Source organism: Rhamphochromis sp. 'chilingali', assembly GCF_963969265.1.
Source record: "Rhamphochromis sp. 'chilingali' genome assembly, chromosome: 15".
NCBI lineage: Eukaryota > Metazoa > Chordata > Actinopteri > Cichliformes > Cichlidae > Rhamphochromis > Rhamphochromis sp. 'chilingali'.
In genome coordinates, this window is record NC_137942.1 from 15,411,493 (window position 1) to 15,553,761 (window position 142,269).

Below are 142,269 nucleotides of genomic sequence, written 5' to 3' on the forward strand. Positions count from 1 at the left end.
AGGGCAGTTTTGAATCACCAGTTAACCTAACCCCATAAGCTACATCTTTGGACTGTGGGAAGAAGCCAGAGTACACAGCCAGAGAGAGCCCATGCATTACAGCAGTAAAAAGTGCCTAAAACAAGTTAAGAAGTTGTATAGTACTATCTATCTTAATGTTCAAGCCTGAGTTTCAAAAAATTTCAACATAGAAACAAAGCACATGCAGTCAGCTCTGCATGCTGTAGGTCAAACTGTCAAGACATACGAGAAGACCCCTCCTAAAACCAGAGTGATGTCACCATGAAGCAAACTTTGACGGAGTCCCCCAATAACAGTGTGGTCCTCCTAAGTCACATTTGGGTGGTTAACACACACACACACACACACTCAGATGTTATCCAGACTTGCACTTTGAAACAATGAAAAGGACCTACAAGCCACGGTCCATGTAAATCACATCACACCCAGGTGACTGCCAAACACACACACACACACAGCATCCATAAAGAATGATGATAGATTAAATTATTAGTTCATTAAGTGGTACACTGGATTATATTTACCCTTTCAGGCTCTGGATGTTTCAGGTCCAGATCATTGTTTGGAAAGCTGTTTGGTTGCGGCTTTAGGCAGCTCACAGTCTTCTGAATCTGGCTGGTCTCAGTCTTCGTGTGTAACAGATAGAGAATGAAGACAAAAGAACAGTAATCTGACAGTTACTAAAAATGCATCACTCAAGAGGATGAATAGACCATTTCACTATCGGCAAATAGCGTAAGGTACACATCGTGCATGAGAAACATTCATTAAAATCTGTCCTAGGTCAATGTTACCTCTTCAAAATCTTGCACTGAAGAAGAATGCATGGCTTCTGAGCCTTGCTGAGGCATTTCTTCATCAAGATCCTGCAACAAAGAAAAGATGGCACAAAGATTAGACCAAGTGCTCTTCTTGCAACTGTACTGGGCAGTCCTGTGCTTCTGTCTTTAATTTGCATGTGTGTGTGTGTGTGTGTGGGGGGGGGGGGGGGGGGGCTTTCCACTCAAGAAATGTTTTCTTCTGAAAAAAATACTGGCTACAATAATTAACAACTGATTCCTTTGCAATCATCCATCCTCTTCCACTTATCCTTATCAGGATTGTGGGGTAGCAGTTTTGGGGCCTATACCAGCTACCATAGGGCAGTACAACCTGGACAGATCGCCAGTCTAACATGGAAGGACAAGCATTTGCATTCACACCAAAGGGCAGTTTTGAATCACCAGTTAACCTAACCCCATAAGCTACATCTTTGGACTGTGGGAAGAAGCCAGAGTACACAGCCAGAGAGAGCCCATGCATTACAGCAGTAAAAAGTGCCTAAAACAAGTTAAGAAGTTGTATAGTACTATCTATCTTAATGTTCAAGCCTGAGTTTCAAAAAATTTCAACATAGAAACAAAGCACATGCAGTCAGCTCTGCATGCTGTAGGTCAAACTGTCAAGACATACGAGAAGACCCCTCCTAAAACCAGAGTGATGTCACCATGAAGCAAACTTTGACGGAGTCCCCCAATAACAGTGTGGTCCTCCTAAGTCACATTTGGGTGGTTAACACACACACACACACACACACTCAGATGTTATCCAGACTTGCACTTTGAAACAATGAAAAGGACCTACAAGCCACGGTCCATGTAAATCACATCACACCCAGGTGACTGCCAAACACACACACACACAGCATCCATAAAGAATGATGATAGATTAAATTATTAGTTCATTAAGTGGTACACTGGATTATATTTACCCTTTCAGGCTCTGGATGTTTCAGGTCCAGATCATTGTTTGGAAAGCTGTTTGGTTGCGGCTTTAGGCAGCTCACAGTCTTCTGAATCTGGCTGGTCTCAGTCTTCGTGTGTAACAGATAGAGAATGAAGACAAAAGAACAGTAATCTGACAGTTACTAAAAATGCATCACTCAAGAGGATGAATAGACCATTTCACTATCGGCAAATAGCGTAAGGTACACATCGTGCATGAGAAACATTCATTAAAATCTGTCCTAGGTCAATGTTACCTCTTCAAAATCTTGCACTGAAGAAGAATGCATGGCTTCTGAGCCTTGCTGAGGCATTTCTTCATCAAGATCCTGCAACAAAGAAAAGATGGCACAAAGATTAGACCAAGTGCTCTTCTTGCAACTGTACTGGGCAGTCCTGTGCTTCTGTCTTTAATTTGCATGTGTGTGTGTGTGTGTGTGTGTGGGGGGGGGGGGGGGGGGGGGGGGGGGGGCTTTCCACTCAAGAAATGTTTTCTTCTGAAAAAAATACTGGCTACAATAATTAACAACTGATTCCTTTGCAATCATCCATCCTCTTCCACTTATCCTTATCAGGATTGTGGGGTAGCAGTTTTGGGGCCTATACCAGCTACCATAGGGCAGTACAACCTGGACAGATCGCCAGTCTAACATGGAAGGACAAGCATTTGCATTCACACCAAAGGGCAGTTTTGAATCACCAGTTAACCTAACCCCATAAGCTACATCTTTGGACTGTGGGAAGAAGCCAGAGTACACAGCCAGAGAGAGCCCATGCATTACAGCAGTAAAAAGTGCCTAAAACAAGTTAAGAAGTTGTATAGTACTATCTATCTTAATGTTCAAGCCTGAGTTTCAAAAAATTTCAACATAGAAACAAAGCACATGCAGTCAGCTCTGCATGCTGTAGGTCAAACTGTCAAGACATACGAGAAGACCCCTCCTAAAACCAGAGTGATGTCACCATGAAGCAAACTTTGACGGAGTCCCCCAATAACAGTGTGGTCCTCCTAAGTCACATTTGGGTGGTTAACACACACACACACACACACTCAGATGTTATCCAGACTTGCACTTTGAAACAATGAAAAGGACCTACAAGCCACGGTCCATGTAAATCACATCACACCCAGGTGACTGCCAAACACACACACACACAGCATCCATAAAGAATGATGATAGATTAAATTATTAGTTCATTAAGTGGTACACTGGATTATATTTACCCTTTCAGGCTCTGGATGTTTCAGGTCCAGATCATTGTTTGGAAAGCTGTTTGGTTGCGGCTTTAGGCAGCTCACAGTCTTCTGAATCTGGCTGGTCTCAGTCTTCGTGTGTAACAGATAGAGAATGAAGACAAAAGAACAGTAATCTGACAGTTACTAAAAATGCATCACTCAAGAGGATGAATAGACCATTTCACTATCGGCAAATAGCGTAAGGTACACATCGTGCATGAGAAACATTCATTAAAATCTGTCCTAGGTCAATGTTACCTCTTCAAAATCTTGCACTGAAGAAGAATGCATGGCTTCTGAGCCTTGCTGAGGCATTTCTTCATCAAGATCCTGCAACAAAGAAAAGATGGCACAAAGATTAGACCAAGTGCTCTTCTTGCAACTGTACTGGGCAGGCCTGTGCTTCTGTCTTTAATTTGCATGTGTGTGTGTGTGTGTGTGTGTGGGGGGGGCTTTCCACTCAAGAAATGTTTTCTTCTGAAAAAAATACTGGCTACAATAGTTAACAACTGATTCCTTTGCAATCATCCATCCTCTTCCACTTATCCTTATCAGGATTGTGGGGTAGCAGTTTTGGGGCCTATACCAGCTACCATAGGGCAGTACAACCTGGACAGATCACCAGTCTAACATGGAAGGACAAGCATTTGCATTCACACCAAAGGGCAGTTTTGAATCACCAGTTAACCTAACCCCATAAGCTACATCTTTGGACTGTGGGAAGAAGCCAGAGTACACAGCGAGAGAGCCCATGCACTACCAGCAGTAAAAAGTGCCTAAAACAAGTTAAGTTGTATAGTACTATCTATCTTAATGTTCAAGCCTGAGTTTCAAACCACATAGAAACAAAGCACATGTAGTCAGTTCTGCATGCTGTAGGTCAAACTGTCAAGAAATACGAGAAGACCCCTCCTAAAACCAGAGTGATGTCACCATGAAGCAAACTTTGACGGAGTCTCCCAATAACAGTGTGGTCCTCCTAAGTCACATTTGGGTGGTTAACACACACACACACACACACTCAGATGTTATCCAGACTTGCACTTTGAAACAATGAAAAGGACCTACAAGCCACAGTCCATGTAAATCACATCACACCCAGGTGACTGCCAAACACAAACACACACACAGCATCCATAAAGAATGATGATAGATTAAATTATTAGTTCATTAAGTGGTACACTGGATTATATTTACCCTTTCAGGCTCTGGATGTTTCAGGTCCAGATCATTGTTTGGAAAGCTGTTTGGTTGCGGCTTTAGGCAGCTCACAGTCTTCTGAATCTGGCTGGTCTCAGTCTTCGTGTGTAACAGATAGAGAATGAAGACAAAAGAACAGTAATCTGACAGTTACTAAAAATGCATCACTCAAGAGGATGAATAGACCATTTCACTATCGGCAAATAGCGTAAGGTACACATCGTGCATGAGAAACATTCATTAAAATCTGTCCTAGGTCAATGTTACCTCTTCAAAATCTTGCACTGAAGAAGAATGCATGGCTTCTGAGCCTTGCTGAGGCATTTCTTCATCAAGATCCTGCAACAAAGAAAAGATGGCACAAAGATTAGACCAAGTGCTCTTCTTGCAACTGTACTGGGCAGTCCTGTGCTTCTGTCTTTAATTTGCATGTGTGTGTGTGTGTGTGTGTGTGTGTGTGTGGGGGGGGGGGGCTTTCCACTCAAGAAATGTTTTCTTCTGAAAAAAATACTGGCTACAATAATTAACAACTGATTCCTTTGCAATCATCCATCCTCTTCCACTTATCCTTATCAGGATTGTGGGGTAGCAGTTTTGGGGCCTATACCAGCTACCATAGGGCAGTACAACCTGGACAGATCGCCAGTCTAACATGGAAGGACAAGCATTTGCATTCACACCAAAGGGCAGTTTTGAATCACCAGTTAACCTAACCCCATAAGCTACATCTTTGGACTGTGGGAAGAAGCCAGAGTACACAGCCAGAGAGAGCCCATGCATTACAGCAGTAAAAAGTGCCTAAAACAAGTTAAGAAGTTGTATAGTACTATCTATCTTAATGTTCAAGCCTGAGTTTCAAAAAATTTCAACATAGAAACAAAGCACATGCAGTCAGCTCTGCATGCTGTAGGTCAAACTGTCAAGACATACGAGAAGACCCCTCCTAAAACCAGAGTGATGTCACCATGAAGCAAACTTTGACGGAGTCCCCCAATAACAGTGTGGTCCTCCTAAGTCACATTTGGGTGGTTAACACACACACACACACACACACACACACACTCAGATGTTATCCAGACTTGCACTTTGAAACAATGAAAAGGACCTACAAGCCACGGTCCATGTAAATCACATCACACCCAGGTGACTGCCAAACACACACACACACAGCATCCATAAAGAATGATGATAGATTAAATTATTAGTTCATTAAGTGGTACACTGGATTATATTTACCCTTTCAGGCTCTGGATGTTTCAGGTCCAGATCATTGTTTGGAAAGCTGTTTGGTTGCGGCTTTAGGCAGCTCACAGTCTTCTGAATCTGGCTGGTCTCCGTCTTCGTGTGTAACAGATAGAAAATGAATATACAGTGCATTTTTGAAGAGGCTTTTGAAACATTAAATAAACTGTATGAGAAAGATAAGTTTCAAGCTATTGTCTTTAAAATATTCACTGTCATGTATAGAGAATTTAAGGCCCTATGATTAAGAGACAAATAGTCAGTGTGATTTCTTTATTTTTTAAGCCATTGCTAAAGGAGTAAAACAATCACCTGTAGCAGCAACGAACTGTCACTAGGGCCCATTTATCTTCAAGGGACAAAATTTAAAATGAATCTAACTAAAGAGGCTACACAGCAAAATCTCCAGTGTTAAATTAACACTAGAGAGTGTCTATATGGGTCCACACAACACTGTTGAGTGTTGAATTAACACTTTTGACAGTGTTATATGTTTAAAAGTAACCTAGTCAGTTTTGAAGATTAACAAAGACTAACACTGAGCAGTGCTGATTTTCTAACACTGGAATATTTCTAACATTTTGAGTTATTTTCCAGTGTTAGAAAATCAGCACTGCTCAGTGTTAGCCATTGTTAATCTTCAAAACTGACTAGGTTACTTTTAAACATATAACACTGTCAAAAGTGTTAATTTAACACTCAACAGTGTTGTATTTAACACTCAGAGGTGTGGACCCTTATAGACACTCTCCAGTGTTAATTTAACACTGGAGATTTTGCTGTGTAGAATCACATTAAACATCAATCACTGTTAAAATTTAGAAACCGAAAGCCATTTTTTATTTCTGCATACCTGCTGATATTTTTTTAGTGCTTTTAGAGGGCTTTGATGTGGCAGCCATCACAATTGCCTGTTTTCCATTAGTACCTACCCCTGTTTTTCCAGTAGGTTATAGTACCATGTAGTTTTTCAGTAACTACTGCACCAAGGTTCCAAGTGATCCAAAGTGATCAGAAAATTTGACATAGACTGAATGCCACCAGGTGGCTGGTCAATGGTGTCACTCGATAAGTTATGAGTGCGCCTCCTTCGTGAAAATCCAAGCCATCATTTTTGAAACTCTGAAATGTTTGAAATAGCGACCAAAATTAACAGCGTGATCCCTGAATTGAACACTAAAGTATAGACTGAGCAGCAGGCATTTTGTCACCTTGACGTCCATGCTTGCTGTGGCATTTATATCACTGGATGCTCGGCTGCATTGCTATAGTTACCCCAGGCACAGTAGGTGATACTCAATTTCAGTGAAAAACTAGATGCCCTAAGTCACGTTAAGCCAATTTGAGTAGGTACAAATGTAAAAATGGCTTAGGGTATGCAATTTATCAGTTCCAAAAAGTACAATTGTAGAAATACCTTGCATCTCCAGAGCCAATCCGAGTCACCATAATTATAGTCTATTTCTTCGCCTGGACTTATGTCTCTGCTTGCAAATAAGCATAGATGGGGCTTTCCATTGATATTTAATATTTTCATCTTAGCACTTGGACTGATGTGGTTGTCGTTGACAAGTCTGCCTAATGACCCATCTTCTTGAGATGCATCCACACTGTGGGGTTAGGCAAAAAAGTATTAGCTTAACTAGTTAGTTAGGAAGCTTTTTTTTTTTCATAAATCAAAAGCAATGTGTAATTTAATCTTAATCAAACTACACTGATATAATACGCACCACCAGAGTTTTCCATCAAACTTGAATTCAAACATGAACACCTTCAGGCTGTCATGATAAACTCTGTGTCTCCGCTCACATTCTTCTTTTGTTATGAGTTTACCTCTGTATTCCAAAAGAAAGTCTCCTTTTTGGAATGGAACAGTCGTGAAAATGCCCCGACCTGAATTGCAGAGGCATACCAAGTGAGTGACAAAAGACAAAGTGACAAACTCCAAATCTAATCCAAACTAAAGACCAACTTACCTTTGAAGGCATTTATGTAGTGGATATCAAGTCCCAGTTTGTCCCTTCCAGCAGAAACATGACAGACTGCATCCTCCCGTGGAGGAATGCGTCTCCTTCGCATGTTCTCCTGTACGATTGGCTGTATTACCAAAGCATATAAAGTATTACGATTATCGTCATCATTGTCATCATCATCAGTAGTAGCAGAACTAGCAGTAGTGTAGTTTACAGCATAAACACAGCTGACTTATTCATAGTGCTAATTTATGCCTTCTTTTAAAATGTTAAAGGCCTAGTACTCAAAATGGCGACATGTGACATTTCTGTAATGGCGACTGCAGAGAGTGATACAAGTACTGAGAAAGCTTAGGCATCAAAACTGTAAGAAGTTTTTTCTTCAGGCATATAAATAAATACACGACTAAATACACTTATACCCTTGCTTTTATTTTAGGGCTGTCAGCAGAATGACAGACATTGGACAAACTGCCCGAAATTAGCTAACAGCGACATCAGGGATTTTGACTCAGACTGCGCTGGTTTAATTGTTAATCGCGTTAGTCGCGATGTCGGCATTAACACGTTTAAGCCACAATAATGCTTTAACACCGAGTAAATCCTAACACGGGTTAGCCCGCTTTATCGCGTTGACGCGGTTAGTCGTCAGCCCTATTTTATTTACTCAATGACAAACGCTGGGGCCGTTTTACTTCTTCAAAGACTCACTAACAGTCCATAAAGCATAAATTAAACCAGTTTAATATAGGCCTGTGCACCTATAATTTCATATAGTATTAAAGTCATGGTGCATTTTACATTAAAAAAGGCTTACCTTTGTGTTTTTAATCCGTCTTCGTATTGCCGTCGACATACACTTGTTAAAGGGCACGCGCGCGAAAGTTGTGGCGCCGTTTCCTGTAGGTACCGCCTATATATATAGCCTACCAATCACAATGACTTCCGGCCGTGTGTATTGAAAATGTGTATTAAATTGCAGTACCTACACACATCCACTCTAACTCGAAACGTCGCTGTGCAATACACTGGAATACACAAAAATCAGGTGAGGGGTATAGGTGGACTTTTAAGAAAATCAGAAAATCTTTTAATTATAGTTTAATAAATGAATTTACACTACAGTTTAAGCAAATACAGGTCAAAAGATAAATAATGACCTCATAAGAAGTAGAAAAAATTATTATTTAGACACTTAAAAATGCATTTACAAGTCATGTTTTAGGGGGACACATGAATACACAGCAAAAAGTCGAAATGTCCCCGGAGCCCAGGTACAGCGCAGGTCAAATGTCAATCCATACCACATAGACGCACTCACACACTCACACTCACACACACACACACACACACACACACACACACACACGGAGAGAGAAGCAAGTTTCTAGCTCAGTGAAGCAGCCTGGGAGTTGCTGAATTTGAATCCACCAATCAGAGAGGCTGTGTATTTTTTCCCACCAAAACAGGTGCACGCAGCACAGAGAGACACAGGGTTTTTGCAGTCTATTTCTCATAGTGAGGACTCCCCTCAAACAAATGACCATAATTTCCTAACCCTAATTTTGTTCAGAAGACATGAGGAATCTTAAAGTGTTGACAATTTATCATTAAAATATGATTTATTAAAGATATTTGACTTGTAATGCACCATAACTGAGTAGAGCGAAGCAAAAACTGCCTTGACCTGCCCTCAAACAACGCTTTGTAACTCTAAATCTATTTGGAGCATCGATATCATTCTTTCACCATAAGAGACAGCAGGATTTGGTGAACAGTCATGGAAATTTTCAGGTCTCTGTGGAAATCCAACAAAAAGTTATGACGAGAGAAAAAAGTGGTTCATTTCCAGAGTTTGAAATCTGAAGAAATCTGAGCGAAGGACGAATTTCCTACCCTCAAACAAGTCTAACTCATTTCAGAACGGTAATAGGTGAGAAAGAAATTCTTGAATTGTGAGCGTCAGGAGTGTCTGAAGATATACTGGGACAAGCCTCATGTCTTAACTTTGTTTCGTTAAGGAGATATGACGATTCGAATATGCCTCTCATTACAGAAATCAAGCGGTGATTTTGAACAAACTCTCCATTGACTTTCTATGGAGAGTTTTCCGACTTTGTGTTGGTCTGAGGAGATTTGCAAACATTCTATAAGTCCCACAACAATGATGGTGACATTTCCTGAAAGCCAGCAAAAATACCTACGTTTTGATGTATAATTTGTGGAAGTTGAGTGAAAATTGAGCAAGTAGCAAGAAGTTGTTCGGACATGAAGAAAAGACTGCAAAACCTTCAGTGGCACACTGGAAGCCAACAGCATAGCAACCATAACAACGCATGTATTTTGTGAAAAATCACAATTTTGCAACTGAAAACTTTAAGAGGCATAAAAGTAAAACGGTAAAAGATTTGAAAAAGCTGATTTATACCTGAATAGCCCAATAATTTGAGAACATTTTAAAGTTTGAATGGTTGTTCTAGGTGAAAATATGAGGAAGTAGTTAAGTTTCAAAAACAAGCAAATTTTAGCAGAATTGCAGAAGTTTCCCATTCATTTCAAATTAAAGGAAAAAGGCTTAATATTTTAAAAAGTATAATAGTGAAAAATACCAAAAGACATAGCCGTCATTAGCAGAAATAGCAGAATAGTTTAAAATTTGAACGGTGAAAATAGCACAAAAATTGTGGAAGTAGATCCACAGCGAAAAGTGTACAGAAACATCAAGAAGGAACTCAATAGTGTGGATGCTTAAAGCATCCACACAATAATAGCCGTAAATGTGTATAGTTTTGCTAGGAGTGTGTTGATCATTTGGAAATTGAGCGTAAAGCAGTGAATTGTGTTAACAGTTCTGCAAAAAGAGTGCTGTGCAGTGTTTGTGCTTTTAGTTTTGCAAACTCAGTGAGTGGTTTTGCTATAAGTATTAATAGTTTTAGAAATTGTGCTATAACAACCACAGTTAGGGTTTAAGCATTCAGAAAAAAACTGTAATATAACATTGTCTGAGTGACCCAGGGTCCATGAGCAGTTGGGGTCCATTTTATATATTTTTCTGCACTGTGCTGCCTTTCCCGTGTTCATGCTTGTGTATATGGAGGTATGTCTGTGTGCGCGTGTGTTGGTGCAGTTGTGACAGGCACCTTCAGGCTTGGTGGGTGTGGCCTTGCCAGGTTGCTGAGCACACCTGAAGATCATCACACACACCTGGAGCTGATCAAGGCTCGTTGAGCAGCTACTTAACAGTGTGGCTGAGCGCTCCTCGACGTGGGATTGTTGTGTGAGACTCCACGTCAGTTTTCTAGAGTTACAAGTTCAGTGTATATGCCCGCCATTACAAAGTGTCCAGACGGTTGCCTCTATTATTTTTCACCCAGGAGGAGCATGGAACGGTAGAGAGAGAAAACGTTAGAGCACTTGTGCAAATATGTGATGTCTTGATGAATCGAGCAGATATTTGAAGTTTACACAGCACCATTCTCGCATGAAAATATCTTAAAAGTTTATTTTGTGACCCAGAAAGAGTAATATTTCAAATTACACCACTCTGTGTTCCTCCGCCACTGCCTCGTTTGAGTTTTGGACGAAATGGATTCTGGGATATTGCATTTCGTCATTTCGAGCTGATTGGAGACCAGAACAGCCAATCAGATTTTTTTGCATCCAAGTCTGTGATTGGCTGGTTTTGTGGCAGAAATATAACGGTGTAGAGAATAGTGATGGGATTTCCGGCTCTTTTTAGAGATCCGGCTCTTTCGGTTCGGCTCACTAAAAAGAGCCGGCTCTTTCGGCTCCGAACCGGCTCTTCAGGTTGTTTTGTTGCTTTAATTAATTTATTATTAACAATAATATAAAATTATGCACAAAAGGAATTACTAACGTAAAAAAAAGTGGTTTTATTTGTATATGTTTATATATAAATATATGCAGTGGCCCCTAGAGACAAAACACGTACAAACTCCAAAACACATTTCTAGCATGAACTGAACTTCCAAAGCAGAGCTACTAGATCACTTAAATTACACAATTGAAAGCATGTGTGTATTGTTTGTGTATTTCTACACAGGCACTCATATATATTCAAATAATTTAAAAAAAAAGTTCATTTACCTGTTACTACCACACACCAAATCCGGTCGTTGGTACTTACTGGCTTGTGTAGCCACTCGGTAACAAAAGCTCAACACTGCGCCCAGCATCCTGGAGCACTTCTGTTGTCTTTTGTACGTGTTTTGGAGTTTTTACGTGTTTTGGAGTTTGTACGTGTTTTTACGTGTTTTGGAGTTTGTACGTGCTTCAGAGTTCGTACGTGATTTGAAGTTTGTATGTGCTTTGTCTGTAGGGGCCACTGTAAATATACTTTTATTTTTTCACTCCACATAAAATGTAATAAATAAATCATATAATACAAAAATCAAGTATTCACATTTCAACTTTTAACTATTTAAATTTTCAGCTTTTTCCTTTTACAAATTTAAAGTGAAAACAACACAAAACACTGCAAACCACAACACAATTAAATATAAATTATAATATGAAAACAAAAAGAAGATGCATATTCTCTGTCATATGGGCCTGCATGAATAAACTTTCTGAATCCTTTATCATCTGCAACCGAAAATAGTTGTGGATGATTACTATACCTTTCTAATGTGACGTTGTTGTCCCTGGCTCTCTTTCTCTCTCTCTCCCTCTGGCTCTGTTCCTGTGCTACTGAGTGTAACTACCGCCCCTCCCCCCTCTGCCCAGCATAAAGCACAAGGCTCAGGTGCGAAGTGAAGCGGAAAAAAAGTGCGAGAGAGAGAGAGAGAGAGAGGGTGAGAGAAAGAAAAAAAAAAACCCACGTGACGGCTCGCGATAAGGAGCCGGCTCGCGTCGTTCACGTCAAAGAGCCGGCTCTAAGAGCCATTTCGTTCGCGAACGACCCATCACTACAACCTATCTCTAATAATCGGCTATGTACCACAGGCCTTCAAGCTGGCTGTAGTTAAACCTTTACTCAAAAAGCCATCTCTAGACCCAGCAGTCTTAGCTAATTATAGGCCAATCTCCAACGTTCCTTTCATATCGAAAATCCTTTAAAGAGTAGTTGTCAAACAGCTAACAGATCATCTGCAGAGGAATGGTTTATTTGAAGAGTTTCAGTCAGGTTTCAGAGCTCATCACAGCACAGAAACAGCTTTAGTGAAGGTTACAAATGATCTTCTTATGGCCTCTGACAGTGGACTCATCTCTGTGCTTTTCCTGCTAGACCTCAGTGCAGCATTCGATACTGTCCACCATAATATCCTATTAGAGCGATTAGAACATGCTGTAGGTATTACAGGTACTGCACTGCAATGGTTTGTATCATATCTATCTAATAGACTCCAATTTGATGGCCGCCCCTCCCTGAGCCTGGTTCTGCTGGAGGTTTCTTCCTGTTAAAAGGGAGTTTTTCCTTCCCACTGTCACCAAAGTGCTTGCTCATAGGGGGTCATATGATTGTTGGGTTTTTCTCTGTACCTATGAAGCGCCTTGAGGCAACTTTTGTTGTGATTTGGCACTATATAAATAAAATTGAGTTGAATTGAATAAACTCAGAGATTCTCACATCTCTCAGATTTCCACAATCTCACGCATACAGAGAGACACAAGGTCAAGGTCAAATTTATTTATATAGCACATTTCAAACAGCCGATGCTGCACAAAGTGCTTAACAATATAAAAATGGTATTAAAAAGCAACAATGTAATACAATAATAACAATAAAAAACAATAAACGGACAGTAAAAGAATTAAAACAATAACTAAACTAATTCAAATAAGACCAAAATGCTTGGGTCATAGTGTGTTAAAAGCCAGGGCATAGAAATGTGTCTTTAGTAAAGATTTAAATTGCTCAAGTGTTTGTGCAGATCTAATATTTAAGGGGAGACTATTCCAAAGTCTGGGACCTGCCACAGAGAAGGATCTATCACCACGGGATTTGAGGTTAGTCCGTGGGATGGACAACATTAGTTTTGAGCTAGACCTCGTGGTTTTTCCTGGAGCATAGGCAGAGAGGAGCTCAGACAAATGATTATCGCCCAGTAGCCCTAACATCTGTAGTGATGAAGTGTTTTGAGAGGCTCATGAAACCCTTCATCAGTTCCCTCCTTCCTCCCGACTTCGACTCACTGCAGTTTGCATACCGGACAAACAGATCTACCGGAGATGCTGTAGCACAGGTCCTGCATACCACACTGAGCCATCTAGATGAGGGATGTGGGAACTATGTGAGAATGCTGTTTATAGATTACAGCTCAGCATTCAACACCATAGTGCCCCACACCCTCTCGGGTAAGCTCCAAGATCTGGGATTCAGTACATCTTTGTGCAGGTGGATTCATAGCTTCCTGACCGCGAGACCACAGTCAGTGAGAATAGGGGATGTATACTCCCATACACTCTCATTGAACATAGGGGCCCCCCAGGGATGTGTACTGAGCCCCCTTCTCTACTCCCTCTACACCGCGGACTGCACGGCCTGACACCCCACTAACTCCATTGTGAAGTTTGCTGACGACACAGTGGTGGTGGGACTCATCTCTGGGAACGACGAGAGGGCCTACCAGAGTGAGGTGGATGGACTAGCAAAGTGGTGTGAGGCAAATCACCTCTCCATGAACATCAGCAAAACAAAGGAGATGGTGATTGACTTCAGAAAACAGAGAGGTGAGAAAACTCACACCCCAATTCAGATCAATGGAACCCCTGTGGAGAGAGTCTCCAACTTCAAATACCTCGGTGTCCACATCAACGAGGACCTCACTTGGAGTACACATACGGACTTCCTCATTAGTAAAGGCAGACAGCGCCTCTATCACCTGAGGCGTCTAAAGAGGTTTAAGATCTCCAAGAATATACAGAGGAGATTCTACACTGGTGTCATTGAGAGCATCCTGTGCAACAACATCATGGTGTGGTACGGGAACTGCACAGTACAGCAACAGAAAGCCCTGCAGAGGGTTGTGCGCACAGCTGAACGCACTATGGGAACACCTCTACCAGCACTGCAGGACATCTATGCTGAAAGGTGCAGATCCAGGGCCATCAGGATCATTAGGGACTCCAGCCATCCCGCCCACAAACTGTTCAGGCCACTGAGGTCAGGGAAGCGCCTCTGTAGCCTGAAAACAAGAACAGAAAGGTTCAGGAGGAGTTTTTACCCACAAACAGTGAGACTCCTCAACCAAAACACAAACCGGACAACATGATGGACAATCTCACACACAGTACATAATTTGCACTTTACTTTTTTCTCTGAACCTTATCCGTACCTTATTATATACATCTGTACTATGTAAATATGTATATTTTTATAGTTTTTTTATTCAAATCATTACAGTGCAATATCTTGCACGTCATGGATATATACTTATAAGCACAAACATATGGACTTTTACATTGTTTTTATATATATATATATATATATATATATATATATATATATATATATATATATATATATATATTTATTTTTTTTTACTTTTAACTTTTGTTTCTTTCCCTTTTTTTCTTAGTTTTATGTAAAATCTTTTTTAGCATGTTTGCACAGTCGGGGGGAGTACTTTTTTAGCCAGAAAAAACATTTCACTGTATGTTGTACCAGCTATAACTACATGTGACAAATAAATAAAGAATTGAATTGAGACAGGTAAGGAGGGGCTCGGGCATTAAGTGACTTAAAAACAAAAAGTAGAAGTTTAAATTGGATCCTGTAGGAGACAGGAAGCCAGTGTAAAGAAGCTAAAACTGGGGTTATATGCTCTCTCCGTTTGGTACCAGTTAGCAGGCGAGCAGCAGCATTTTGAACCATCTGAAGACGATGGATGGTGGCCTGATCTAGACCATAATACAATGAATTGCAGTAGTCCAATCTGCAAGTAAGAAAAAGGTGAATAACACGCTCAAAGACGTTAGCCGGAAGGTATGGCTTTACCTTGGCTAGCTGTCTTAACTGAAAAAAACAGGACTGAACTACTGCACTCACCTGCTTATTCAATTTAAAAGAACCATCAATGTAAACACCTGTCATGATATGAGTAAACAGTTGTTGTTTAAGGTGCAGTTCATGTGGAAGCCACCGGAGGGTGGTGTGGAGACAATAAAAAAGTGATGGCTAAAACCTAAGACGGTGTCATGTCTGCTCCCTGAAGCAATATCCTAACATGGTGTCAGAAGTGAACTGATAAGGCTATAGAAGAGTGTCGCACACATGGAAGGGCTTAAGCCGCCAGCTGGACTTGATTTGCTGCCAGGGAACCTCTCGGAAAATTGGAGACAGTTTTGGCAACGGTTCGAGCTGTATCTAGCGGCTACAAGAGGTGCTAGCAAGCCACCCGAGGTACAGTCTTCACTATTTCTTCACGTTGCTGGAGAGGAAGCGGTTGAAGTGTACAATACCTTCACGTTTGCGGAAAATGGTGATGAGCATAAGCTGACGAAAATAATGGAGAAATTTGAGGAATACTGTAGCCCAAAGAAGAACATAACCTATGAAAGGTACAAGTTTTTCACGTGTGTGCAAGGGGATATGCCAATTAGCCAGTACATCACGGAGCTAAAGCTAAGGGCCAAGTCATGTGAATTTGGACAACTGCAAGAATCCCTCATCAGAGATCGCGTAGTGTGTGGAATTACATCGGATGCAATGAGAGAAAGGCTGTTAAGAGAAGATGATATTACTCTCGAAAAAGTAGTTCAGCTTTGCATTGCAGCTGAGACCACAAAAGCTCAAATCAAGCAAATGCATGAGGAGGATCGCAATGCTCAAGTCTCTGCACATGAAAGTAAAGACGTAGATGCAGTGAGACATAAGCAGACAAGCAAAAAAGACAGACAAAGTAAGATGAAACCGAACGACAAAGACCAAGCAAGCACGTTTAATTGCAAACGATGTGGAACTAAGCATGCATCACGCCAATGCCCTGCTTATGGCAAACAGTGCAAGAACTGCGGGAAAATGAATCACTTTGCCAGAATGTGTAGATCGAGAAAAGTGCACACTGTCGCCGATGAAGCCACGGATCAGCAGGCAAGTCTGTTCATTGGGGCTGTAAATGCAAAAACACGGACACAAACAGATGAATGGACTGTAGAAATAAAAGTTGGCCATAAACCTGTGAAATTCAAACTTGATACTGGTGCACAAGCCAATGTGGTTCCCTACAGTCTACTACGAAGAATAGGAAATAAGCAAATGCTTAGACCCACAAATGTCAGGTTGTCAACATACACCGGAGACAAAATAGCAGTTAAAGGAAAGTGCACTTGGGCAGTGAAATACAAAAAGAAAAGTTTTGCTTTGGAGTTCATTGTCGTAAAATCAGAAACCAAGCCAATTCTGGGAATTCAAACATGTGAAGAAATGGGACTCATCAAGAGAGTGATGGCACTGAATAAAAGTGATGAAATGGACATCTTCAAAGAAAAACTCAAAGTAGAACTGGACAGAATGGAAAAAATGGAGGTGATTACAAAAATTGAAGAGCCTACCCAGTGGGTAAATCCAATCGTCATTGTGGAAAAGGCTACTGGACGACTGAGAGTCTGCCTAGATCCTCGTGATCTCAATACAGCAGTCATGAGAGAGCACTACCAGTTGCCAACAGTTGAAGAGATAACGAGCCGACTGGCAAAGGCCAAATACTTCACTGTGCTGGACGCAAGCTCAGGATTTTGGCAACTTAAATTGGATGAAGCCAGCTCTCGTCTCTGTACATTCAACACACCTTTTGGTCGTTACAGATTCCTTCGCCTGCCTTTTGGAATTAATTCAGCTCCAGAAGTATTCCACAGGACGGTGAGGCAGCTGTTTGAGGGGATTGATGGCGTCGAGACATACATAGACGACCTTTTGATCTGGGGAGAGACTAAAGTACAGCATGACGACAGACTGAGGCAAGTGCTGGAGAGAGCAAGAGCAAAAAATTTTAAGCTGAACAAGGACAAATGCAAGGTAGGCCTGGAGGAAATTAAATACCTTGGCCACATCTTCTCGGCAGATGGTTTGAAACCAGATCAGAGCAAGATAGAGGCAGTAAAGAAAATGCCTACACCAGAGTGCAAAAAAGATGTGGAGCGATTTCTGGGTATGGTGACATACCTAGCAAAGTTCATTCCAAACATGTCACAACACACAGAGCCATTACGCGGCCTTACCAGAGATGATGTTGCATGGCAGTGGGAAGGTGAGCATCAGCATGCATTCAACAAATTGAAAACAATTCTTACTGAAGCTCCTGTGCTCAGATACTACGATGTACAGCTTCCAGTAACACTATCTGTCGATGCTTCTAAAAGTGGACTCGGTGCTGTCTTACTACAAGATGGCAAGCCAGTTGCTTATGCATCACGCTCATTAACAGAGACTGAACAGCGTTATGCACAAATAGAAAAGGAGATGTTGGCAATTGTGTTTGGTGCAGAGCGTTTCCATCAGTATGTGTATGGCAGAGAAGTGAATGTGGAGTCAGATCACAAACCACTAGAAGTGATAATGAAAAAGCCGTTGAGCAGTGCTCCAGCAAGAATACAGAGACTCCTAATGAGACTGCAAAAATATCAGGTACAAGTACAGCACAAGCCAGGAAGTGAAATGTACATCGCAGACACATTATCCAGAGCATATTTGCCAGTGACCAGCTCATCTGATAATGAGATAGAAGACCAGGTGCACATGGTAATTTCCAACTTACCTGTGACAAGTGCAAAACTAAAGGAATTCAGAAAGGAAACAAGGAATGATATGACACTGACTAAACTTACAGAGACAGTTCTGGATGGATGGCCAGAAACAAGAAACCAAGCTGCAACAGAAATCCAAGTGTATTGGAATTACAGGGAACAAATTTCAGTAGTGGATGGAGTTCTGTTCAAAGGAGAGCAGCTTATTGTTCCTGCAGCACTGAGAGCAGAAATGCTAAAGCGCATTCACGAGGGTCACTTGGGTATTGAAAGCTGCCGACGCAGAGCGAGAGAAGTACCCTTTTGGCCTGGAATGTCACAGAGTATCACAGAGATGGTGAACTGCTGTGATGTGTGCAGTACTCACCAGAAACGACAGAACAAAGAACCACTACATCCACATAGTGTTCCTGAAAGACCTTGGCAGAAGATAGGTGTGGACCTATTTACTTTTGACCAGCAGGAATATCTCCTCTTAGTGGATTACTATTCCAAGTTCATTGAGGTTGAGTGGCTGAAGTCAGACACAAGAAGTGCAACAGTTATCACTCATCTTAAGTCACAATTTGCCAGACACGGGATTCCTGAAACGGTGATTTCAGACAACGGACCACAGTTCAGCTCCCGTGAATTCCAAGACTTTGCAAAAGAGTGGGAGTTTTGTCACAACACTACGAGCCCCCACCATGCACAGTCAAACGGAATGGCAGAGAGAGGAGTACAAACAGTGAAACTCTTGTTAAAAAAGGCAAAAGCTGAGGGGAATGACCCGTATCTATCATTAATAAATCTGAGGAGTACACCGTTGGAGGACATTGGAGCGTCACCAGCCCAGCTGCTAATGGGTCGACGCATAAGAACAATACTTCCACCGACATCGCAAGGATTGAAACCTCACATGGTCACTAAGACAGTGCAGCAGTTGTTAGAAACAAGACAACAGAAACAGAGAGAATACTTTAACCAAGGAACCAAAGCACTTAAGCAACTGCAGGTTGGTGACACTGTCAGAATGTGGCAACAGGGCGTATGGAATCCAGCTCAGGTGACAGGTTTATCTGAACATCCAAGATCTTATGTTGTTCAGATGCCTGATGGACAGACATATAGAAGGAACAGAAAGTTTCTAAGGCAGTCAAGGGACAATCAAAATGTAACACAGCAAAATGAGTGTGATGAAACACAGGGACAAAGTGAGATGGACATGCAAAGTACAAATGTCACTCCCACAGAGTTTCCAAGTTCCCCACCCAAAACTGCGAGTGGACGTATTGTTTCCAAGCCCAGAAGGCTTATTGAGGAATAAAATGAACATTATGTTTTGAGCACATGCTTTGATATAAAAAAAATAAATAAATTTAAAAAAAAAATGGGAAGAAAAAATATGTTCACTGGAGAGAAATGTGAGTATGCCAAGAGGCATTTTTTTTTTCTCCCTTTCTTTTTTCCACAGGTCGTGGGCCTTGAGTGGTGGTGTGGGTTGCTTTGTTGTTTGCCCCTGTTGTTGTAGAAAAAAAAAAGAAAAAAAAAGGGGGATGTCATGATATGAGTAAACAGTTGTTGTTTAAGGTGCAGTTCATGTGGAAGCCACCGGAGGGTGGTGTGGAGACAATAAAAAAGTGATGGCTAAAACCTAAGACGGTTTCATGTCTGCTCCCTGAAGCAATATCCTAACAACACCGAGGTTTTTTACATGTGTTTTAGAATACGAGGAAAGGGTGCCCAGAGTGCTGTCGATATGATTAAAGTTGCCAAAAATGACAACCTCAGTTTTATTTTCATTTAGCTTTAAAAAATTTAATGACAACCACTGTTTGACATCATCAAGGCAGCGTAATAAGAGCTGCGGATGGTTTGACCCTGCTTTTAAAGGATGAGCAGCGTAGTCAAAAGCACTCCCGCAATCCAGGTGAAGAAGTCAGGCATCAAATAATTTTATTACTCAAACTACACTTTCTATTTCATCATATTGATTACATTTAAACATGATTAACCATTAGCAAAATAACATCTAAGTAAACTCAGTTTTATCACTCTGCATCACGATTCCCATAAAAAGGCTGGATGCTAAGTCCTTCTTTTCCACTTTTAGACAGAGATGAACCGAGGGATCTCATTGTCTTTGGCACTTTGAATATGGAAGGAAAATCATTTGTTTCAGTTCTATCACATCACAAACTGCAGATACTTTATGTGGCCCTACAAATGTATGTTTTACAAATAAACTTGCCTTGCCTTGCCTTTTCATATGCTGTCCCTTTTTTTGTTTGTTTTACAATGTGAATACATTAACATTAAAACGAATAGCGTAGGGAGGATAAGAAGGAATGTTTGTGTGAACCGCAATCCTTTTATGTAGTGATACAACATTTGAGCATGTTAAATACGCCATTCTAAAAACACAAACACTGATTAAGCAACAACTTTCAGCCAAGATTTATAAATTCTTTTTCCTTCTAACTGTCAGTGAATCTACTACCTATACACCATAATTCAGCAAGTCAAACTAATGCTGGGCATACAGTGTGCGATTTCTGGCCCATTTTGAGCCGATTTTTGAGTCGTGCGACCGTTTTGGCGATCGGCCCGATTTTGGCCTTCATCGTGCGTCGTGCATCGTGTAGTATACGTGGGGTAACGAGAAGCGATTAATACCTCACGACCAGCTCCCGATCATCAATCGCTTGGTCGTGAGGGTGTCACCGCAGCTTCTCACACTGCGGACCCGCAAACACAAATGTCAGCGAAAAAGACGGCGTAGCACGGCAGTGCAGCGTGTGATCTGGACACAAGCGATGGAGGCACAACTTGTAGAACTATGGCAAGCTCATCCGAGCCTTTTCGATGTGGCCTCACAAAATTATCACGACCACAACAACCGTGAAAATAGTTGGATGTATAGTGCTGCTCAATCACAGCTGCTTGATAAATGTTTTTCATTAGCAATTTAGCAAAGTTGATGGTGGTGGTGTGCATGTCTGTGTGAGTGAAAGACAGAGAGGGAGAGCGAGCGACAGAATTTCTGTTATAACCTTCATTTTATGGACGCACAGTTTGAGCACTCAGGTCGCATCAGAGCATCGGGCCGTATAGTGTGAGACCCTGCATCGTGACCTACGAACTTCTAACCCCTGCGAGTCAATCGTACAGTTTGAGCAGAAGCTGAATAACGCGACTGAAAAAACCGCACAGTATCTGCCCAGCATAAGCCCAGCATTAACAGTTACATTTATCTATTGTGGGATGGTTGTGGCTGGCCCGATGACTGTGACATAACAGAGTGGCAATTTCTATTTTTATTAATACTTTTGAGGATTAAAGATGGTATTAATAATTATTTTTTAAAGTGTTCATCACCCAACATCGTTTCACTCCTCTGTTAAAAAGTAAAACAAAAAAGAAAAACAAAACATTTGCTCCGAGGCAGGTTGTTACCTGTCTGCCAGCCACACCCTTCTGCACAAACACCTCCTCTTCCTGCTTTTCTCAGTTCTCCGTTCTGCTTTTTCCTGCTCCTGCGTTACTCATGTTGGATTAACCTTTCTATTTTATGTATAGATGCAGTTGCACCTGTGCAGTCTGAGCCACACAGTTCCAGTTTGTTTTTAACCGTATCTGTTTGTGGACTTTGCTCTTTGCTCGATTTCTTTCTTCCCGCTTGTTTCCTATTGTTGTCTCACTGCTTCCCTCACATCTCCCTCAGCAGCCTTTTCCTGCATTACTTCTAACAAAAGGTGAGCAGTTTGAACTTTTAATCTGAATTTAATATCAGTGTCCCTGATTATATATGGATTAAAGGAGAAGTCGATCACAAATGTCTAATTTGTAAAGCAGTACTGTCTGGTTAAATATTGCATTTTATATTTCAGTTTCATTTCTTGGTCATGGATGATTTCGTAAGAAACAAACTGGTTGAATGGGGGCTAAGTGAGTGGGTAGAAAAATTTAAAGGTAAAGTATTAACGTGAATCTGTGATTGGTACAGATACTGATTCTGTTGTGATCTGTTAACTGTAAAACAGCTCATAGATTTGGGCTGATTGCTTTTTCACTCATTAAGAAGAATTTCTGAAGCAAGTTGAGGATAAACTTTATCTCTGCAACTTTATTTTTTCTTACAGATGAACAAATCGATGCTGAAAGTCTGTATGAGCTTGATGATCGAGAAATTGAGAATTTGATCACAAAAGCTGGACCAAGAGTGAAATTCAGGAAGAGACTCAAGCTGTTAAAGGTAATTAAGTTTAAAAAAAAAAAAAAAAAAAAAAAAAAAAAAATTATATATATATATATATATATATATATATATATATATATATATATATATATATATATATATATATATATATATATATAGGCAACATTGCAGACATAGAGGACAGTTACAAGTACCTGGGGATCCCGCAGGCAAATGGGAACCATGAAGAGGCCGCTAGAAAGGCTGCAACCACCAAGTACCTGCAGAGGGTCAGGCAAGTCCTGAGGAGTCAGCTGAATGGTAAGAACAAGATCCGGGCCATCAACACATACGCCCTGCCCGTGATCAGGTACCCTGCTGGGGTAATAGGCTGGCCAAAGGAGGAGATAGAAGCCACTGACATAAAGACAAGAAAGCTCCTGACCATGCATGGAGGGTTTCACCCCAAGTCCAGCACCCTGAGGCTGTACGCTAAGCGGAAGGAAGGGGGCCGGGGACTGGTGAGTGTCAGCACCACAGTCCAGGATGAGACAAGGAACATCCAAGAATACATTGGGAAGATGGCCCCAACTGACCGAGTGCTCAGTGAATACCTCAGGCAGCAGAAACCCAAGAAAGAGGAGGGAGACGAGGAACCATCATGGAAGGACAGGCCCCTGCACGGTATGTACCACCGGCAGATAGAGGAGGTGGCTGATATCCAGAAATCCTACCAGTGGCTGGACAAAGCTGGACTGAAAGACAGCACAGAGGCACTAATCATGGCAGCACAAGAACAAGCTCTGAGTACAAGATCCATAGAGGCTGGGGTCTATCACACCAGGCAAGACCCCAGGTGCAGGCTGTGTAAAGATGCCCCAGAGACAATCCAGCACATAACAGCAGGGTGCAAGATGCTAGCAGGCAAGGCATACATGGAACGCCATAACCAAGTGGCCGGCATAGTGTACAGGAACATCTGTGCCGAGTATAACCTAGAAGTCCCGAGGTCAAAATGGGAGATGCCCCCAAGGGTGGTGGAGAATGACCGAGCTAAGATCCTGTGGGACTTCCAGATACAGACGGACAAAATGGTGGTGGCTAACCAACCGGACATAGTGGTGGTAGACAAACAGAAGAAGACGGCCGTAGTGATCGATGTAGCGGTTCCGAATGACAGCAATATCAGGAAGAAGGAACACGAGAAGCTGGAGAAATACCAAGGGCTCAGAGAAGAGCTCGAGAGGATGTGGAGGGTGAAGGTAACGGTGGTCCCCGTGGTAATCGGAGCACTAGGTGCGGTGACTCCCAAGCTAGGCGAGTGGCTCCAGCAGATCCCGGGAATAACATCGGAGATCTCTGTCCAGAAGAGCGCAGTCCTGGGAACAGCTAAGATACTGCGCAGGACCCTCAAGCTCCCAGGCCTCTGGTAGAGGACCCGAGCTTGAAGGATAAACCGCCCGCAGGGGCGTGCTGGGTGTTTTTATATATATATATTGCTATATACAGAGGTGAATTTTTGTTAGAATTATCTGTATATTTAAAAATGCACTGGCAGTAATAATCAGTGATGGAAACAGCAGCGATAAAAGGAACGCTGTTACTTTTTTCAGTAACTAGTAATCTAACTATTTGCTATTTCTATTGTTACAACGATGTTACTGTTACTAACAAATGTGGTGTGGACGTGTTACAGTTTTTCAACACACAGATGTATGAAGCTGTCTTCAGCTAATTTAAAGTGGATACTATAAATTAGATAGATTTTCTCCTGAATACTATTGCTATTTTTCTGCAGAAGGAAACTGTAAAAGCTGCATTTTCTAAGGAGCAAAAACAAAAAACTCCACCCTTTCTATGGGCTTAAATTGTGGTCATAAATATTTTGTACTTGTAAATCAAATGTGTAGTTGTAAACTCAGTTTTGTAACCTTGTAACGTAATAGTGTCACGGCTGGCGGGGTGAGCTGTGTGGTGTTGGAGGAAAAGGAGGACCCAAAATGCGGCAGTGACTGATGATTCGAGTGACGTTTATTTACAAGTGGTGGAGTGGGGGAAAAACAGGCAGTGAGGCATGACAAAACAACTGAAGAAACCTAAACTGGGAGAACTAAATGACAAACCTGAGAGCATACAAAAGGGGTGCGGGGCAGAGAGACGCAGAGACAGGAACAAAACACCATAGAACGCACATGAGCCAACAACGAACACAGACCGACACCCACTATATATACACACACAAGGTAATCGGGTAATCACACACAGGAGGGAAGAACAGCTGATCCGAATACACATGATGACTGGAGGACACAAGCTGAACACAATGACAACAGACAGAGACCTTCAGAATAAAACAGGAAATCTAGAACACAAACCGGACACAAGGGGGAGGACACAGAATACCAAAATCGGAATAACTAGAACAGAGGAAAATAATCATAAAAACAGAAAACGCTGGGTCAACGAGCCAGCACCATGACAAATAGTGACTTTTCCTAGTAATAATTTATTTTTAAAATATTGTAGCTCAGTTACTAACTCAATTAGTTTTTTTGAAGAAGTAACTACTAACTATAACAAATTAATTTTTCAAAGTAATTTGCCCAACACTCGTAATAATATCTAGCGCAATTTTTGTTAAGTCTTTACTAAGATGGATTTGCAATGTTTTGATTGTGCTAGAAAGAACAAAACACAAATCAAGAAACAGTCATTTCTTTTCAATTAAGTTACAAACTATTTTGTTGCATTGAGGTTCAGTATCTATACAAGAAATGCAGTTTTTAATACATGTTTAAGTGCTCAGTATTGTATTCGGCTTTGCACTTTTTATCTGCAGGGTAAACAGGAGCATGAAGAAGTAGCTGGTTTGGTTCAGGTAAGGATTTTACTGAATTTCAGATATATTAGCCAACTGCCTGAGACAAAGGAAAGCTTGATTTTGTTGCCTATACGGTAAAATACTGATTCAATATTAATTTTAGTACCTCCGATTGACATAACCAGATGTCATTACTGCCGACGTAAATTACAGTTTTGCCGAATTTATGTTTACCTTTCAGTTTTACATTTCCCTCAGTGTCATCTGTTCTGGTCGTCTTTGCTGGTTTCTCTAGCCTTACATGTTTCAGAACAGAATCACCAATTACCAGAGTTTGATGCCTGGCAGGTGTTTCGAAAAGTGGGTAAAAACAGTTAGACACATGAACAGATTGGTGGTGTACCAGGAGCTTCTGTTTAAGACTGTGCTTCGTCCTCATCGTCACCCAGTCATCCTGTTTCCCCGGCTGCTCGGGACAATCTGCCAGAGGGAGCTAACTGGGCCTACGCTACCTTTGGCTCCACGGGCTAAAGGGGCTTGGCTAGCTAAGGGATTTTTGAGGGTGCGAAGCAGAATCTCCAATTCTGTGATCCTGGCCTCCTGTGTCTCACTGGCAGTAATTATTTGTAGAGTAATTTTGTTAATTCTTAACTAATATAGATTTAAACTGTTTTTACTGTTGTAGGAAGAACAAACCTCAAATCAGGAAACAGTCATTTCTTTTCAAGTCAGTTTAAAACCGTTTTTTTCCCCCTTCAGATTTAATGTCCATATGACAAATACAATTTTTAATACATGTTTAAGAGCTTAATATTAAACACTGCTTTGCACTTTTTATCTGCAGTATGAACAGGAGCATGAAGAAGCAGCTGATGTGGTTCAGGTAAGGATTATACTGAATTTCAGACACATGAGCCAACTGCCTGAGACAAAGTAAAGCTCCATTCTCTGGTCTATAGAAACTGACGACTCTCTACAGAAACCAATAAATGACCGAATCTAAAAAGTTCATTCATAGGGGGTTGGGAAATATACATTTTGCCCTAGCTAGGGAATTCGCCAACTGTCTCTGTAGGTCTTTATGACTGGGACTTAATTATGTAAAAGAATTGTCTCATAGATGTTTACTAAGAAGAAGGTAATTTATGATGTATTCTTCATCAGCCTGCTGGTTGAAAACATAACTGCATTTAAGTTTGTTGATTGTAAAACTTGTACGTTAGTGTCCTTTAAATGCTGTTAAAGAGCAATGCCAATACAAATAGTGATAATTTCCTGTATAACTCATATTCATCCTCAGGTCTTGCCATCCACAAGTGATACAGGTGAGACACATGCATCGTATTTATTGCATCTTATATTAGTCGGTGTTTTAAAGGCACCAGTATTTTTTTGCAATCTACATAACTTTACTAAGAGTAACTTTCAATGCTTTGTTCTTATTGTTTTGTTGTTTTTATCCAATCAGGAAAGAGAAAATCAGACCTTCAAAGTGATGCCAGCAGGTTGCAGTCACCAGCTAAGCGTCAGCGTCAGTCTGTGCCAGGATTTGCAGGTATTTACGTCTCTTTTTAAACAGTGTCACAGTTTAAGCCACTATAGGGTTAAATTTCTGTTCAGCACAATTTGTCCAACATGCCAGTTTCATCTTTGATGTTAGAAATTACTTTTTCTTTGGGCTGTTGTCAAAATTTAACAGTAACATGATGCATGGTATAGTAAGTTTGATTGGTAAGTGGTCACATTATGATCCTGATATACTCTAATTCACACAGGTTTGTTTTTTTTTTAAACATGAGATTTTACATTTTCTGTTGATTCTAATCTATAATTCCTTCTAAATAGTTTTTTTTTTTTTTTTTTACTTTTTTTGTCTACAGAATCAATCATACTGTCTGATGTGAAAAGCATCATGACATTTGTACATGAAAGACTAAATGAGCAAGACAAACTCAGTGATTTCTTGAAGTGAGTATTAAGTTTTTTTTTATATTTTGTAATGTATGGGCCTGGTTCCACTCCTGATCATGTGACAGTTTCACAAACAGATCACAGAGAGATTGTTTTTAAAGAAAGCAAAAATGCAGATGCAAATGGCTGTAAAACATCCTCAGAAGCTGCTAGTTATGTGTAATTTAGTCACACAGAGAAGATGGTCCATCTTTCAAGAGTCTTGACACACGCAAAAATAAGCAGTATATTCAGATAATCACAACAATTAAAATAATTCAGTCCAAACAAACTTTATGGATGTCACACTGGTTACACCAAGAAACAGTCACAGGAATGAGTAACTACATTGATGAGGATTTAGAATCAATACTAATTGCACGTCTTTGGACTGTTGGAGAAAGACAGAGTACCGGGAGAGAACCGAGGCAAACATGGCGATAAACTCAAAATAAAAAGCCCCCCAGCCAGATGTTGGTGTGAGACAACAGTGCTAAACATCATGCCACCGTGCCACCTGTTCATGAACCCTTTAGGTTTAATATTCACCAATTTGTCTCTTGTGTCAGATTGTATGACACAGACTGCTGACATACAGCAGTACAATTACAGATGCTGAAATAATTCTGTAGTAAAATAAAACAACATATAATAAATGATTTGTGGAACCAGTGTATAAAACTGAAATATCTAGTAATGATTCATTGAATAATCACTACCATGATTATACATTTGAAATCTTTTGAAGCATGCTTAAAAATGTTTCATGACTGAATCCATTAACCATATTTAAAATCTTGTTCAACAGGAAAAAGATCAGTGATTTGGAGACAGACAAGAGGGAGCTGGTTGGTGTCTTTGGTAAAACTGGGGCTGGAAAGAGCTCTTTGATAAATGCCATCATCAAAGAGAAGAATCTTTTACCCTCAGGAAGCATCAATGCCTGCACCTCAGTCATGATAAAACTGGAAGCTAAAACACACAGCTCAAAGTATGAAGCAGAAATTGAGTTCATCACAAAAGAGGTAAAACAAATTCCCAAAGTTTGTTTAGTATGTGTGTTACACTGCAGTTCTGGGGGCTTACGCCTGAGTACATGGCTCAATAAATGGCTTGTCATCTATTTTTGTAGGAGTGGAGAGATGAGTTGTGGTCATTTCGTCAGCTTCTTGACAATAATAAAAATCAGGAAAAGGAAGACGATGATTATCATGATGCTGTTGAAAAGCTGTCAGCACTGTATGGACAAGAATGGAAAAAGTCCTTTGAAAACCTCATGGAGAACAAATATTTCAAAGAAATTCCAGAATTTCTCCAATCCAGGCGGAAGATTTTGACATGTGAATCAGTAAGACAAAAACTCTCATATTACTACTATAACAGACAGCCATTATAGACTACACACTGGGGATGCTGGGAAAAATGCACACAGGTGAAACTAGGACAACCCGGGACACAAAAGGGAACTGACCAAATTAACAAAAGACTAAGAATTGGAAACATATCTCGCTTCTGAAAATAGCATGCAGCGTAGATTCAAAAGTCCAAAAAACACAAAACACTGAAAACAGATCCAGTGATCCCAACAAAACAGATCCTACTGAGATCCAACAATGATCTTTAGATGATCACAATCTAAAATTGAAAACTAATTATTCAGCTTTTAGTGATCCAATTTCTTTTAGTATTTTTTTTTATGTCACTGACTTTTTAATGGTTTTTGTAAAGCACTTCAAGTTTCAAGTTTATTCATTTATAATGCGCTTTTAAAAACAACAGTTGTTGACCAAAGTACTGTACATCAACACAGTCAAAGCGGAAGACATACCAAATAAAATATATTGTATTTTCGTTTAAGTATAGATTAAACAAAAATGGAATCATGGAAAGAACAATAGAAACAGTCTCATCTTGATTTAAAAGCCAGAGATTAAAAGTGGGTCTTTAAACGGGTTTTGAAAGTCTACATTGTTGGAGAGGTCCTGATATGAAAAGGCAATGAGTTCCATAATTTAGGAGCAGTGACGGCAAATGCCCGGTCTCCTCTGTGTTTTAACCTCGACCTTGGGACAACCAAAAGCATTTGGTCGGCAGACCTCAAGACCCTACAAGTCTACCCATCTTTAAGAGTCACTTAAAAGGGCGACTGAGGTACACTCAAACATGTGATCATGTTTACTAATCATGCTTTATATTGGACGTGAAAAAAGAGTTAGTGTATTAAAGAAAAGGGAAACAACTATGAGTGTAATGGGTGAGTGCAATATCAGGACAGTCAGGGCATGTGCAATACTGGGGTTTGTGCAATATAATTGATGTGTTTCTGTTATTGTTATCTATACTGTCCTCTGTGTCCACTCTTCTTGTCATTGTTTGTTCTGGTATAATGTGATCACTGTTTTTGTCCTTGTCACATGACCTGTAAATAGTGTCTCTGTATGTTTTTACTAACTTGTGTTTAACACCAACCTGCCAGAGGGTGTGCAGATGGAAATTAGCCCAAGGCTATAACCTGGCATATTTATATTTGTTAAAATGTTCATTGATATGTATTGCCCCTCGTTCTAAATAAAATAAAAAATTTAAAAAAATAAATAAATCTTGGGGGAGAATACCGGGTTAGGAGATCAGCAAGATATATAGGGGCTTGGTCATGTAACGTCTGAAAAACAAGTGTTAAAATTTTTAAAATCAATTAGAAAGCTGACTGGTAGGCAATGTAATGATGCAAGTATGGGAGATATGTGATCCTGCTTGCGTGTCCCAGTTAGGAGCCGTACTGCAGCGTTCTGGACTAGCTGCAGTCGGACAATTAATGTAGCGGCAATACCAGAATAGAGGCTATTACAGAAGTCGAGACGCGATGAGATGAAGGCATGAATCGCTTTCTCAAAATCTCTGAGAAAGCGATCGTCACTTGCACTGAGGATTGAAATTAAACTGCACTGCTTTTGCTGTTTATTGCAGGTTAATGAACTCTCTGCACAATTTGTCAAGTACACACGAAGTGATTCAAAACAAGGAGAAGGTAATGAAGGAAAAAAGTGGTTTTGGCCACTAGTGAAGTGTGTGACTGTCAGGGTGCCAAACAATCCTTTTCTCCAGCATGTCACACTTGTGGACCTCCCTGGAAATGGTGACTGTAACAAGAGCAGAGATCAGATGTGGAAAGGGGTAATTCACATTTACTGCTCTTTGCTTATACTGTGTTGTCTGTAAACAGTCATCTTTCAATGAAGCACTGAGACATGTTATTCTCCTTTCAGATAGTTGGAGATTGTTCTACTGTGTGGATTGTGACTGAAATTAACCGAGCAGCATCAGAGAAAGAGGCCTGGGAGATCCTGGAAAGTGTCAGTAGTCTGATTGGAAATGGTGGCGAATGTCAGCAAATTCATTTTATCTGCACCAAGTCTGATCTTGTTGATGATTCAGATGATCTGTAAGTAAATTTTGAATGCTGATCAACTACATGGTGTTTCCATGTAAGATAAACCCAGGCTAGACAAAGAATGAAGCACAGGGTGGAGTCTTTTTTAAAAATTAATACAGAACATTTGGGTCAAAAGCAGTCTCAGATGAGATACAATTTTATGACGTTTACTGAAGATGGTGGAATTAGTAATGAACAGAGAATTCCCTGGCCAGAGTGGAACAGCGGAGAATGGGACAGGCAGTGGAATTTTTTAGTTCTAGAGGGACAGCAAGAGAGAAGAGGGTGAGCAATAACAGGAGAGCAGGAGGAGAAAGTGATGTAACTGACATCATGGCAGCTTTTATGTATGTTGCACATAATGTATGAGATTATAGGAAATCGGAAGTCCTTCATTTCCCCAGATTTGAAGGATGGGTCGGGTGTATCCTTCGTGGCCCACCATATCCCAGAATTCATAGCGCGGCCCAGCCTATTCCAGTTTCCAACAATGGCGGCAGCTACTTAGTTTTAATATTACTCATATTACTCTTTCTGGGTCACAAAATAAACTTTCAAGAGATTTTCAGGTGAGAATGTAGCTGTGTAAACTTCAAGTATGTGCTTGGTTTATCAAAACATCACATATTTGCAAAAGTGCGCCGACTTTTTCGGAGACATCTGTTACCCACCAGCTCGATAACTCGAGAACAGCGAACTCCTGGCACGTCATTTAAATTTAAATTTATAAAACTAAATATTTGTATGCTGTATGCATCTTGTCTATTCCTAAGTTGTGAATCTACACCAGCCATATTTCACAGCGCTGTGACTTATGATTTTGAATCACTCAGACTAATGTAGTATTTGTCAGTTTCTTTCTTATTTGAATAAACTCTGGCCAAGAGAGCCAGTGAGGCAAAATCTAAAATACTGTCATTACTCGTTCCCTCCCAGGCTTCTACAGTTCTGATTGGCCAACATTTCTAGAAGGTTAGGATTTGGCATGTTCTTGACAGCGTTTGACTTTGTGTTTGCATTTACATGTGAACAGAGATATTTTCCTTTAAGTGCACATGTGAATGTTTTTTGGGGTTTTTTTTTTAAACGAAAACAGAAATTCCCAGTTTTCAAAAATACCTGTGGACATGTGGATGTAGCCCAAGAGTAAATCAAAACCACCCAGCCTGCCCCAAATTAATGATGGTGATGATAATAGTGATGATGGTAACAGTACATATATGCACATTTCTTGTAGTTCATCAGCTGATATCCATGATCGAATAGTTAAAAGAAACATGCAAGCCAAGGGTGAAGTAAAGAAGGCATTCAACAAGCGAACCAAGATTAATGTGAGTTTTATAGGCTTACAGAAAATAATACAGACTATCCACAGTTGTAAGGATGCTTTAAAATTAAATCATTTTTCCCCCAGAAACACTTCACTGATGACAGTTTCAAAGTGTTCACAGTGAGCTCCAGAGAGTTCCTAAAAGGGAAGCATCTAAGTCCAGAAGAGACTGGTAGGTGAAGTCTTGATGCACATGTTGTTTTAGTTTGCTGTGACTGAAAGAAGAATTATTTAATTTGAATTAAAGTGTGTAATGTCAAACTGTGGCACTGAAATTTCTTCTTAACAGAAATAACCAAACTTCAGGGATTTTTGCAAGATCTCAATGACTGTCACTCTGAGATAGTAAACTATGTGAATGGAGCTTATGGGATTCTGTCTTTGATTCAAGGAGCCAACTCCAGAGGAGTGGTAAGGTCAAGTCAAAGATATACAACAACATTCTCTTACGTGTTGGGATTTATCAATTATCTTTGTGTTTCTTATTTATTTATTTATTTATTTATTTTTAATTAATTTATGGGTTATTAATTGTCTCATGCATTTTTGCTGTTATATTTAGTTTCTCAGGTTCTTATTACAGAAGAGTGACTTTTAAAACCAACTGAATTCAAAAACCTATAAGAAACGACAAGTAGTTTTTATGGCTTTATTACTTCAAATATTTTTCAGGATAGTAAAAAAGGCGAGGTGTTTGCAGAACTTGAGAGAATCATGAACCTCCAGCTTGAAAATGTCCGAAAAGAAATGGAAGAGACCTTTACGGCTTTTGAAAAATGTCTTAATGATGGCGTTGAAAAATCCAAAGGTTCATATGGAGAAAAACTCAAGAACTTCTTGTATCGTGTATGTATTTTAAATCTAGTTGTAACAAAACAACAGATTTTACATGAATATGTGTTTAAATAATTCTGTTTCGTGTTTTAGGGAAAGAACAGTGGTTTTTGCAGGGTACTGAAGTGTGTTGTTGAGAATGGTGGCGTGCACAAACCAAAAAAAGGGACCCTAATAAACCTTAACATGAAGCTGGCTTCATGTCTGACCGACAGCATTGATGAAAAATTCAGAGAGATCTTCCCGTAAGAAAAGACAAGTTCTAAACAGTCACATAATATTATTCAAGATAATTTATAACATATAAACTTGCCAACTCTGCCATTAATAACCACGTTTATATGTTTTAGAAATGACTCAGAACGTGGAGCATTCAACGGAGTCATCAATGAATTTTCTCTTAACACTGATTCTCTGATTGAAAAGTACAAAAGTGCTGAACTGCAGCTCAGATTTCTCAGGACAGAGGTAAGAGATGAAACTTTCCTGTCTAAACTAATGGACAGTAAAAGGAAAAAAATGTATTATGACTTGATGTGATTTTAAAATGATGTTCATCCATATTTCATGTTTTTTCTCTAAGGAAGAAAAAATTAAGGCAAAACTGAACAGAATGATGCGGAAACAGAAGAAAAGAGTCTACAGCAGTCTGACAGAGACAATTGAAGACATTATGGAAGAAGGCTACAAGAGTAAGAGATAAGATCAGAGCATCACTACTTACCACAAACACATAGTTATATTTAACACTATATGGCATGAGAAATCTGATTGGAGTTTTCTGTCTTATTGTAGAGGCTGCAGAATTTGAAGGAGAAGGCATGCTGTACTGCATGAGGGAGACTATTAAGAACCACGTGCACTCAAAGAAGGACATGTTTGAGCAGGCAAAAAATACCATGTTGGAGAAGTTGCACAGTTTGATGGTTTGTCACGTTTTATGAAGAAATATGATTACCATATTTTGTTATAATTCACGCAAAGGCTTTTTCTATGTTTAGCTGGAATAGACTTATACAAAAATGTATGTTCAATTTATATTTTTAATGCAGTTTGAGAAACTTCTAAATGTCATTGTATTTGACTTTAACACATTTTGATCTGTGATAAGTAATTACAATTTCTAAAATAGGTAAACATCCTGGAGATTCTGGAGAAAATTATGAAGGAATCCATTGAAAGTTCATTTAAAACTGATGGGAGCTTACTCCCAGGTAAACAGGATAGTTTGCTGTAATTACATTTGATAATGCTTCCTTCCTTTTCACTTTATCTTTACAGTCTTGCACCTGATAGCACAGTCTGTTTACCTTTTTGTCTATCTATTTTTTAATTAACTTCTAAATTACTGAGTGACCTGTTACTGTGGCGAGAAACAATTAAAAAAATATTTTGTTTTTCAGATGTTTCAACAGAGCTTGAGATGGTGAAGAAATATTATGATCAACTTGCAGCCACTCCAGATGATGAAACATCACTTGGTAAATCCTTAAATGTCATCATCAGTATTACATTAAATGTTTTAAATTCAAACAATTGTCCTTAATGGAACCAATGGAAACCAAAGTTTCCATTTGTTATCGCTCTTTGTTAAACCTCCTTTTCTGTTTTTGTCATGGTTGGCTGTGTGGCAGGCAGGCAAGCAGGAGTGGTGGACCCAAAATGCAGGACTCAGACTCAAGGGATGAACTCAAAAGCTTTGATCTCAGCTTTATTTGCTGGCACAGGAAATCAAGCTTACAAAGCAAACTAAACTAAACTGGGAAACAACATAAACTCACGGGGCAAAGGAATACAGAAGCTAAGAAATATAGAACAGAAACCAAAACACCAGCAGTCATAAGCCAAGAATCCAAAGGAAAACAGACCAATAAACAATAATATAGAATCAAAACACTGGGCCACAGGCCCAGAACCGTGACAGTTTTGGATGTTTCAGATTTGCTGACTGGATAGAAACTGCAGAAACCTGGACACATACAGGTTCTCCCAGAGGAAGTGCTGATTAAATCAAAAAACCATCTTTGATTGATTTTGTCTCAATCATTTTCAGTTGTTTTTGTTGGGTCTATTTAAAAGTTGTTTGGTGACATTTGACTTTGATTTTGAGAATGTCTGTATCTTTAATGATTCAAATCTTGAGGCTGACAGAGCAGTTTGAGGAAAAACTGAAAGAGATTTACATTACATCACTCTACATATATTTCAAATCTATTTTAATGTTTTTATTTTATGAATTTAGTTATGGCTCATTCAGATGCCAATGACATTTATATAACACATTTCAGTACATGTAAAATCAGTCTACTTAACACAGAAGATAAAAACATGGCAACACTTTATAATACAGCCCATACCTAACGCGTAGTTCCCCTGTAATTAAATGGAATATCAATGTATTTTATCTAAAATTAAAATTAAAATTGTAATTGTATTTACCTACAAATATTTAGAGGTAGGGATTTCTAAAATGTTTAGTACTATAATCTAATGAATCCTAAAATTGATCTTGTAAACTTTGAGACAGGATTGGTCAGTTAGGGTAAGTAGCTCCATCTCCGTCCTGCAGCTACATGACTAGTTTTATCCCTCTACATTGTGTCCATCTTTTCCCTCAATTTCAGGAGTTCTTTTCATTATGGAATTAATTGTCTGATTATGAGATTAAAAGTAGTTTTTCATCTCAACTTTTCACACTCAAATATGTGTTTTTGACAGGTTTTCATACATTAGAGCCACAGCAGAGGGTGTTTTTCTTGAAAACAATATCTGAATTAGGATTAGATGGATTTGTGTATAAGAAACACCAATAGTCATAGATTTATTTGTAAAAGTTTTTTTTCAAGGACACATTCATACTTCTTGTCATGCTATTTAATTGTACGTTTCTTGCTCCCAATAACATTTCTGACCTGTCATCTATGTTTATTCTTCACAAAAAATATTACATAAACATTGTTTTGGCAGTAGTATTAGCAGAATCTGTTGTGATATTTTGACAACATTGTGTGTTGTTAACAGAATTTGACCTCTGTCACACCTAACAGCCATTTTTGTTGTTATGCAGGTCTTTCCAAGTACTCGGTGCCATTTGAGGCACTAACTCCTTCCCCACAAAAGAATTGAGTATATTTTGTATTAAAAATATATTATCACATTATTTCTAAAAGCTTGTCTTAAAATGTTAAACCCAATTTACCTTTGTAATAAATTCTACATTTCAGGAAATATTCTTTTCTTTTCTTTTTTTTTAGCATGTGTTAGGTTTTGTATTGTTGATTGTCATTTATGCTTAGCAATATTTAACCATATATGCTTAGAGGTGTATAATCAATTGTGTAGTGATAGGATGTGTGATCTTTAGCAGGCTGCAAAGGCTTGGTGTGCATTCCAGGAATGCATTCCAGGAATGCACACCTACATCCTGGGAGCATGGGAAGAGGTCGTACCTTGTTTTAATGTTTTACGGTAGGATTAACGTAGCTATGTCAGTTTTAGTCTAAGTGCTTTTTACATATAGATGGATTGTTGGATTTTCCAGACCAGCAGGTTAAGGGAAGTCATTTATGGGGTCACACTCTGACCCCACACACACACACACACACACACTTACACAACGCACAGGAAAGGTACTCTTTGTTTGTATGTAGACGTCATATGTTAATGAACCTATGCATATTCATGTAACCTCAATAAAAGAGCAGTGTTACGGGGGAGCAGAGAGAGCAACTGGGGTCAAGCGAAGGAACGGCGTTTGTCCGGTTCTCTCCCGTGCACGAGGAACATGAAGAACTTTGCCTACTTCGTGTCTTGCTTGCTGTGTAATTATATTGTCTTCAACTTTCCAGCGAATAGGTTCAAGCTACAAACCTATCAGTATGAGTATCCTAAAATGCCATCATTTTTGTTTAGGTTCAGTTGTTAATATAAGTTATAAAAATTTGACAAAAACATTTGACCTTCTTCATTACAGTTTTACAGCCATATTCATAATATTATAGCCAGAAGTTTATTTTATTCCACTAAGGCATTTTTCAATGCTTAAAGTCATTGAAATAAGTCTCTGAATAGTCTTTACTCCCATTACTCTTATGGAAATCCTTCTGAATTTGAATTGTTTTTTGTTGTTTTTGTTTGTTTGCTTTCTTTTTGTTTTTTGAGGGAGGGGGGGGAAGAACCAGAATAAATATCAATCTTTCATCAACCTTTTTCTCAGTTTTTCTGAATGATTCACAAATGTGTCAAAGCATACCCTGTCCACCCTCTTGTAGTTATTTACAGTATAAACTGATACTGAATCACATAAGTCTGTGATTCTTAACCACTGGGCCATGAGCCACACTTTGAGGGCTGGAAAAAAAATGGTATTTTACACCTGTGTCCCTGTCCATTAAAAATAATTTCACTTCCAATGCAGCTTCCCACCATTTGTTGGGGGTTGTTTAATCAGCCTCAATAAGCAACCAGAAGAAGACAGTCTGCCCGCTGTTTATAAATAGCAAAATATATGGAGAAGTTCTTAAAATGCAAAAATGAATATAAAAGTGACAACCCCCCGTCCACAAGGCAACATTTTTGTGCAAGTTTAACCCTGACTTCCTGAAGTATGTGTTTGTGAACGGAGGAAACGAGGCGGACCTGAGAGCCCAGTGTGCAAAGTGTGGACTAATGATACCCAACAAAGCACTGAACTGATTTTACCCGTTGCTGTATACTGTATATGTGTCATGAGCTGATGGGAGAGGCTGCTGCAAACAAGCTACTGACCATCCCACTCTCAAACGAAACTCTGAGCCACCATATTACAGACATGGTCTTAGACATACAGCATCAGCTTCTGGAAAGACTAAAAAGTACTACATTTTTCTCTTTGCAACTAGACGAGTCCCTTTTTTCTTGTCTCTTTTGCTGTAGTAAAATTGAATTATTATTATTTTTATCATTATAAAATAATGACCGTGGCTCAGGGGGTTGGGGATCGCACCTGTAACCGGAAGGTCGCCGGTTCGATCCCTGGGCTCTCTGTCCTGGTCGTTGTGTCCTTGGGCAAGACACTTTACCCTACTTGCCTACTGGTGTTGGCCAGAGGGGCCGATGGCGCGATATGGCAGCCTCGCTTCTGTCAGTCTGCCCCAGGGCAGCTGTGGCTACAACTGTAGCTGCCTCCACCAGTGTGTGAATGTGAGAGTGAATGAATAGTGGCATTGTAAAGTGCTTTGGGTGCCTTGAAAAGCGCTATATAAATCCAAGTGAGCAGATTCCTAACATGTTGAGCTGTCTGTTGTGTTGACCACTTTTTTTTCTTCTTTTTTAATGTTTTGTTTTCCAGTTTACTGTAAGTATACATAAAACAGTGTTTTTGTCTTGTTTTTAACCCATAACATTTGTAAACTTTTATCCCTTTGGGTTGTGTAAGACAAAAAAAAACACTGTCTGGCAGGTTGCTACCTGTCTTTCAGCCACACCCTTCTGCACAAACACCACCTCTTCCTGCTTTTCTCTGTTATCAGTTCTGCTTTTCCCTGCAGGCACTTTACTCATGTTGGATTAGCCTTTCTATTATATGAATAGAAGCAGTTGCAATTGTGCAGTCTGAGCCACACAGTTCCAGTTTGTTTTTAATCGTATCTGTTTGTGGACTTTGCTTTTTGCTTGATTTTTATTTTTCCCGCCTGTTCCCTGTTTGTGTCTCATTGCTTCCCTCACATCTCCCTCAGCAGCCTTTTCCAGCATTACTTTCGACAAAAGGTGAGCAGTTTGAACTTTTAATTTTAATTTAATATCAGTGTCACTGATTATATATGCATTAAAGGAGAAGTTGATCACAAAGATCTAATCTGTAAAGCAGTGCTGTCTGGTTAAATATTAAATTGTATATTTCAGTTTCATTTCTTCGTCATGGATGATTTTGTAAGAAACAAACTGCTTGAATGGGGGCTAAGTGAGTGGGTGGAGAAATTTAAAGGTAAAGTATTAACGTGAATCCCTAATGAGTACAGATATTGATACTGATGTGATCTGTTGACTCTGAAACAACATCTGATAACATAGATTCTTGAGATTTTTGTCCATACTGCACAAAATGTTTTTAGACATAAAAGTGAGTTAAATTAAAACTGAAGAGCATTCATCTCTTTCACTCATTTAACAAGAATTTCTGAAGCAAGTTGAGAATAATCTTTATCTCTTCAACTTTATCTTTAACTGCAGATAAAGAAATTGATGCAGAAAGTCTGTATGATCTTGATGATGAAGAAATTGATCATGTGATCACAAAAGCTGGACCAAGAGTGAAATTAAAGAAGAACCTCAGGCTGTTAAAGGTAATTAATTTCTATCATTTCTATTTTAGTGCATAGAGGTTTGAATTATCTAGATACCGTATGTAGTGGAATTTTTGTTAATTCTTCACTAATTTGGATTTAAAATCTTTTGATTGTGGGAATAACAAAACTCAAATCAGGAAACAGTCATTTCTTTTCAATTGTGTTGTTTTGTTGCCTTAAGATTTTGTGTCTATATGACAAATGACATTTTTAATACATGTTTAAGTGCTCAATATTGTACACAGCTTTGCACTTTTTATCTGCAGTGTAAACAGGAGCAAGAAGCAGCTGATTTGGCTCAGGTAAGGATTATACTGAATTTCAGACATTTGGGCCAACTGCTTGAGACAAAGTAAAGCTCCATCCTCTGGCTGATAGAGACTGAATCTAAAAACTTAATTCATCGGGGGTTGGTTAATATACATTTTAACCTAGCAACTACAACTTGCTGTAGGGGTTCACCGACCGTCTCTACAGGTCAGTGTGACTGAGACTTAATTAGGAAAAAGAATAGTCTGACAGGATGAGATGTTAAGCAGGAATATAATTATAATCTATTCTTCATCAATCTGCTGGTTGAATAATTATCTGTATAACTAAATTTCATCCTCAGGTCTTTCCATCCACAAGTGATACAGGTGAGACACACGCATCTTATTTATTGCATCTCATTAATCTGTTTTAAAGGCAGCACTATTTTGTACAATCAAACTTTGAGAACAACTTTCAATGCTGAGAGAAACTTTTTTTGTTCTTTCTCTTTTGTTTTTGTCCAATCAGGAAAGAGAAAATCTGATCTTCAAAGTGACGCCAGCAGGTTACAACCACCAGCTAAGCGAAAACGTCTGTCTGTGCCGGGATTTGCAGGTATTTACAACTCTTTCTGAACAATTTTACAGTTGAAGCCACTATAGGGTTAAATTTCTGTGCAGGACAATTTTTCCAAAATATAAAATGTCGGCGTGGCAGGAATGAGGCATGACGTGACCACAATTCTATGTTCTTCAACATACTTTTATCTATGGTTGCTGTTCTAATACACTTCCACACATACCCACAACAACAACAACAACAATATTACAGGCCCCTACACCATTCTTAAGCTAGCGAAGAGTGATTATGATTACAGGTGCTTCTGCCTTCCCTGTCGCAACACCGCCGCCCACGGCCCGCCACAGTCAGTTTCTGCTTTGGTGTTAGAAATTACTTTTTCTTTGGGCTGCTATCAAATTTTAACAGTCAGCATGTTGCATGATATATTAATGTCTGTCGGTAAGTTGTCACATTATGCTCCTGATATACTCTAATTCACACTTTTTGTGAATTTTGTGAACAAAATTTTTTGTTGTTTTTTTGTTGTTGTTGTTATGAGACTTTACATTGACTACATGCTAGTTTAGAAGTCCTGCTAAATAGTTCTTTACTTTCATCCCCACAGAATCAGTCATACTGTCTGATGCAAAAAGCATCATGACATTTGCACATGCCAGACTACATCACCAAGACAAATTCTGTGCTTTCTTGAAGTGAGTATTAATTTTCATATTTTTTAATGAATGGGCCTTAATTTTTTACGTTTTGTAATATATGTGCATGGTTCCACTCATGACCATGTGCAGGTTTCACAAACAAAGCAGTTTATTTTTAGCTTAGTCTCAAATCCTTTTGGTTCAATATTCAACCATTTATTTCTAGTGTCAGTCTGTTTGGTATGTTGGTTTCTTTATCTATTTTTAACCTCCTAGGACCTGGCGTCCACATATGTAGACATCACAATTTGGGTTGTCTAGACCAAAATACTAAATTTTGCTCTACAAGGGCCTGATATCCACTTACGAGGACATTATACTGACACTGTTCTATCAAAATTAAAACGAATGTACTCATATGTGGATCCCAATTTTTTAGAAACAAAACTCAGGTAAAAAGAAAAAATCTGATAATTCTTTGTTTTTACATTCATCAGGTCCCAATCAGCCCAAATAGCAAAGAGAAATTAAAAATGCATGACATGAAAGAGTTCGGGTCTTCGGAGATTAAGTTTTACTTCTGACTAACAACAACAGATGTTCAAACCATACAAATTATTGATGATTTAATGATACTAAAGCATTAAATCATCTATAATTTGTATGGTTTGAACATCTGACTTTTAATGTGTATCCCACTTAGACTTAAAAAAATGTCATCCAATAGCTAATAATAGAAACATCAGCACTTTTGCTGACAAACAATGAAGCTATGAACCAAAACAACAATAAACAATGAGCTGAATAAGTGTATAAAACTGAAACGTCTAATGATAATTCTTTGGATATTCTATAATGACATATACTAAAATGACTATCACTATTCTTTTATGCATTAGTGATGTCAAAATATTGTTTTAAACCTTTTTAATTACATTTGAAAATGTTTTCATGACTGAATCAATTAACCCATATTTAAAATCTTGATCAACAGGAAAAAAATCAGTGATTTGGAGACAGACAAGAGGGAGCTGGTTGGTGTCTTTGGTAAAACTGGGGCTGGAAAGAGCTCTTTGATAAATGCCATCATTGAAGAGAAGAATCTTTTACCCTCAGGAAGTATCAATGCCTGCACCTCAGTCATGATTAAATTGGAAGCTAATACCTACAGCTCAAAGTATGAGGCAGAAATTGAGTTCATCACAAAAGAGGTAAATTGAATTATAAAAGTTTCATTTTTACTTAAAACTAAATCATGTGTTACAGTGCAGTTCTGGGGGCTTAAGGCTGGGTACATGCCTCAATAAATAATATGTAAAAATGTTATTTTAGGAGTGGAACGATGAGTTGTGGTCATTTCATCAGTTTTCTTGCAAAAATGGAGATCACGAAATGGAAGATAATGATGATTATCATGATGCTGTGGAAAAGCTGTCAGCAGTGTACGGAGAAGAATGGAAACAAAAGTCTTCTGAAAACCTCATGAAGAGCAAATATTTCAAAGCAATTCCAGAATTTCTCCAATCCAAGAGGAAGATTTTGACATGTGAATCGGTAAGACAAAAACTCTCATATTACATTATATCTATCATATATATACAGCAAAATTAATTAAATAGTTGGCTTTTTCACATGTTAAATTTTTAACGACTTTTAAATTTATTCATAGAAATCCACTACTGAGCACCTTTTGCAAAAAGTGAATCAAAGGGGCCAGAAATTTTAGCAAGTCAATGTCTGACAGCCAGTTGCATCAGGAAAGGCAAAAGGGCGTACAACTCTGTCAATCAAAACATGCTGAGTTACCCGCAGAGGTGCCCCCTTTTAAATAAGGGAGCAGTGTAAAGTAGCTTTTTAATGTCTCAAATTTGTGGACAACTATACAACATGCCCACATAAAGTTGTTTCTGCTAAGAGCAATACTAGTTATAAAGAATATAAAACTTTTCCTAAATAACTTCTTAAATACATTTTAATTGTGGCTGGCAATGATCCTTTTTCTAAATTATCAAATGGTTGATCGTTTTAAACAGTTCAACAAAGCAACAATTTCCATAGAAATTACCGTTACCTGAATTCCCCCTCAGTACCCCTCAGAGTGGGGGACTGTCTTGGTATAATATAAAACAAGGGGAAGCTACATTATCCCATACTTCTGTGATAGACATACTTGTACACAATCTGATCATTTAAAGCTAAACTTTAAAACTAATTACTCCAGCTTTAGTGATCCAGTTTCTTTAATTAATTGTTCTTTTGTCATCTTTTATGTCACTGACTTTTTGATGGTTTTTGTAAAGCACTTGCATTGAGGACTGAAATTAAACTGCACTACTTTACTTTTGTTTTTTATTGCAGGCTAATGAACTCTGTGCAAAAGTTGTCAAGTACACACGAAGTGATTCAAAACAAGAAGAAGGCAATGAAGGAAAAAAGTGGTTTTGGCCACTAGTGAAGTGTGTGACTGTCAGGGTGCCAAACAAGTCTCTTCTCCAGCATGTCACACTTGTGGACCTTCCTGGAAATGGTGACTGCAACAAGAGCAGAGATCAGATGTGGAAAGGGGTAATTCATATCTACTGCTCTTTGCTTATACTGTATTCTTGTGCAAACAGTAATGTCATCTTTTGATGAAGCACTGAGACATGTTATTCTCCTTTCAGATACTTGGAGATTGTTCTACTGTGTGGATTGTGACTGAAATTAATCGAGCAGCATCAGAGAAAGAGGCCTGGGAGATCCTGGAAAGTGTCAGTAGTCTGATTGGAAATGGTGGCGAATGTCAGCAAATTCATTTTATCTGCACTAAGTCTGATCTTCTTGATGATTCAGATGATCTGTAAGTTAATGTTGCATGATGATCAACTACACGGCGTTTCCATTTAAAATCAAGCTAGGAGAGATAAAGCACAGAGTTGAGACTTTTTTGTAATGAATGCAGAACATTTGGGTCAAAGGGAGTCTCAGATGCTGAGACAATTTTATAAAGTTTACTAAATAAGGTGGACTGAGTAATGAACAGAGAATTGCCTGGTCAGAAGGAAATTGAGTTATTTAAGAGAGGCACAGGCAAGGGTTTGGAACAGCAAGAGGGGCTGAAGAATAAAACAGGAGTAGGAGGAGAAAGAGATGCAATGATGGGATCATGGTAGCTTTATGTATGGGTACAAAATCTATGAGATTATAGGAAACTTCCTAACAAATCATGGTCCAACGAGAACCTGCTGACATGTCTCATAATGCTTTAAGATTAATAACAATAATAATAGTGTGCAAAAGCCACCTAGGCAAAGCTCAGCTTGGTCACAAAGGGAGTCTCCCACAACTCCACCTGAAAGCCAAAACCACACAACCTCCTGCAAACTGATGATGGTGTACAGAACATATACATATATATATTTACATTTCTTTTAGTTCATCAGCTGACGTCCATGATCTAATCACTGAAAGAAACGTGCAAGCCACGGATGCAATAAAGAAAGAATTCAACAAGCGAAGCAAAATTAGGGTGAGTTTTGTAGTCTGACAGAAAATCTAATGCAAAGACTCTCCACAGTTGCAAGAATGCTTTAAAATCAAATCACATTTTCCCTAGAAACACTTCAATGATGACAGTTTCAAAGTGTTCACAGTGAGCTCCAAAGAGTTCCTAAAACAAAACTACTTAAGTCCAGAAGAAACTGGTAGGTGAAGTCTCCTTCTAAATAACTCAAATGTATAGGGGGCCAGAAGTGACCAAATTGATTAATTAAATATACCATATATTTAAAACATGTAATAAATTATTTATTCAAACGTTTATTTAATTAATTAGACATTTGATCAGCTAATTATTGACACATTTAATTAATTATTTAATTATATATATCTTACATTTATTTTGGCACTCTTGGCCCTGGCACTGTCTTCATGAATTTTATTTTAGCTGTCAGTCTCACCCATCAACTTTAGGGGGCGGGGTTAATGTTGTTCGAGTCAAAACCATAGCTGTGGCCTGGTGGCTATTCTTTAAGTGGGCGTTTCTCTGCGCCAACAAGGACATGTAAAAACTAACCGAGCTGTACTTTGAAAAACCCAGTTTGTGTGTCACCAAATACACTTTAAATATTTTTTTAGCCAAGAATGTAATGTTTTAATCTTCAGATATCTGGTTGGTGTGTCATGGCTGTCATAACCCCAGCTGACTGGAGGTTGAACACCAACTTCCTTTACTAAGGTTATATCTATCGGGTCTTTATCTCCTGATGTTCCTAGGTGCCACACTTGTTTCAGTCGCCAATTCTGAATTAAAACTAACATTAAAATTATGTTTAAGGAGGAGAGAGAGCAAATAAATCTGATGAACTTTGACTTTTACATTCAATAATCAGTGTCACCAGTGCATAAACGCATAATCTTTTTTAAAAGAGATAACGGCGTTGGTGTTTCCCTCATATATTAACTGTCAGGTTTAAGTGTACCAGGCTTGTTAGACACTTTGAAACATACAGACTTCACAATGTTCAACTAATATTTTCATTATGAATATTAACCATGAAGGTAAACAATGAAGTCCAGCTGCTGTCTTTTAGCCCTGTATACCAAGAGCGAGATCAGCATATCCAGGATATTTTTCAGTGTTCTGGAATCACTGACCCTAACACTGGGACCAGGATAAATGCTCACACGAAGCTGGTTGTCAGCTCTCTAAATTAACCCAGGGTTTCCCAGGGCAGGCACAAAGTGTTGGCAGCATCAAAGTAATCTAACGGTCATATACGCCAGGGGTCATATCGATATTCTTTTACAGAAAATCATCTTTATCAGACTATTCGAAAGACGTGAGAGCTAAAACTTTAATCAGAGCCGATCAGATTTGCTCTGTTGTAAATGAAACAGTGAAGTAAACATGACCTGACAGACAGAACCTGAATAAATTATGTCTGCTGTTTAACCTCCACTGAGAGCTAAAACTCAGCGGAGGTATTAAAGCCGTGTGCCGGTGATTCGATATCAGCTGCTGATAAAGTGGGTTCGCCTATGAGGTGCTCTGTAGTTTTATAAGTGTCCTTCACTCTCCGTAAATCCCGTTTTACAGAGAAACAAGGGAAACAAGCTCCAGCAGCTCTGCGCTCAGGAAAAAAAAAATACATTTGATTATCTTGTGCAGAATATTGCTCCGACATTACGTTACATAAAGCAACAGTGCCCACATTAAACTGTGACGATAACCAGGTAACTTTTGCAAACATATTCTATGTTGACAACCTGACCTGATACGTGAAGATTACGCCATTGAATTCTCAGCTAAAATAATATTAAAAGTAGAGTTTATGACAGAAAAACGGGGTATTTTAAAACTTTACTTACAGTTTAGAGCGCCACCACCATTGCCGCTTCTGTTTTGAAATGCATTCTGGGATACCTGGCTGCCCCAAGTCCACACTATCACCATTTCATAGCAGTCAATTATTTAGGATCAACCTGTCTTGACTTACTTTGCACTGTAACCATTCAGATGTTAGACAAGCAGCGGTTGCAGTGTTAACCCCGACCCCTGACTTTGATGGGTGAGGCTGACAGATAAAATAAATTCATGAAGACAGAGGCAGGGCCAAGAGTGCCAAAATGAATTAAATAAATACATCATTAAACAATTAATTAAATATGTCATTAATAAAATAAAATTTGAAATAAATAAATGCTTTAAATGTAATGAATGGACATTTAATTGATTATTGAAATATTTATTTAATTAATTAATTCCAATTTTAATTAAATAATGAAACATATATTTAATTATTTAATTGCATTTTTAATTCATTCATTTTGATAATCCTGGTCCTCCATAGGATTGCACTTGTTTTTTTTAGTTTGCCTTGACTGAAAGAATTATTTAATTTCAAATAAGTACGTAATGTAAAATTGTAACATTGAAATTTATTTTACAGAAATACCCAAACTTCAGAGATTTTTGCAAGATCTCAATGACTGTCACTCAGAGACAGTAAACTATGTGAATCGAGCTCACGGGATTCTGTCTTTGATTCAAGACGCCAACTCCAGAGGAGTGGTAAGGTCAAGTAAAAGATACAAAATAATATTCTCTTACATGTTGGGATTTATCAATTGTGTTTGTGTGTCTAATTTTGGTTTTGCTATATTTATTAAACTATGAGTTATTAATTGGTTGACTGATTCATAAGGTTTTGATGCTCCATTTTTTCTTCTCAGGTCCTTATTACAGGAGAGTGGCTTTTAAAACCAACTGAATTTCATTAATCTTTTTAAAAAACAACAATAAGTGGTTTTCATGGTTTTATTCCTTCAAATGTTTTTCAGGATAGTAAAACAGGCGAGGTGTGTGAAGAACTTGAGAGAAACATGAACCTCCAACTTGATAATGTCAGAAAAGAAATGGAAGACACCTGTAGGGCTTTTGAAAGATGTCTTGATGATGGTGTTAAGAAATCCTTCTTATATGATGTATGTTTTTTAATCATAGTTAAAATACATGCAGATTTTACATGACAAGGTAAAATGCAATAATTCTGAGTTTTCTTTTGTGTTTCAGGGAAAGAATGGTGGTGCTTTTTACAATTTACGGAAGTGTGTCATTGAGAATGGTGGCGTCTACAAACCAAAAAAAGGGAAACCAATTAGCCTTAATATGAAGTTGGCTTCCTGTCTGATTGACAGCATTGGTGCAGAATTCAGAAAGACCTTCCCGTAATAAAAACATGTTCTAAACAGTCACATAATATCATTCAAGATATGTAATTCATAACATGTAAACTTGCCAATTCTGTCATTATAAACCATAATGTTTACTTGTTTTAGAAATGAAGTAAACTGTGGAGCAGTCAACGGAGTCATCAATACATTTACACTTAACACTGATTCTCTGATTGAAAAGTACAAAAATGCTGAACTACAGCTCAGATTCCTCAAGACAGAGGTAAGAGATGAGACTTTCTTATACATTAGCCCATTGATAAACAATAAGTAAAGTTCATCTATACTTTATGTTTTTCTCTCAGGAAGAAAAGATTAAGGCAAAATTAAACAGAATCATCCAGAAGCAGAAGAAAATTGTCTACAGCAGTCTGACAGAGACAGTTGAGAACATTATGGAAGAAGGCTACAAGAGTAAGAAATAAGATCAGAGCTTCACAACTTATCACCTAAACAGATATTTATGTTTGTTATTATTCAGCATAAAAAGTCTGAAGAGTTTTCTGTCTTTTTGTAGAGGCTTTAGCATTTACAGGAGAAGACACACTGTACAACATGAGGGAGACTATTAAAAACCACATGCACTCAAAGAAGGACATGTTTGAACAGGCAAAAAACACCATGTTGGAGAAGTTGCACGATTTGATGGTTTGTCATGTTTTATGAAGAATTATGATGAACATATTTTCTCATAACTCACCTGAAGCCTTTTTCTGTATTTAACTGGAATAGACTTATACAGAAATGTATGTTTCCATTTATATTTTTAATCCAGTCTGAGAAACTTCTAAATACAACTTTAACACAATATCCTAGTCTGTGGTAAGTGATGAAAAACTTTACATTTTTAAATTAGGTATACGTCTTGGGGACTCTGGAGAAAACTATGAAAGAATCTATTGGACTTTCATTCAAGGATGAAGAGTGCTTACTCCCAGGTAAACAGTTTGATGTAATTACATTGGTTCAAATTGTTTGCCTTTCCTCTTTATCTTTGCAATCTTGCAGCTGATAACAATAAGGGTGTCTATTTATCTTTTTTTAAAATTTATTCATTATTCATTTAGCCACACATTTACGTATGTGTGTCACTCTGGGAGGAAACAATTCAAAAAAAGTTTTGTTTTTCAGATGTTTCAACAGAGCTTAAGATGGTGAAGAAACATTATGATCTACTTGTAGGCACTCCAGATGATGAAATATAACTGGGTAAATCCTAAGATTTTATCTTCAGTATGAAATTATTGTTGTTAATTTTTTTTAAAAATGTCAGTGTTTTTGTCTTTAATAGACAATAGATTCTGTTTGCTTGTTTTGGCTCTGATGGAGGTGGACGCATCTCTCTCCCTCTCCCTCCCTTATCTTTCCTGCTTGGCTTCTCGTGTCTTTTATCTGGTCGTGTCTATCTCTAACCCCAGAAGAGCCTCTCAGTCCTCATCTCTAATACCTAAAGAAGAACTATGAATTTGATCAACTGATCCCTAAATGCAATTGACACTCACTTCTCGATGAAAAGCCTGGGTTCGGAAGAGTTCAACCGTCCTGGAGGGACGTTCCCTGCCGATGGCACGATGGCAGGAGAAGTGGCATGTCGTGTGCCTGGCGGGACTTTCGACTGAGGACATTGGAAGACATCTACCTATTTGGAATCATTATAACAGGATTCTTGCTGATCGGAGATGGCTTGGCCCTGGTTTATTGGAAATTGAAGAAAGCAGTGACAGTTGTTATAAACCCCACAAGGCTACCCGCTATGATCGAAGCTATGGGTAGAGCTGTGAGTAGTCAGAACAACTGTAAAATTCTGATTTCCTGCAAAGGCTGTGGACTATTGACTTTTGCTTAACTAGGTGAAAGGACAGTCTCTCAAGCTGAACACAGGATACACATACACACGCACACACACACACACACACACACACAAGTACACTGACACAGATACGCACTCACCTACCCTCACCCATCCCAAATGCCTCCAATGCATGTCATGTGCTTACGTGGTGTACATGTGAATATTCATGTGCTTTTTTTGTGCTAAGGTGTTTTTTACTGTCCTCAAACTGGTCTCCCAGTTAGGAGCCCAGTTTAAGTCTTTTTTTTGTCTCCTCTTGTCCCTGATGTGTGTACCTTCACTGATTTTCCTTATGGCATGGCTACGTCTGCATTACAGTTTTTGGAACTATGAAATCACTATAATAGTGTAGAAATGTGTATTTAAACATCGTTACATTGACAGAAATTGGAGTTTCTATGGTTTGACCCATCTGTGATAGAAGTGAGCTGTATGTGGCCTATGATGAAAAATAAGTTTTACATCCTGTGAGGCCTTAAGCCTTGTTATTATTTGGTGGGCCTGTTTTATTTCCTTTTGTTCAGGTCATCATTAGTGGCTCCTCCCATCTATTACGAGACAAGGAATTCACCTGTTTGGGAACCTATGTAAGGTGATATTCTTTTAAGATGGCGGCCACCCTCCCCCTCCTCTAAGAAGGCTGGGGCTTTTCTGGCACCCAATTTAGTTTTTGTTTTGTTTTTTCCCGCTTTTGTGGCTTTTGTGGTTATTTCTAGTTTCAGTCACTTGTTGTTTATAGGTAAGCACATAGTTGTTGTTGTTTTTTCTGCTTTACCTCTGTTTGTGCTTAATAAATGAATATGGTAAAATTATTTGTGTGGAATTCCCTTTGTCATGTCCCTAACAAGCTGTGCATATTAATACTACTACTACTACTACTACTAATGATGATGATGATAATAATAATTCATTTTATTTGAGGGTGCCTTTCTAAAACCCAAGGTCACCTTACAAAGAGAAAAAGATAAACATGGATAAAGATCAATAAAACAGTAGATTAAAATAGATTAAAAATAAATTAAAATACAAACCCCCCCCACAAATAAAAAAGCAACCAAGATTTTGTCAACAAGTAAAATCTGACTTAAATAAGGGAAGGGAATCTATTGAGTTCCAGAGCCAAAGAGCAGAGCGACTGAAAGCTCTGTTCCCCATTGTGATAAGACCAGCAGAAGGGACAACAAGATGAATGGCAGATGAAGATCTGAGAGAGCGGGAAACAGTGGTGATATGAAGCAGATCACAAAGATAAGGAGTGTTAAGGTCGTGGATGCACTCAAATGTGAGAACTAAAATTTTTAAGTTTATCGTAGCTTGTATGGGTAACCAGTGAAGCTGCTGAAAAATTGGGGTGATATGGTCCCTTAAGGGAGTATGAGTTATGACCCGAGCTGCAGGATTCTGAAGAAGTTGAAGTTTATGGAGGGACTTATTAGGGAGACCAAATAAGAGGGAGTTGCAATAATCAATCAGAGAAGTAATAAGACTATGGACAAGGATGGCAGCAGCATGGGGAGTAGGGAACTAAGCAAACTAAGCAACCAACTTTATTTGACACATACACAATCATACAGAGTACAACATGTATAAAATGCTTGTGTCCGAGCTGTGGACTGGCTGCAGACGTAGCCGTGCCATTCCAGGGCTTGGTTTTAGCATGGGGGGTCTAGCCAGGACCCTTACTGGATACCGGGTGGGAAGGGACGAAGTCGGTTAATGTTACATAAGTGAAAGTATGCAGAGCGAGTTATGTAATTAATGTGAGACTGAAATGAGAGAGTACTGTCAAAAACTCTACAGTAATACCTAGTTTAACAATTATTATTCACACCAAATACAAGCTTTATACTGACATGCAATGTGAATGGAATTGTAGGAGAAATAATAATGATATATTTTAATATTGCATTGGTAATCACCAATTAATGGCCAATCACATTATATGGTGCTACTATAAATAACTGCCATCTGAGCAGCTGTTAGAGGTGGGGCACTTTGTTTCATACTCAGGTGATGTCGTTTGATCAGCCTGGGCCTGGGTGGGCACTTAATAGCTTTAGAGCTTTGTTCAAGTTTTCTTCTGCCCATCAGTATATACATATTTATAATATTGCAAATCAATATTTCAAACTAAATTATCTATCCAATTAAACACTTTAAATTCAACTTGGATTTTAACAAAAATGGAAAATTAAAAACCTTGATATTTGAATTAATTTACTTATTTCTCTTTTTTAAATTGCAACTTGAAAATCAGTTTTTTCTAATTTGTCATTTTAAAATGCTTTTTGAAATGAGGTTTTTATTGAGAGTTAAAAAAAATTGTGAAATCTGTTTTAGTTTGAAGTATTTATTCATTGATTAATAATTCATTTTGAAACATTGATTTATAAATTGTGTTATTAAGTTATTAAGTAATACATTAATTTATTAATTTTTAAATGAATAAAATAATTTTGTATTTTGTTACACTATTCATTATTTTAACACAGATGCACTTCGATGCACTTGACTCTTCTGGTCCTTCGTATTGACATCATTGGTTTCTTGCTCTCGCAACACACACGCACACACGTCTGCCCCGTGTTGTCAAATGTAATGTTTGTTTTTGTTGTGACTGTGCGTAAAGCAATGATGGCAGGGAGGAGGGCGTTCCTCCTGAATGAAGTCTTTGAATTAGCCTTACACGATTTGCAAATGAATGTGATGCAAATGGCTTGATCATAGTTTTTACTTGCCAGAGTTTCAGTTTCTATTTGTGTAAAATAAATGTAAATAAATGTAAAAATAAATGTCTTCGAAGACATTTATTTTTACACTTGTCCTCGAGACTATCTATTACTCTGGATGACATTACTTTTGCGTCAAATCTTGAAGTTATGTCCGTCAATGTGAATATTAAACAAATATGTGGTTTATATCCCCCCCACCCCCGGACCTGTTGTACCTCGTCAGTCTCCGGCACAAAATTAAAGGAAGGGGGATTATTTCAGAATAAAGCTACTGGTACGATATCACGAATTAGACGCCCTTCCATCTAAGCATCCCTCACTAGCTCACCTGTTGCTGTATACATCCGGGTCTTCGTCACCTGCCTTCTGGAGCTGTTACAGGTAGAAGTCGTGTAAATTTTTCTGCTCCCTCCGACTGAATTGGTTACATTTTTGTTGATTGGTGCTACTCATGTTTTTGTATAGATCACCTGCGGATTGTTTCCTCTGAAGTTTTCCCTCCACCGATTGCTGGTATGTTTTAATTCTGTGCATTTAATGATTTTACTTCGCAGTAAACAGGTGTGTTTATAGGTCGTAGCTGCAGAAACCTCCATTCTGAGAACTGGAAGACGCCGTTTGTAACTTTGATTTTTCACGGTCTTAGCTTTATTTCTGTCACAATCGTCTTTTTACTGTAAATGCTAATTTTACCGTGCATTCACAGCATGTGGGTGGGCGGCTGATAGCATTACAGTGGCGCCGCTACTGTTTCTCTGGCTTACACTTACAGAAGTGCTGCTGCTTTGCCTTTATGCTTTGTTTTCTCCCTTCTTTCGTTCGGATTTTATTCTTCCCATTTCAGTAACTGTCTGGGCAGTGATTTGATCTTGATCGTTTGATCTTTGTGCATTGCTCTGGTTTAAGATTTTAGAATAGCCTTTAAGCCGTATGTAGAGCATATGGAAGCCTGTTAATGTGTTTTTGATGTATTGAATTATTCATTTCGAGCAGTTTGAATATATAACAATTAATATTAATTTTTGAAGTGATCAACAATAACACTTCTATTTGGGTGTTTACTGGGTTTTTTGGAGGTGTGGTCCTAAACTTTTGATCAACTGTAAAACAGCCTGTTTCAGTTTAAGCGTTGTTTTCAATAACCTTCTAAAAATGTTTTGTTTCACTCCCATTTCTTCTTTTTGCATGTTCGAGCTCCAGTTGGAACCTTGTTAAGATCCAACCATACAAAATATGATTTTTTTTTGTGCCATTTTTCAAGTGGTCTTAAACTTTTGATCAGGACTGTGTTACACCATTGGAAGTAGGCTGTAACTGTCCCTGAGACAGTTCAAATAAAGTTGGTTATTTCATGTTTCTGTGATAGATTCATGCTTAATTTAGTTCATTTATTTACAAGATAAGATGATAAAAGTCTAACATTAATTTAAAAAAAAACATTTCTAAAATATGTGATTACAAAATATGGGTTTGTTAAATATGTAAAGTGCTGTAAAGTTTGTATGAGGTAGAGTTTGTCACATGACCAGAGTTTGGTTGAGAGCACAACCATGGCATTGTGGAGCTAGCATGGATACATGGCTACAGATGCATCTACAGCCTCAACGTTAATGTTATTCTGCATGTGGTCCAAGAGGCGCACATGGTATGGTTTCATGTATATTGTTTGTATAATGTTGCATATGTGTTCTACACTGGTAATGAGAGGACATTTTTGTGATATCCATTATTATGCATTTTTTCTGTTCTGCTTGCACAAGACTGTTTATGGACACTGATATGAGAGACTGATAAGCTCAAAGCATTTATGTTGTAAACTTTGTGTTTCTTCAGTTTTCATGGTGTCTGAAGACAATAAGAGTGAGAGAGAGAGAAAAATAAATTACCGAAGACATCAGTATGATGCGTGGCCATTCTTTGTTGGACCCCTGTAGTTACATAGGCCCTCTCTCCGTTTTCTAGCTGCAGCTGCACCAGTGTTTCTGCAGTAGGGTTAACCACAGAGGCTTTTTTTTTTTAGATGAATATTTTATATAAATTAATAACTTGTTTCCTTTTATCAGGGGCTGATGCAATAAAGTGGAAGTGACTGGATGCCTTAGTGGTGGGACCTTCCATGTGCCTTGATTATTTATGGACCTCTGGTTTAAACTGCACCATAGTGTGTGTGCAAGACAGGGATGGGGAACTCAAAATCTTGTCTTTTTGAGTCTCAGGTTTAAGTAGCAGCTTTACTAATATTGACCTGTGACTATTTCATGGATTCAGTGCAGCTGCTGAATAGATTACCTTCAGTGTCATTAAAAACACTGATAATGTTACTTAGGACAAAAACACATCATAGTTAATCAAGGCCGTTTTAATAAGGTTAAAGTTTTACCCAGTTATGATACAGCAAAACTGTTGGTAAATGCATATATTCTTGCATCTTTTGGAAAGTTTTGTATTAGGCGAAATTGTATATGCATTATGAAAACAATCTTGCCATGCTGTTTCATCACTCATTCAATCAATCTTGCTTCCTGCAGCCTTTCTGACCTTGTAAATAACATAAACATAGATGAATAACATAAATACATAAATACTGAAGACATGGAACAAATCTGCGTCATGTCATTTATGTTTATTCTTCAGAGAACTTCCTTTTGGAAAGTTGTTTTTTTTTTAAGTTTGGTGTTTATTTATATAAATTTTTATTTTAAACATAGCTTTGGAAGTAAACCCAGACTCTTTTTGTGCTGTTTTATCAAAATTGTGTTGACATTCTGACAAAATGGTAAAGAATCTGAGTGTTTTCAAAGAACACATTTGCTTGTCATACCTAACAGTTGCTGTTAGTTTTGTTTTGTCTTTATGTATTTGTTTACCAACGTTATTCCTTTTACATTTTTCCTAGCTGGGTTTTTTCCCACATTCAAACAAAACTAAATGTCAGTGTTTCAATATTTAGTCTTTCACTCACTCCTTATTTTTACATGTCCACTAAGATCCTATAGTCAAACATCCAGCCACTTCCGGCACCTCTGCAATAACACTAGCTCTTCCACCTTTTCGCACTTACCCTTACTCATCCCCTGACTAGCATCTGTTTATGTTCAGATCTGGTTCCACTCACCACCTTTTGTTCTACTTACCTTCTCTTCCTTTTTTGCTTTTTTTTTTTTTTTTTTTACCTTAATCGACTTTTGTTTTTAAAACTTCTGCTTATTGTTGGACTTCTCCTTTTTTGTTTTTGTTCCTGACTGTTCCCAGTCTATGCCTTCTGGCTGACTTCACCGTCTCTGAAAGAACCTTTTCTACCGCATCTTCAATAGCAGGTAAACTATTTGAACTTTTGCTCTAAACGTATTGTTTATATATCTGCCTATTCCTAGCCATTTTGTTGTTTGATTAGAAATTACAATTTATCTTTCAGTTTTTCTTTGTGGTCATGGATGATTTTGTGAGAAACAAACTGACTGAATGGGATCTACAAAAGTGGATGGATAAATTTGAAGGTAAGGTATACCTATGCATCACTGATGAGCACAGATTTTGTACAATAATAATGTGATGTTTAACATGACAATTTGGCAAGCAAAAGGTCACTGGATTGTTTCCAGCTGGAGATTTGGGTCTGTATCAGGAAGAGCATATTGCCTAATGAAGCATTTGGAGCCACCCACTGCGGCAACAACTTGTAGCAAGAGAGTAGCCAATGAATACTGAAAAAGAATCTGTTAGTGTAGACATAAATGCTGCAACTTTGTTGAGCAGCAAAGCAGGTAATTTTCCTACTGTACTGGAGTAGTACATATGCACCAACGGCAACACATTGGTACATTTTTATACAAATCTCGATAATAGTTATGATAGTTACTTTTCTGTAGCATCTTGTAGGTTGTTAATTTAACAGAGAAAAGTAAAATATAAATTAATAAAAGAAAACACAAATGACATGCCTTCAATTCAAAGAGCCAATGTATTAAATTGCCCCTGTGAGGGCAAATTACACTTTAACAGCTGTGTCAATAACTAAACTCTCCTTCATCATATGCATATGTGTAGTAATTTTAAAATGATTTGCACTTCTGCATTACTAAGATTTAAATTTTTAATTACAGATGAAGAAATTACACAGGAAAGTTTATATGAACTTAATGATGAACTCATTGATAAGTTGATTCCAAAAGTTGGACCAAGATTAACGTTCAAGCAGAAATTAAAGCAGTTAAAGGTAATTGTACTTGTGTTGTGTTTATTATGCTGCTCTCTTTTTTTGCTTGTTTTCTCTTTTTTTTTCTCTTAATAGGTGATCAGCGAGATTTTTGTTTTTCTTTTTAAGTACCCTTTCGCACTGTCCCTCTTCCATTCTGTTTTTCTTTTCTTTTATCTTTCTTTCTGCCTTTCCTATCCCCTAACCATGTCTGTCCCATCTGTAACAACTGAAAATAAAATAAATAATAATAACAAATGTTGATCAAATGGACCAATACGGCAAAGCTGTGATGATCCACTTGGTAAAGTAAATCCGTTGGGTATCTTTGTTGGCCTTCAGACAACAATTCTGACAGCTAAAGAACCAAACGGGACAGACACAGAAATAAATAAATAAATAAATTTTAAAAAGTAATTGTACTGCATGTAATTAGTATTTCTAAAGTTGTCTGTGAAGGTTCTCAGTCAGTTTATTTCTAAAGTTATTTTGCATATTGTTATATTTGGTCTGATAAATCTCAATTTCTGTGAATTTATATTAGAATTGGATTAGTATATGCAAACACACATTAACACAAAACTATTTACCTGGAATTTTTTGTTCTTACTAGGAAGAACAAAACATAAATCAGGAAACAGTCAATTTGTCTGTTCAAGTAAGTTAAATACAATTTCATTTAAATGGCCAAGATCAATAATAGCAATTACAGTGTTTCAGTTACTTTGCACTATTAACAGGAGCAAAAAGAAGCACCTGATATAGATCAGGTAAGATTTATATATAATTAAATTCCTATATTTGATTACATAATTTTTCATGCATTAAATATGTACATTGATCCCCAGGTTTTGGCATCCACAAGTGATAAAGGTAAGATGTATGCCTTTATTACCTATATTACAAGTATTAGCAGTATTTTCAAGACAACAGTGTTTTCACTTGGACAGAATAATACCAGTCAGTTTGAGTATTAAATTTCACTCCTGAGCAAATCCCATTTAAAATTATTTATTTGTACATTTTTATTTTTATTTTATTTTATTTTTATTCAATTAGGAAAGAGAAGGTTTGAACATCCAGACGAGTCCAGCAAGTTGCAACCACCAGCTAAACGACAACGTAGCTCCCAACCAAGACCATACTTGGGTATTTCTCTATAAACAATGCCATTTAACAAAAATGGCATTTTTTTTCATTGGTTTATTGGTGTAAAAGTATGTTAATAAAATAGAATTTTTAAGAGGCAACGGCTCGCATGCCACATATACCATAATTAAATATTTAATGTTTTTGCCAAGTTCCCATATTATGAGCATGATACATAATGTTCAAACATTTTTCCTCTTTGTATTACATTTTGTATTGACTAACATTGGAGCCGAGGAGCCTGACTTAGCTGGGCTTACTACAAGACACCATGAGCTCAGAACCAGTCATCTTGAAGGGGGCTGGAGTGTTCAAAACCGGAGTTACTCTTGCTGAGACTGGCAGGAGCTGAACTACTCCAGTAGCTTAGTGAGATGTGGTTGGCAGGGCCGAGTTACTCATATTTCCCCAGTTCCAGCCCATGGGTTGGTTAATGGGTCCTGACTGTCTCCTGGCCTCTCTTTCTCTGGTGTACCTCTTCAGGTGATTAGTGAAGGCTATGAGTCTTTGCCTAGCAGTTTATAAGGCCTTGGGCATGGGTAGCTTGCTATACTTTTTAAGCATCCCTTTCTTCATCACACCTTTCTGCAGCTCTAATAATTGGCTAACTTCCCTCTGTGCTGCCTTGACCTTGGCATGCACTTCTTCTAGTAGACTGTCAGAGGATACGTCTTATACTCTTGGTAATCAACCATGGAGGATCCAGGTTTTCAGCGTAGCCACAATATTTTCTTTAAGCTCAGCTGCTCTCGTACTCAATCCCTTGAATACACCTGTTATTCTTGGAGCTCTGTGAGATCTGGTGATCATAAAATCCCCTCTGACCTGACGTGACCTGTCCCACCAATACCATAGCATTTGTGTTATACAGCATCAGTCTTGAGTTGTGGTAGCAGTTACTTCTCTTGGTTGCTGGAACAATGAGATACTTGTTGTTTTATAATTAGTCTAGATGCTAGATGTACAGCTGTTGTTTGGTTAGCATATCTTAGTTGCACTGCAATGTAACATGTGACAATTAAAAGCCGCAGTTTAGAGATTAGGTGGCATATCATCAAAGTAGCCATTCATTTTACCGGAATCCTTGAATTTCTCCCGAATTATGTCCTTTCATCTATTTTCTTACCGTGGTAATTTCACCTTTCTCCATCCCTTCCTCACTCTTTTGTGGACTTCTGTCCCTCCTGTACTTCTCCTTTGCTGATGCTAGTAACATCAGCCTCCTGTGAATGTGAGGGCTTGTTACTTGTTGGTGTCGGTGTTGTTGTTGGTACCACCGTTGATGGCGCAGCTGCTAACGTGTCAGTTACCTTGACATATTTTGTTGCATTTATTGTAAGTGGATTTTTTTTCTTTTTCTCTCTTAGCTTTTCAGGTTCATCTTTTCACCACTTCTTCCACAATAAACTCTGTTCTACAAGGTGTGTGAGTGCACAGCAAAGGTGGAGAGGGCCTGGTTGTGTTAAGCGATTTGATTGGGTAAAACAGTGTCAGTTAATGATAGCAGTTAATTAATGAATAGGCAGCTGTCAGTGTTTGTGTGGATGGTCCACAGCAGTCATTGGTCTAAAAGCACATTGGCAAAACAGGCAAATGTCTGGTATGCCAGATTACCAGTCAAGCCCTGGTGGGCACTGAAGGTGGAGGGATCAGGTTTGGGGAGGAATCCTGTCACTCATGGTTTTGAGCTTGTGGGGCTCGAGAATCAGCTGGCAGTTACTGATAGGCCAAGTGGAATGTAGATCTGGCAGTAGCTGAACGAAAAACTCCGAACTGCCAGTGCAGAGGAGAGTCCAGCTATTAGATGAACCTTTTGAGTCAGGAATGAAAATGCAGCATTCGTAGTCATCACAAAACACTGTACCATCATTTTATGCTGTCAGAGATATTTGAGGTTGCACGGGAGTTTTCCAAACCAATCTATTTGGGGTTTTTGGAATTCGAGAAGGTATTTTATCCTGTGAGAAAAGAATGGAGTGGCCACTCAGGAAAGCACTTTTGCTTCGAGTAAAATATGTCTTTGGGTCCTGTTCACAAGTGAGAGTGGAGTGAGAAATTAGTGATATGGTGAGATGGTCATTCAGAAAGGACTCAGAGAAAGGATCATTGGGATGGTTTCACTGGTTTATAGCTCCTGCTAAATAATTATTTACTTCTTTGCTTACAGAAGCAATCATGCTGTCTGATGTAAAAAACATAATGAAATTCGTCCATGCCAGACTACACGAAAAAGACAAGCTCAGTGCTTTCCTGAAGTGAGTATTAAGTTTCCGTATTCTTTGTTGTGTCTGTATAGCCATGTTAGAAAGCCATGTTTGTTTGTTTGTTTGCCAGCAAGTGATTCTAGAATCATAAATAATCATAGTAACATGGACATTCATTCCTTATTTGATTTGTAAGACTCAAAACCTCCATTGTTTGGGAGCACATGAGCTGTCTTTCATTGTTGGGGGATGTTCATTACAAGAAATAACAGTTTTCTTTTTGCTGAGCCTACATGAACCTACATTTTGTGCTAGTATTCACCAATGTATTTCTTGACTGGTGAAGTATTTTTACTATTACTTACTTTATTAGTTACTTTAAAGTTGTATTGCTGACAGACAGGTTTAAACAGAAAATGAATTCTTCCAATGCTTTTAGTGTGGATCACAATTAGTCTCACTTGGATTCGATTTACTTCTGCCAGACTTTTATTCTTGTGAATTTTTGGTAAGTCTGTATAGTACAGCTACTTTTATTTGCTGTTTCTGGTATCCACAAATTTGAGGTAAAAATTTAACTCTTCCTCTCATTTAACAGGAAAAAAATTAGTGATTTGGAGACAGACAAGAGGGAGCTGGTTGGTGTCTTTGGTAAAACTGGGGCTGGAAAGAGTTCTCTGATAAATGCCATCATTGAAGAGAAGAACCTTTTGCCTTCTGGAAGTGTCAGTGCATGCACCTCAGTCATGATCAAAGTGGAGGCTAACATGCAAGGCTCTAAGTATGAGGCAGACATTGAGTTCATCACACCAGAGGTAAAATTAGTTTTAGCTGCAGAAATATAATATCTTATTTTTCTGGGTTTAGGCCCTTTTAATAAAACTGAGAAGCATTTTTGTTTTTAAGGAGTGGAAAGATGAGTTGTGGTCATCTCATCAATTTCTTGGGGATAATGAAGACTGTGAAATGGATGTTGATAATGACTATCATGACATCAGTGAAAAGTTTTCAGCGCTCTATGGAGAAGAATGGAAAGGAAAGTCCTCTGAAGATCTCATGGATGGAAAATATTTCAGAGAAATTCCAGAATTTCCCCAAAGCAGGAGGAAGATTTTGACATGTGAATCAGTAAGACATCACCGCTCTATTACTAAACAGGAAGTGTGATGTGTTAAAATTGTATAAATTTGCTGTTATTAAGTATAGTATTTGGTTTCAGTAATTTAGGAACTTTAGAAGAAAAATTAATCTGTTCTATTTTGTTATATTATCTGTCATTTTCAGACATATTTTCTTTTTAGGCCTGTGACAGACAGGCAACCTGTCCCAGGTATACCCCAACTGTCTCCATATGGCAACTGGACAGGTTGCAGCCCCCCTTGTGACCCTAAATTAGAAAGTTGAAGAGAATGAATGGATGGATCAGTCATTTTAAACACTGTTTATATTTGAAAAGTTGGTTCAAAATTCAAGTAGTGTGTGTGTGTGTGTGTTTGTGTCATTTTAGGAAAATTTCAAGATTTTACTGCTGTTAAATGTGACTTTTGATCTGAACAGTATCTAAGGGTTAAATTACACCATTTAACAGTTTGATTCTTGGGTGATTTCACTATGTGCAACACAGTGATTTATTACTGTTACTGAAGGTTACTCACCATACCAACTAGATTTTAAGTCTTAATATAAAATGAGTAACAGTAGGGTGGGCATTAGGTAAGGCTGCACTTTTTGCAGCAATCTCCTATAGAAAACTATTCCACACGGATATAAAACAGGTCTGCTGATCACATTTAAATCTAAAATTAATGACTCATGCAAACTTTTACTGAGACTATTTAATTGCTTTTTTTTGTCATCTTTTATGGCACTGTAATTCTTTAAAGCAATCTGTAACACACTTACAGTGTAGGATTGAAGTTAAACTGTCTTGCATTGCTTTATTTTTGTTATTTATTGCAGGCTGAAGAACTCTCTGCAGAATGTGTCAAGTACACAAGAAGTGATTCAAAACAAGAAGAAGGTAATGAAGGAAAAAAGTGGTTTTGGCCACTGGTGAAGTGTGTGACTGTCAGGTTGCCAAACAATCCTTTTCTCCAGCATGTCACACTTGTGGACCTTCCTGGAAATGGCGACCGTAACAAGAGCAGAGATCAGATGTGGAAAGGGGTAATTCACATTTACTGCTCTTTGCTTTATTATGTGCAAACAGTAATGTCATCTTTTGATGAAGCATTGAGACATGTTATTCTCCTTCAGATACTTGGAAATTGTTCTACTGTGTGGATTGTGACTGAAATTAATCGTGCAACATCAGAGAAAGAGGCCTGGGAGATCCTGGACAGTGTCAGTAGTCTGATTGGAAATGGTGGCGAATGTCAGCAAATTCACTTTATTTGCACCAAGTCTGATCTTCTGGATGACTCAGATGATCTGTAAGTAAATTTCCCATGCTGATCAACCGCAGGGTGTTTCCATAGAAGATAAACCCAGGCCAGACAAAGAGTAAAGCAAAGGGTTTGGCTTTATTAATGCAGAACATTTAGGTCAAAAGGAGTCTCAGATGCTGAGACAATTTTATAAAGTTTACTAAATAAGGTGCACTGAGTAATGAAAAGAGAATTGCCTGGTCAGAAGGAAATTGAGTTATTTGAGAGTGACACAGGCAAGGCAGCTTTATGTATGGGTACAAAATCTATGAGATTATAGGAAACTTCCGAACAAATCATAATCCATCTAGATCATGTCTCCAAAAGTTGAATCTGTTCATCTGGATGTAGCGTTTTGTGGGAGAAATATTTCATCACTTATCCAAGTGACTTCTTGACTACTTCAATATTCATATGGACAATGACAAAATCCCTCTTTCCAGAGAGATCTGCCATCCATGGCCTTCCGTCTATTCACAGCTCCTCAACCCCTCATGAACTTGTTTCTCATTATAATGTCAACCTTCTTAACCTTCGTAACATATTTGCTCCACTTAAACATCGAACTGTCTCATTTTCCCATTCAGCACCATGGTTTACCCCCAACCTGCGTCATCTTAAAGCTAAAGGACGCCAACTCGAACGTCTATTCAAGAAAACTGGACTTGCTATACATAAAGAAATGTATAATGATCATGTTTTGTTCTATAAGTACTGCATTGTTTGAGCCAAATCCGCATACTACTTTGGTTTAGTCGGTTCTAATGAAGGTAACTCCAGGTCTCTCTTTTCATTGTTCAGTAAAATTACAAAAACTCCAGACATATTCTCCTCCCATATGTATTCTGCTGACTTTTGTAATTCTCTTATCTCTTTTTTCACCCGTAAAATCTCAGATATTCACCGTCAACTTAACTCTGCAGGAGCTTCCGACTCTGAAGTAGACTTCCTGTTTCCCCCACTGTCTTCCTGTCACTTATATTCCATTATCACAAACATTCTTGATTTGTATCACTTTTTTCTCAAATATCCATTACAGTCTTAAGGAAGGTACCTCATTAGTCTGTTGGTGGATTATTGCCATTGAGACAAGTATATTTCTTTGTGTCTGTGTGTGTGTGTTACCCCCCCCCCCCCCCCCCTTTTTAGTTCGTCAGCTGATTTCCATGATCTACTAACTGAAAGAAATGTGCAAGCCAAAGATGCAATAAAGATAGAATTCAACAAGCAAAGCAAGATTAAGGTGAATTTTATAGTCTGACAGAAAGTCTAATGCAAAGACTCTCCACATTTACATTAAATTGAAATCACATTTTTCCCTAGAAACACTTCACTGATGACACTTTCAAAGTGTTCACAGTGAGCTCCAAAGAGTTCCTAAAAGAAAACTACTTAAGTCCAGAAGATACTGGTAGGTGAAGTCCCCTTTATGTAAACATAACATGCATAGCTAGAATGCTAATGTTTTTTCAGTTTGCTTTGATTGAAAGAAGAATTGTTTAATTTTAATTAAACTATGCATGTATGTCCTTGAAACAGAAATAACCAAACTTCAGAGATTTTTGCAAGATCTCAATGACTGTCACTCAGAGACAGTAAACTATGTGAAGGGAGCTCACGGGATTCTGTCTTTGATTCAAGGCGCCAACTCCAGAGGAGTGGTAAGGTCAAGTAAGAGATACAAAATAATATTCTCTTAAATGTTTGGATTTCTCATATGTCTTTGTGTTTCTTTTATTGGTTTTTGTTACTAATTTATGAGTTATTTGATTGATTCGTGTAGTTTTGCTGTTCTATTTTGCTTCTTAGGTCCGTATTACAGGAGAGTGACTTTTTAAACCAACTGAATTTCATTAAGAAACAACAACAAGTAGTTTTTATGGTTTTACTAATAAAAATATTTTTCAGAAGAGTAAAAAAGGCGAGGTGTGTGAAGAACTTGAGATAAACATGAGCCTCCAACTTGATAATGTCAGAAAAGAAATGGAAGACGCCTATACGGCTTTAAAAAAATGTCTTGATGATGGTGTTGAGAAATCCAAACGTTCATATGGAGAAAAACTCAAGAACTTCTTGTATGATGTATGTAGTTTAAGCATAGTTAAAATACATACAGATTTTACATGACAATGTAAAATGCAATAATTCTGAGTTTACTTTTGTGTTTCAGGGAAAGAATGGTGGTGCTTTTTACAATTTACTGAAGTGTGTCGTTGAGAATGGTGGCATCTACAAACCAAAAAAAGGGAAACAAATTAACCTTAATATGAAGTTGGCTTCCTGTCTGATTGACAGCATTGGTGCAGAATTCAGAAAGACCTTCCCGTAATTAAAACATGTTCTAAACAGTCACATGATATCATTCGAGATATGTAATTCATAACATATAAACTTGCCAGTTAAGCCATTATGATCTACAATGTTTACATGTTTTAGAAATGAAGTAACTTGTGGAGCATTCAGTGGAGTCATCAAGACATTTTCACTTGACACTGATTCTCTGATTGAAAAGTACCAAAATACTGAACTGCAACTCAGATTTCTCAAGACAGAGGTAAGAAGTGAAACTTTACTGTCTATCAATGGACTGATGGTAAAGTTCATCCTTATTTCATGTTTGTCTGTAAGGAAGAAAATATTAAGGCAAGACTGAGCAGAGTCATCCAGAAACAGAAGAAAAATGTCTACAGCAGTCTGACAGAGACAATTGAGTACATTATGGAAGAAGGCTATTGCGGTAAGAAATAAAATCAGAGATTCACAACTTGGCAGTAAAACAGATTTTTTTTTTTTTAGAATTAATCGGCATAAAAAGTATGAAGAGTTTTCTTTTCTTTTTTTTTCTTTTTTTTAGAGGCTTTAGCATTTACAGGAGAAGACACACTGTACAACATGAGGGAGACTATTGAGAACCATGTGCACTCAAAGAAGGACATGTTTGAGCAGGCAAAAAACACCATGTTGGAGAAGTTGCATGATTTGATGGTTTGTCATGTTTTATAAAGAATTATGATGAACATATTTTCTCATAACTCACCTGAAGCCTTTTTCTGTATTTAACTGGATTAGCCTTATACAGAAATGGTTGTCTCCATTTATATTTTTCATCCAGTCTGAGAACCTTCTAAATACAACTTTAACACAATATCCTAGTCTTTGGTAAGTGATGAAAAACTTTAAATTTTTAAATTAGGTATACGTCTTGGGGACTCTGGAGAAAACTATGAAGGAATCAATTGGACTTTCATTCAAAGCTGGAGAGTGCTTACTCCCAGGTAAACAGGACAGTTTTCTGTAATTACATTGGTTCAAATTGTTTGATGATGTTTCCCTTCCCTCTTTATCTTTGCAGTCTTGCAGGGGTGTCTATATATTTATCTTTAAAAAAAAATGAATAAATAACTGATTACTCATTCACACATATGTGTGTCACTCTGGGGGGAAACAATTCAAAAAATGTTTTGTTTTTCAGATGTTTCAACAGAGCTTGAGATGGTGAAGAAATATTATGATCAACTTGTAGGCACTCCAGATAATGAAATACCACTAACTCTGTAAATCCTAATGTTATCAACTGAATTAAATTAATGTTTTTAATTTAAAAAATGTCAATGTTTTTTGTCTTTAAAAATGTTAAAATTTGTTTTAAGTACATATGCTGATCATCTTAGAGGCTGCAATTAGTCCATTTTAGGGACTCGTGTAGTGTGAGGATTGTTAAAAGCAATATTAAGATGTAAATAATTCATATCTTCCATTTGTCATTGTTCAGTAGTTAAGTAAAACTATTTATGCATTTTGACTGATACTGTTTAAAAAGCTTGAGAATATATTTTTTATGTGCTTGATCTGCTTACCCTGTGTTACAGTTTTTCATATTAAATCATTACATGACATTATAGAGTTGTGTAATGTTTAGATTATTTCTTGTATTCTTCCTCTCATTTAGTCATGTTGTCTTGTTGGTTTACAGCTTAATTTCTCCCTTGGTGTTCCTTAGTCCTGTGTTAAGAAAAATATATTTCCTCTTTGGTTCTTGACTTTTTTTTTTTTTTAAGTTTTAGGATCCAAACTTACTAAACAATCCTGCTCCATAACAAAACAAACATACAAAAACCCATTGCATTACAGTTTTTGGAAATATGAAATCACTATAACATTGTATACATGTGTATTTAAACATCTTTACATTGACAGAAATTGGAGTTTCTATGGTTTGACCCATCTGTGATAGAAGTGAGCTGTATGTGGTCTATGATGAAAAATGCGTTTTACATCCTGTGAGGCCTTAAGTCGTGTTATCGTTTGGTGGGCCTGTTTTTATTTCCTTTTTGTTCAGACCATCATTAGTGGCTCCTCCCATCCATTATGAGAAAAGTAGTTCACCTGTTTGGGAACCTATGTAAGGTGATATAATTTTACGATGGCAGCCACCCTCCCCCTCCTCTAAGAAGGCTGAGGCTTTTCTGGCACCCAATTTATTTATTTATTTAGTTATTTATTTTTTCTTGCTGTTGTTTTTTTCCCCTTTTGTGGCTTTTCCGTTTTTTCTAGTTTCAGTCACTTGTAGGTAGGTTATAGGTAAGCACACAGTTGTTGTTGCTTTTTTTTCTTTACCACTGTGCTTAATAAATGAATATGGTAAAATTATTTGTGTGGAATTCCCTTCTTTGTTGTCTAAGGTGCTTGGAAAGAAAACCGTCTGGACTTTTCTAAGTTGCTTGAAGACGTTTTACCTCTCATCCGAGAAGCTTCTTCAGTCATAACTTATCCATGCCTTCGTACTTCAAGATTAGACTACTGCAACTCCCTTTACCCGGGCTTCCAATCTGTCCTTCTACATAAACTACAACTTGTCCAAAATGCAGCGGTACGCCTTTTAACTGGTACTAGAAGATTTGATTCTTTTACCTTGATCCTTGCTGACCTACATTGGCTGCCCATCAAATATCGGATTAATTTTAAGATTTTATTGCTTACATTCAAAATCATAAATAATATTGCGCCATGCTATTTAACTGAACTTCTCAGCCTGTATACTCCTAGGAGAGCACTTCGATCATTGAGTCAAATGCTCTTGGTGCAACCTTGGTCCCAGCTGAAAACCAGAGGGGATCGTGCCTTTGCCATTGCTGCACCTAAACTCTGGAACAGTTTTCCAGCTGATATTCACACGTCGGAATCTATTCAGTCTTTTAAAACACGATTGAAAGGTTATTTATTTGATCTTGCATTTTCGATTAGTTAGTGATTTATCGGATGTACACTTTGTGCTTTTGTTACATTTGTGTGTAATTTTAACCTATTGTGTTACTGTTTTTTTTCCAGTTGATATTTCTGTGTTGATTTTACCTAACTTTTACACCAGGAGTGAAATATTTCTTTTAACATAGTACTCCCGGGTTAATTAGTGCTTTTTTTTTTTTTCTGGCAATGTATTTGTACTCTACTATCGTACTCACATGTAATTAATTTTATTTCATATTTAACTATTGAGAAGCACTTTGGTGTACAGTACCTCTGGTCTTTAAATGTGCTTTATAAATAAAGTATTGATTGATAAGGTCAAATGGTGGAGAGTCCCAGATTTAAGCCCCATGGGAGTGTCCCCCCCCCCCCCCCCCAAGAGGGACAATGGACCCCCTAATGATCCTCTACGTAATCACAAGAGACAGGTGTGAAAACAGGTGTGGATCACAATCAACCAAGGTTTCAGGTGAACTTATTGTAAAATCAAGCCCCACCCTATGGGGCAGGATGTGAGTGGGCATTAAGGGCCAAAAATTTCTCAATTAAAAACCTTAAAATTTGAATTCATCATTTACTTATTTCTCTTTTTTAAATTGTTACTTAAAGATTTTGAAAGATGTTTTGTCATCTGGATTCCAAAAATAGTTTTTGAAATGAGGTTTTTATTGAGAGTTAAAAAAAATTTGATGTCTTTATTAATGGTTTAACAATTCATTTTGAAAGATTGATTTCTAAATAGTGTTTTTGTTTTAAATTAAATTATTAAATAAGAAATTACCTATTTAATTTTTAAATAAATAAAATAATTACAATTTTGTTTTTAAAAATGAATTTACAAATGCACATTTCATTATACAATTAATTATTTCAACACAGCATTGTCTATTTCGATGCATGTGACTGTTCTGGTCTTCCATATATGTCATCATTATTGGTTACTTGCTCTTGTCCTTATTATCCTGCCATGCTGATCAGGAAGGCTAGCTCTGTGGTCGGCATGAAGCTGGACACTCTGGTGACAGTGGCAGAGAAAAGGACACTAAAAAAGCTGCTGGACATTATGAACAATGCTGGGCATCCTCTGCACACGGCCATAAACAATCAGAAGAGTCTGTTCAGTGACAGGTTGCTTCTCCCCAAGACAAGAACTAACAGACTTAAAAACTCCTTTGTCCCACACGCCATCAAACTGTTTAACTCCTCTCTGGAGGGGAGAGGGAGGGGAAACAGGAGGACAAAGGAGGGGGGAACAACTAAGCTGTAGTGCCTCTTCACCTCACTGTACAATACCTTGTGCAATACTTTTTGTAAATAGTCAATGGTGCAGTAGACCTCAATACTTGAAATGTGCAATTCACTTGTATTTTTATTTTTATTCCTATTTATTCTATTTATCCCCTTCGTATATTTTATTTATATTTGTCTCTGTATTTATATATATATATAAAATATTCTGTAACTGTAACTTCTGTCGGTGCTGTGCTTTTTGGAAATCGAATTTCCCAGAGGAACCCACCCAAGGGATTAATAAAGTTCTATCTTATCTTATCTTATCTTATCTTATCTTATCTTATGCCTCCCACGTCTGTCCCGTGTTGTCACATGATGTAATGTTTGTTTTTGTTGGGACTGTGTATATAGTAAAGTAATAGCAGAAGGGAGGAAGGTGTTCCTCCTGAATACAATATTTCAATTAGCCTTAAATGATCTGCAAATGAATATGATGCAAATGGCTTGATCATAGTTTTTATTTGCCATAGTTTTAGTTTCTATTTATCATGACGACATTTATCTTTACACTTTACGCCGTGCTTGAGATTATTGTACCCGGCCCTAAAAATCTTAGAAATATGGTATCTACCGCCCCAGCCTTTGTCGTCGCTGGAGGGTCCGTGGGACCGCTCCAGCCTTCATCCGCCTTCGCTGGAGGGTCCGAGGGACCGCCCCAGCCTTTGTCGTCGCTGGAGGGTCCATGGGACCGCTCCAGCCTTCATCCGCCTTCGCTGGAGGGTCCGAGGGACCGCTCCAGCCTTCGTCGTCTGCTGGAGGGTCAGTGGGACCGCTCCAGCCTTCATCAGCTTCGTCTGCCTTCGCTTCAGCCATCCGTCTCCGCTGGAGGGTCCGAGGGACCGCTCCAGCCTTCATCCGCCTTCGCTGGAGGGTCCGAGGGACCGCTCCAGCCTTCGTCGTCTGCTGGAGGGTCCGTGGGACCGCTCCAGCCTTCATCGGCTTCGTCTGTCTAGATCAAACTTTTCACTTGGGGTTACATGTTTGATTTATGGGTGGGGGGAAATGTTACGTTTCGGTGTTGTCAGTGTTTTGTTTTTTGCGTGACTGTCATGTATTTCCTGCTTTACGTTGAAAGTCTGTGTTATCTTAATGTGTTCAGTTTATGTTTCCTTGTCTCGTCAGGTCTAATTTGCCCCAGCTGTGTTTCCCTCCTGTAGTCCATTCCCTGATTGCTCCTATGTATTTAAGCCTTGTGTTTCAGTATGTCATGGTCGCGATCTCCCCCGTGTTGTAAATAGCTGTAAATGGGTTTTGTCAATACTTTCGTTTTGGGATTTTGGTGGAGAGCCTTAGTGGGGGGTTTTTTCGTGTGTTTTCTCCTTATTTTTATTTTCCTGCGTTGCACGCCGGTTGCCTAGGCCGGGGTGTAACACTGCTCCCAATTTGGATTCAGACAGACAATATCTCTATCAAGATTAGCTTTAAAACCTATAATCTGTTTATACATTACTCTTTCAACATCTATCAATCTATGGTTTTCTTCCACAGCATGTCTTTGTGTTATCTTCATCCTCTTACCACAACCAGTTGTGGAAGATGGCCATCTCTCCCTGAGTCTGGTTCTGCTGGAGCTCATATGTGTCACATGGTTTTGGGGTTTTTCTCTGTTTGCATTGTTGCATTGTTGTAGTTTCTTTACCTTACAATATAAAGCGCATAAGGCAATTATCGTCATGATTTAGCGCTAAATAAATTCAATTAAATTGGAATTTAATTGAAGTGAATCATGAACAAAAATAAACTCAAGTATTCTGATGCATTTATAACTTACTTGTGTAAAACATCTCCAAAGATTACCCCTTTCACCAGATTAGCATTAATGTTGCTTTAACTACTCATTAACAGCTAACAGGTGTCACTGTAAGAGAAGATTCAGTGCAAATGTTTCATATAGAATTTCACAGAAAAGTGCCACTTGTGACATGACAACTGATATTTTAAAATTATTTTGAATCTTCTTTTTTGTAGTAACAATAATAGCAATAACTGTATAATTGGATTGGATACTGTAGAGGATATTCTATCTATCTATCTATCTATCTATCTATCTATCTATCTATCTATCTATCTATCTATCTATCTATCTAATGTTCAACATGGAGCAAAAAAAATAAAGAAAGCGGGATTATGTGAGAATAAAAATACTGGTACGATGTCACTGAAATCAGGCAAATAGATGTCCTGTGTTCAATCGTAGCTTCCATCTAAGCATCCCTTACTCGCTTCCGGGTCTTCGTTACCTGCCTTCTCGAGCTGTTACAGGTATAGGAGGCTGTGTCCCAATTCAGGGTCTGCACGCTTGAAGTACGCGCACTACGCACACTCCGCGTACTACGTACGGTGCGTACTATAAGTAGGAGAAGTGCGGAAGTGAGAGGCTTGTGAAATGGGACGGTCTAGCCTTCGTCACGCTGTTCAGGTTGCCTAGCAACCTGATAATAGCTATATCAAGCTATATAGTTTATGTCTTCCATATTTCCAACTATATCCATAATCATATACTGTGTATGCTACCATTGTATATAGTGTATTATCTTACTTTTTTTCATTGATTGTACTTATTTGTATTTTTGTATTTCCTTCTGATATCTGTACCTGAGCTGAGGTGACGCAAAAATTTCCCCGTTGTGAGATCAATAAAGTCTTATCTTAGCAACCATTATACTAACCGCGAGAAACGCGAGATTGTGTGACATAAATGAAGGAGAAAAAAATGTTTTGTTGGTCATTCATTGTTGTCATGACATCACTTTGATTAGTTGAGTATCTGAGGCTGAGGCTGAGACCACAGGACTGTAAAACATGATAGTTGGGCTTCATTTCATTTCAAGAGTAGTTAGTAAATAACAGTTAGCTCTTGTTGTTCATGAGACTAAAGTCATCTCACTGTGATATATATATATATATATATATATATATATATATATATATATATATATATATATATATATATATATATATATATATATATATCATAATAATCTGACAATACTATAATATTGGCCATATTATATTTACATTACCACAGTGAGATGACTTTAGTCTCACTGTTTGCAAGTGAGACTAAAGTGTTTTAATCAAAACAGAGAATCATCACATTCTCTGTTTTGGATTTTGCAAGTGTTTTGGATTTTGCAAGTGTTTTGGATTTTGCAAGTGTTTTGGAGTTTGTACGTGTTTTGTCTCTAGGGGCCACCGTACTAGGCAACCTGAGCAGCACGACGAAGGCTAGACCGTCCCATTTCACAAGCCTCTCACTTCCGCACTTCTCGTACTTATAGTACGCACCGTACGTAGTACGCGTAGTGCACGTACTTCAAGCGTGCAGACCCTGAATTGGGACACAGCCGGAGTCTTAAAAATGTTGCTGCTCCCTCCGATTGAATTGGTTACATTTTGGTTGATTTGGTGATACTCGTGTTTTTGTAGAGATCACCTGCGGATTGTTTCCTCTGAAGTTTTCCTTCCATCGATTGCTGGTATGTTTTAATATTGTGCCGTATTTTACGTTTATTTTACATCGCAGTAAACAGGTGTATTTATAGGTCGTAGTTGCAGAGAATCGGGAGACGCCGTTTGATCGGTATGTAACTTTGATTTTTCACGGTCTTAGCATTATTTCTGTCTTTTACTGTAAATGCTAAATTTACCGTGCATTCACATGTCTGGCCCTGGGTGGGCGGCTGACAGCATTACAGTGGAGCCGCTACTGTTTCTCTGGCATACACTAAGAGAAGTGCAGGTGCTTTGCCTTTATGCTTTGTATTCTCCCTTCTTTCGTTCGGGAATTATTCAATTCGAGCAGTTTGTGTTTATAACAACTTCCCAGTACTGTTGTTTGTACTTGTTGTGTATGTACATTTGGTTTTTGAACGAACGTTTCATTTGTAAATTGATAATATACAGTCCTGATCAAAAGTTTATGACCACTAGAAAAATGGTTATAAAAAAAAGAAAAGAAAAATTATTTGCATGGTTGGATCTTAACAAGGTTAAAGTGGAGCTTCAACATGCAACAAAAAGAAATGGGAATGAGACAAAACAGTTTTTGAGCATGCGATGTATTGAAAACAACAGGCTGATCAAAAGTTTCCGACCACATGCCTTTATAAGGCCAAATCTGTGCAAAAATGTGGATTCATTGTCATTTTTTGATAAGTAACTTTTGAGGTCCGCCGTCATTTTGGTGTGTTCATGTTACATCATTCCCTTTTACTCGCACTGCCACACACGCAAAAAAAAAACCAAACAAACAAACAAAAAAACCCACACACAAGAACATTGTATGTGTGCCTTGCTGTTCAACAGGTGCAGTAATTGGTGATTCCTTTTTGCTTTTCCGTTTGTGCTCTATCCTTTCATTATAATCTCCGATTATGACTGCAAAATCTGCATTATATAAACATTATTATTTTTATAGATAAATTAATAATTTGTTTCCTTTAACCAGGGGCTGAAGGAATTAAGTGGAAGTGAGTGGGTGCCTTAGTGGTGGTTTATGCACCCGTTGTTTGAGCTGCACCATAGTGTGTCTGCACCTGTATGTGCAAGTGAGCCATATGTGTGAGTTGGTGGCTTTTCTGGACTTGTCCTTGTCTGGCATCCCATTCACCTATAAGCCACAGCTTTGAATTGACAGTACATGTGCAATTGCAATTGCTCTTTTAATTTGATAAGTTTTAAGTGGATGTCAATAAATTGTTTATTTTACACTCAGGTCTGTTATAGACATGAATAAATAAACAGATAAATAGAGAATTTATAGGTTGGTGTTATCTTGGAAATAGCAAGTCTGTTTGGTGCAGTATCGCATTCAGATTAGGGCTGAACGATTATGGAAAATAATCTAATTGCGATTTTTTGCCCCAATATTGCGATTGCGATGCGATATGCGATTATTTTTTAAGGTCTTTGTCTTCTGTATTATTAAACAAAGACAAGCAATACATCATATAGTATGGCCAATACTATATTACATTAATTTTAAACTGTTCTTTCCTGGAAGACAGACCTCTGTTATGATGACATGAGGTGATGCATGAATTGATGACTGACATTTTTATTTAACTTCTTCAATCACAACAGTATATTTGAACATACACAATAGTTTATTTTTAGCTTACAAACATATGAGCATAAAGTGCTGACAAGGAACCCTGGTGTAAACATTAAAATGAAAGTCAGTACAATGTGCAGATTGCAGAAATATACATAAAAAAAATCAGTGGCTTTACCACACTCAGTTTTTCGACAAACTACTAGACAGTCATTCAATTAAAAAATAATATTAAATAAATAAAACTAATAAATAAAAAATACACACATCTTACTGATCTCTGCAGTCAGTAACATTACACATAAAGTGCAAACATAATAGCAATTGTATAAACACACACACAAACACGCCTTTAAAATTTAAAGGCGTGAAATTGGACGGTCTAGCCTTCTGATTAGCGTCACCGCTGTCTCGGTGGAGTTTAATAAACTCGGCCGTCTGCTTCTTGCTATCTAAAATATAACCAGACACTGGTGTAAATTCTCGACTGTCTCATACTTCTGTTTAATAAGTTTTCTGTTTGACGTTTAGTCAGCTGTGTGAAAACCAAGGAGGAACCCACCCGGGGGATTAATAAAGTTTTATTTTATCTAATCTAATAACTTTAATCTCAGCCAAACCGATTTACTCACGAACAAACAAAACACTGAAAAAAGCCCAACAATAACATTTTTAGGTTGTCTAAGTGACTTATATATTACGTTTAACCCGAGCAGCGAAACTCCGCGGTGATCTGAAAATGATGTGCCGGGAGTTGTGCCGTTCTCGGCCGCATCAGTAACCCTCGAGCTCCCGGCTAGCTGTCGAGCTGGTGGGTAGCAGACGCCTCTGAAAACGTCGAAGCACTTTTGCAAATATGGGATATCTTGATAAACCGAGCAGATATTTGATGTTTACACAACTACTTTCTCGCCTGAAAATATGTTAAAAGTTTATTTTGTGACCCTGAAAGATTAGTATGAGTAATTTTAAAACTTAGTAGCGGCCGCCATTGCTGGAAACTGGAGTTTGGCTGGGCCGCGCTATGAATTCTGGGATATGGTAGTAATTTGGACAGCCTTCGGCGAGTCGCTGTGACGTAATCGGTCTACAAATGCGGCCTCAGGAGGATGCAGCCTATGAATTTGGACATGTCCAGAGTATAATCGCAGCCTTTGCGGTTAGAAAATTGCACTTGATCATGTCGCGATATTATCGCAAATGCGATATATCGTTCAGCCCTAATTCAGATTATGACTGCAAAATCTGCAAACGGGACAAAAAACATGCATGAATTATGCTGTTTTTGCCTGCAAGGCAGTGAAGACAGGGATGGGGAACTCAAAGTTCTCAGATTTTGAGTCTCAGGTTGAAGTAGCAGCTTTACTAATATTGACCTGTGACTATTTCATGGATTCAGTGCAGCTGCTGAATAGATTACCTTCAGTGTCATTAAAAACACTGATAATGTTACTTAGGAAAAAAACACATCATAGTTAATCAAGGCCTTTTTAATAAGGTTAAAGTTTTACCCAGTTATGAAACAGCAAAACTGATTTTATATTTGGTAAATGCATATATTCTTGTATCTTTTGGAAAGTTTTGTATTAGGCAAATTTGTAAATGCATTGTTCTTTAGTTTCAGTTTGTGTATATTATGAAAACAATCTTGCCATGCAGTTGCATCACTTATTCAATCAATCTTGCTTCCTGCAGCCTTTCTGACCTTGTAAATAACATAAACATAGATGAATAACATAAATACATAAATACTGAAGACATGGAACAAATGTCATTTGTAAAGCAATGGCTTTACAGAACTTTTTAAAACCTCCTTTTGGAAACTCTTTTTTTTTTCCTGTTTCATCAAAACTGTGTTGACATTTTGACAGAATAGTAAAGAATGAGTGTCCAAAGAGCACATTTGCTTGTCATACCTAACAGTTACTGTTTGTTTGTTTGTTTTTTCTTAATGTATTTGTTTTCCAAAGTTATTTCTTTTTACATTTTTCCTAGTGGGTTTTAAAAAATATATATTGTCACATTTAAACAAAACTAAATGTCAGTGTTCCTATATTCAGCTCCTTATTTTTACATGTCCACTAAAATCCTTGAGCCAAACATCCAGCCATTTCCATCACCTCAGCAATAATACTACCTCTTCCACCTTTTCGCACTTACCCTTACTCATCCTCTGACTAGCATCTGTTTATGATCAGATCTGGTTCCACTCACCTCCTTTTGTTCTACTTACCTTCTCTTGCTTTTTTTCTTTTTTTTTCTTTTTCTTTTTAACCTTAATCAACTTTTGTTTTTAAAACTTCTACTTATTGTTCGACTTCTCCTTTTTTGTTTTTGTTCCTGACTGTTCCCAGTCTATGCCTTCTGGCTGACTTCACCCTCTCTGAAAGAACCTTTTCTACCGCATCTTCAATAGCAGGTAAACTATTTGAACTTTTGCTCTAAATGTATTGTTTATATATCTGCCTATTCCTAGCCATTTTGTTGTTTGATTAGAAATTACAATTTATCTTTCAGTTTTTCTTTGTGGTCATGGATGATTTTGTGCGAAACAAACTGACTGAATGGGATCTACAAAAGTGGATGGATAAATTTGAAGGTAAGGTATTACTATGCATCACTGATGAGCACAGATTTTAAACAATATTGATGTGATGCAGTGTTTAACACGTCAGTTTGGCAAGCGAAAGGTCACTGGATTATTTCCAGCTGGAGATTTGGGTCTGTATCAGGAAGAGCATATCGTCTTTCTTCTACTGGGGCGACCGTGGCTCAGGGGGTTGGGAAGTGCATCTGTAACCGGAAGGTCGCCAGTTTGATCCCCGGGCTCTCTGTCCTGGTCGTTGTGTCCTTGGGCACTTTACCCTACTGTCAGTCTGTCCCAGGGCAGCTGTGGCTACAACTGTAGCTTTCCTCCACCAGTGTGTGAATATGAGAGTGAGTGAATAGTGTCCTGGTTGTACATGCCCAGGAGGCATCCTTGTCAGATGCCCGAACCACAGAGCAGTGGCTCCTGGGTGACTTCTACCCTTTGGAGGAAGCCCATTTCCGCCACTTGTATCTGCGATCTTTCAGTCACTCACAGCTCATGACCATACGTGATGGTAGGGATGTAGATCGACTGGTTAATTGAGAGCTTTGCTTTTACACTCAGCTCTCTCTTCACCACGATGGAACAGAACAACGTCCACATCAATGCAGCCGCAGCACCAATCTGTCTTTTGATCTCCTGCTCCCTTCTCCCATAACTCATAAACAAGACCCGAGATATGTAATGTACTTAATGCTATGTGGACCAAGCTCATGCAACAGTTGTTTAAGGATCGAATGGCCCAAAACAATGGGTCAGACACCAAATAATCCAGAAACAACACCCACTGTGTGAAATCTATAATCCAGTTTTGAGATCCTTTCCCAAACGCCTTAACGCCCACTCACATCCTGGGCCTGTTGACCTCAAGAAATCACATGGGTGGGGCTTGGTTTCACAATAAGTTCACCTGAAACCTTGGCTGATTGTTACCTAAACACATTTTCACACGTTGGCTCGTGTGAATAGTAGTAGTAGAGGATCAACAGGGGGCTCTTGACCCCCTTGGGGGACACTCCCCTAGGACTTAAATCTGGGACTATCCACTATTTGGCCCTAGAACTGAAGAAGCTTCTCGGATGAGCGGTGAAACGTCTTCAAGCAACTTAAAGAAGTCCAGACACTTTTCTTTCTAAGCTCTTTAGACTACCATGACCTGGATGACTGAGAACCTTCACAGACATGTGTAGTAATTTTAAAATGATTTGCACTTCTGCATTACTAAGATTTATTTAATTACAGATGAAGAAATTACAGAGGAAAGCTTTTATGAACTTAATGATGAACTCATTGATAAATTGATTCCAAAAGTTGGACCAGGATTAAAGTTCAAGAAGAGATTCAAGCAGTTAAAGGTAATTTTACTGTATGCAATTTAATATTTCTTATATTATTTTGTACATTGTAAGATTTGGTCTGATAAATCTCAATTTATGCAAATCTGTGTTAGAATTACATTGGTATCTGCAAATTACAGATTAAAACAAAACTATTTACCGGGCCTCTTTTGTTGTTGCTAGGAAAAACAAAGTGCAAATGAGGAAACAGTCAATTTATCTGCTAAAGTAAGTTAGATACAATTTTGCTATAACTGGCTAAGATCAATGATAGCAATTATGTATTTCAGTTATTTTGCACTCATTTTTTGTATTCACTATTAACAGGAGCAAAAAGATGCACCTGAATTAGATCGGGTAAGAATTATATATGTACACACACATTAGGGATGCACCGATACCGGTATCTGGTATCGGCCTCGATACCACATTTTCTAAAGTACTCGTACTCGTTAAAAGTCCCCCGATACCAGGGACCGATACCATGGTCTGAGACCTATCTATGTTGAGCGGCATGTAAGGGGTTAATCACAGGTGCCGAGTGCCCGCCCCCAGGCCCCGGCTGCAGTTCAGAGCGGGGAGAAGGCGAGGCGAGACATATCAGCCGTGTGGAACTATTTTAAAGTGAATGAAGACAACAAAACAAAGGCGGATTGCAAATTGTGCTCAGCGAAATTGTCCAGAGGAGGCTCAAAAGGTAGCGCATTTAACACAAGTAATTTAATCAAGCACCTAAAATCCCAACACGACAACGAGTACAAAGAGTTTACCCACGCTCATTTACCCATGCTTATTAGCACAGAGGAGCATAGCTGATGCTATAGCAGTGGGACCGAAAATAGTTGGGCATTTGAAACATTCCGCCTTAGCCTACTCCCGCCTCGAGGACATTCAGGGACAGCTCAACCAGCCAATAAAGAGACTGCAGCAGGACGTACAGACGCGCTGGAACAGCATTTATTACATGCTCCAGTCCCTCATTGAGCAAAAGTGAGTGCTGGGGTGTATGTGTTCGAGCATCTCACCGCTCACCAATGGGCTCTTATGGAGACGACTGTTGCCATCCTCACCCCCTTTGAGGAACTAACTAAAAAAGTGAGCAGCTACGACGCACTAGCCTCTGATGTCATGCCAGCTGTGACTGTGCTAGTGAGACTTCTAAACAGAGAAACAGACGAGGACCACGGCGTCAAGACAATGAAAGCAACCTTACTGGCAGCTGTCAAGAAGCGCTTCAGTGACGTCGAGAACAACCCACTGTACTTCATCTCCACCATATTTGACCCAAGGTAAAGTCTGTGTGCTATAGGTATTCAATGATAAACTACAGTACTAAATGTAAGATTATTTTACATCTGAAATATATATTTGTAACTAAAATACACAAATACATGAATATGTTGCATACAACATGCTTTTCATTTTAAATAAATGTTCTTAATTCCAAACCAGTCCCTTGTTTTTTTTTTTTGGTTTTTTTGTTAAATTATAGGACTAAAGCTGTTACCTGTAAATTTAAATCATGTTTTTATTAAGTACTCGGTATCGGTATCGGCGAGTACTGAAATGCAAGTACTCGTACTCGTACTCGTTTTCCAAAAAAGTGGTATCGGTGCATCCCTAATACACACACACATATATATATATAATCTCATGCATTAATATGTACATTGATCCCCAGGTTTTGCCATCCACAAGTGGTGAAGGTAAGATGTATGCCATCTTATTTATTACAAGCAGTATTAAGCAGTATTTTCAAGACAACAGTCACTTGGACAGAATAATATCATTGAAATTAAATATTAAATTTGACTCCTGAGCAAATCCCAGATAACAAAGTTGTATATTTATCCTTTTCTTTAAATATTTTTCTATCCAATTAGGAAAGAGAAAGTTCGACCTACCGGACGAGTCCAGCAAATTGCAACCACCAGCTAAACGACAACGTAGCTCCCAACCATTGGGTATTTCTCTCTAAACATTGGCCATTAAACAAATCTGCCATTTTTTAATGTATTGGTTTATTGGTGTAAAAGTATGTTATTAAAATTTAATTTTGAAGAGGCAACAACATGAGTGCTACATATACCATAATTAAAGTTACCATATTGTGTGCCTGATACATTACATTCACACAGGCCCTCCCAGGCCCCCATACCTGGGAGGGCCTGAGATGCTCCCAGAGAGGGAAGACCCGACGGGACAAACATGCATTCCCACTCTCATGCACACATATACACATACTCTGCACTCACCCAATATGGAGACAAACAGAAAAGGACACTGTACACACACCCACACTCCCCAAACATACTCTATATCCCAGGTCCAGGTACCCTGGCCCCCGAACTGGAGTTACTCTTGCTGAGACTGGCAGGAGCTGAACCACTCCCTGAAGTGGTAGCTTAGTGAGCTGTGATTGGCAGGGCTGGGTTTACTCATATTTCTCCTCTTCCAGCCTATGGGCTGGTTAATGGATCCTAAATGTCATTTGTATGAATGTAGATTAATGACAGTTGAAAGCTTCAGGCTGGAGGATCCTTTCAGTATCTTTGCTATTCTCAGGATTGCGCTCTAACACATAGAGCTCACATGGTGTTTCTGGGATCTGTTGTAGTCACCCTCCCAGTTTGGGCATTACTGCCCTGAGTGCTCTGATTACCATGGTGGGGACCACTCTGCTTTCACCCTTCACATCTTATAAAGTTCTTCTCTCAGCCCTTGGAATTTCTCAAGCTTCTCGTTTTACTTCTTCCTAATTCCATCATATCTTGATATAGTTACATCTATCACTACAGCCAGTCTTTTTGTGCTTGTCCACCACTACTATGTCCAGTTGGTCTTTGTTAATGCGTATCTGGAAGAATCTTTGCTCAGTCACTCTTAGCCACCCTGGTGGAAATATCCTATTTGAACTTGGGACTTCCTTGTTATACTCAGCAAAGATATTCCTGTATACTTTTCCAACAATTTTGTTCTGGCATTCCATGTTCCTCCTAGCATCTTGCAATTTGCTGTTATGTGGTGCATTGTTTCAGGGTGTCTCAACACAGCCTGCACCTGGAGTCTTGCCTGGTGTGGTTGTGTCCAGTTTCTACGGATCATATCCTTAGCACTTGTCACTGTGCTGCTCTCATTAGTGTCTCTGTGCTATCTTTTCAGCCCATCTTCTTTCTTGGATATCTGCTCCCTTAGGTATTCACTAAGTACGTGATCAATTGAGAGCATCTTCCCATTCGTTCTGCTTGGGTTTTTTGGGTTTTTTTTTTTTTTTACCTCCGGGCCGAGGCTTAAGGATCCTTTCAGTATCTTTGCTATTCCCAGGATTCACAACAAAGACCAAGGATCTTTGTTGGTTCATCCTGGATAGTGGTTTTGACAACTTCTTTGTGCTTAGTGTACAATGCCAGGGTGCTGGATTTGTCATTATACCCTCCATGTATGGTAAGAAGCATTCTTGTCTAGATTTCTGTTTGTCTTCTTTTGCCTCTATTGGTCCTTGAGGCCCCTGTGATGTTTATTGAGGCCAGTTTAGGGAGATTGCTGTGGTCTGCTCTTAGCTCCACTAGCCACTGAGCATTATTGTTATGTTGTCCTTCTTCCATTTGCTCTTCTAGCATTGCTCCATCTCCAGGCTTAGTGGGGCTGCTGTTCTCATATTCTTCCCGTGCCACTTAGCGTACACCTTGGAAGGTTTACTGAAGAGCATCTGCTTTCACCCTTCACATCTTCTAAAGTTCTTCTCTCAGCCCTTGGAATTTCTCAAGCTTCTCGTTTTACTTCTTCCTAATGACATCATATCTTGATATAGTTACATCTATCACTACAGCCAGTCTTTTTGCTCCATCTCCAGAATTGGTGGGGCTGCTGTTCTTATATTCCTCCAGTGCTACTTAGCGTACACCTTGTATGGTTTACTGAAGAAGGACATCTGGCTTGTCCTCCTGGCCTCTATCTTTCTGGTGTACCTCTTCAGGTGGCTAGTGAAGGCTATGAGTCTTTGCTTCAGGCATGGGTAGCTTGCTGTACTTCTTAAGCATCCCTTTCTTCATCACACCTTTCTGGAGCTCTTATAATTGGCTAACTTCCATCCTTGCTGCCTTGATCTTGGCCTCTAGTCTCCTTTTTCATGGAGGATACTGCTTCTTGTGGCCTTTTTTTTATCTTGTATCCAAGCATCCCAAAGATCACTGCTTCTGTGGTGTAGATCAACTGGTTGGTTTCAGTGATGGTCATAGTAAAGATGATCCATAATGCTGCATTCAGTTCTTCTAATAGACTGTCAGAGGATACATCTCATACTCTTGGTAATCAACCATGGAGGATCCAGGTTTCCAGCGTAGCCACAATATTTTCTTTAAGCTCAGCTGCTCTCGTGCTCAATCCCTTCAATACACCAGTTGTTCTTGGAGCTCTGTGAGATCTGGTGATCATAAAATCCCCTCTGACCTGACGTGACCTGTCCCACCGTTGCCATAGCATTTGCGTTATACAGCATCAGTCCTGAGTTGTGTTAGCAGTTACTTCTCTTGGATGCTGGAACAATGAGATACTTGTTGTTTTACAATTAGTCTAGATGTTAGTCTAAACAGGTTTAATCAGATTGGTAAAGCTGTTGTTTGGTCAGCATATCTTAGTTGCACTGCAATGTAGCATAAAGCCACACTTTAAAGATTAGGTGTGGCATATCGTCAAAGTAGCCATTCATTTTACCGTAATCCTTGAATCTCTCCCAAATTATGTCCTTTCATCTATTTTCTTACCATGGTAATTTCACCTTTCTCCATTCCTTTTTCACTCTTTTGGGAACTGCTGTTCCTCCTGTACTTCTCTATGGTGGATGCGAGCAACATCAGCCTCCTGTGAGTGTGAGGGCCTGTTACTTGTTGGTGTCGGTGTCAGTTACCTTGACATATTTTGTTGCATTTATTGTAAGTGGATTTTTTTTCTCTTTCTCTCTTAGCTTTTCAGATTCATCTTTTCACCACTTCTTCCAGATCTGACAGTAGCTGAACCAAAAAGTGGGGGGTTTTCAATGAGTCCATGAAGCAAGACTGATCGAATGTGAGAATTAGAGAGATTACTTTGTGTAAGGTTACTGAGACAACTGGGGTGGATGATATTCTCCTTTATTTTTCTCAGGGATCTGTATGTGGTGCGGCTGTTTTGGTTGATATGCTTCTACAATGTCACATGGAGGTGGGACAGTGCAGTTAGACTGACAGACCAAGGTGGTGGACTACCGCCGAAAGGTTTTTGCCAGTGTGGTGCTAGGCACAGTCCAGCTATGAAATAAACCTTTTGACTCAGGAATAAAAATACAGCCATCGTAATCATCACAAAACACTGTACCAGCACTGTATGCCGCCAAAGATATTCTAGGTTGCATGGGAGTTTTCCAAACCAATCTATATGTGTTTTTTGGGATTCACCAGGGTATTTGATCCTGTGAGAAAAGTCTTTTGCGTCAAATTCAGATTCGGACTCGGATTAACAGTAGAAGATGGATGGATCCATAGGTTTATAGCTCTTGCTAAATAGTTGTTTACTTCTTTGCTTACAGAAGCAATCGTGCTGTCTGATGTAAAAAACATAATGAAATTCGTCCATGCCAGACTACACGAAAAAGACAAGCTCAGTGCTTTCCTGAAGTGAGTATTACGTTTCCATATCCTTTGTTGTGTCTGTATAGCCATGTTAGAAAGCCATGTTTGTTTGTTTGCCAGCAAGTGATTCTAGAATCATAAATAATCATGGTAACATGGACATTCATTCCTTATTTAATTTGTAAGACTCAAGACCTTTTTACTATTACTTACTTTATTAGTTAGTTTAAAGTTGTATTGCTGACAGACAGGTTATAACAGAAAATGAATTCTTCCAATGCTTTTAGTGTGGATCACAGTTAGTCTCACTTGGATTCGATTTAAGTCTGCCAGACTTTTATTCTGTATAGTACAGCTACTTTTATTTGCTGTTTATGGTATCCATAAATTTGAGGTAAAAATTAAATTCTTCAGCTACTAAATTTCTATAATTTTTTCTGAGATAGCATCTAAAAGATTGAGTTCTTAGCAAAAACAAAAGCTATAGAAACGTGAAAAGCATTGTGATGATTATTTGTGTAGTCAGTTGGATCAGTTAACCCATATTTACAATCTTATTTAACAGGAAAAAAATTAGTGATTTGGAGACAGACAAGAGGGAGCTGGTTGGTGTCTTTGGTAAAACTGGGGCTGGAAAGAGTTCTCTGATAAATGCCATCATTGAAGAGAAGAACCTTTTGCCTTCTGGAAGTGTCAGTGCATGCACCTCAGTCATGATCAAAGTGGAGGCTAACATGCAAGGCTCTAACTATGAGGCAGACATTGAGTTCATCACACCAGAGGTAAATTAGTTTTAGCTGCAGAAATATAATTTCTTAGTATTCTGGGTTTAGGCCCTTTTAATAAAACTGAAAAGCATTTTTGTTTTTAAGGAGTGGAAAGATGAGTTGTGGTCATCTCATCAATTTCTTGGGGATAATGAAGACTGTGAAATGGATGTTGATAATGACTATCATGACATCAGTGAAAAGTTTTCAGCGCTCTATGGAGAAGAATGGAAAGGAAAGTCCTCTGAAGATCTCATGGATGGAAAATATTTCAGAGAAATTCCAGAATTTCTCCAAGGCAGGAGGAAGATTTTGACATGTGAATCAGTAAGACATCACCGCTCTATTACTTACTGACGCATTCTTGCAAGGGTGATGTATTCAGGATGGTATAATTTACATACAGCTTTGGTTTCAGTAATCCTCAACTGTGCAACTTAACTAGTGTGCCCAATATACATCACATGTATGAGACCATTGTCCACTAACTAAAAATCTGTTCTATTTTGTTATATTATCTGTCATTAGTTCATAGTTTCTTTTTAGCCCTGTGATGGACAGGCAACCCTGTCCAGGGTGTAACCCAATTTGCCATATGGCAACTGGAATAGGTCTGTGCCCCCTTGTGACCCTAGATTGAATAAGTCGAAGAGAATGAATGGATGGATCTATCAACTTTTTCTATTTGAAAAGTTGGTTCAAAATTCAAGTACAGCTGAAGTATGTGTGTTTTTTGAGTCATTTTAATAAAAGTTGTCACATTTCAGGATTTTACTGCTGTTAAATGTCACAACAGGTCAAATTTGATCTGACCAGTATCTAAGGGTTAAATTACACCAAAACAGTCCTACTCTGAACAAATGCAAATCTGTACTTGCAATGTGCATTGTTTAAGTTGAATTTAACTTTGGAGAAGAGGACAAGGTGCAAGAACCCAGACTTTAATAGTCTGATTCTGGGTTATGATTTTACAATTTGCAACACAGTGAATGTGTGAAATAAATTAGGCCCACAATCCCATTTGTGCTCCCAATGTGATGCACTGATCTGGTATTAAAACCAGAGATTCTTACAAGGCTCCTATTTGGGGTCTTCCTAACATCAAAGCTGGTTGGGTTCGTAAGGAGTTCACATTTGCTTTAAACACAGGAAAAACATGCAAGTAAGTAAATATCTTAAAAATAAATGAAATATTTATTTTTCTTCTGTGTGCACTGTTTTTTTTAAAAATGTGCTTTTCTGTCATATTTTCTGCTGCTCTAATGGTTTAACTTGTAAAACACCTGTAGTGCTTAGAGTAATGATGTCTTACTTTTTTAAAATTATTGCAGGCTAAAGAACTCTCTGCAAGATGTGTCAAATACACAAGAAGTGACTCTAAACAGGGAAATGATAAAGATGTAAAGAAGTGGTACTGGCCTCTAGTGAAATGTGTGACTGTCAGGGTGCCAAACAATGATTTTCTCCAGCATGTGACACTTGTGGACCTTCCTGGAAATGGTGACCGTAACAAGAGTCGAGATAAAATGTGGAAACAAGTAATTTATTCACATATTCACTGCTGTCTATTTTTAAATATGAAGTTTTGATAATAAGTTACTTACAGTTGAATTATAATATTCTTTCAGATTGTTGAAAATTGTTCTGCTGTGTGGATTGTAACTGAGATTAATAGAGTAATCGCAGAAAAAGAAGCCTGGGAGATCCTGGAAAGTGCCAGCAGCTATATTGGAAATGGTGGCGAGTGTCGACAAATCCTATTTATCTGCACTAAGTCAGATCACATTGAAGATTCAGATGATCAGTAAGTACGTTGTGACACAAAATGTGTATAGCTGCACACCCAATTCTGGAAAAGCTTTAGGTGTCAGACAGATGCCCCACAACAGGCTCTAGAATACTTCGGTATACCATAGAAGTTCAAGGTCAACTTAATAACTTCAAGCTACCAGTGACCAGTTCCAGTGGCTGTAAAATGAGCCCCAGTTTGCAATCCTCATGGTGCCACCTTCTTTCCAGAGAAGTGAGGTTTTCCCCTTATAACTCTTCAAACAAGCCATACTTGTTTAGTCTTTGTTCTAACCATATCATTGTGAACTTTGACATTTAGAATGCTAACTGAAGCCTGTAGAGCTTGACATGTAGCTCTTGATTGTTTTTTGTATTTCCCCGAATTTCACTGAGAATTTCAGTCTGACCTTCAGGTGAATTTTCTTAGATGGCCACTTATAGGATTGTCTCAACAACAACGTCTGCTTTTAAAGTGGTGCTCACTCGTTAATTAATTGATCAAGTGCATTTTATCAGCAGTACCTAGCTGTTACGTACCCAGTGAGGGTGCACTTATTGCTTACTTTAAAAGGGTCTAGTTAGAGACTCCCCCTTACTGTCCAACTATATGTGCAAATATCTTTTCTTCTAGTTCAGCAGCTCAACGCCGGGACCTCATAGTTAAAAGAAACATGCAAGTCAAAGATGAAGTGAGGAAAGAATTCAGCAGGCTACACAAAATTAAGGTGAGCAAGCTGAAGAAAACTAACACAACAACTCTTTTTAATGTTAAGATTGTGTTCAAATGAAATCCATTTTCCCCAGAAACACTTCACTGTTGACCATTTCAAGGTCTTCACAGTGAGCTCCAAAGAGTTTCTAAAAAAGAAACGCTTAAATGCAGATGAAACTGGTAGGTAAAGTCTCCTTAAATGACAATATTATAGCTAAGAAATTTTTTTTTTTTTTTGCATTTTTTAACTGAAGCAAGAGTGAACGATTGGATTTAAATCAAAGTATGCACAGTCATGTAAAATTTCAGCATTCAAATTCCTTTTAACAGAAATACCCAAACTTCAGCAATTTTTGCAAGATCTCAATGACCGTCACTCAGAGACATTCAACTTTGTGTCTGGAGCTTATGGGATTCTGTCTTTGATTCAAGGGGCCAACTGCAGAGGAGTGGTAAGTGGTAATAAATACTCAGATTTGTGATTAATATGTTTTTAAAGCTGTGTTTATTGAAAGTAAGTTTAGTAAAGTGTGTTCAGTTTCACTGGAAAATGACAAGGTGCACATGAAATGTGAATCTTAAAGATTTTTAGGAAAGCGCAACAGCAAAGTAAAAATACAACATTTTATAAAGCAGAATAAAACACAATTTTCAACTGCTTGAGAAAATAAAAGAAATTTACTCAGAAGGGAATTTTTAATCAAAGAATATTGGTATGATGTATGTTTTTAAACAGTTTCATTAAGTCCTGAAAGCATGTTGTAAGTGAGGAGAGGGCCAGTAGAACAGTTCTTGCTATTGTGTTAGATATTCTTACATTCTTAGACATGAATAAGAAAGTGCCAGGATAGCACTTCTCTAAGATAAGTTGCAGGTTGTGAATAATCCAATATTGGATGTTGCGTTGAGTGAGTAGTTGATGAATTAGTAATTTTGAATCTCAAAGTTCTGTCCAAACAAACCAAAAAATATTGCCCATACCTATTCCTTAATCTGAAATGCTGCTTTTTTTTCTTTTTCTTTTTTTCGCTTGTATTTTTACTTTTGACTCGTTTGTGAAGCTCTTTTTAAAATTGATATAGTTTGATAAAAATTGTAACATGTTCTTTTTTTTTTTAAATTTATTTTAGGCTAGCAAAAAACATGTGTGTGGAGAACTTGAGAGAACAATGAGCCAACAACTTACGCAAGTCGCAAAAGCAATGGCAGAGGCCTATAGGACTTTTGAGAGATGCCTTAGCGAGGGAGTTGAAAGCTCCATCTGTTCATATGGACAAAAACTGAAGACCTTCTTGTATTATGTATGTATAAGCTAGCTCCATCAACACAAGGAACTTTGCATTTTATATGATTATGTGTTAAAATGTTCTCTACTTTGTTTCAGAGAAAGAAGGGTAGTGCTTTTCACGGGACACTAAAGCGTGTTGTTCAGAGTGGTGGCATCTACAAACAAAAAAAAGGGAAGCAAATAAACATTAACATGATGTTAGCTTCATACTTGATGGACAGCATTGATGAAGATTTCAGAAAGACCTTCCCGTAAGGATACACATTATATACCACACCTTTTAACAAATAAAAACATGAAATGGATATGTAAAAGTCAGTTTTAAAATAAAAAATTCTACTTCTGTCTGTTAAAAGCATCCTGTTTAAATGTTTCAGAAATGAAGTTAAATGCGGCGCATTTAATGGTGTAATTGAAACATTTTCACTTAACACCGATTTTTTGAATAAATACCACAAAGATGTTGAACTGCAGCTGAGATTTCTCAAGACAGAGGTAAAAGATTAAACTTCCCAATATTAGTGAAAACAGAAAAATAATGATATATATATATATATATATATATATATAATTTTTTTTTTTTTTTTTTTTCTAAGGAGGAAAAAATCAAGGCAAAACTCAATAAAATCATCCGGACGCAGAAGAAAGATGTCTACAACAGTGTGACACAGAAAATTAAAGAAATTATGGAAGAAAGCTACATCAGTAATAAAGAGATTTATAAGTTGCCACTAAGATACATTTCTTTTTATCATGATTCTGCATCAAAAGTCTGACAGACGTTTTATGTCTTACTCTAGAGGCCGCAGCATTCAGAGGACCAGGCACACTGAACAACATGAGGGAGACTATTGAGAGACATGTGCACTCAAATAAGAGCATGTTTGAGCAGGCGAAAAATACCATGTTGGAGAAGCTGAATGCCTTGATGGTTTGTTATATTTTATATTTAAACATATTTATATTTGAACACAATTTAAACCATACTATTGCACATCAATTTTCCTTTGTCCAATATTCACACCTGCCTTTTTCTGTTTGAGTGGATATTATAAGAAATGTGTGTTTCCTTGAGTACTTTCCTCAGTCCTAGCAACCTCTAACGCATCTTAAGTTATGTTTTTAAAATGTATTTCTCACTGGTTCTTTGATAAGTGATTAAAAGTTTGGTACTATCTTAGCAATACATCCTAGAGACGCTGCAGAAAACGATGATGGAATCAATTGAACTCTCACTTAAGACTGATAACTGCTCACTTCCAGGTAAACATTTCTAAAGACAATAAATACAACTTCAACTTCACCAAAACCTGAATATCTTATTTTTAATATTTTTGACTTTTTTTTGTTTGCTTGTTTTAGATTTTTCAGCAGAGCTTTCACTGGTGAAGGAAAATTATGTCAAACTTGAAAATAGCGCAGTCGTCAGATGAAGAAATGTCACTAACTGAGGGAATATCAAAAGGTCATATTTTGACTAGGAACTGATTCCACAATGTTACTAATGAGATTCTCAATTTCAATATTGTATTTGTTTTTTAAACATACAAATTTCAATACATATTTTAAGCAAATATGATTTCCATTCATGTTCCATGTTATGTTATGATTTTTAAGTGTATCTTTTCCATAGTTTTTGATTCTTTCAAGCGTATGTTTTGTTTTCAATTTTAAATTTAAGTGTTTGTTTTTACTATTATTATTATTATTATTATTATTGTACCAACAACAGTTTCTTTTCAAAATGTGTCCTACATTCGTTCTACTTAAACACACTTAATGCAGTTCAGAAATCATGTCTTTGGTAACATCATTACCAAAGACATTATATTGTTGTGTTGATGTATTTTCTTTTTAATCTTGCAGCTTTTTGCAATTTATTTTACTTTTGTCAGTAATAAGCAGAGATTTGTAGAGATTGTTTTCAAAAGTGTGTGAAAGAGTGAGGCAAGTTGGTTACTGTCAGTGGTAGCAGTGAAATTTTCCTTCAGTTAAAAGCAAATAAAAATGTATGTTCTCAGAAGAAGTTTAGTTAAAACAAATAAAAGCATGTAACCACAGATAAGATGCAGTGATGTGGTGGAGGACATGCAGAGGGTGTGACTGAAGAGAATCCCAAGAATAGAGTAAAATGAGGCAGATCTGCTGTGGCGACCCCTAAACAGAAGCAGCTGAAAGAAGACGATAGTTTCACATGTATCTTCCTTTTCAACAATTGCTCTTTATTTATCTATGTTGTTGCAATTCTCTTACAAAAGTCAGTAAGGTTTTAGAGTAAGTGTCCAAGTAGAACAGTTATAACAGTTTTGGCAAGTTTCTTTTAATATTTTTTATTCATTGGTCACAGAGCTGAGACATACTCCACAATAATGGTCTTGAATTAAAAGTTTTTAAGGACAAAGATTTACTTATTGTACGATGATGGTTCATATCAATGACCACATGAGAAATGTTGCAAAATAGAAGAAACTGTTAAACTACGACGAAAATGACATCATTCAGCTATTTGCAACATTTTTTTATTTGTTTTTAGTTCAATCTGCTCTAAATCTAAAGGTGTGCATGTGTTTGATATTGTAAACTGTTCAATAAAACAATAGTAAAGGTGCAAATTGTGAGAGGGTAACTGTTAGAGTTTGTATTGTTGATTGTTATTTATGCTTAGAAATATTTAACCATAGATGCTTAGAGGTGTATAATCAATTGTGTAGTGATAAGTTGTGTGATCTTTAACAGGCTACAGAGGCTTGGTGTGCATTCCACACTAGAATGCACACCTACATCCTGGGAGCACGGGAAGAGGTCGCATCTTGTTTTAATTGTTTTATGGTAGGATTAACGTAGCTACGTCTGTTCTAGTCTAAGTGCTTTTCTGTTTAGATGAACTGCTGGACTTCCTCACCGGGGGTGTCTAGTCTACCCTCTTCCTGACCAAGGATGTTTGACCCTTTGATCAGCAACACACACACACACACACACACACACACACACACACACACACACACACACACACACACACACACACACAGGCAAGGTACTCTTTGTTTGTATGTAGACGTCGTATGTTAATGAACCTATGCATATTCATGTAACCTCAATAAAAGGACAGTGTTACGGGAGGACGGACGAGAGCTACTGGGGTCAAGCGAAGGAACGGCGTTTGTCTGGTTCTCTCCCGTGCACGAGTACCATGAAGAAGTTTGCCTACTTGCGTCTTGCTTGCAGTGTAATTATATTGTCTTAACGTTCCAGCGAATAGGTTTATGCTACAAACCTATCATTAATTGGTCCTTCGATGCCGGAGCCCTGGAATCGCATTCACCGAGGGGAGGAGAGGCACGTTGAAAGACTGACGTCAGCCAGGAAGTTCCTGTGGATTCGCGGTCTGTCTTTTCTCCTCGATGAATGACGGTCGGCGGGATTCGGGCTGATATTACACTCTAAGCAATGCCAAGTAAGTTTAAAGAGGCCGACTCTATAACCGTGTCGTTGTGCAGTCTCCGCCACTGTGTGAGGCGTTGAGAAGTTCGCTGCTTTGTGGAGCGATAACTGGGTTTGTGTCCCGAAAAAGAAGTTTTGGTTAAATCGCCCAAGGGTCCCAAGCGTCCGGTGTGTGTCCGGTTTTGAAATCGCCCTGGGTGTGTGTCCCGAGCGTCCCTTCATTGGGTTTTGTCGCGCGAGTGGGTGAGCGTCCCACAGCTGGGTCAGGGTCCCGAGCGGTCCGGTGTGAGTCCGGAGTAGGCCTATTTTGTGTTATTGTCATTTTCGTCGTCGTCTCGTTGTTGTTGTTGTGTGTGCGGAGCAGACCGCGTGGTGTGTGACGTCAGCAGCTGTTGTTGTTATCATGGGTTTCCTAAGCAACCAGGAGTGTGTGGAAAAGGCCAGCCCACATCAGCAGCTGTGCTCTGGTGGGTGGCTTTCCCCCCACCCCTTCCTGACACAAAATGTTAACAGCCTGTGTGCCAGACCATGGACGTAATTGAGGTGGATAGTTGTTAAAAGTAATCTACATTAAGCTTGTGGTTGCTTAAATTCAGTACAATGACATGTGAGGTGAAGTGATATAGATAAATATTTAAACTAATGAAGTGCATAGAGGCACTTGACCTGTGTGGAAGACTGTCGTCTTATTATGAGCCATTGTTGAGATATAGAGCACATCTGTGAAAACAACTAATATGCTCAACCCTGTATGAAACATCTAAAAGTACATGATGGAGAAGCTGAATTGAATATGAAAGTGTAAGACTTTGCCGCTGTGGGCAGAGCAACTACTGTGTGATGTTGCGTTGCAGTTTTTTTTTTCTCTTCTGAGCTGATGAGCAGGCTACACATTATCAGATCGAGAGCTGTCTGAGAACTACTCTAAGAGAGGGAAACAGCACTATGTTAACTGTGATAACTGGAGTGTGCAGCGTTTCCATGAGCAGTTTTCCTGAATCTTGACTCTTGTGTGTGGAGTGTTCATAGCATCAGCATCATGTTTTTGTTTATTTGTTTTGTTGGGTTGGAAATAATTAAATAAACGTGTGATCATGCCTATGGATCACCATGGCACATATCTCCAGCCATATGATTTATTTATGCAGCTGACAAAGTGAGTGTGAATGTGTCTGACATCACAGTGTTTTTGTGCACTGTGCAAAAGTGATTGCCTCTGATTGTGAGTGAGAGCGGTGATTTTGCAGACCACCAGCTATTGTGAAGAAAAAAAAAAAGAGTGAAAAAGAGACAAATTACATTGTAGACGAAGAGAAATAATCATAGGAAAAAGGTTTTGTGTTGATCAGCCGAAAAACAACTACAATGTCATTTTCTGCTTTTAAGAAAGGATTGTTCACACAAACACAGACAGAGAGAGAGAGAGAGATGTGTGTTGATTAAACAGTGATGATAATAATGAACATGTTTTAGTTTGTCACTTTCAGGTGAAAAGCAGACCTGAATCAATTTTCCACATGCAGCAGTCGGAAGAAAGTTATAGTTTAACATCATTGGAAACATGCAGGCCAAGTTTCTGGCTGACTTATTTAAAGCGCAATGTGTATGCGTCTCTCAACCTCACAAGCAAGCAAGCTCTCACCCCTCCCTGAAGACAAGGAATGCAGCTCCAAAGCAATAACATGATAAAGAGACAGCATCAAGTCCTGAGCAAAAAAGTCCCAACAAGCAGCAGCAATGTGGATAAACAGCAGCAGAAGAAGAAAGCAAACCCATCTTCCTGTCTGATTGGATGAATTCCACGGAAGGGCGAGCAAGATGGCGGCGTGAAGAAGAGTTTTTGTTTGAGTTCTCAGCACGAGACACTTATTTGACGTCTTTCTGGCTTTCGGGACTTTTTTGGAGATCAGCGCGCTAAGCTTGCTGGATCTGAGGCCAGGTTCTGCGGCGGCAGCATGTCGAAATGCTCAAAAAGGACTGAGTGACTCGGGCAAGCCACATGAAAGAAATGGACCCTTCATGATGCGTTCAACGTGCCAGCGCTGTGGTGGGAAAGGCTCCATCATAAACACGCCCTGCGCCCTGCGCCGAGGTTCAGGCCAAGAAGAAGAAGACGATGACTTCCAAGCCCAAGAAGGTCGGCCTCAGCGTGGGCGAGCTGATTGTGAAAGCCGTGGCCGCTTCCAAGGAGCGCAACGGCCTGTCTGTGGCCGCTCTCAAGAAGGCTCTGGCTGCCGGAGGCTACGATGTGGACAAGAACAAGGCCCGTGTCAAGACCGCCATCAAGAGTCTGGTGGCGAAGGGCACTCTGGTGCAGACCAAGGGCACCGGGGCCTCCGGATCCTTCAAGATGAACAGGGTTACTGAGACCAAAGCCAAGAAGCCCGCCGTGGCCAAAGCCAAGAAACCGGCAGCAGCTGCTAAGAAGTCGCCCAAGAAGGCAGCGGCAGCACTTCAGACACTAGCACAAAGTCAACCGCATCAGAGGAGGGACAGGACAAAGCTGAAGGAGAAACAGCCTGCTATTGGACTATTGAAGTGGCAGAGGACAATAGTGAGAGTGGCTGTGACTTCACTGTGCATGTGAAGAAAACGTTTGAGGAGAACTGAACAGTTGGAGTTTGACATTTGCCACCTGTGGAGTAAAATGGCAAGAAGAGACAGTGGGACACAGGACAAAGCTGAAGGAGAACTGCCGGCTGTTGGACTGTTGAAGTGGGAGAGGACAACAGAGTGAGAAGACTAGGTGAGAACACATAGGAATTATTTAATGTGGGAAATCAAAATTTGGGTTAGCAAACCTGGGGAAAAGAAAACTGACTGCTTAAGTTGGAAAATTGAGACGGAGTCTGAAACATTGCGAAAATAGAAACATATACAAAATCACACACACACAAGCAGAACATGCATTAACCCTACTAACAATTCCAAACACAAAATGACTCATGAAGACTCATAGCACATTAGTTAAGAAATGATTAAATAATAGCAGAGAAATGTGTAGGAAAGGCAGCTTTAAGAACATGCTCTGCTGGAGATGCAGCTCCACAGACATGCATTAGACCTGCCTAATAACACAAACACATGTAATGAAAATTAGCTTGTTATCTTTCATCAGTGTTACAATAGTGTCAATTTAGCAGACACTTGTTATCAAATGCTGAATTTATCCTAAAGAAAAAAATTGACTCTCCAAGTTGCAGGACAACAATTTAACTTTTGTGGGGAAAAAAAAAATCCTGGTTTGATAAATCAGTGATCAGGCAATAAATTTAGTGTTAAAATGGTAAATTGGGAGAAGCTTCCTGCTTGATTGAGGCAGCATAAGTAATTTACTGTATGAGGGAAATTGTCTTTTGTGATACTATTTTGAACATGCTTTTCTGTCGTCCTGTCAACTTAGTGGGTTAATAGCTGATATGCAAATTAGTTGATTGGTTTTAGATTAATGAAAGGTGACTGAATTCTAGCACGAGTGAATGAGATGTGTTGGAGTTTGTTGTGTGTTGAGTAGAGACTCTAAAACACTGAGTTTCCTGCTTTGATGTGCGAGTGATTCTTGTATTTAGATACACAACTCTGAATACGTCAGAACAAACGTCTTTTGTGAAGTGCATGACAGCATGTCACATGTTTTATGATGAAGGAAAAAGGTAAATTGAATAAAATAGATCTGTGACCTAAATGAGTGAAGAGCACAGACCTGGGGATTAAACTCATAGCTAATAAGGCATTAAGGTTATGTTGTTTTGTGCAGCTGATGGTTGATTTGGAGTGAATCTAGCTGATGATTTTTCTTCTTCTGTTGTGAAGTCGAGCCTGCCGATTAGTATGATGGTATGATAAACCATGCTAATGGTATGATTTACCCTCCTGAGATGAGGAGTTTGTGTCATGACTTAACAAGGCCTTTTTATTTTGATACTTTCACAGTGCACTGAAAGTTTTGTTTGATAATCTCTGTTCTTTAAGCAGATCTGCACGTCGGGAATTAAAAGCGCTACACGTCGTCGAGAAAATTGTGACAAGTGAGTTTTCTCCACATTAATTTGGGCTTTGGAGAAGACCACTTATTATAAGTGTCCCAGCCTAAAAAAAAAAAAAAAAAAAAGGATTCAGCGAGGTAATCCCATCTAAAAGTTCTTTTTCTTTTTGAAATGACGTCATTTTGCTGAGAGTGGAAACTAAATGCGACGATAGGTTCCACTATCAGCAAAGAAAGAAAGAATGAATGCATGAATGAGTGAGTGAAAGGAAAACAAAACTGACTGACTGGTAAAAGCTGACAAAAGCTGACAAGACTTTACTGATGTAACACGACTGTGTGAAGTTGACCCCCGCCTGGCAGGGGTGCAGATGAGTCTGTGTGTGCTTCCCTTTACAGGAGCAGAAAGATGACAGCAACACTCGAGGTTGCGTGATGATTTAACATTTTAAATGCCATTTTCTGTGTCTGTGAATTTACTATGTGTGTGTCATTCACTAGCTTGTGTGCTCACAGAGATAACTGTGACAAAGTATGCATACGCCTGCGCAAGCGCTAACATTTGCATTTTCGTTTTTACAGCATTACGGTTCTTCATGTGTTTGATCATGTGATTTATAGGAATACTGGCTAATGTTTCTCTACTACATGATTTCTGGGTTTATGTGTGAAGAAAACTGTAGTTACAGGCTATATGTTGATGGAGAAATTAATATAGTTTGAGACATACTGTGATGAGACCAGTGTTACTTTTTCCACAGCGAGTGTTAACTTTATGGTGTTTTATGGCACCTCTGGAATGTGGATGGCCGACGCCTGCCCACCAGGATGGTCAATGTGTATTGCTAATGTTTGTTTTTCTGAGACTGCATTTAGAAGATTCAGCTGAAGCGGACAAGTGACATGAGTAAAACAAATAAGAGATTACGGTAATTATGGAATAGTTTATTATGGGCTCATTTGCTGGCCACTTTTGAACCCATAATAATAATATATGAGTGGAGTGACTTTGCTTAAGAGAAGTCACTGATTACATTAATGTTAACAGAGTACATGGGATAATCCATGTCTGAGGTGAATTAGGGTAATAGTTGTAGTTACTGATTTGAGAAAACCTGCACATGACACTTGTCTTGCTGATGTTGAATGCTTATTACTCTTATGATACAATTGTTTACAGGTATGAAGTTTGATTTCACTTCCAGATTTTGCTTTCCTGGCCGTGATGGTGTGTATGCAGGCTCCTGGGAGAGCCAGGTGTTAAGCAAACTTAATATGCAACACACGCTAACATCTTTTATTGCAGGGTTACGGAGCTACTCCGGAGGAGGTGCCCTGATGTTGCCTGGGACATGTTCTAGCTAATCTTTTTCTTTAAGACAGGGATCCAGGTTTGGTGAGTTGACGCATGGGAATGTCCATGCGTCAAGAGGTGGAGTGCAAGGATTAACATTAAACAATGTTTACTATTATTGTTGCAGTGATTTGTGTGATTAGCCGTTTATTTACAAGTATTAAACCTATGCAAGTGGTGCATCCATGTTCAGATGAGGCTTTGATGGCCTATAAGTGAAGTTCACTGAACTAAAGAATGTGGTTTGATGATTGTTGACATGCTCTCCAAATAGAAGTTTTTCTTCTTAGCAAGGAAATACAGGTGCAGCAGTAATCTCCTGAGAAATCTTCAGAGGCCCAGTGAGAAGCGTGAACCATTCCAGGCATAGCTGACAGCCAGGCAGTGGTTGAGGTCAAAGGTCAAGCTGGTTGGGGCCCATCATGAGATCAGACCTTGGAGCCACAGCAAGGACCATGAAACTGCCTGCAAAATAGAGGAGAGGATCGTCCACAAGATGGGAGCTGAGGCCAGGAGAGAGGCTTCAGGAGGATCAGAGATCATCTTCAGCACAGCAGACATCACACAGAGAGCTGTGCTACTGAGCTTCCAGGAGATTTTAAATAAAATGAAAGATTCAATATTGACGCTGAGGAAGACAACTAAGGTGTACGACGTGCTCTGCCTTAAACCTTCAGCAGCGTTGGAACATGAAAACTCGTGGGATGAGGGGAGCGTGCCAAGCTCCATCGACAGCGCAGAAGGAGTTCGGGGATGACATCATGATTCTGTGAAAGCACAGGAACCAGAAGCTATGGTGGTGATGACAGCAGTTTCCTATGAACATCACCTAATGCTGTGTCACTATATTGTGCATACGATGACACTCTGAAGGCTGCTGGGATCATAACAGCAGTAAGACAACTGAACCCTGCACCCTTTCCACAGAGGTGTTTCTCTGCAGAGCGTGGACAATGAAGGAGTCATAAATATCCCCCTCGCAGGATGAAGGCCTGAAGTGAGGTGATGGGAGGCCATAAAACTAGAGTGCTGAGAGGTCTGCAGCTTTGGAAATAGCTGAGACCCATGTTGACAAACAACAAAACTAACTGGTATGTTTGAATGTTTATTCTACATACATTTGGACTCTGGTCCTATGGACAACGAAACAACTAGAAGAGACATTCATGACGCCCTGCAGAACTCAAACCACTCTGCAGAGAGACATGTGATTTGCACACCCGGAGGAAGCATCACCAAGCTGAGATGTTTTTGAAAATGTTACTTTCTTAGTTTCACTATTAAATTAACAATTTCTTTGGTTGCTCGTAAGATGCAGTTTGCCATGAGATGAGCTCAATGAATAGGGTAACTGCTAATACATTTATTAAACTGTGTATCTTTGCAATAATTTAGGGTGATTTGACATATGCTGAGTAAAAAAATGTTTGCATTGAAACTGTCAGACATGAGGTATGCATAACTGGGAACTTTCTAGCATAAAGGTCAAAAACGGGGGAATGTTAGAGTTTGTATTGTTGATTGTTATTTATGCTTAGAAATATTTAACCATAGATGCTTAGAGGTGTATAATCAATTGTGTAGTGATAAGTTGTGTGATCTTTAACAGGCTACAGAGGCTTGGTGTGCATTCCACACTAGAATGCACACCTACATCCTGGGAGCACGGGAAGAGGTCGCATCTTGTTTTAATTGTTTTATGGTAGGATTAACGTAGCTACGTCTGTTCTAGTCTAAGTGCTTTTCTGTTTAGATGAACTGCTGGACTTCCTCACCGGGGGGGGGGGTCTAGTCTACCCTCTTCCTGACCAAGGATGTTTGACCCTTTGATCAGCAACACACACACACACACACACACACACACACACACACACACACACACACACACACACACACACACACACACACACACACACACACAGGCAAGGTACTCTTTGTTTGTATGTAGACGTCGTATGTTAATGAACCTATGCATATTCATGTAACCTCAATAAAAGGACAGTGTTACGGGAGGACGGACGAGAGCTACTGGGGTCAAGCGAAGGAACGGCGTTTGTCTGGTTCTCTCCCGTGCACGAGTACCATGAAGAAGTTTGCCTACTTGCGTCTTGCTTGCAGTGTAATTATATTGTCTTAACGTTCCAGCGAATAGGTTTATGCTACAAACCTATCAGTAACTTTTGTTGCCAACCTTCTTTTTGTGTTATTCTTCCAGAAAAGGTTACTTTTACATGAAGAAATTTTTTTTAAATCAAGATATACCACAACTTCACTTCAGAAATAAGGGCCGAGAGATTTCAAAACAGAACTGATCCAGGCCTTTTAGTGTTTTGGGTGTGGACTGTTTTCCCTGCTCCGTTTGATTCTTGTGCTTGTTTTCATGTCTGAAGAGGAAGACAGGTTAATCATGTGTACGAGAAACAATTTGCTTAATGCAAATTTTCCTGTACCTCTGGGAAGTTTTGCATTAAGTAGATTTGTGTATGAGAACAAAATGTAAATGGAAAAGTGGCAGGATTTGATCTTTAGTTCAGTTTCATTTTCTTTTAATCAGAAACTGAAAGTCACTCAGTCTTGTTGTCATTTCATTAAGAACATGACACCTTTTTGCCCTCAGCAGATTTTCTTATCTATGGCGTTATTTTTGTGCCACTGTTCTGAGCGTAGTAAAAAAAATTTGCAGGCACAAGTGTTTCATTTTGAGGAGAAATTGATTTTGAGCAAAGAAAAGCTTAATTTGTGTGAACAAAATTCACTGTTGCGTGCAAAAAATGTATTTCAGTGTTTGCTATTATCCAAACACACACACAATAGCAGCCCCTTCTGCTCAGTTTTTGCATTTACGCTTGCTCGCAATGTGTTGCTCGCGTTCTCAACATTTCTGCCCGTGTGCATTCAACTCTTTCTGTACACCGTTATATTTGTGCCACAAAACCAGCCAATCTCAAACTTGGATGCAAAAAAATCTGATTGGCTGTTTTGGTCTCCAATAAGCTCGAAATGACGAGATGCAATATCCCACAATGCATTTCCTCCAAAACTCAAATGAGGCAGTGGCAGAGGAACGCATAGTGGCGGAGTTTGAAATATTACTCTTTCTGGATCACAAAATAAACTTTTAAGATATTTTCAGGCAATAATGTTGCTGTGTAAACTTCAAATAACTGCTTGATTTATCAAGACATCACATATTTGCAAAAGTGCTTTTTCAGACCATCTCTGAATCGAGGAGGGGGCCTCTTCCGCCATCTTACAATGCTGTGATTGCAGCCATTCCCCAACTCTAAATATTAAATTAAATAACTTTTAAAGCCACAGATAACTTTTGATGATTATACTGCTGTCATGATCGGCTGTGTGGCAGGCGGGAGGAGGACCCAATCGCAAGATTCACAAACACGGGGATGAACTCAAAAGCAGCTTTATTGCTGACAGGCAGAACATAGGAAATACAGAACTCAACTAAACTGGGAATCAATAAACTAACACTCGTAGGGAGACACAGGGAATCCACACAGCAATGAGGGAGAACGCGACGCCGAACAGAGGGAGACGCAGACAGAAATACACCGAGGAAAGTGGGAACACACGGGGAACACAGCTGACACAGATAACCATAACGAGACAGGGCGGGGTGAACATAACACTGACGGGAGACGGGCAGAGTCAAACAGGAAGTACAGAGGTTCAGACAGGAGGAGAGAGAGCACGGGGAAAACACAGACATAACGGGCAGGGGAAACATGGAATAAAACATAAGGAGAGACGAGGGCTCACAGATACACAGAGGGGCACACAGGGGGTAAAAGCCACGAAGGGAAAACACTTAGGGAACAACACAACAGGGCAACTCAGGAAACATGGCCTAAATAGGGAACAAAATACAAACATACAAGAAAACTAAGAACACTGGGCCAACATGGCCCAGGACCATGACAACTGCTGTAATAAAATCTGTTTCTTGGCAATAATTTTTATAAGCTGTCTTGACAATTTAGCAATTATTAAAGCTCACTGGTGGTTTCATTGTTTATTTTTCTTCCTGTTGGAGTCACACATCTGGATTTCCCAGCACAATGTGATGTAGTTTTTATATTATTTTGTTTTCTTGCTTCCTAATCTGTACTGATTCTAAAAGAATGCGTGTAGTTGATATTGTATACTGTTTAATAAATCTTGAGTGAAAGCAAATATTTATTTTAGTCATAAGATGGAAACATATTTATTATAACCTAGATCTTTTTGCCCTAAAACCACCAAACAATTGCATTTCAGGACCAACATACAGTGGTGTTAGAACGTGTTTGCTCTCTTCCTAATTTCCCATTTTTGTGTTTGTCACACTTCAGTGTTTCAGATCAGCAAACAAATTGAAACATTAGAAAAAAATTATACAAGTAAACACAAAATGGACATACAAGAAAAAAAAACATATCATGTAGGGGGCAAATACTTTTTCACATCACTGTAGTTTAAAACACTCCACAAAAATTACAGGTTACATTATACAGATTGTAAGTTAAATAACATCTTAGCCAGACTGCAAGATTTACATTTCGTTCTAATGTCTGGTTTTACAATACAATAAAACTAAAGATATTTGTGTAAATCTTTTATTATTATTTTTAATCTTTATTATATTTTATTTTTGATGTTTTACATAGTATCAGATTAGCCTCTCGTTTGACACAAAAACTTTTCTTATTTCAGTTGGAGTCCTTTTGTGGTTAAACATGATGTGTTACTGCATGGATGAGTAGTTGAGGGAGCTAAGAACATTTGGAGAAACGTGCAAGTTGGGAAAAACTAATCTTCTCTTGACTCTTATCTTGTAAACCTTTTGGACAGGAATGGCCTCTCACTTTAGAGTAAATAAGGGGTTTCGGTTGTTCACTGGTTTAACAATTATTAAAAATAGTTCTTCTGTCATCTATAAGGGAAACTTGATAACTACATCATCAATAAAAATAAACTCCAGTTTATCTGTAGTCTAAAACATCTCCAAAGATTACACAACAATTGTTATTTCAAATTATTTTTAAACCTTTCCTTCAAAACTATGATAACTGAGCTGCTCTTTGCGCAATTTCATTACACAATATCACTCCCATTGTCAACAGAAATAATAACAAGGAGCAAAAAATTTAAGAAAACCAGGATCACAGTGACAATACTGAATGACAGAGAACATTAGATAGAGATTATAGTTGCAATATCAGGCAATCAGATTGCCTGTGTTCAGCAAGTTGTTCAAGCTTAATTTTTCTTCTGGTTAAATATGGTGTGTTCCAAAAGATATACAGCTTCTTCGCTAAAAGCCAGAAATGTCAATCTGCTTGTCATGGTCCTGATTGTTACCCAGTGTTTTGTGTTTAAGTTCTACTTCCTGATTATTAGTTACTCATGGTTTTGTTCTCTTGATGTTATTTGTTGTTCTGCCTTCTAGTTTAAGTCAGTGTCTTCCTTGTGTTCCATGTGTCATATTCCTTCAGTCTGTCTCTCAGTGTCAAGTCCGTGTCTTTGTGAATTGTCTTTTGTTTCCAGCTTTATTTTGATAGTCCCAGTCCCACGTGCAGTGAGTCTAGTTTTGCTTCCCCTTCTCTCATTAGTTCTAATTTCTCCCAGGTGTGTTTCCATCCTGTCTCCAGTTCCCTGATTATTTACCAGTGTGTATTTAAGCCCTGTGTTTGCTCTGTGTGGTGTTGTACCCTCTCTTTGTGCTGTGGTTCTCTTGTCATGTTTTAAGCCTGTGTTGCCTTGTGTTTAGTTTCCAGTGCCAGTTTAGCTTAGATTGCTGTGATTCCTAAAATCAGACCAAGAGTAAAGTTTATAAAGGGAATATTACAGGTAATTTAAAAAAAAAACAAAAAAACAGCCAAATCCTGGAATATAAAGCCATTAAAATTTGCTTAATATAAACACGTTTCACACACATGAAGCCATTCATAGATCACTCCTAAAAATTATTTTGCTTGGTTTGCTCCTCTGATGCTGTGACAAGGCCACTTCTCCAGAATTGCAAACCATTCAATGGAGAATTTGCTGGTGACTGGTGTTTACACCCTGGCACAGTGGTAGCACAATGCTCTGTATCTGTGAGGTCACAGCGATATGATGAAATGAAACAAACATCAAGATTAACAAATATGTTTGTTGAAAATGTAAGAGAGGCTGAAAAGAACACATCAAAGTACGGAGTAAAATAAGTATCCTTGCTTTCCAGACTTCCTTTGTTTGACATTGTGATTCCTTGTGTGGATTTGTACCCTAATATTTGCACTCAGTTTTAGTTGGTGTGTGTGTCTTTGGTTAAATGCATGTAGGTACAACAGCAGTCTTCACATGTTAAGGCCTGCATCAGCAATGAGCACATCTATATAGTCTTCATAGCTGCTGTTGATATCCCAGGATAGGGATACCATATCATTTGCACAGATAATAACTTGTTTGCATGCATAATAAATGGTGTTGGTGGTGGTTGTGCAAGAGGTTGTTGGTTTTGAGGAAAATTAGGAGTGGGTATTCAAGCTAGTGTGCAAATCACTTCTACCTGCTCCCGGATATCAACAGCAACTTTCTGCCTATGCAAATAAGAAACCAGTTTATTAAAAAAAAAAAAAAAACCTTCAGGGTGTGCTACTTGGCTTCACTCTCCGGTATCTGCATTACTTTCAACACCTTCTGTAACATATCTCCACACATCTAAACTCAAGTTGCTAGAATGATTTTTTTTTCTATTTCTTCTAATCAACATGAAGGTTTAACTGAGTAATGACGCAGTGTTTAAGATCTGCTGTTCTGTTGCGTAACACAAAATATGTCACCATGTGATCTGTGTCAGTGGTGGGAGGGGACTATTCATACATAGTGCAAAATACACAGAAGAAACAGACTTCAGTTCAGTAGAAGAGACCACATGTAAGTAGATACTGAATCAGTCTGTATTATATTTGTCATTGTCCTGGGTCTTAGTCCCAGCATTTTTTGTTGTTGTTATGGACTCATGGTTCTTTTTCTTCAATCTCAGGAATAATTTCACTTGATACTTTGCATTATTTTGCCCAGAGTTCAGTATTTCATAGGGGTTCTGAGGTTTGTTATCTATATTTATAGTCTCCGGTTTCTTGTTTAATTTTGTTGGTTCTCTTTTGTTTCCTAGTCTTGTTTATGTATTTTGTCCTTAGTGTCTCTTTTGTTAAGCCTATCGTGTCTCTGTGGTTTGCCTTCTGTGTGTGTGAAGCGCATGTATTTTAGTCCAGGTCAATCTCAGACATTTCCTGTCTTATTTTGGTGACGTTTTGTCTCTTGTAGTCTCTTGTAGTATGTCTGTGAATGTTCTCAGTCATCCAGGTCAGGCTTGTCTAAGAAGTTTGGAAAGAAAAGCATCTGGACTTCTTTAAATTGCTTGAAGACGTTTCACCTCTCATCCGAGAAGCTTCTTCAGTTCCTGGGTTAAATGGTGGAGAGTCCCAGATTTAAACCCTATTGGAGTGTCCCCTAAGATGGACATGGACCCCCTATTGATCCTCTACCTAATCACATGAGCCAAGGTGTGAAAACAGGTGTTGGTCACAATCAGCCAAGGTTTGGGGTGAGCTCATTGTGAAACCTAGCCCCACCCTATCATGTGATTTCCTGAGGTCAGAAGGCCCTATGATGTGTGTGGGTGTTGAGGTGTCTGGGAAGGGATCTCAAAACTGGATTATAGATGGCAGACAGTTGGTGTTGTAAGCCACTGCCTCTGTTCACTATTTGAACTCTCCCATAGGGCTTAAATCTGGGAGTCTCTGGGACTCTCCACTATTTAACCTTAGACCTGAAGAAGCTTCTCGGATGAGAGGTGAAACGTCTTCAAGCGAAGTCCAGACGCTTTTCTTTCCAAGCTCCTTAGTCTTGTGTAGTCTGTTTTCCTCGAAGATTCAGATCTCCTTGTTTGTTTGTTTTTTGTTTGTTTTGTTTTTATCTGAATTATTTTGCACGTAGTTCAAGTTAATAGGGTCACTTTTTAGTTTACCACTCCATCTTCCAAATGCTGCGTTTGGGTCCAACTCCTGCCTAGTGATGTGCAAATAAAACCATGAACCTCTATTGAACCACTTGATCAGTCCTGTTGAAAATTGGTTCATTCATTCAAAGCTTTGTTCAGTGACATCTAGTAATGAAATAGGAGACAGCACATGAAATCTCAATTTCCATTTGCTGATTGTATCAAAGTATTTATATCATTCATTGTGTGAATGATATAAATACAATTTTGTAACGATGGATTGATTGGTCAGTTGATTCTGTAAACTTATGTAATGTAGCAGGTAGATGAAGGTGTCCTTGGTGGAACAGGATGTGTTGGGATGGTAGGGCATGTTTCAGTAACTAGGGTGGGGTGTGATCATGTACATGGGACATGTGATTTTCCACACCGAAGCAACCTTTGAAATAGTGGTTCAAGGAAAATGTAACTTTGAGTTTGAAGCTTGTGTGGGAGCATCAGTGTCATACGGCCAACACTACTCCTGCCTGCCTGTCAGTCTTGACAATGTCCTTCCTATTGTTTGTTTTTATTCCTGTTGACTATTAAGTAAGAAATGAAGGTTAGAGTAGTTCAGTTGCTTTTGCTTCCTTGTATGAAGAAAAAAGTATGCTGATGGTAAAGTATCAGGTCTTTAGTCTCTATAGTTTTAGTGCCAATGACAAAAATGCATGCTTTTGTCAACATGCTGATGACAGCAAAGGTGAGTGGAGAGATTAAACAAGATATCACAAATACGTTTTATGTAAATGACATCTGGAGACTAAAACATTTTTTAAACAGTGCCTGTAGCACATTATGTGTATGTAAACTATCAACGCTGAAATTAATAAGATCTAATGAGATCTTTTAGAATATGTTTTTGTGAAAATGTCAATATGTTTGCTACAACAGTTTCCTGCTAATTTCACATTTTTTGCCCCTTAAAAAACTTTGGCTCTGTAAAAATCATATTATTCCAAATCAAATGAAATCAAATGAAAAATAAAACTTAAACCTTTGTATCAGTGTAAACACATTTCACTAAACTGGAAACTTTAGATATTTAGATGAACTCTACAGAGTGACATGAAGTCGCAAAAGTTGCAACAGTTCAATCCAGCTAAGAGACAAAAACATTTACCTCCTCTTGTCACATGAAAAAGGTTATTGAGATAAATAGAAACTTAAACCTCTGACACTTCAGAACCACACAGGAAAGTAAGTGATCTTATTTAGTGAATAATACTTTAAATATGAATAAATCAGTTATTGCTGATTGTCCCCACAGCAAATTCCATGGAGACATCTGGATTTGTCCAGGACAAACTAACTGAATGGGGATTCAGTGAGTTCATGCAGAGATTTAAAGGTATGAGTTTATTATTATTATTTAATGGGAATTGTTGTATCTGTAATGGCACTAGAACAGCATCGTAATTTACTGATTTAGAAGTCAGTCTGGATATTCCTGTGATTTATGACTTGTAATAGAAAACAAAAGTCTTTCATATTCAAAGTTGATGAATATTAATGTTTTGCAGTGTTAGCTTCATCTGACTTTTGAATATTTTATTTTGTTGTTGGCATTATTTCAGATGAAGGCATTGACAAGGAGACGTTTCTAAACCTTGGAGATTCAATCCGAATTAATTTACTGTTTCCTAAAATTGGACCAAGAGTAAAGTTTAGAAAGAGACTGAAAGATTACTTACAGGTAAGGCAGCTATTTTTTATTCTATATCAGCAGGTCTATTGTTTCATTAATGTGTGATGTGTTTGTTTTGATTCTGTAGATGGAGACATGTCATTTTGTCCAGGAAAAATTAACTGAATGGCATCTCAGTGAGCTGATTCACAGATTTGAAGGTATTTTATTATAGTTTGGTTTTGGTCCTTCATAAATTACTGCTGTACTGTAATTTCATATTGATATTTTTTTTTTGTCTAATTTCAATTGGAATACTTCGTTTTGTTGCAGAGGAAGGTATTGACAAAGAAGCTTTCCTAAGTCTCGAGTCAGGCAGAATCAATACTTTGATTCCAAAAATTGGACCAAGAGTAAAGTTTAAAAGGAGGCTCAGAGAATACTTACAGGTAATGTTTTATTAAATGTTACAAAAAAATCCTGGAACATAAAGCCATAAAAGTTTAAATATACTGTTTTTTTTAATAAAACAAATGGCGGTTAAGATCAGTAGATTAATAGTGTATGCAATGCATCAGATTGGAGGTTGTGTGTGAGCGCTGTGACATTCAGAAAAATAACCTCACAATACTCGAGTACAAGATAATGTATTTAATGTAGCATTTACTGTGCATGTAATGCATTTCACACTGGCAGGTATCAATATAACAAAACTGATCACACTTCTTTTATTATACGAAATACATCTTAAATTTATCCCTCACCACTGCAGGACTTGAATAGAACACATGATGATTCTGCTGACATGATGGAAACAAGCGCAGAGCAAGAGGACAGTCCAGAAATGGTATGATCTCATTGTGTCTGAACATGGTTCATTATTGAGTGATTAATCTTTGATCATTTTTGCTATGTCATCATGTTATTATAGAAAAATTAATGTTGTCAGCGTTAATCTCCTTAAGTAAAGTAAGTAAGTAAAATTTTATTTAAATAGTACCTTTCAAGATAAAATCACAAAGTGCTTCACACAAGCAGAAATGGACATACAACCTCAAACAAACAAAAGCAACCAAAAGCAAGTTTAAACAGATACATTTTTAACTGCTTTTTAAATGAAATGACTGAGTCCACAGATCTCGAACTCAAAGGGAGCGAGTTCCAGAGTCTGGGAGCCATTGATACAAACGCTCTGTCACTGTTTGTTTTTAACCTTGTATGCTGGAAAACCAGCAAGCCCTGGTCCCTGGTCACAAGACCTCAGGGACCTGCTGGGGCGATAAGGCAGAAGAAGATCACTGATGTAAGTTGGAGCTACACCGTGCAGGGCCCTATAGGTCATGATTATAATCTTAAAATGAACCCTGAACTTGACATGATGTCAGACTTAAAATGACATTGACGCCATAGCCGCATTAACGCAGCAAATCTACGTTAGCTGGTTACCGTGGATCTCCCCATGCGTGGAGCTGGACGCCGCTAAACAATAACAAGCTAACCGCTTACGCCATTAAGTTAAAATGACATTATGGCGTTAACGTCATTTTAAAGAGATTAATGCTGACAGCACTAATAAAAATACATTTTGATTGATTCAAGGACTCATATCTTTAGAGTAAAACAGGTGTCAATATGAGCAAAGTGAACCAGGTTAGCTGTTTACCTAAGTCCTCTGCAGAATTCTCCAACACAGCTCAACTGTTTTTCACAAACTGTGAGTAAACAACATGAAGGCCTGTGCCTTGTCTGGATAATTATTTGGTATTTGTTTTCACGCAGGAGCCAAACATTTTTCCTCAACATTTGGAATCTGCTTCAGCGTCTGACACAACAGATGGCAAAGACAGGGTAAGAAAGGAAGTCAGAAAAGATACTTTTAAACTGGTTGAAGATCCAGTGATTTACAATGATTTTATCTGCAGACAAACATTTTGTCTCCATAATGCTGCATTAAGAGGAGCAATAAATAATGAAGCTAACAAATGCAAACTGCTTCAAATTTGTTTAATATACATATCTGAAATGCACCTTCATCAAGTGAATATGAAATATTAAGAGTATAGGTAGGCCTGGCTGATGTTTTGGCCTTGTTTTAGATGCAGGACCACAACATTTTTCCATTTCAGTTGGAGTCTGCTTCAGCAGTTGACAGAGGCAGTGACACAGTAAGAAGGAATATTGATGTTTCTCCTCAAGTCATTTTGTTATGCCGATATTATTTGTGTATATAAAACACATGTTTGTTTGTCTTTTCAGAGTAACGAACCAATTCGCTCCTGGGCAACAGTGACACAAGGACAAAGTCCAACCACATTTACAATGTTTTACTGTCAAGAGTGTAAAAACTTCATGGGAAACAATCCTGATTCTTGTTGTTCTCACTGTGCCTCAGTGTTCAACAAAGCAAGCAGCATTCAAAATGGAAACTTCTTTCTGTACTCATCCCTGAAAGACCTTCTGAAAGGTATCCTTGAGAACCACAGCACTGAGTTGTTACCTAAAACAGTTAAAGATGAGCATGATAACATCAAAGATGTGATGGATGGGATGATGTACCAGAATCTCCTCAGAGAGGGTAAACTAGCTGCAGATGATCTCACACTGACATGGAATTTTGATGAAGTACCAATTTTTAGCACAACCAGATACTCAATTTGGCCCCTTCAGTTTGTTATTAATGAACTTCCTTACACACAAAGACAGGAAAATATGATAGTTGCTGGATTTTGGTTTGGCCAAGGAAAACCTCATATGAACACATTTCTGAAACCATTTGTGGATGAATGTTGTGATTTAGCCCAAAATCCATTTCAGTGGAGAGACAGCAGAGGCACTCTTCATTCATCAAAAGTCTTCTGCTTGGTTTGCTCCTCTGACGCTGTGGCCAGGCCACTTCTCCGGAATTGCAAACAATTCAATGGAGAATATGGTTGTGACTGGTGTTTACACCCTGGCACAGTGGTACCAAAGGGCTCTGGATCTGTGAGGTCATATCGATATGATGAAACTAAACAAGAATCAAGATCAAAGAATATGTTTGTTGAAAATGCAAGAGAGGCTGAAAGCTCCCATGAAAACACCTCAGAGTGTGGAGTAAAAGGAATGTCCTTACTTTCCAGACTTCCTTTGTTTGACATTGTGTTTGGATTTGTACCAGAATATATGCACTCAGTTTTAGTTGGTGTGACTAAGCAACTTATTGGATTGTGGCTGAACTCAGAGAACTCCAAGAAAGACTGGTATGTAGGTCAACAGATTTCACAGATGGACTCTTATCTCCGAATGTTAAAGCCTCCATCAGAAATGAGCAGATCTCTACAGTCACTGAAGGGTCGGGACACTTGGAAAGCATCTGAGTGGCGAGCTTTCCTTTTATTTTATGCTGTTAGTGTCCTACCAGGCATCCTTCAGCCTTCATTTCTCCAACATTTTTTTTGTTTGTCGATCAGCATTCACATTCTGCTACAAGAATCCGTCTCCCAAAATGACCTTCAGCTGGCCCATGAGAACTTGGTACTCTTTGTTAGAAACATGGAAGAACTCTATGGTGAAGAAAACGTTTCATTCAACTGCCATCAGTTGATCCACTTAGCTGACTGTGTGCGTAACTGGGGGCCTCTCTGGGCAACATCAGCATTCAGTTTTGAGAGGAACAGTGCAAATTTAAGGGCACTGCTTAGCAACATAAACTACAATCCTCAAAAAATTCAAGACAAGTTTCTCCGTTGGCAGTGCCTGCCGAGTCACCTTCGCTCCCTTGTTTCTAACGGAAATTCTCCGTTAGCCAGCATTTCACCAGTAAATGAAACCACTGATTGTTACAATCTGCTTGGAAATTCACGGCATCTGGATATCACAGGATCCATAAAACTAGCAATAGAAGAGCTCTTAAATCGACCTGTTTCATTCAGATCAGTGGAAGCCTTTGACAGCTTCATCAACAGAAATACTGTTTACTCTGTAAAGGGTGAAGAGGCAGACAGAACAGACTGTGTCATAAAACTCAAGAATGGCTGCTATGGAGAAATACAGTTCATCGTCAGGTTTAAAGAGAACTGTGTTTGCACATCCAACTGTGTGTGCTCGGCTATTTCAGTCATTGTGGTCCAGCTGTTTTATATCAAACGTGATGCAGAGGACAGCAGGATGATTCCTGACAGTGCATCAAGGACTATCTTTGTGGAAGTGGAAAGGACAACTCAGCTCAAAGCCTTCTTTTTGAGGGATGTTAGGTGTAAATGCATGTATGTGGATGGTTGGCTGGTGCCTTTACCAAACTCATATGAAAGATATTAAAGTTCCAGCACAGCTAAGGTGCTTTCTCTGTCTTGTATATCATGGCACATGGCTGTTTTTACTACAGTGAAAATCTTGGAAAAATGAACGATGATGAAGTTTTTTCAAAGGAGTTTGGAGTCATTTTGTTCATATGTGTGCGAGATCTGTGGCTTACGTTTTCTTTTGGTGTGACAGTGTGGACATAATGTAGTCAGTGTAATGTAGGATTATATCACTCAGTACTGTATGTGTATTATCTGTATATGGAGGAAATTATGGAGTGATTGGTAAACAGCCAAAAGCTTGCCTTTCCCAACTTTGTATTCACTACGTATTTATCATACATGTCAGTTTACCTCTATTCAATATGAAATGCAAATTATTGTGACACATAAACATTTTGTGAATTAACGCTAAAAATCCGGGGTGAGTGGATCAATGTGGTTTACTGCATCCTGATACAGATTGCTATTACTGAGATAACAGATCATAAAGCTTCATATTACCTCATATTATTGTGTAATGGCTGATGAGACTTATTCTGTTTAATGTTGCAATGTGTGCAAGTCTATTGAATATAATACAGATTGATTTGCTCAAGAATGTTTGTATCCTGCTACATAAAAATGATTATAATTAAAGTCTTATTACTTTAAATATGCCTGAAAAATCTCTTTGGCCTCCTTCTTCACTCTGGATTTGTGCTGCTATTCAGAGTCAATTCAGATTTTAGTGTCGTTCCTTAAAAAAAAAAGAAAAAAGGATGTGTAAATACAGTAAATGATGTTTAGAGATTTTTGAAAAATAAACATGACCACTGTTCATATGTGGCTTTATTACCTTATCATAGGCCAGAATTAAATATCTAAGTAGGACCCTTGTGTTACGATTCGGTGTTGTCAGTGTTTCTCGTATATAGACTTATGCCGTAAGTTGACCTAAAACTAAAAAGAAAAAACAATCTGACATTTTAAATGAAATCAAACATCGTTTAAAAGACACACATGGCAGTGTGGGAGAAAAAACTCAACACTGAATGCTACAAGTGCACAAATATGAAATCAGCGTGGTGCTGCAGTGAACGCATCAATTCACACAATATTACAGAAATACCTTTTATATAAATGTCTTACATTGTTTCTTGGTCTCATCAATTTCTTATTCTTCAGTCATTTCTGAAACAAAGTCCACACTGAATGCCTGCTGTGCATCTGTGGTTGTGTGAAGCTACATTAATGTAACAGCATGCCAGAGTGTAAACACAGATCTTTGTCTATACGTTGAAACAAGGTTGTGCCTGAAAATTGCTACTTTTATGTGACATTTTATGTGAATATGTGACAAATGATGTTAGAATTATAATTAATTATAGAGAAAACTGTTTAAACCTTGGTGGGCAATGAGCTTAGAAAGAAGGATTATCTAGAAAATGACTTCAGGAAATGGTTGTGTTATAAAGTTGTTTTACAATCTGGACCAGTACAGACTTGCTCCTGACGGTTAAACTGTCCTGGGGGCACAAACCGTTTGTCCTTGGCTTGGCTTCAAGACTCTAGGAAAGGAATGCTGAATGTATGTAAATAACCTCTGGAGAATATAATCTGGAAATTGCATAAAGGGAAACACAAAATGAACAAAAAAGTAATAACATCCCACAGCCGTGTTTCACACCTGTTGGTAGTGGGGCATTTTGGCTTCTGCTGCATCTTTTTAGTCTGTGCTGGAGATTCACCAACCCTAAAGAAGTCCAAATACACCACTGATCACTGGATCTCAACAGCATTAATGCAAAACATGTGTTTCCATTTCTTGTCTTACTTCTTCTTCCTGTCCAGAGACCTCTGTGTGGCAGCAGAAAGGGCCACTCTCTCTTTGGGGCACTTAGCTTTCTCCTGTAGGAGTGAATGTAGTTTATAGTTTATGAAAAAATAATCAGAATACTGAAGATGTCAGAGATTGTATCTTTTTTCCTTTTCATAAGTCATTAAAACCAAGTACTAAAACACTTTGATATGACTCAGAGAACTGAAAACTCAGCATAGATAAAAAAGGAAACAATGTACAAATTGGTAACTATAGCCCAAAAGGCTGATTGTGTTCATCTGCGCGTAGTGTTTTCAGTGAGACAAATGTTTTGTCACTCATCCAAGTGACTTCTTCAGTCTCAACTGACTGCAGGTTTTCCCAAACAGTACATTTGGGATTTACTTACCTTGATGATTAAGCATGCATCTGGTAGTTAAAGCCCTTGAAGAAAAAAAATGCAATGAATAAATCATACACACTTAAATATTGTATTTTCACCACAACTAAATTGTCTGACTGTCTGTATAAAACTGAACTTACAGCTATAAGCAGTTGATATTAAATATATGCATCACTAAAACATGACAGATAACAAAGCCAGAGTAATTAGGCACACAACTGTTTTTAAGTGTTTTCAATTTAGCTTCTTTTGACTTACATTTAACTACAGCTACTTATTTTTTCCTTCATTGACAATCAGCTGTTGACACAAATTATTTTGGCGAGTGGCAACAGTCAAACCAACAGCACTGTGATGTTTTTGTTCGTGAATATGTAGACACGCTGGTGCGAATGTCTTACTATACAGGCTGGTTCTTTAGATACAAGGGGGGAGTGCGCGAGTCAGAAACCCAGGGCACATAGATGATGTAAGTCTCATCAGAAACAGCTTATTTCCAAACCAGGGAGGAAGAATGAAAAACAATTCTAAAAACAAGCAATAAAATGTTGTCAAGGTACTAAAATCCCCAGAAATAAATAATCCCAATTTCAAAAAAACATATAAAACACAATGTTCTATGGTCGCTAAACTCCCACCCTGTCCCACAATGTAACTGTCCCACAACAAAGGATAAATGTTTGTTAGGTGTTCACAAGCAGGACCGAAATTCCTCCTTCAGAGCAGGGTCCAGACCAGCCTCGTCCCAGGCAGAAGAGGAGAACCCTCCTATCCCCATCTCATCCTGGAGTCCATTGCTCCACCGCGGCTCCCCTCACATCATCACACTGTAAACAAAAAAACAGGGGCAAGAACCATTCTCCCAGAAGCTGGCCTGGCTAATAGCCATGGTGACCCTCTCACAATACGGCTCTACTCGGTGAGCAACAGTTCATTCATGTGAATTTTCAAAGCTAATTCAAGGACCATCGTGTGGTTAGCAGCATTGACTAAAGTCTTAGTGGTGAAAGGTTTGCATTAAAAGAGTAAAAACTCCAGTTAGGGCATGACTTTAAATACATTAAAGGCAGGGTGCGTCTGAAGACTGCTGCATTTATGAATATGTGACTAAAATAATGTTAGAACTGTAATTAATTATCTATAAAAAACAAAAAATGTTTAAAGTTTTGCGGACACTGAGCTAAGAAAGAATGACTACAATGTTTACTGGTACTATACTGGTACAATAATTACTGGACAAGTACAAACTTGCCCCTTACAATTAATGTAACAGCATGCCAGTGTGTAAACAAAGATCTTTATTTATACGTCGAAAGCAGGTTGTGTCTGAAGACTGCTACTTTTATTAATATGTGACAAATTATGTTATAATTATAATTAATTATAATAAAAAATATTGAAACCTCGGTGGACAATGTACTGAGAAAGAATGACTTCAGGCAATGGGTGTGTTATAATAGATGTTTTACAATCTGTACCGGTACAGACTTGCTCCTGACGGTTAAGCTGTCCTGAGGCACAAACATGTTGTATTTGGCTTGGCTTCAAGACTCTAGGAAAGGAGTAATGAATGTATGTAAATAACTTTTGAGGACAATCATTTAGAAATAACATCAAGTGAAATTTTGAATCAATTAAAAAGTAATAATGAAGTAATATCATATTTGTTGGTAGTGGGGCAGTTTGGCTTCTGCTGCATCTTCCTAGTCTGTGCTGGAGACTCACCAACTCCAGTACCACATACACCACTAATCACTCAATCTAAAAAGCATTACCATAAAAACATGTGTTTCCCTTTAATTTCTTACTTCTTTTTCCTGTCCAGAGACCTCCGTTACTCCCCAACACAATCTGCCCGTGATCAGGTACCCTGCTGGGATAATAAGATGGCCTGGAGATAGAAGCCACTGACATCAAGACCAGGAAACTCCTAACCCTGCATGGAGGGTTTCACCCCAAGTCCAGCACCCTAAAGCTAGATGGATGCTAAGCAGAAAAAAGGAGGCCATGCCCTAGTGAGTGTCAAGCACCACAGTCCAGGATGAGACAACGATCATCCACAAATACATAAGGAAGATAGCCCCAACCAACTGCGTGCTCAGTGAATACCAGAAACCAGAGGAGGAAGAGCAGGAGCCATCATGGAAGGACAGGCCCCTCCACAGTATGTACCACTAGCAGATAGAGGAAGTGGCTGACATCCAGAAATCCTGGCTGGACAAAGCTGGACTGAAAGACAGCACAGAGCCACTAATCATAGCAGCACAGGAACAAGCTCTGAGCCCAAGATCCACAGAGGCTGGGGTCTTCCACACCAGGCAAGACCCCAGGTACAGGCTGTGTAAAGATGTCCCCGAGACAATCCAGCACATAACAGCAGGGTTCAAGATGCTAGCAGACATAGCATACATGGAACACCATAACCAAGTGGGCGGCATATGTTCAGAAACATTTGTGCCAAATATGACCTGGAAGTCCAGAGGTGAAAATGGGAGATGCCTGGTGTGGCGCTGTAGTGTAAAGAAAAAAAAAATCAAAATGACCTTAAACTAAGTCACAATAAATTGTTTTGGGATGTCCAGTAGAATTTTACAGTATGTGATCAGCTGATCTTCGCTGATCTGGGATTCACTCCTGATTGTGGATTTACACACTGGAATTCAACAAGATACAAGCAAATATTACATGAGCTATCAAGGCTGAGTTCCAACCCCTGAATAGTATGAAGCAAATATAAAGGTGGATCATCAGCTTAAATTTAGATTGATGTCTGATACATTGTTACATGGAAATTCACAGCAATGACAGCCAGTTAGACAAACTTCATCACAGAACTGCAAATTAACCAGCTTAGCCTGCACTAAACTGCATTAAACTATCTAGTATTTTCATAAAACCTCAGAATAAGTTATTCAGGAGGATGTTCTTCCTAAATACAATATTTGGATTAGGTTAAGATGGATTTAAAAATGATTAAAAATTAAGTTCTGGTTTTGCAGGTAAATGAAGACATTCTTTCTTCTTGTTGTTCTTTCATTGTTAATTCAGATGACTGATCACCATTTGAACTGCCTGTGAGATGCTACTCCGCCTGCCTCGCCCCCCAAAAAAGTCAAATAATCGGAAACACCAGACCTATCCCGCTGGGCGGGAGCCCCACTTCCCTCCAGTTGTTTATTAAGCCTCTCTCAGCTCGAGAGTGAAGGAATGGACAAATACATAACTGAATCACTCACGACAGGCATCATCCGCTCTTCATCTTCCCCTGTGGTAGCATGGGATTTCTTTTTTTCAAAGGCAGTTGCTGAACATCAGGTTCACGTGAGGCAAATCCTCCCTCACTTCTTGGAAAATAGGTTTTTTGTGAAGGGGGAGAAATGTGAATTCCATGTGAACTCTGTGGCTTTTTTGGGTCACATCATTGAGCAAGGGAATCTGAAACCTGATCCAGTAAAGGTACATGCAGTGGTGTAGTGGCCCGAACCCTCCGATCACCAGCAGCTTCAGCTTTTTTTTTACCGGCATTTTATCAGAGAGTTTAGTAAGATCACACTTCCACTCACCAGACTAACCTCACCAAAAGTTCCATGTCAGTGGGACAGAGCGGCTCAGCAAGCCTTCACTCAGCTGAAAGAGAGGTTTTCTACAGCTCCCATCCTACAGCAGTTTATTGTGGAGGTGGATGCGTCTAACTCTGGGGTGCGGGCGGTCCTGTCTCAACAAAAGGATGACAAGCTCCACCTATGTGCCTTTTTCTCTCGCCAATTCTCCCCCACAACGTATAATTATGACATCGGGGACTGGGAGCTGTTGGCTATTAAACTTTTATAGGAGGAATGGAGGCACTGGCTAGAGGGCGCCGCACAACCATTCATTGTATGGCCTGACCACAAAAACTTGGAATACTTTTGGTCATTCACACGTATCCACTCCAGGCAGGCCTGGTGGGCTTTGTTTTTCACCTGTTTTGACTTTTCTTTCACCTACAGACCAGGATCACGGAACGTGAAACCGGATGCGCTCTCCCAGCAATTCAACACCACAGAGGAGGAGGAAGACCCCGGACTCATTCTCCCACCTTCCTACCTGGTCGGGGCCATCTTCTGGGAGACCAAAAATGCAATATACGCATTTCCAATATTTTCCATGTGTCCCAAGTCAAGCCTGTATGCTCCAGCCCGTTGTGCCCTCTTTCTAAGCCTTTGTTTTGGTTGTACTCTCCCTCCCCCTCTCTTTCATCACTCTGCCTGGGTGGAGCTCATTGCGAGCTTTCCCTTTTGGCCCACGCACCTGCTCCTAAGCACACACTGGTGATTCATCTTGTTCTCTGGCCACTAGGCAGTGGCTCTGATCTCCTTGTCGCTGGACTATTGAGTTTGATAAGTTAGTGTAAATCCAGCTTGGTGAATTCTAGTGTGCTTGTGTATGTAACTATTTGTTACTTTCGTCTCTCTGTGCTTAGACATCTCAAACTGTGGAAACTTAAACGTGGATGTATACAGTTTAGAGTGTCGTGCGTGTGGATCTCTCAAACGGAGTGAATGAGTGACAACGATTTGTTTCTCTCCCCCGACCCTACCCCGCAGACCACTGGAACCCCTGGCTGTGGTGTTATCTGTTTAAGTATATCCGGTTTTATGGTGAAAAGGTGTTGTGTACCGGAAGTGACAAATAAAGGTCGAAGTTGTTTGCTCTACAAGGTGTCGTCTCTTTCCCTACCGAAAACCACGACATGGTGTCAGGAGTGGGATGGATGTAAGTGCCTTATCATCGGGGAGTGACAGCAAGCGACTTTGGGAGTGATAAAGAGTTTTCTCGAGACGAAAGATGTCGGACGAAGAAGCGGGAGCTAGCGCAACAGTTACGCGGCCTCGCACGCCACCGCCCCACCAGCGAGCTAACGGCGGCTACAATGCTAACGCCAACCTACCCCCGAATGCCACTTTCACCATCCAGCCCCCCGAGCTGTTCGATTTCTCGAAGCCACAGCATTGGGAAAAATGGATAAGGAGGTTTGAAAGATTTCGACTCGCAAGCAACCTACACCTTAGCTCCGAGGCTAACCAGGTGAACACTCTCATCTACTGCATGGGGGATGAAGCAGATGATATCCTCCGAGGACAAGCGTTATCTGACATACAGAGACAGCAGTATCAAGCAGTAAGAGACACTTTGGAGATGTACTTTGTTCCCAGAAAAAACATTATCTACGAGAGAGCCCGCTTTAATCAGAGAACACAGCAAGCTAATGAAACTGTAGACTCGTTTGTCACTGCACTTTACGCTTTAGTGGAAAACTGCAGTTATGGTGCGCTGCACGATGAGTTAATAAGAGATCGCCTCGTCGTGGGTCTGAAGGACATCAGCCTAGCGGAGAGACTTCAAATGGACAAAGATTTGACGTTAGAGAAAGCGGTTAACCAAGCCAGGCAGTCGGAAGCCATCAAGAAGCAGCAGTCGGACATCAGAGGGGAAAATAAAATGGAAATAGACGCTGTGTCAGCTAAGCACAAGGAACAAAGGCATTCAACGTTCAAACCCCGTGGAGATCGCAAATACACATCAAAGGACAAAACATCTAATGGGAGATCATGCTACAGGTGTGGGAAAACCCCTGCACATGGTAAAGATCAATGCCGAGCGAAAGATGTATTTTGTCACTCATGTGGTAAAAGAGGTCCTTTCAGTAAAGTGTGTAAATCTGTTAAATCTGTGCATGTGATAGAAGCCGAAGAAAGCGATGTTACACCCGTGTTTCTTGGTTCTGTAGACGTAGGTTCAGATCCTTGGTATGCAGATCTCACTATCAGAAACCACAAGGTCAGATTTAAGATAGACACAGGAGCTGACGTATCTGTTATCCCTGCCCAGACGTTTTACAGCATAAACCAGAACGAGACAGGGTTATGCAAACCAGATAGACCGTTGTTTGGTCCGTGTGGTTCCCCACTTGACGTGTTGGGTATGAGCAGAGAAACACTTTGCAAAGGTGAACAGGGAATACAGGAAAATGTGTACATTATCAAAGATTTGCACGTAGCACTGTTAAGCAGGCCGGCGAGTGTCAAGCTGAACCTAGTGTGTAGAGCCGACAGTATTGACATGAATGTGCTGCACGAAAACTACCCGAAACTGTGTCAGGGTTTAGGCTTAATGCAACAACCTTATTCAACCTTATGTCGTCTCTTTCCCTACCGAAAACCACGACACTGGCTTTCCCTCCCACCTGTATATATTCTGCACCTGGTGTTTTTGTGTAAATAAAAGAACAGTTAACTTGTGATTCCAGTCTGCCCCTGTCAAGATTCGGCTGTGTGCAGGCAGGAGTTGGACCCAAAATGCAGACTCCTGGACACGAGGGATGAACTCAAAAACTACAGCTTTATTGCAGGCAAAGGAAATGGCATACAACACAAAACTAAACGAAACTGGAAAAGAAACACAGGGCTTAAATACAATGGGCAATAACGAGGGGACTGAGACACACATAGGGGAATACAGCTTGATGAAATCAGACATGACGAGACCCAAGGGAAGTACATTCATGCAGGACACAGACCTTCAAAGTAAAACAGGAAACGTAACACAGTGACGCGGCCTTGACTTGGGGCTAAAACTGACGGGAGACAGATCAACTGAGAAGCACAGAGACCAAACATAAGGGAGGCACAGAGAACACTAAATACTGGGAATGATTACAAATAACACAAAACACTGGGTCACACCGAGGACAATGACAGCGCCTGAGTCCGTGTCGTCCAATTGTTTTTGTTTTGAACTCATTTGCTGATTTTGTTTTTATGCCAGGCCAGCTATCAAATTTTTCAGTGATGTCACAATTCTTCCCTCTTTTTTTTCTTACTGACACTAATTCTGCAGTTTTTTATGCTCTATGTGGAAAAACAACAGTACTTTTGATTATACCCTGTTTTATTGAATGTTGTTAAAGACAACATGCAAAAATATTTCACATACACCTTTCATATATTTAAAAAAAGTTGCAGTCTACGATCAACAAAATTAGGGCTTAAATACTTGGCACTTTATGCTAGGACAGTAAATAAGACTAAAAGCTGCATGTAAGTTCTAAGATTTACAATTTTAAGAAAAGCCAATTATATGCATATTGACTCAGTAGTGACTTCTCTTTCCTCAGCATATTACTTTTTCATGCAATTGCAGGCTTCACTGAGTGGGAACACAGGTCAAGACATATTTGGCAATCAAGACAAACTGAGACAGGACAAAAAACAGATAGAAAATTGTGACCAAACAATATGCGCTTTTTTTTGTTCTTTTTTTTAAATGTTTTTATTTTGTCATATCTTTAAAATACATTAGCAAAACAAGAAAAAAACCCTAACATTTAAACAATGACATTGTATATAAACATTTTGAATTTCAAATACTGAAATGAACATTTTGTTTTGTTTTTTTAAATTCCTAAACATTTACACAAACATTCACAAAGCAAACTCTTGAGAGCAAAACATACTCTGATTTTTAATTTCGACAAGAAAATAAACCATAAAACTTCTAAGGAACAATTTGAAATCTCGAATTGACACTATAGATATAACAATAAAGGTGGTGTACATCTGTGTGTGCAGGTGACTATTACTGTGCATAATTATTAGGCAACTTAACAAAAAACAAATATATACCCATTTCAATTATTTATTTTTACCAGTGAAACCAATATAACATCTCCACATTCACAAATATACATTTCTGACATTCAAAAACAAAACAAAAACAAATCAGCGACCAATATAGCCACCTTTCTTTGCAAGGACACTCAAAAGCCTGCCATCCATGGATTCTGTCAGTGTTTTGATCTGTTCACCATCAACATTGCGTGCAGCAGCAACCACAGCCTCCCAGACACTGTTCAGAGAGGTGTACTGTTGTCCCTCCCTGTAAATCTCACATTTGATGATGGACCACAGGTTCTCAATGGGGTTCAGATCAGGTGAACAAGGAGGCCATGTCATTAGTTTTTCTTCTTTTATACCCTTTCTTGCCAGCCACGCTGTGGAGTACTTGGACGCGTGTGATGGAGCATTGTCCTGCATGAAAATCATGTTTTTCTTGAAGGGTGCAGACTTCTTCCTGTACCACTGCATGAAGAAGGTGTCTTCCAGAAACTGGCAGTAGGACTGGGAGTTGAGCTTGACTCCATCCTCAACCCGAAAAGGCCCCACAAGCTCATCTTTGATGATACCAGCCCAAACCAGTACTCCACCTCCACCTTGCTGGCGTCTGAGTCGGACTGGAGCTCTCTGCCCTTTACCAATCCAGCCACGGGCCCATCCATCTGGCCCATCAAGACTCACTCTCATTTCATCAGTCCATAAAACCTTAGAAAAATCAGTCTTGAGATATTTCTTGGCCCAGTCTTGACGTTTCAGCTTGTGTGTCTTGTTCAGTGGTGGTCGTCTTTCAGCCTTTCTTACCTTGGCCATGTCTCTGAGTATTGCACACCTTGTGCTTTTGGGCACTCCAGTGATGTTGCAGCTCTGAAATATGGCCAAACTGGTGGCAAGTGGCATCTTGGCAGCTGCACGCTTGACTTTTCTCAGTTCATGGGCAGTTATTTTGCGCCTTGGTTTTTCCACACGCTTCTTGCGACCCCGTTGACTATTTTGAATGAAACGCTTGATTGTTCGATGATCACGCTTCAGAAGCTTTGCAATTTTGAGACTGCTGCATCCCTCTGCAAGTTGTCTCACTATTTTTGACTTTTCTGAGCCTGTCAAGTCCTTCTTTTGACCCATTTTGCCAAAGGAAAGGAAGTTGCCTAATAATTATGCACACCTGATATAGGGTGTTGATGTCATTAGACCACACCCCTTCTCATTACAGAGTTGCACATCACCTAATATGCTTAATTGGTAGTAGGCTTTCGAGCCTATACAGCTTGGAATAAGACAACATGCATGAAGAGGATGATGTGGACAAAATACTCATTTGCCTAATAATTCTGCACTCCCTGTATTGTTTAGTCAAAGCTGTTTACTTTCAAATATATATTCCAAATCTAGTCTGAATTAGAATATATGTTATAATAATCGGAAATAATTTCAATAAATCATTCACCACTAAAAGGCATCAGGTATTGCACATTACTCTCCATAAAAATGGATCAGTCTGGTAATCTGTCCACGAACCAGCTTGCCGGTTTTTGGTATTTCTTTTTTTTTTTTTTTTTTTTTTTGTGTGTGTCCCGTTTGGATCTTTAGCCATCAGAATTGTTGTCTTAAGGCCAAGAAAGATGCCAAGCGGATTTATTTTACCAAGTGGATCATCATGGCCTTGCCATATTGGTCCATTTGATTGACCTTTATTATAATTATGTATTTATTTTATTTTCGGTTGCAACAAACGGGACAGACATGACTGAGGGATAGGACAGGGAGAAAGAATGAAAGAAAGAGAGGGAGAGAAAGAAAACCAGAGGGGAGAAGAGATGGTGAGAAAGTGGGGAAGAAAGAAAGAAAAACAAACAAAACACCTCGATCACCTGTATGGAGAAAAAATAACAGAAGAGAAAGCAAACAAAAAAGAGAGCAACATAATAAAAAAAACAGCACCATCACAATAAACTAGCTAGCAGTAGATAACAGTAGATACTAAATATTAAATGATATTGTGCAGCACGCAAGATAGACAGCGCACAATGTGCTTTGAGGCAGCAGCCAAGAAAGCTGTAGTCCACGTCTGTGAACACCCGTGTGTACACCTGTGTGCATACCTGTGTGGATCAGCATGCTTCTATTCCAAAGGTTTCTCCATGTAACGATCTGCTAGGGAGTGTGAGGCGCCATAGCCCCGTCCACCAGGGTATGAAGCACGTATGGAGGAGATCCAGGCCCCAGATATCCAGAGGCCCCAGAGTACAAGGACCCGAGGAGGACCACCAAAAGGGGGGGAACCGTGCCACCCTCCTGGGAAGAGCTGAGTAGAGCCCCAAACGAGAGGTCACCCCGCAGCTACGGAGCAGAGGCCAGAGGGGGTTGCAGTGGCGTGCCTGCGGGCTCGGCAGCCAGCTGTGCCAGAGAGGACCGAGCTTCAGGCCCAGAGGCCAGAGGCCTGAGGGCATCCCATCCCCCGGAAGGGGCCCAGCCGGGCCACAGGCGCCAGGCCCCGCCAATCAGCCACCAGGAGTGAGCCAGTACATACATGAGCGCCCAGCCCCAGTCGACAAGGACCACCAACACACCAACGTCTGAGGGCATCAGCCACCAGCAGGGAGTGTGGTGAGGGGAGATAGGCCTCCGTACTTTGGAGGGCCTGAGATGTACCCAGAGAGGTTGAGTCTAAGACCCAATCTGACATATAGACACAGACGAACAGGCACACGCGGAGACAAACGTGCATTCCCACCCCATATACACAACCAAATACTCAGCACTCACCCAACGTGTATACAGACACAAATAGACACTGCACAGACAGTCGCACTCCCCAAACATACTCTATATCCCAGGTCCAGGTACCCCCGCCCCCAGAGGGGCAAGCTGCACCTAAACCCAGGAGATGTAACCCTTCTCTCTGGGGTGGAGGTTTTTGGTATTTCAGTTTTGCAAAGTGACTAAATCTGACTTTGCAGTACTACGTCTGGGCCATTTACACATATAGTCAATGTGTCAATGCCTTCAACGCATGTGTTGAATTGAACCACATTCATCATAGATGTTATAGTTATATGTTAAGTGCATAAATGTGTTATCATTACAGCAGGGGCGGAGCGTGGGGGTGGCTTACTGGGCTTAAGCCCGGGTTGTTTTGTCAGAAGCCCGGGGTATTTTGGAGTGTAATTTTTTCATAGTTAGATGTCTGGCTGACAACTGTATAAAACAAAAAGTACACACAATATTCGAAGCACATAGTGCACACTGTGGGAATTTACGACTGTGCGTGAATCCCCCCTGATATTGGTATGATCCGAGCTCAGGCACTAAGCGACTGAGCGAGGGGGCGGGGCAGCTGCTGCCTGTGTGCGCTGTTGGAGAGACGGAGCCAGCCATACTAAGTAGTGATGGGATTTCCAGCTCTTTTTAGAGATCCGGCTCTTTCGGTTCGGCTCACTAAAAAGAGCCGGCTCTTTCGACTCCGAACCGGCTCTTCAGGTTGTTTTGTTGCTTTAATTAATTTATTATTAACAATAATATAAAATTATGCACAAAAGGAATTACTAACGTAAAAACAAGTGGTTTTATTTATATATGTTTATATATAAATATATGCGGTGGCCCCTAGAGACAAAACACGTACAAACTCCAAAACACATTTCTAGCATGAACTGAACTTCCAAAGCAGAGCTACTAGATCACTTAAATTACACAATTGAAAGCATGTGTGTATTGTTTGTGTATTTATACACAGGCACTCATATATATATTCAAATAATTTAAAAAAAAGTTCATTTACCTGTTATTACCACACACCAAATCCGGTCGTTGGTACTTGCTGGCTTGTGTAGCCACAAGATAACGAAGGCTCAACACTGCGCCCAGCATCCTGGAGCACTTCTGTTGTCTTTTGTACGTGTTTTGAGTTTTTATGTGCTTCTGAGTTTTTATATGCTTCTGAGTTTTTACGTGCTTTGGAGTTTGTACGTGTTTTTACGTGTTTTGGAGTTTTTACGTGTTTTGGAGTTTGTACGTGTTTTTACGTGTTTTGGAGTTTGTACATGCTTCAGAGTTCGTACGTGATTTGAAGTTTGTATGTGCTTTGTCTCTAGGGGCCACCGTAAATATACTTTTATTTATTCACTCCACATAAAATGTAATAAATAAATCATATAATACAAAAATCAACTATTCACATTTCAAGTTTTAACTATTTAAATTTTCAGCTTTTTCCTTTCACAAATTTAAAGTGAAAAGAACACAAAACACTGCAAACCACAACACAATTAAATATAAATTATAATATGAAAACTAAAAGAACATGCATATTCTCTGTCATATGGACCTGCATGAATAAACTTTCTCAATCCTTTATCATCTGCAACCGAAAATAGTTGTGGATGATTACTATACCTTTCTAATGTTGTTGTCCCTGCCTCTCTTTCTCTCTCTCTGGCTCTGTTCCTGTGCTACTGAGTGTAACTACCGCCCCTCTCCCTCTGCCCAGCGTAAAGCACAAGGCTCGCGTGCAGAGTGAAGCGGAAAAAAAGTGCGAGAGAGAGGCTGAGAGAAAGAAAAAAAAAAAAACCCACGTGACGGCTCGCGTCGTTCACGTCAAAGAGCCGGCTCTAAGAGCCATTTCGTTCGCGAACGACCCATCACTAATACTAAGGAGAGCTTAAGTTTGAGCAGGTACCAAAGCAAATCATTCGTACTGTACAAATAATGTAAATATGACGGTGCATCACGAAAGATTGATATCAAACTGATCACTTGACCCATATTACGTTACTTGCTCTTCAAGTGAATCAACAAATGGCGAAATGAAAAGCCGAACAGATGCTATTTTTTTTTAGAGAGTCTTAGCTTACGTGTGTTTATTTCATATTTTCAGTTCTTACCCTCCCCGACTAAATCAGTTTCAGTTATGTACTGAAATATAAGAATGGACATTAGAGGCTTCTTTAAAGAAAAAACTCAGGTAAATGTTATTTTATATATTATGCTTTGTATGTTGTTCAGTATATTTCTATGCAAAACAAGAGGGATTTGAGTACACAGCAGGATATTCACATTTGTAACCAGATATTTACATACACTTTAGGGAGAAAACATTTTTACTGTACAACATCAATTTAGAGTAAACTTTTGTTTTAGAAAAATATTGAAATATCTTTTGAATTAGTTAAATGTCAGAATAAAGAGAGACAGAGCTGTCTATTTTTTATCACTTTCATCAAATTTAGGAGTACATATACACTAAGTTTATTGTTAATTAATAAGAAAACTCCAGATGATTCCATTCTGAGCTGAAGAAGCTTCTGATAGGTTAGTAGAGTCCATGTGAGTAAATTGGTGGCACACCTGTGGATGCATATAAGGCAAAACACAGAGCCTGTTTCTGTGACATGGGAAAATCAAGAGATGTCAACCACAACACCAGGAAAAGAACTGTGGAGCTCCATAAGTGTGGCTCAGTTTGAATACAATTTGGTGCCATTTGCAATTAAGAAATACAGATAATTTCTCTCCTTACTCTTAAAGTTAACAAATATGTTTTTTATATTTATCAATCTAAAAAAATAAACATTTAGTCTGATTTGATGTTACAATTAAAAAAGTGTTTGTGTTTTGATCTGAAGAGTACATAAATATGTGGTTTCAACTGTATATTTGATGATTGTCAGCACAAAGAGGGAGAGAGAGGAACAGAGAGAGAGAGAGAGGAACAGAGAGAGAGAGAGGAACAGAGAGAGAGGAACAGAGAGAGAGAGAGGAACAGAGAGAGAGGAACAGAGAGAGAGAGAGGAACAGAGAGAGAGAGAGGAACAGAGGGGGAGATGGAGAATGAGGACAGAACAGAGATTAACAAGAGCAGGTGAGACCCACATGTTAGTCAAATGGTTGTTTACCAAAAGTATCACCGTATCATAGGTCCTCATGTATCTCGTACCTAGTGTTTCTTTTTAGGTTTGCTATTTTTCAAATTCTACATTTATTAAGCTTGAGCATTTATTAGGCTTGTTTGCACAACAAGGCTAAATAATTATATAAACTTTTCTCAATCTAAATAGTGGACTTTGGTAGAATTAAAAAATAAGTGTAGTGCAGGTCTATGATGATTTTTAGTGCTACTATCATCTAGTTCTGGTTCTGTCTTGGTTAAGTCCTAAGTAGTCCTGATTTTGAACTGTTGTAGTCCTGTTTTAATTCCGGATCAGTTCTGGGTCTGGTTGAATTGGGGTTTAGTCCTCGTGTCTTGATACAGCCCTGACTTTGTTCTGCCCTGCTGCTTAATTAAAAAACTAGTTTAAGGTGTCCTGCATGTGTGATATATATTTTTCCCTATATGAAGTCATTCTTTTTTGAACAAAACTCAGAACAGAGCCTATCAATCTTTCAGTCATTTCTAACCCCCCCCCCCCCCCCCCCCCAAAAAAACAAAAAAAAAACAAAAAAAAAAACCCCACATGCATACTATCCTTTAGGGCTAAGCCCCGGGTGTTTCAAATGTCTGGCTCCGCCTCTGCATTACAGCATCTAGTTATGATTAAAATACATTTGTGAGAAAAATGACTCCTTAAACCCAAATTAATGTGATAAGAACTACTTAAAATAGCAGATGGAACTCTAGAAAAAAGGTTTCTGAGGAGAAGGCTTTCATTTTAGTCTGTCTGACCCCAGTGCCATCCGTTAACACGGAGGAGGCGGGGTTTATGATCTACAATGCAGCTAGCATAACGGGGAGCTGTCAGGCCGCCCACATTTTCTACAGTCATTGGTCCACGCTCTTGGCCTGCGCACCTGCAATTATTCCACTCACCTGCTGCGCAGGGCGGCGGCTCTGTGTTACTTATCGCTGGATCGTGGCGCTCGTGTTTCTGTGGATGTCTAATTTGTGTTCTCTTCCCGTGTACAGACCCTACTGGACGCTTCCCTATTTTCCCTTGTCTTTGACGTGAGTTTGGATATTCGTATGTGGACGTCGTGTATCGTACAAAAGAGAACGTGTGAGGGACTGGCGATTGAGAAGAGGACTTTTGGACGTGTTCATTTTTCCCTGGATTCCCGGGAGCACTAATTGCCCTGCACGGTTGTTTATAGCGCCTGGTGTCACTGTAAATAAACTCTCTTTAATTGAAACCTTAGTTCTGCGCTAGAGTCCGCTCGTTCACCTTGACAGGATCAGAAATTACAATTTCTTTCAGTTTCTATTCTTGGTCATGGATGGTTTTGTGCGAAACAAACTGACTGAATGGAAACTAAGTGACTGGATTGAGGCATTTGAAGGTAAATTATTACTGTGCATCAGTGATGGGTACAGATATTGATACTTATACGTTTTGTTAACTCTGAAAAATAATACCTATTAATACACATTTTCATATTTACTACACAAAATGTGCAAGAGAAGATGTCCTAAGACTGGAAAGTGATACTTGCTTAAAATAAAAGGGAATTAAATGTGTTCAAATCATACATCAATGCAGAACTCCTTTAAAAAACTGTTTCTGAAGTAATTTTATAAATAATCGTTATTTCTGCTATTTAACTTTATTACAGCTCAAGAAATTGATAAGGAAAGTCTGTATCTTCTCAATGATCAGGAAATTGATCAATTGATCACAAAAGCTGGACCTAGAGTAAAATTCAAGGATAAACTAAAGCTGTTAAAGGTAATTAAATCCTTTAAGATTTCTTTCCTTTTTTTCTGAAAAACCTCACTCGTGTTAAAGTTTACAGATGAATTTGTTGTAGAATTATTATGGTGCACAAACTACTTAACTATCAGTGTGTCTATGATAGCTATATTATTCACATATTTTGCCAATATGGATTTGCCATGTTTTCATTATGTTAGGAAGAGCAAAATACAACTCAACCACAAAAAGAAGCCGTCAATACTTCTGGTCAAGTAAGTCAAAAACAGTTTTATTATTGAATAGATAGATGAGGTTTTTAAGTGTGGATAATTAAATAATAGTTTATTGCAATAGTAAATTGTGCCTCAGATGGACAGCAAGTGGAGAGTGATAAATGAGATGAGGAGATGGGCGGAAGAAGAGAGGCAAAGAGTGATTCATAGGCAGAGCCTAGTTTGTTTTTCACAGTTTTGTTGCCTTATGGTTGCTGACATGGCACTTTCACCAATCTTTTTATTATTATCTCATAGCACTTGTTTAATCAGCTACCATCTCTCCTATGGACTTTTTACAGTCTCCAGTCGCAGCTCAACACAGCCCGTTCCTCCTGCACTATCAGGAGCAGGATCAGCAGAAACTCCTCAACAGCAACATTGTACCCCATCAGGTAAAACAGTGATATAGTATGATGCGATTCCGTATTAGATTCTTAAAGAATGTGTGTTGTTGTTCAGCCTGGTTCTATGTGCCTGTTTTTAACTTTGAGCACCCGCCCCTTTAAACAGCTCTGCATGGCCCTGGTGGTGGGCGGATCAAACCAAAATATAGATGCCAAAGTTTGTTTTGATATTGATAGGAGCATAATGAGACTGATATTAGTTTCTGTCTTGTTACATGCTCAATCATCCAGGTAAGTAAATCCCAAGTTTTCCCAACTATATAAAGTGCAAATGTTTATAAGGTTGGGGAAACCTGCAGTTAGCTGAGACTGAAGAAGTCACTTGGATGAGCGATGAAACGTTTCTCCCACTGAAAACAGTCCAGATTAACAGAATAAACTTTTTGGGATACTGGTTTCTGTTTCTTTGTTACTCCTAGAATCATCAAAGAGGCAACCTGGCCATCTAAGTGCTGCTGCTTTCAAGTGTCATAATAACATTTATTGTAATTGAAACAAATATTCCGAATATATCATAACCCCTTTGTGTTAACTGTAAAAGGGATACTGTGCAGTTACTATATTTAAACTACAAGTAGATGTGATACAGACTTCTCATTATATGTTTTCTGTCCTTGGGTTTAATTAATAATCCAAAGAAAAGAAAATCCCCCAAACACTTACAGGTCATGAAAATTCATTCTGATTTAGCAGTTTGATCCACCATCCACCATAATTATTAAAAAGCATTAGTATCTGTATCAGAATCGTTGATACTGGGCCTTTATTTACTTAGTATAAAAGGAATACCAAATCCAGCAGTATCTCACACCACTAATGTGCATGGGGGAAATTCATGAAAGTCCTATTGTGTCACCCTGCTACATAGTGATAGCGACAGCTGATTTGGATCAGGTAAGGGTTATTGGAAATCAGATAATGAAGCAGCATGCCTTCATTCTTCATAAATATACGCTAAGGTGACCTGAGTCAAAGCAAAGCCCCAGTCACACAAGCCTTAAGACCACCCTGCGACTTAAAGTTCTTACAACCTCTACCAACCACTAAACAACTGATGTAGTTGCCTGATGTTGGAATACACATTTTACCCTAACAGCTGGTGGTTGCCAGGGATGGGGTGGTCACCAACTGGTCTCTAGGTCTGTGTCACTGGTGCTGAATTAGGCAGAAACATTGACTCATGGGATCATGTTTACTGAGAGGCAAGAATGCAAAAGTTTTCCTTTTTTTTTTAATCACTGTGCTAGCTGAGAATATATGTACATATAAGTGTGTACATTTTAAAAAGTGCATGTGAAAGTTTTTGACAGTTTGTTAAAGAACAAATTGTTTCTGTACAGGAGCAATGATTTCTTCTATAAATTCAATTATGCATACATGTACAATTTATAATAATTTAACTTCATGTGAAAGTTGAATATTTATATGCTTCCACAGGATTTGCCATCCATAAGTGAAAAAGGTGAGAAAAATGTATCTCACTCTCATTTTAATACATCTAATTTATTTATTTATTTTCACAGTATTATTTTTGCAACATCTAAAATACACCATAATCAGAAGTTTCAATATTCAGATTTTCTTTTTAAATTGTATTATTTTGTTTAAATCCAAAAAGGAAAAAGAAAGTCAGAACTTGAGTTCGACGAATGTCAACCATCTCCTAAACGACAAGACAACTGTGCAGCAGGATCACAGTCAGGTACACACATATATGAAATCCTCACACTTATTCCTGCTTTGTGTCACCATTTTTAACTGAGTAGTCAAAATCAGTCAAATCCACAGTAATCTGTCATCCAAGGTCAAGGAAAAAACAATATTTCAGAATCTCCTCTTGTTGGGTTCAGTTAGGATCGTAAGGAGACTGGCAGTGGTAACTCAACTTAAAGAGGGAAAAACCTTCCACTCAGAATGAGACACTGACAACAACTTAAGGAAAAAAGTGACTTGAGTGTATTCAACATTTAAATGGTTCAAAACATAGACATGAACAAACCTTTAAATAATTTCAAACATGTAATCTTCAACAATGTACAACATATCACTTCAAGTGTCCATAAATGTGTCAGGCATGCTGTCCATTTCAGTTCAGTGCACTTTGTATTCAGTATGTGGTAAGCGTTCAAGTTATTTGAATTGTCTTTAGTCACTGTTTTGCTTTTTGGTGCATCAGGTTTTGTGTTAAGTGGAATCAGATCTGACCCAAAAAGGAAAAAAGTAGCAACATAAAGTGTCCTGAGAGCTCATTAAAAAACGTTAATCCTTAAACAAAATTACAAATCGTTGTATCCTACCACCCTCCAAGGAAACAGGTGGCCTTCAGATTGAGAACGTCCTTTCTAGGCACCTCTAGTGGCATCCAGTCCTTAGATGGCACCGCTCGGTCCTTGCAGCAGATTTCTACTACTTAAAAAAAACAGCCAGGATATTCTTCAAAGAAAACATTAATTCTGTAGCACAACACGTTGCAGGACTGAATCTCCACACAGCTTTGCGCATCTAGCTCCATGCAGGCGGATGCAGTGAAAGAAAGTCAACGCGCACAGCGCTATGGTGCATTCATGGGAAAATGGGAAAACTCAACACTTAACAAAACAGTAACACTTAAAATTAGAATAAAAATAGAATACAATTGGCAATAAAATAACCATGGGTTACATTTGCATATCAGTGGACCATATTTGCATTACACTGGTTCCAGGTTCCTACTTATTAGGGTTTTTTTCTGTTTCTCTGACAGAAACAGAAATACTGTCTGATGTCAAAGACATAATGAGACGTGTCAGTCAAAGACTACATGGCCGTGACAAGCTCAGCGCTTTCCTAAAGTGAGTAATAAAGATTTTCTATTTTTGTTGGATGTTCTTCCAACCATTTCCCAGGAAGTTGGGACAGTCTGTAACATTTTGCTGGTATTTGGTATAATAAACATACTAAAGATTTAAACTCGGTCAGAGCTCAGCATGGAGCTGTGTAGTTTGTTCCAGTAGTCAGTTGAATTTTTTCAACACATTTTAAAAAACAATTTTTTTCTGATTTTACTACATTTTCAGTTTGATATTTCTGAGAATGGGTCAGTTAATCCATATTTAAACTCGTTCAACAGGGATAAAATCAAAGATTTGGAGACAGAAAAGAGACACCTGGTTGGTGTCTTTGGTAAAACCGGGGCTGGAAAGAGTTCTTTAATCAATGCCATCATAAATAAGGAGGGCCTGTTGCCTTCTGGAAGTGTCAGTGCATGTACCTCAGTAATGATAAAGGTGGAGGCTACCAATGGATCAAAGTATGAGGCACACATCGAGTTCATTACAAAAAAGGTAGAATGAAATATAAATATGGTGATTTTTGAAGTAATGTGTTACAATGTAGATACAAAAACTGCTTTACTAAAATTAAGATATAATCTTTTTTAGGATTGGGAAAATGAGGTGCAGTCCCTAAAACTGGCTCTTGAAGAAGATGATGATGATGATGATGGTGGTAATGATGATTGTCTTGACCGTGATGGAAAGTTATCAGCGCTGTATGGAGAAGAGTGGAAAGAAAAATCAACTCACAGCCTCATGGACAACAAATATTTCAGAGATATTCCAGAGTTTCAAATGTCCAAGATAAAAATTTTGGAAAGTGACTCAGTAAGTGTGCAGTAATACAGACCAAAATAAAATCTGGTTCTTCTTCTAGAACAAAGGAATACTTGCAGTTTAAAGCAGTAATTAGACCAGAGTTTGGGTGAGATACATAGCAGTGTGTGGCTTATGAACATCACATAATGAGCAGTCAATAGTTACCCAAGCAGCATTAAGCTACCCTGATGCTGCACCTTTGCAGCAGGAAGATGTCCATGCTATGTAATGCCACCCTAATGGAGAGTGCAGACAGAGACAAAGCATTGGTGAAGCAGATGTTGCTGCAGTTTATTGCTGAGCAGATATATGTCGGCGATATGTCGATGTGCCTCATTTCCAGAATGTTTGACATCCATCAAACAAGAAACAAAAAAACAAGTGAAATTGTGGTGGTTAAAATTTTATGGTTTACTATCCTGTTGCTGTCTGATTATCCTGTTACCATGGAGCTTGCAGTTTTCTTTGTGGAGGTGTTGAAGAGTTTAAAATTTGTAAAACTCCTGCTCAGAAGGTCGAGCAGGTCACCTACTAATCGGAGGGTTGGTGGTTTAATCCCTGGCTCCCTCAAGTCTGCATGCCAAATATCTACAAACCCCCAGTTGATCTTCGATGCATCCATCAGTGAATGAATGTGTGTAAATGTTAGCTAGAAATAACATACCCAGAAAAAAGTGCTTGGGGTAACGAGGCAAGTTTTATAAAGTGCTTCAAATGTTTACATGCAGTAAAATAAATCACTATATAAGAACCAGGCCACTTACTGTGATCCACAGTAAAATATAAAAAAGGTTTATTTTCTTTCTTTCTTTCTTTCTTTCTTTCTTTCTTTCTTTTTTTAAATAAAAAAATCGAATTACTTTGGATTTATTTTCCTGGTTTTCATTTCAGATTTTTGAGATAGGATGTCTTATTTTAATTTCCCATCTTCTTTTTCATGCAATCATTAAAATCTTTGTTATGGGCACATACATTCAATTGGCTTGTATTTATCTTGTTTGTTTGTTTTTGCAGGCTGAAGGGTTGTCTGAAAAATTTCTGAGATATACAAGAAGTGAGTCAAATGAGACAGAAGAAGTAAAGAGGTGGTACTGGCCACTTGTGAAGTGTGTGACTGTCAAAGTGCCAGACAATGATTTTCTTGATCATGTCACACTCGTGGACCTTCCTGGAAACGGTGACTCTAACAGAAGCAGAGATCAAATGTGGACAGAGGTAATTCACAGAAGTCATGTCATGTTTCTTCAAAGCATTAGTTATTTATAATTTACATACGTTCATTTCCTTTTCAGCTTATTGCCAGTTGTTCTACAGTTTGGATTGTGACTGAAATGACTCGAGCAGCATCAGAAAGAGAAGCCTGGGAAATCCTGGAAGGTGCCAGCAGCCTGCTGGGAAATGGTGGCGAGTGTCAGCAAATTCATTTTATCTGCACCAAGTCAGATCATGAAAAACCAGATGATATGTAAGTCAAATATACAAAAAAATCAAATTACAAAGAAAGTTACACAGATAGTTACAGATACACATGGTGACCATATGATTCACTTTTTTGTTGCTTTAAAAGTTTAAAAGACTTTGTTTAAAAGTCATTATTAAAAGTTATACATTTTAAAAAAAAATCTATGTATATGTGTTTTAATAAGTTTTTAATTAGATAAATACTGTTGTGGAAATTTAATTTAATTCCACAGACACATTCGGCTGTAATGAACATTCGTTATTATCATGCGCATGAGAGAGAGCACACGCAGTGAGGCGCCTTCATGCAGTCTCTGAAACAGAAGTGCAGCTCTCACCTTTATTTATTCCCCAAAAAAGTGAGGAAGTCCGAAAGTGATCATACAGCACATGACGCAGCTCGCTCTGAAACCTAACTGAACAATGCGTATCCTGTTCATGCTCTTGGCATTATGACCACCTGCAAAAGGAGTTATTTTTTCAACTACTGAGGCTGAAATAAGTTCATCTAGTTTTAGACTGCTCAGTGGAAGTTTTCATTACAGTGCCACAACTAAGTATGCACACAAATGCTTGAACCTTAAATAAGAATAATTGAAATTTTCCATTACAATACTAACAATAAATTACTTTTACATCCAATTTTTATTTCCTTTCTAAAAGAAACAAAGTCAAGAAAGCAGTGATGAATGAATTCAAAAAGCGGGAAACGATTACGGTAAATTTATAATCTGACAGCAAAATCTAAAACAATTATCTTCTTAAACGGTCCAAAAGTAAAAACTGACTAACAAAAATGTTCTCAGAATCACTTCAGTGAGGATAGTTTCCAAGTCTTCACAGTGAGCACCAAAGAGTTCCTCAAAGGGGAGAATGTAAATCCAGATGTCAATGGTAGGTGAAGTCACTACCAGTGATGGTATGTTTTTGTGTAACAGAAAATGTATTGCTCAGATTTATATTTCTTTTTCAATTTCTAACAGAAATACTGAAACTCAAGGAAATTTTGAAAAATCTAAATGACGCTCATTCAGAGACCTCAAACTATGTGTCTGGAGCTCATGGGATTCTGTCTTTGATTCAAGGAGCCAAAAGCAGAGAAGTGGTAAGATCAGGCAATAAAGCCTCATTCATAATCTCCTTAAAGGTCATAAAAATGCATAAAATAAAAATGTTCATAAAATGTTCACTAAAGTTTACTAACATATATTGTAAGACATGCTGACCTTCACTGAAAATGTGGGATACTGGACATCATAAATCTATATGTGGTAATTTATTATTAGTGATCGAAAGGAGAGAGATTATTTGGAAGAACTGAAAATTATTGAGATACAGAATTTGATTAAATAGTTATTTACCAATGAGACTCCAGTGAACCAATGAGAGCACAGAAATGATGGGAGTTAGAACAGGCTCCCAGAGTCTAGATTCTTGGGGTAGTGAAGATGGTAGTTTGGATGGTGCTCTGAGTGACCGCAGGAAGGTTGAGGTGAAGTTGGGGAGGGGGCAAGTTGCATGAATGAGAGTCTGAAAGGCAGAATGACAAAAAATCATATAAAAGCACAGAGAACAGAGGATGATTGATTTGCAGAAGGCAAAAAATGATCAGACTAGAGTAATGAGTTCAATAGTGTGGAAAAATGGAAGTGACATAACGAATAGACAGAGGCAGACAAATGATGACAGACCTATCTGACTGAACTTATGCATGAGATTCCTGTTAAAAGCCTGGGTTTCTCAAGACCGCCTCAAAAATGAGTAAAGAACCATTATGTGATGTTTTACTGCTTTAAATAATGATCTTTCTTTTTTTTCAGGTTGAACAAAAAAACGAGGTGTGTGCAGTCCTTGAGGGAAACTTGAGCATCCAACATAATCGAGTCAAAAAAGCAATTGAAGACATTACAAAAGCTTTTGAACAACACCTACGTGAGGGAGTTGAAAAATCCCAAAATTTATGTGAAAGAAAACTGAGGTCCTTCTTGCACCCCAGTGTATGTGTTTTAATTACAGGATCAAAACCTCAGGATACTTTGTGACCATGTGTTTAAAAAAAAATTAAACAAAAATTCTGTTTTGTTTCAGAAAACAAGTGGCAGATCTTTTCACAAGACACTAAAGTCTGCAGTTAGGAATGATGGCATCCAGAAACCAAAGAAAGGAAAACCTAAAAACCTCAACATGATATTAGCGTCTTATTTGACTGAAAGCATTGATGAAAAATTCAGAAAGACCTTCCCGTGAGAATAATCTAATTCTGAACAGCACCAATATGTACAACAATACATGTATCCAAATTGCACTATATCATAAACTTGCTAATACTGCTATTATAAACCACATCTTTGCCCCATTCAGAAACGACCTAAAATGTGGAAATTTCAATGGGGCCATTGATGCATTTTCACTCAACACTGATTCACTGATTGAAAAGTACAAAAATGTCGAACTGCAACTGACATTTCTCCAGACCGAGGTAAAAGAACTTCCCTATCCATGAACCTGTTAGCTTAGCTATTATTAGAAAGTAATTCAAACACTGAACTTGTAGTTATTTTACCTTGATGTTGTCTTAAATAATGTTAATCTGTATTTCATGTTTCTAAGGAAAAAAAAATGAAGACAAAGCTCAACAAAACCATCCTCACACAAAAGAAATGGATCTACAACAGTCTGACAGAGACAATCAGGAGTAACATGAAAGGATGCTACAAAGGTAAGAAAGAGGTGAATTACCTTATTTTTCGCACTATAAGGCACACTTAAAATCCTTTAGTTTCTCAAAAATCAACAGTGGGCCTTATAATCCGGTGCGCCCTATGTATGAATTCTGGTTATGCCTACTGACCTCGAATTGATTTTAAGTGGTACACAGCGTTCAAAAATCTGTCAAAAATGTTTTAGTACTACTTTGGTAAGCTACGAAGCCGCACCGCTTGATGGATTGTCGGAACATTACGGCTACCATAATCAGCAGCCTCGCAGAATAATCCCAGTCGTAATCCGTTTAACATCCAGACATCCATGAAAACACAATTTATTAAATTTAACCGAGTTAGAAGTTAGCAGGAAGTTAGCTCACTAGTTTCCATCTAAATATGATATACCACATATATATTTTGACTGAGAGATTTTTGAAAAAATCAAAACGTACAGCTCTGCTATCACTTCAGACATAAATGAAGAGAGCAAACTAAACAGCAGTGACTTTTGTAGGGTTACTGAATGTTGAGAAGTGTTAGGTGAGGGCTAGTTCTTTTAGGTTCAACAGCTAACAAGATGGTGTATCGGTCAGGATACAGGAAGGAGGACAAGACACTTCCACTTTGCTGGATTGTCACCGCCGTCCGTTTTATTGCCAACTAGATGCTCAGTGTTGCCAGCAGTCTGTAGTAACAAATAAATTGCCATGAGACCGAATATATTACAGCAGCAGCTAAACTAATATAAACTCAAAAATATCCAATGAAATAAACCAACACATCCATATAAATACGTCCATGACATAATATATAATATATAATAACTCCAATTAAGCACAGCGGTAATGCGATACTATAAGCAGAAACATTCACCCTAACCATTGACAAGGAACTTTGGTGCCGTCGTGTGGCCAAATAAACTACTACATAATGGCAGCAGCCAGTGGCACATGCCAAATAACATATTTAAGGAAATTTACTTCTAGTCATGAACTGAACACTCGGAGCATCACGGTGAAGAATGGCAAACAGGAACAAAACTTACACGAGGAGGTAACAGAACTAACTCAGAAATACAATCTTCCCTTCTGGAGCAGCAGTGCAGTACCTCAAACCTCTGCCTATGTCATTTCCCACAACTCCACCCCAAACAATATTGCAGGACATAAAATCTCAGAGCCTTTTATACACTGAAGTTGGACTAGCTGGTATATAATGATGTGCTACGTAATCGCTAGGAACACACCTATGTTTGCATAACATAAACACAGTGAAGCTGGAGGATGAATGCTAACTTTTTCCACTCGATGAAAGTTAATGTGGAGGTTCCCGATGATTAGGGAGAAATGCATTCACAAGTCAAGATGCTGTAAACGGACCAAACTTCAGTCAGGAGAACAGCTGAGATAATCCATCCACAATACGAGGTTAGTCATTAATATAGTGCAACAACATGGGAATAGAGCAGCTGTGAGAGAATTCAACAATAATGAATCAATGGTACGTGTTAAATATCAACACTTCACCGAGTTCTTTCGATTCCTCATAGGCATCTAATGGAAGACAACTCACTGCTCACTAGACCATTTTACACTTTTATTACTTCCAGAAGGGAGATGCGTCCTACATGACACTGCAGTGAATCTCCAAATGGCAGTGTGCGCTTAACAGTTTTATTACAGTCTGTCTCACTCTAGTCTAAACCACAGTATTCTAGTACATTTCCACTGAGAGATGATTCCCTGTTATCTACTTCTACAGACAAGTGTGAGCGAGAGTCTCCAACTTTCTACCACTAAAGGACACGTAGTCTAATGCCTTTATTATCAGGGCCGTGTCCACTTAATACTACAATATACAGTTATATGACATTTTGGTTAATATAAAGCATAGCATTGAGGCGCTTCAGGTAATTTTCATTTTCACATTTCACATACGGAAGTGGAGGAAGCAAGAAGAATGAGTTGAGTAAAGTTTGACTTATCTTACTGTTTTGTTTTGCTTAATGCGCCTTATGATCCAATGCGCCTTATGGTTAGAAAAATTCGGTATTTCTATTCAACTGTGCATGAAAATGATTGTCTCCTTGTAGAAGCAGCAGCATTTGAAGGACCAGGCACCCTGAAGAGGATGAGGGACACTATTGAGAGACATGTGGAGTCAAAGAAGTACATGTTTGAAGAGGCAAAAAATGCCATGTTGGAGCAGTTGAACGATTTGAAGGTTTTTTTTTTTGGGTTTTTTTTCAAGCAGTCTTGAAACATATCAAACCAATAATTTATCTCTTGTCCAGTTATTCTTGGATTCAATAGTTGCCTATTTAAAAAGTAACAAAGGTTTTGATGATAAATTAGGAAACTGTCCTGAGGACACTGAAGAAAACCATGGAGGATTCCATTGAACACTCACTCAAGACTGAGGCCTGCTCACTGCCAGGTAAACAGAATATATAAAGTGTTAGGAATCCTCTCAATACAAACACTAACAATAAATATTTAATAAAAACAAATACTTTGTTTTTAGATGTTTTGGAAGATCTTGAGATGGTGAAGAAACACTGTGATGAACTTAATGGCGATCAAGATGAAAAAAAGTAACCACACTGGGTAAATCTTAAAATGTCACAAATTGTTTAAAAGGCTGTGATCATGAACTATTTTTCTGATTATTTTGAACAATGTTTTTAGTGCTGTTAGCATTAATCACGTTGATACGCGGTTTTGATTTCTTTCTTTTTAAAAATTTGTTGTCGTTTTTAATCATTTATAGCAGAGCTTGAAGACACGTAATGCATTCCTCATTAGAACCTGAGATTTATGGTTTTAATTGTAAGAGTCTGAGATTACAGTTTCCAAAAGCATTTTGATTTTGTTGCTTGTTTTAAATATCATAATTTAATGTTTTAAGTTGATGTGTATACTGTTGGTTCATTGGGATGGGAACATTTTTAATGTAAGTGCTTATCAGTTATCATCCAGCACTGAAAAGGTACCAATTTTACATCACAGTTCTAATGACAAATACTTGTTTGTTGCAGTTACACAATATGTGTACATGACAAATAGTGAGAAATGGCTCTAAGTAAAGCTGTAGGAAATCATCAGCTACTTCTGTCATCTCCCTGCCATTTTGCTTTTTCTGGGTTTGGAATTATTGGTGAATATATTACAGTTTGAGTTTAGGTTCAGGTTGTTTCTTTGTTATTTTTTGTTACGTTAAATGTTTAAAATTTTAATTACTTCTGTGCATATTGTTAAATTCCTGTTTTGATTTTTGTCTTCAGTAATTCTCTCGTGTTTCTTCCACCCACCATACTTTATTTCTTCATGAAACAGTTCATTCACGTTCAGCATTTACTGTCATGTTTCCTGTAACCTTAGTAATGTCATTACAAAAAGGTACTAAGGTGCTTCTTTTATTACCTCCTTTAACATACAGGATTAGGATACACTGGTGAAACACAGATATTTACATCTCATAATTTTAAGTGACCATACAGTTGTTGAAGAAAAAGATTAACAAAACTGAGATTGTTGCATAGAGCATTTAAATGTTAATTAATCCAGCACACTGTGATGCAGCTAGTATATCATTTAGTTTTCTTGCTTCCTTATCTGTACTGATTCTAAAAGAATGCATGTATTTGATATTGTATACCGTTCAATAAATCTTACGTGCAAGCAAATATTTATTGTAATCATTAGATAGAAACAGTTTTTTTAACCCAGATCTTTTTACCCTAAAATCACCAAAAAATTGATTGCATTGCGTGACAAACATACAGTGGTGTGAAAAAGTGTTTACTCCTTTCCTGATTTCCTATTTTCTTGTTTGTCATACTTCAGTGTTTCAGAACAACAAACAAATTTAAAAATCAAACAAAAATAATACTAGTAAAGACAAAATGGAGTTTCTAAATGAAGGTCCCAAAAGGTTGATTCTGTTCATCCGGACGTAGCGTCAGAGGGAGAAACATCCTTATCCAAGTGACTTCTTCAGTCTCAGCTGACTGCAGGTTTCTCCAACTTTATAAACAGCACATTGCACAAGGACTGAAACCAGCCCACTGAATAAACAATGGACTGCGAGGTCAGTTCCTTGATCATTAATATGCAAATTGTCATGACCATTGATTAGTTGCCTTGAGTACCAATCTTGGTGCACATAGCCAGGAATAAGTCAGACTTGTTTCCGGTGGATGAGGGACTCCACGAGGGCTGCCCTTTGTCACCGATTCTGTTCAGAATTTTTATGGACAGAATTTCTAGTCGTAGCCAAGTGATGGAAGACTTTCACTTGGATGGTCTCAGCACCTCATCTCTGCTTTTCGCAGATGATGTGGTTCTGTTGGCTTCATCAGGTGATGGCCTCCAGCTCACACTGGAACAGTTTGCAGCTGACTGTGAAGTGGTGGGAATAAGAAGCAGCACCTCCAAATCTGAGGCCATGGTCCTCAGCTGGAAAAGGGTGGAGTGCCCACTCCAGATCAGGGACAAGTTCTTGGCCCAAGTGGAGGAATTTAAGTATCTTGTTTGCGAGTGATAGGAGAGGGGAGCGGGAGACTGACAGACGGATTGGTGCTGCGGCTGCAGTGATGCAGAAGCTGTACCGATCCATCTTGGTGAAGAGAGAGCTGAGTGTATTGGTGTTAGTCTTTCTCCTCTGCTTCCTTAAAGAAAGAGAAACGGTCTTTTAAAAGATTAAATTCATTTCAGCACTTGAAGTTTCAGCATGCTAGACCTCAATGTGAATCAGAGGTCTGCTTCACAAAAATGATGAGCCTGTAAGCAGGTATTACAATTTTATACCACAACAAAAACAAGTGTTATTATGACTACTTCTTCTGGGAAACAACGTGTCCGGTTCTGCTGTCTCCCGAGTGGATCTTCTCCCCCACTCTATCCACATCTGACCTTGTCTGCATCTGCTCCTTTTCCTAGAAACAAAATAGAGAAAGAAAAACACCTCGCTCTCTAGCCTTGCTGTATTAATATTAGCTGGCAATTCGCTGCCTATTGATTCTTATTATTATCTAAGTCCGGGACATTCTGTTCAGACTCGCTTGGCCCAGAATTTTTGCATGTTTGCAAATCCCTCTACAGCTCATTATGTCAGTCTCAATAATTCAATTCAAGCTTAGCACTGAATTGATGCTTTTGACCCTCATTACACAGAGTGCCAACTAATTAATGAGCAGAATTGCAATGTGTATATAAGAATCACAATGACAACTTTATTTAATAATTTTATTCCTAAGTGTAAAAGCGAAGTTCTCAATTGCTCTCAAACGGTCGATCCATGTCGCTACCCTCACCTATGGTCACAAGCTGTGGCTTATCACTGAAGAATAAGACTGTGGATACCAGAGGCAGAAATAAGCTTCCTCCGAAGGGTGGCTGGCCTCTCCCTTCCAGGAGGGGCTCAGAGTGGAGCTGCTGCTCCTTCACCTCGAAAGGAGCCAGATAATGTGGTTTGGGCATCTTACAAGGATGTGTGCAAGTCTGGGTAAGGTGTTCTGGGCATGTCCCACCAGGAGGAGGCCCCGGGACAGATCCAGGACACGCTGGAGAGATTGTATCTCTTGGCTAGCCTGGGTACGCCTTGGTCTTACCACAGACAAGCTGGAGGAGGTGACTGGGGAGAGGAAGGTCTGGTCTTCTCTGCTTGGGCTGTTGACCCCACAACCCAGCCCCGCATAAGTGAAAAAAGATGGATGGACGGACGGATGATGCAGAGGGCAGCTAGATGATTCCTGACAGTGCATCACAGAATATCTTTGTGGAAATGAAAACTCAAAGCCTTCTTCTTGAAAGATGTTAGGTGTAAATGCATATATGTGGATGGTCGGCTGGTGTCTTTACCAAACTCATATGAGAGGTATTCTAGTTCCAGCACAGCTATGTCGCTGTCTGTCATGGCAAATGGCTGTTTTAACTACAGGAAACTAAAAACCTTTATTTATGTTGACGACAGTAGAAAAAAATGTGCAAGAAATTTTGTTTTTCAATCTTAGAAAAATTACAGATATTTAACCTTTTTTAAAGCCGTTTGGAGCCATTTTGTTCAAATGTGTGCGAGATCTGTGGCTTACGTTTTCTTTTGGTGTGACAGTGTGGAGATAATGTAGTCAGTGCAATGTAGGATTATATATGCGTA

The 142,269-nt window shown here is 38.7% G+C and overlaps 8 protein-coding genes across 16 annotated transcripts in view; 7 read left to right on the plus strand and 1 right to left on the minus strand.

Annotated features, from left to right (window-relative positions):
- LOC308411172 (uncharacterized protein) overlaps positions 1–8,770 on the minus strand; it is an 8,900-nt gene extending 130 nt beyond the window's left edge. The window contains exons 1-13 of one of the 2 annotated variants that reach the window (XM_080904955.1): positions 8,254–8,770; positions 7,440–7,560; positions 7,194–7,356; positions 6,881–7,073; positions 5,458–5,559; positions 4,489–4,560; positions 4,219–4,320; positions 3,280–3,351; positions 3,010–3,111; positions 2,042–2,113; positions 1,772–1,873; positions 816–887; positions 1–647 (exon numbers count right to left, since the gene is read on the minus strand). The exon at positions 1–647 is cut by the window's left edge and continues 130 nt beyond it. In XM_080904955.1, the coding sequence (XP_080761081.1) occupies positions 519–647; positions 816–887; positions 1,772–1,873; positions 2,042–2,113; positions 3,010–3,111; positions 3,280–3,351; positions 4,219–4,320; positions 4,489–4,560; positions 5,458–5,559; positions 6,881–7,073; positions 7,194–7,356; positions 7,440–7,560; positions 8,254–8,292 (1,341 nt within the window). In that variant the 5' untranslated portion in view covers positions 8,293–8,770 and the 3' untranslated portion in view covers positions 1–518. The remainder of the gene's footprint in view (positions 648–815; positions 888–1,771; positions 1,874–2,041; positions 2,114–3,009; positions 3,112–3,279; positions 3,352–4,218; positions 4,321–4,488; positions 4,561–5,457; positions 5,560–6,880; positions 7,074–7,193; positions 7,357–7,439; positions 7,561–8,253) is intronic. The other variant, XM_080904956.1, reaches the window with a different exon arrangement.
- A 13,245-nt stretch (positions 8,771–22,015) lies between these two features.
- LOC308411155 (nuclear GTPase SLIP-GC-like) lies at positions 22,016–36,848 on the plus strand. 3 transcript variants are annotated; one of them, XM_080904926.1, is made up of 23 exons: positions 22,016–22,094; positions 22,265–22,377; positions 25,160–25,198; positions 25,827–25,868; positions 25,986–26,024; positions 26,442–26,466; positions 26,610–26,696; positions 27,022–27,109; positions 27,900–28,116; positions 28,224–28,439; positions 30,059–30,265; positions 30,358–30,533; positions 31,762–31,855; positions 31,939–32,026; positions 32,144–32,265; positions 32,527–32,700; positions 32,782–32,933; positions 33,039–33,156; positions 33,272–33,380; positions 33,484–33,614; positions 33,821–33,902; positions 34,092–34,169; positions 34,323–36,848. In XM_080904926.1, exons 1-23 carry the CDS (start codon positions 22,028–22,030, stop codon positions 34,439–34,441), a joined length of 2,583 nt encoding a protein of 860 aa, XP_080761052.1. In that variant the 5' UTR covers positions 22,016–22,027; the 3' UTR covers positions 34,442–36,848. The 3 variants fall into 3 exon arrangements, with proteins under 3 accessions (XP_080761052.1, XP_080761054.1, XP_080761053.1); XM_080904928.1 differs by having other exon boundaries at positions 34,327–36,848; XM_080904927.1 differs by lacking the exon at positions 25,827–25,868.
- Positions 36,849–38,208: 1,360 nt separating this feature from the next.
- Positions 38,209–49,848, plus strand: LOC308411167 (nuclear GTPase SLIP-GC-like). The gene is made up of 22 exons (XM_080904945.1): positions 38,209–38,436; positions 38,572–38,653; positions 38,899–39,011; positions 39,281–39,316; positions 39,628–39,652; positions 39,795–39,881; positions 40,453–40,540; positions 41,478–41,694; positions 41,816–42,037; positions 42,842–43,048; positions 43,147–43,322; positions 43,898–43,991; positions 44,079–44,166; positions 46,414–46,535; positions 46,805–46,948; positions 47,037–47,191; positions 47,303–47,420; positions 47,503–47,611; positions 47,715–47,845; positions 48,054–48,135; positions 48,329–48,406; positions 48,616–49,848. Exons 2-21 carry the CDS (start codon positions 38,587–38,589, stop codon positions 48,400–48,402), a joined length of 2,355 nt encoding a protein of 784 aa, XP_080761071.1. The 5' UTR covers positions 38,209–38,436; positions 38,572–38,586; the 3' UTR covers positions 48,403–48,406; positions 48,616–49,848.
- A 3,115-nt stretch (positions 49,849–52,963) lies between these two features.
- Positions 52,964–66,365, plus strand: LOC308411161 (nuclear GTPase SLIP-GC-like). The gene is made up of 23 exons (XM_080904934.1): positions 52,964–53,426; positions 55,034–55,098; positions 55,197–55,278; positions 55,885–55,997; positions 56,590–56,634; positions 56,717–56,746; positions 56,825–56,849; positions 57,036–57,125; positions 59,293–59,380; positions 59,928–60,144; positions 60,236–60,457; positions 61,289–61,495; positions 61,586–61,761; positions 62,905–62,998; positions 63,079–63,166; positions 63,295–63,416; positions 63,664–63,837; positions 63,926–64,080; positions 64,192–64,309; positions 64,384–64,492; positions 64,610–64,740; positions 64,949–65,030; positions 65,228–66,365. Exons 3-23 carry the CDS (start codon positions 55,212–55,214, stop codon positions 65,311–65,313), a joined length of 2,439 nt encoding a protein of 812 aa, XP_080761060.1. The 5' UTR covers positions 52,964–53,426; positions 55,034–55,098; positions 55,197–55,211; the 3' UTR covers positions 65,314–66,365.
- Positions 66,366–71,572: 5,207 nt separating this feature from the next.
- Positions 71,573–90,220, plus strand: LOC308411165 (nuclear GTPase SLIP-GC-like). 5 transcript variants are annotated; one of them, XM_080904939.1, is made up of 24 exons: positions 71,573–71,774; positions 71,841–71,878; positions 75,706–75,770; positions 75,869–75,950; positions 77,184–77,296; positions 77,462–77,506; positions 77,606–77,635; positions 78,960–78,984; positions 79,162–79,242; positions 82,842–82,929; positions 83,450–83,666; positions 83,757–83,978; positions 84,983–85,189; positions 85,280–85,455; positions 86,074–86,167; positions 86,247–86,334; positions 86,485–86,606; positions 87,285–87,455; positions 87,539–87,693; positions 87,820–87,937; positions 88,039–88,147; positions 88,243–88,373; positions 88,624–88,705; positions 88,805–90,220. In XM_080904939.1, the coding sequence occupies exons 4-24, from the start codon at positions 75,884–75,886 to the stop codon at positions 88,873–88,875; spliced, it is 2,412 nt and encodes an 803-aa protein (XP_080761065.1). In that variant the 5' UTR covers positions 71,573–71,774; positions 71,841–71,878; positions 75,706–75,770; positions 75,869–75,883; the 3' UTR covers positions 88,876–90,220. The 5 variants fall into 5 exon arrangements, with proteins under 5 accessions (XP_080761065.1, XP_080761066.1, XP_080761064.1 ...); XM_080904940.1 differs by lacking the exon at positions 71,841–71,878 and having other exon boundaries at positions 75,848–75,950; XM_080904938.1 differs by lacking the exon at positions 71,841–71,878.
- A 200-nt stretch (positions 90,221–90,420) lies between these two features.
- LOC308411177 (histone H1-like) lies at positions 90,421–98,313 on the plus strand. Its single transcript, XM_080904961.1, has one exon. It carries the CDS (start codon positions 93,000–93,002, stop codon positions 93,468–93,470), a length of 471 nt encoding a protein of 156 aa, XP_080761087.1. The 5' UTR covers positions 90,421–92,999; the 3' UTR covers positions 93,471–98,313.
- A 4,799-nt stretch (positions 98,314–103,112) lies between these two features.
- On the plus strand, positions 103,113–111,055 carry LOC308411153 (uncharacterized protein). The gene is made up of 9 exons (XM_080904924.1): positions 103,113–103,140; positions 105,519–105,599; positions 105,826–105,944; positions 106,024–106,096; positions 106,209–106,324; positions 106,648–106,722; positions 107,655–107,723; positions 107,972–108,040; positions 108,132–111,055. The coding sequence occupies exons 2-9, from the start codon at positions 105,527–105,529 to the stop codon at positions 110,169–110,171; spliced, it is 2,634 nt and encodes an 877-aa protein (XP_080761050.1). The 5' UTR covers positions 103,113–103,140; positions 105,519–105,526; the 3' UTR covers positions 110,172–111,055.
- Positions 111,056–126,782: 15,727 nt separating this feature from the next.
- On the plus strand, positions 126,783–139,814 carry LOC308411160 (nuclear GTPase SLIP-GC-like). Of its 2 annotated transcripts, XM_080904933.1 has the most exons (21): positions 126,783–127,283; positions 127,557–127,669; positions 127,855–127,908; positions 128,211–128,303; positions 129,753–129,777; positions 129,934–130,017; positions 131,059–131,146; positions 131,425–131,638; positions 131,735–131,956; positions 132,962–133,162; positions 133,240–133,412; positions 134,072–134,126; positions 134,215–134,302; positions 134,392–134,513; positions 135,229–135,405; positions 135,497–135,651; positions 135,770–135,887; positions 136,019–136,127; positions 138,206–138,336; positions 138,468–138,549; positions 138,637–139,814. In XM_080904933.1, the coding sequence occupies exons 1-21, from the start codon at positions 127,217–127,219 to the stop codon at positions 138,708–138,710; spliced, it is 2,445 nt and encodes an 814-aa protein (XP_080761059.1). In that variant the 5' UTR covers positions 126,783–127,216; the 3' UTR covers positions 138,711–139,814. The 2 variants fall into 2 exon arrangements, 1 of the variants encoding a protein (XP_080761059.1); XR_013974344.1 differs by lacking the exon at positions 138,637–139,814 and having other exon boundaries at positions 136,019–136,138.
- The last annotated feature ends 2,455 nt before the right edge of the window (positions 139,815–142,269 follow it).

Excerpts from the sequence above, each read along its gene's own strand:
- LOC308411167 (XM_080904945.1), top strand. The coding sequence starts at position 38,587 with ATGGATGATTTTGTAAGAAACAAACTGCTTGAATGGGGGCTAAGTGAG. Across the intron at positions 39,012-39,280 it reads AGAACCTCAGGCTGTTAAAG|TGTAAACAGGAGCAAGAAGC; the intron begins GTAATTAATTTC and ends TTTTATCTGCAG. Across the intron at positions 47,612-47,714 it reads TATGGAAGAAGGCTACAAGA|AGGCTTTAGCATTTACAGGA; the intron begins GTAAGAAATAAG and ends GTCTTTTTGTAG.
- LOC308411165 (XM_080904939.1), top strand. The coding sequence starts at position 75,884 with ATGGATGATTTTGTGCGAAACAAACTGACTGAATGGGATCTACAAAAG. Across the intron at positions 79,243-82,841 it reads ACGTAGCTCCCAACCATTGG|AAGCAATCGTGCTGTCTGAT; the intron begins GTATTTCTCTCT and ends CTTTGCTTACAG. Across the intron at positions 88,374-88,623 it reads AGAAGCTGAATGCCTTGATG|CAATACATCCTAGAGACGCT; the intron begins GTTTGTTATATT and ends GTACTATCTTAG.
- LOC308411153 (XM_080904924.1), top strand. The coding sequence starts at position 105,527 with ATGGAGACATCTGGATTTGTCCAGGACAAACTAACTGAATGGGGATTC. Across the intron at positions 105,600-105,825 it reads GTTCATGCAGAGATTTAAAG|ATGAAGGCATTGACAAGGAG; the intron begins GTATGAGTTTAT and ends GCATTATTTCAG. Across the intron at positions 107,724-107,971 it reads CAACAGATGGCAAAGACAGG|ATGCAGGACCACAACATTTT; the intron begins GTAAGAAAGGAA and ends GCCTTGTTTTAG.
- LOC308411161 (XM_080904934.1), top strand. The coding sequence starts at position 55,212 with ATGGATGATTTTGTGAGAAACAAACTGACTGAATGGGATCTACAAAAG. Across the intron at positions 60,145-60,235 it reads TTGAGTTCATCACACCAGAG|GAGTGGAAAGATGAGTTGTG; the intron begins GTAAAATTAGTT and ends TTTGTTTTTAAG. Across the intron at positions 63,417-63,663 it reads GCGCCAACTCCAGAGGAGTG|AAGAGTAAAAAAGGCGAGGT; the intron begins GTAAGGTCAAGT and ends AATATTTTTCAG.
- LOC308411155 (XM_080904926.1), top strand. The coding sequence starts at position 22,028 with ATGGATGATTTCGTAAGAAACAAACTGGTTGAATGGGGGCTAAGTGAG. Across the intron at positions 33,381-33,483 it reads TATGGAAGAAGGCTACAAGA|AGGCTGCAGAATTTGAAGGA; the intron begins GTAAGAGATAAG and ends GTCTTATTGTAG. Across the intron at positions 33,615-33,820 it reads AGAAGTTGCACAGTTTGATG|GTAAACATCCTGGAGATTCT; the intron begins GTTTGTCACGTT and ends TTTCTAAAATAG.
- LOC308411160 (XM_080904933.1), top strand. The coding sequence starts at position 127,217 with ATGGATGGTTTTGTGCGAAACAAACTGACTGAATGGAAACTAAGTGAC. Across the intron at positions 133,163-133,239 it reads GAGATCAAATGTGGACAGAG|CTTATTGCCAGTTGTTCTAC; the intron begins GTAATTCACAGA and ends TTTCCTTTTCAG. Across the intron at positions 134,127-134,214 it reads AAAAGCGGGAAACGATTACG|AATCACTTCAGTGAGGATAG; the intron begins GTAAATTTATAA and ends AAATGTTCTCAG.
- LOC308411177 (XM_080904961.1), top strand. The coding sequence starts at position 93,000 with ATGACTTCCAAGCCCAAGAAGGTCGGCCTCAGCGTGGGCGAGCTGATT.